We start from the raw sequence: 144,179 nt of genomic DNA, 5'->3' as shown, positions 1-144,179 counted from the left end.
GGATCTGTGTGGGACGCTTTCCTGAAGACTGGTGTGTTTTCGTGTGCTGATACGTAAGTTGTTTTGGAATTTGGGGTCAGACGGCGGGAGGAATTGTGTGGGCTTTTGTTTGTGCAAACTTGTGCTTAATCTCATTAGCTTTGACCTTCCATCGTCTTCTTGACGGACGCCATCTCCTGCTTTGGATTTCGGACTGAACTGACCACGGCTTGACTTCCCCCTACTCGGACTTGGAAACTACAAACGTCTGCTTCTGGCTTGAACTACGGAAAGGAACTGGGTCTACTCTACTGCTTCAATCCTCGGCTGATCTGTGTGTATTGGAAATCTTGCCTGCTGTGTGGAGGAGTGACTCAAGTTACTCAAAGCACAGTGCTGGCAGCAGAGAGGAATCTGCTGCCAATTAATTGCATTCTTTTGAACACTTTGTTCCCCGGCTTCTGTTTTGTTTATCCCCAGGCTGAAGCAAGCTGTTTTATTTTTACCCGGATTAAACTCCGGTTTAATCCGGTTTATCTTTTGAACGTTTTTCCTTGCCCCTTTTTGCTTTTAAAGGCTAATACTGCCTGGCCCTTGTATTTTACGGGCATTTTGAGTTCTGTAATCCAATAAACTCTGTTATCTTCGATCTTGTGGCGTTCTGTCCTTGACACAGCCAGTTCTCTCACACCAGAAGTGACTTGCAGTATGTTCTGAAGTCACTTCTGACATGATAAAAAATTGTTTTAAAGTTGATCAAACCTATTTTGTTGTGTGGCATTCTGAGATCATATTATGTAGGGAAGGATATACACATTTTAATAATAATAATAATAATAATAATAATAAGCAAATATATGACAACTAATTTAGCTAATTTATGACACCATAAAAATCGTCCAGCAGCGTTTGGAATGAGAAGTTGGCATCACAGTGGATGATGAAGCAGCTGCTCCCCTGTGGCCGGAAACTGGAAGCTGGAGAAGGTTAAATTGCCTCTGTGTCTCTGTCTGTCTCTGTTTCTATGTTCATATGGCATTGAATGTTTGCCTTGTATGTGTACATTGTGATCTGCCCTGAGTCCCCTTCAGGGTGAGAAGGGCGGAATATAAATACTGTAAATAAATAAATAGAAAACATCCAGTGAAAGGAGAAAGGTGGGATATAAATTAGATAAGATTAAATAAACAATCTATATTTCCATTTGACCCCCATCTGCATCCATAAGAATCTTTCATTTGTCTTTGTGTGCCTTCAAGTTGTTTCTGATTTATGGCAACCCTAAGGTTCCAGGTTCAAATCCCGGGAAAGGAATGAGTGCCTGCTGTTAGCCACAGCTCCTGCCAACCTAGCAGTTCGAAAACATGCAAATGTGAGTAGATCAATAGGTACTGCTCTGGCGGGAAGGTACCAGCGCTCCATGCAGTCATGTCGGCCACATGATCTTGGAGGTGTCTATGGACAACGCCGGCTCTTCAGCTTAGAAATAGCGATGAGCTCCAACCCCCAGAGTCAGTCACGACTGGACTTAACATCAGGGGTAACCTTTACCTTTTACTAAAGTGAACCATAAGACTGGGAGCATGTGACTCATCCAGAGTTAACTAATGGATTTCCATGGCCCAGCTGGAAATCAAGCCCTGGGAAAAATAGAGGTAGTCTGTTTGATGTAGGAAGAAATGCCTCTTCCTCTTTCTCTGGTTATAGGGAAAAGATGTGTTGCGAGGTCTTCGGTCTCGTATTGAAGAAAAAGGCAGGCAATTTGCTAAAGAGTGTTTATGTCTGATTGGGGTTGACAAAGGCTGCTCTGATCCCATCTTATCACATTGAGAAATTTCCCAGTCGTATGACATTTCAGCCTCTTTTCAAGCATGGAGAGGCAGGGAGGTAATCACATGTCCAGGGCTGAAAAGAGGCAGAAATGTCCTGAAAGGGGGGAACTCTGATCACATGCCAGCAATTGTGTTCAGAGCTCCTACCTCTTGTCGCACTTTACTCCCATGTTTACAACTGAAAAACAGATGTGATGGGAATCGTCAAAAGTTTTCCATTCTGTTTCATTGCCCAGCTGTCAGCAATCTCTTGTATTCTATAGCATTTCATGCAGAACCATAAGATCTCATGGAAAGCAATGGTTTTAACCAGGATCGTTGTCCCTTGTATCCTATGGGCTTTGATGTAGAACCATAGGATCCCATGGAAAGCAATGGCTTTAACCTAGGTCATCGTGTCTTGTATCCTATGGGGTTTAGGGCAGAATAATAGGATCCCATGGAAAGAAGTGGTTTTAAATTATTGTCAGTCTCCTTTAATGTAAGGGGCTTGAGCTGGGCAAGTGACCTCTTGGTTTTTGGATATTGTTATTTCTCCTAATTAAAAACAAAAAAGTAATATTGACCTTAAGATGAATGTAAGATGAATGTATTGCCAGCTCTTAAGTTTCCACATGTGAGTGTGAGTGTGACGGAGAGGCAGAATGGGACTGCTGACAATATACAGTAAGAGGGGCAATTCTCTACTCTTAAAGGGACGGTCACCCATGCATTCCCCTCTCAATGTAATGAGGAAAGTGATCTATTGTCTCTGTCTCAGTGTGGTGGAAAATCTCTCTCTTTTTCTCTCTGCAAGTATGGAGAAAAGCATCACTGTGTCAAAAATACATGTCAGTTCCATTTTGCTCCTTGAGGCAAAAACTTTGCCTCTTCCACATATAGCACATAATTGATGTGTTGCCTCAGCATAGGGTCATGGTCACAAGTGCAGATGTATTTAAAAGGCAAGTGCATAGATTTATCAAGCATGTGGCTATGAGAGGCTACTAATAATGCTGGCTAGATATTTACTTCTAGTTGTTGTGTATCTTCAAGTCATTTCCAATTTATGGTAATCCTAAGATGGACCTATATGGGTTTTCTGGAGTGGAGTGTGTCTGATTTGCCCAAAATCACTCAGTGGATTTCCATGGCTGAGTGGGGAATTGAATCCTGGCTCCCAGAGTCATTGGCCAACACTCTAATTACTACTCCACGCAAGGCATACACTCCTGAGAATCAGAGCTATGCAGGACTACACTACTGAGCTCATGACTTGCATCTTGGCCTCCCATAGGCACCAGATTGATTACTATGGGAACAGAATGCTGTGCTAGATGAGACTTTGGCCTGATGCAGCATGGCCTATCTGACATTCATAATCTATTAGATGCATGTGGTGGAGTAGCTTAATTTCTGAAGGCACTCATCGTCTGTAATACACTAGTGTGCCCTGACACAGAGTTTGGCAATCACTGACCTAGAAAGGTAACTAATTGCTAAGGGAGCACCTACTTCTCAAATGGCTCAGTTTATCATTCAGTTCTTGGCCTTACTGCTCTTCAGTTAGGCTTTTTTTAAAAGGAAGATTGGAGGTACTCTGCAGCTGTTTATTGAAATGAGAAAGCTGCACTGGAAGAGCTATTAATAAAATAGGCCCTCAGGTCCACTTCATCCATTACAGTGTACCTACAAGGGAATTATGTCCATGAAAGCCAATACATGTTTACTGTAATGTGTGAAGTACAGTGCCAAGGTTGTCTGCTCTGAAGTATACAAACTGAGCAAATGTTGCATATAAAGAAGGGTGCCTGATGAGTGTATTTAAGATGCAAACTGTCCAGTCCTAGGCGGCTCTGCTGGATTGTCGGGTGACCATATACATGGATGAATACCTGAAGCTTTGTTTCACAGCAGACAATATTAATACCTTAAATAAAGGCATCAGATTTTATCAGACCTGGTAAGCTATGAAGGGTTGGCCCTGATTAGTCTAAGAGCAAACCTCTTTAATCTAATGGAGTCACTATATGTTGATAGATGACTTGGAAGCAAAACACGGAGTGGGAACATTAAATGCAGGCTCAAAAATTCCAGGGAAAGGAAGGGGGAATACTTTTTAAAAATTCAATCTTTTCCATCCTGTTGAATAGCCAGCTCACAGCTTGCTGATGAATATCTTTTTTGGATGGAACCATGTTAGCAGTAATTATACAACAATTTGCCTTAGTTCCCCCCCCCCCACTTTGAGGCTTATAAGAGCTTGCAAAACCAAAGCAAAATATATACAGAACCCTGATAAAATCATGACAGAGTATTCCATACACTATGCTAATATCATAGATTACAGAAAAATGAACTATATATTAAAATTTCTTCAGACAGTTCTGAGGTTATGATAGTTGTAAAAAATTCAATCTATTACAAATTCCAGAATTTCTCAGCCAGCACAGCCAGAAGCCCAGACTAATAATTGCCCAAGGCCAAGACTAATAATTTGTTTTCTAATGGGCCACACTGCTGGTTTTCACATTCTCTGCAAAACAACTGGGTATATGTATTCTCTATTTCAGGGGATGGAGCATGGTATCCCCTCTTATCGAAAACGGAATGCTGATTTTTCTGATCCTATTCATAGCCTGAAGGTTATCCACCCTCTGAGCAGCTGGATGACGTCTGTGTGGCAATCAAGCTTAATGGGCTCTCGAATGCAGCTGGAAGTGGCAACCCGGTTTTGTGGTCATTAACAAGCCGAGCAGAATTGCTTTGGAAACATTTGCATACTTTCCACCATTTCACAGGTGAAAACCAGGACACATGTGGCCAAGCAATATCTGAGTGTGGTCAAGATGCCAAACATTATTGAGGAACCCCCCCCCCCCACACACACACAGGCTACAGTAGTTTGTTTTTGCTGGAATTTAAAACAAAGGGCAAGATTCTGTCTCTGCTTTCTCTTCCAGCTGAGTTGATTGAATACAAACTAATGTTTGTGTTTTGAACTCAGCTTGTAGCAACTGAAGTACACTGAAGACAAAAAGGGTAAATGGGAAAATAAAGATATTGGGCCCATCCACACAGTACCTTTATCTCGGGTTCAAAATGGTGGGTAGCCAAACAATGTTCCCTGAAAACATGGGAGGAATCACTACATAGCGCTAAAACACAAGATTTTCAGTTGCGGGAATATCACGGTTCTGTCTGGAAAATGAGGATATTTGAATCTGTATGTCCCTACACTCAGAAAATACGAGATTTTTTATGTTGGTTTGTTCCCAGGGTTATACATGCCAGTTCCTGATTGGTTGTATCCTAAAAACATGGCAAGAGGGTGAAAAATTTATATTGGCAAAAGAAACCGCCACACATTTAATGAAGTTTGTGACATACACACAGAGGTTTTGCCATGTGATCAACTTTCCCATGTTTTTATGGTAAAAGCAATGGGGAACAGACATGTATAACCCAGGAATATTGCCACGTTGTTCTCAGGCACAAGTACATGGTCAAACCTGCCTGGACAGATGGCCATGCAGCCTCTGAATGATAATAAAAATGACAAAGTTCTGTTCCTGGCTTGAAAGTGTCTGTTTCTTTTTAATAGTGTAGTCCTGACTTTGAAAATAGTGGGCCTACTCCACAAACTTTGTTTGCGTCCTACAAAGCTCATTAAACATGTGGAGAATGAAATTTCTCTTGGTAGGACAAAGTTTTCGCCCTCTAGTCAACTTTCACCATCTTTTCAGAATAAAGCATTGAGGAACAGATATGTATGACCCAGGAATAAAACTTGTACAAACAATACACATATTCACATTTGCACATTTCAAGTTTTTAAATTAAAAAAGCTGAAATTTCCAGCAAACTTCCCGCAGTGGCCATCTTGCGGGCTTCAAAATCCCGTAACAAAGCAGCAAGTCTGGATGTTGCAGGCACAAATCCCACGACTAACAAGTCTGTGTGAGGATCTGCTCTCATGGAAAACCCGCAATTTGGTGCTGTCTGGAAGCACCCATTGCCATATTTTAAAAGCAACTGGAAAAATGGGTTAACAGATTATTAATGGGGTCTGTTCTTGAGAAATTGAAATAGTTGGAGGGTTGCTTCTGAAGGCCACCGCTTGTACGTGGGCCAGTTATGAGGAAAGGGCTTGAATAGTTTGGTATGTGCAATTTGTCCGAGGAATTCCACAAAACAAGAATCCTCTGATTTAGTTTAAGGGCATGCCCTCTGCCCTGGTGCTCACCAGAGGAACATCTTCAGGTGCTTGAATGTACACATTTCTACACTAAATAAACATAAAGAAAGGTTAATTTGGAATTAGGAGGCATGGATATTGGAGGAAAGAACATATACAGATGACAGCACGCTACTTGGAAAAAATTAGCAAAGACTTGGAACAGCTATTGAAGAAAGGCAAATAATAAAATGCAAAGGCAGAGTTACAGTTTATTTTTAAGCAGCATGATTGCCTACAAAAAGTTTAAGGCATTCGAATTTTCACTGCCTGAATTTCTTTTCTGGCCATTATTATTTGTTTCGTTTCATGATTATTTCAAAAAAAGAAGTTGAATATTAAAAAAATGATCTGCACCAGATATCTAATACACCATGTATGCCATTAATTCACCCCATAATCCTAGTATTATAACACCTTCCTGGCATACTGTCTTCATAACTGGTTTCATGCACAATACCATGCTCAGTGGAATTCATTTGCAGGAAAGTATACATAGATTGCTACCTTTGTGAAAGACCACTTTCAAACATCCCACTTAGAAATCTATTACAGGTTGTGTATCTCTTAGTCAAAGTGCTTGGGACCAGACATTTGGGGGATTTTGGAATACCTATGTTTGCATATATACATAGAAAATGGGATACCTTAGAGATGAGACCCAAGTCTAAACATAAAATTGATTTACTTTTCCTATAAAGGCAGTCCTCAATCGGAAGGGAAATTCACTCCTGTAAGAGCTATCATGGGGAAAAGGTGTCTCCACCGAAGCTTTCTCGCCAATCCTTGTTTCCACAACAAGCCAATTTTTTCGAAATTATCACAGGGACAGAAAGTGAAGCGAAATCTGAACAGGGGCACAGACAGCAAAACAAACTCCACAGAGGTGTTAAGCCTTCCCTATGCTATTCAAAGCTCCTATCTATCTATCTATCTATCTATCTATCTATCTATCTATCTATCTATCTATCTATCTATCTCTATATTCATATTTATATATGTATGACTGGAGTAATCCTTAGAAAATGTACCTGTTTCTAGTTACAGTACATACAAATTCAAATTAAGAACCAACCTGCAAAACCTATCATGTTTGTAACTTGGGAACTGCTCTAGTACATATAACCTGAAGGCAATTTTATCCACAATATTCACAATTTTATGCATGAAACACACAACCTCATCATAAAGGGCTAAAACAGGCAGTACGTGCTGATTTTAGCCCAGATCACCCACAGAGATGGCCGGCTCCCATCACATGACACCGGCACAGCTTTGTGGGTGAAGGAGGTTGGAGCCTGCACATGCCGCTGCCAGGGTAACATGGGAGGGCTCCCCTATTGCCATAGAATCCAAAGGCGCTCCTGCTTCCCCCCATCTGATTGCCTTCAGCTGGAGCTGGTGATGTGGGGTGTGGGGTGCTGGATTCCCCATGCCCCTCTACGAAGCGGAGCAATGCTGGTGGTCGTCTGAGAAGGTCAAAAGTTTTGCACACTGAACCATCAAGAAGCAAAGAGGTCACAATCCCAGAAACCCATGAGGACAATTTTGGGTTTGGGGTATTCTTGATTTCAGGTTTCTAGATTAGAGATGTTCAACCTGTACTGTGTCTGGTCAACAGTTTCTGGTCAACAAGCAAATTCTCAGCCTTGACACCTCCTGCTACACCAATTTCTCAGAAGATACTTCCCTGCCTGACAAACTGTTTCATGTTTTACTAATGGCCCTTAAACTGACAGATGTTCTCTGTTTTAGTCCTCACTCCTTGATCTGCAGTGAGTCGCATTTTGCAGGATAAATTTGGCCTGCTTTCATTTTCTCTCCCAAAATGCACCACTTTGGTCCTGTCTCGCCCCACATGGAAGTTGCTGTATTACAAGAGCGGGGAGCTGTGCACAGCATGGGGAAACAATGCTGAGCTGCCCCCACTGTGGGAAGAAGAGGAAATGGAGACCGCACGCTAGGCATGTGGCAGGCAGATCAGTGAAGGGTGTCATGACAGACAGCAGCATTTAAATGTTCAGCAGAGAAGATGTGCACCAGCCTACAAGGCTGACAACTGGCAGACAGTTTCAAGTCATTTATCAAGGAGCCCGTAGCTCCATTTTTGAAGCAAAGAAAAACCAATATCCAAGAGGAGGCTGCAAATTGGAGAGAGTTCAGAGAAAAGCAATATCAAGCATGAACTACAAAAGCAAGTGGTAGATGAAGGGGACATTAAAGAATGCACAGCTTGGCTCCACAATTCAAATGCTTCCAATCTGTTAGCAGGCAAAACTTAACATGCCAGTTCTGTTTCATTAACCCTGACAAATGTCTTGGGGGCCAGTTACCCGAAGGGTTTCCAATTCCCTTTTGGATCTGCCCAGGTGTTAACACCAGCCCCTATGGTATACTTTAGGCCCCACTACTTTATGAAATAATGGGTTGTCCATGACAGTTGGCAGGGGTTCTTCTGCACCAGGATTCAAGCACTGGACTTCCCATGCATTGGATCTAGCTTTATCCCTCATTTTAGTTGTTGCAGGGGGAAATCTTTTTATTTTCACTAACATCTAAAGACAATAAGGTTTTCTACTAGAATTTCCTTTGTTCTGTCTTGTCTTGTTGTGACTTTTATTTTTGGCTGCTTCAAACTGGTGAGTATATTATTTTACTGTTAATCACTGAAAGCCTTGCTCAAGAATGCCCTAGAAATATGTCATATATATGGATCAATTGAAAGTAATTGCCAGTATTTACAGAAAAGATCCCCTTGCCAATCTGAATTAGTGAGAGATGAAATTAAAGACCAGATGCAAGTTTTGTATATGGTTCAAATAAGACTTCCCCCTTTCTCCTAAATTATCCACACTCCAGTTTGATGCCACTTTAACTGTCATGCCACCATCCTATAGAATCCTGAGATTTTTAGTTTGTTGGAACATCAGAGCTCTCTACCAGAAGGACAAATATCTCGCAATCTACACATTTCAGAACTCCTAAGCATTGCACCATGGCAGTTAATATGGTGTAAAACTGCTATAATTCTGCAGCATGGACACAGCCTTTCTCTCTCTATAGTTGCATTTATTTATGTATGTGATGGTTCCCTTTCCCTGCACAGTTTTGCACCCTTACTGCTATTGGTTGGTGGATTCTTTGCTGACAGGACAGTGAATCTATTATTGGTTTTATGATTGCTACTCCCACAACTGCCCCATGTTATAATAGAGCTCTCCTTGTGAGTAACCTCTGTGGGGATAGGTTCCAAAACTACTGTACACCACAGAGCACTTGAAGAGCTGTAGTAAAACCAAGAGTGGATTCATCCATACAATGGCTCCAACAGCTGCCCATTAGGGAGAACTTTCATATGTTCTATATTGGACTATTACTAATGTCCTTACACAAGCACAACTGTGGAAGAGCCATTATACGAGTCTTTCTCATTAGATTACAACCTGGCCAGGATAGTAGGTAAGAAGCCATTACTCTCTCCATCATGTGTACTTTAGCGACAGGTATATGGATGCTGCCATTAGGAAATGACCCTTGAAACATAGCAAGCAATTGTGTGTGTGTGTGTGTGTGTGAAAGTGTACAAACCTTCAAGTCATCTGTAGGCTTGCAGCGATCCCATGGATTTCATAAGGCATGGAATATTCAGGATTTAGGTTTTTTGGCATTGGTTGACCATCTCACATCCAGTACTAACCAAGGCTGATCCTGTTTAGCTTCCAAGATCAGACGGGATCTGGTGCCTTTAGGGATTTAGGTCACAAAGTATATATGAGTAAAGTTTAAAAGGAGCCATTTGAGAAAATGCCTGAAGGCAATCTTTTTCAATCTAGCCCTCTCCACATTCTCGAATGGTATTTACTCAACTATATTCTTCCTTCATTATAAGATATAGAGGATTTACATTGCAGAAAGACTCTAGCATGTCTACAGAAATTTTGAATTTCAGCTGCAAAGTACCATATTGCTGACGATTCTAGGAGCAAAAGTCCAGAAAATCCGCAAGAACAAAGGTTGGGAAGCATTGGGCTACAACTAAGCCTTTGTAAAATATTCAAGTGTCAGTAAACCTACAAAGCTTCAGACCAACTTTGCTCTATAAGGAGAGGTATTATATCTGCCTTCCACCCTCCATTTGTAAAGTTCAGGGTTACTTACATGAGATCGCCTATTCCCCGTTAATTATAAAACAACTCTATGAAGTAGGTTAGGCCAGGAGCGGGTAGTTGTCCCATGATTACCCACTGAGGCTGGATTTACACTGCCATATAATGTAGTTTGAGTCTGCATTATATGGTTAGTGTAGATTCATTATATATGGCATTATATGGCAGTGTAGTCCAAGCATGAGTTTCATGGTTGCTCGGGGATTTGAGTCTCATGCTGGATCTAGCCCCAGTCTTTTCTGTCTCAACACTACAGCCATTATGTACTATAGTCTTTGGCACAAGTCCTTCTGGTGTAGTAGTTTGAACATTGAGCTACAACTTTGTAGAACATGGTTAGAATCCCTGCTTGGCTATGGAGTTCCACACTCTCTCAACCTCAGAGGAAGGCAAAGTTAACCCCCACCCCCAGCAAATTTTGTCAAGAAATGGGGTCAGCATAAATCAGAAGGCATATAACATGTAAAACACCAAGAATCCACTCCTTAAACTGCCTCTACCTTTAGGCATTGAGGGGACTGATTCAGACTGCGGATGCTGCTGATGCTAACTCTCTTCTGTTGGGGACCGACACACAGCCTGCCCAGCACCAATGGAATAGTGGGTTGTCCCATTGCCATTGTTGAAGAAAAATTCAACTGCCAGATCTTCTTCATGTGAAACAGAATGGATGCCACCTTGTGCATTGCGTTGGAATGAAGAGCTTCCATCTTGTCCTTTGTTTCAGACAGGAGAGTGTCTTGGTTTGGCCAGGCTGGCTTCACTGGTCTGTCAGCCAACATGTACCATTGTCTCTAGCAGTCCACTCTTAGCCTCCCTTGGCTTCAGCTCATGTCCCTGCCTGACATCTTTGGCAGATAAGGAGATCTGCCCAGAGGCTCTCAGATAGTTTGCTAATGGCCTCTAACCCCCTGCGAAGGATGTGTTTAATATGTGCTTTCATTTCTGTGACTATAAACACATGAGAAGAAAAACAGCTGGCTTGCTGCTGCCACCTTTTCACATAAGATGATGTGATATTCTCTGGTGGCAGAAGCCTGTGTCATATAAAAATGACAACCTGCCAAGAGCCTGGGGCAAACTCCTGGCCTAAGAAAGGAAGGAGTGCAGTGGGCACTGGGTTGTGCTCTCTGATCAATCTACCAAGGAAACTCTAGCAAGCAGGGTTGTTAACATTTCCTTCCTATTTGGGACACTCTTTGCCACCTGATACTGAAACCACCCTGCTTTATTTCTGTTGTGTCCTGCCTCCTTTTATTATGGGCACTGGGGGCTTCCATGTTGGTGGGTCAAGGAACTCACTCCAGGTTTGAACCGAGTCTGAAGTTTTACAGACCTTTTATTTAGATAGCCCCTTTGCATGTTCAGGCTAAAACCCAAAGCATTTCCTCTTGTCAGGATGAAGGACTATCTATGGAAAGTCCTGATTGATATGCAAAGAAACAAAGCAGTTGTGAAACAAAGCAGTGTAACTCTTTGTTGTGCATTGTTGTAAGGAAAACACAGCAATAACAGGCCAACTTGTTTGTGGACTTGCCATGAATTCAGTTGCAGAAGTGGAGGAGTGTTGGTGCCCATAAACATACTGGAGTGGTGTGCTGATAGGTTCGGACCATAGCACCAGGCACATTGGTTTCGCCTTGTAGAATGAACGTTAGCAAACAAAACAACCCCTCCCACAACATTTGGGACTGGTTGGCTGCGCACGGCTGGCCTCCCCATCCTAATTTTGCTACACTCACTGCACTGAGCTTTATTTAAATAAATGATGCAATTACTGGGAATTAACTAGAGGTGAGGGATTACTGCCAAAACAGAAGCTTCCAATTTTCACCTTCATTGGATCTTCAGGGATTTGCTTTACAGCAAAAGGGGGAGAAAACTGCTCTTCCAGAAAAAATCTTATAAGAAATGTCAATATTGATGTGTCTGCCAAATTCTCTAGCCCAACCCCCGGTACCTCTTGGACTCCACTGCTTCCTTCTGAAGTTTCCTCTGTATGTGCATTCTTTAGAAGATGACACCTTCCAGAGTTTTTCGACTGGAACTCCCATAGTCTGACCAGCATGGCTAATGCTGGGGGATGATGACAGTTACAGTCCAGTAATGCCTAGAGAGTAACACATCCTCCATTTTTGTCTTAAGGTGATCTAATACAGACTCACACAAATTGCTGGCTCAATTAGACTACATTCAGCATCGTTCAGTGCCCTCTTTCTCATAGCAACCTACCAGATGCTCCTGGAAGGGAACGAAGATGGTAAGAATGCCCTGTTTGGTATCTTTAACCCTTTGACACACAGAGATAGCTTGTCTCTGGGCATATAGGCTTGGAATTGCTGCTGGAATATTTGATACTGTATTCTCCAATCTTCTGCTCATCACAAATTTTGAACTGCAATGCTCATCATTCCCATTCAGTTGAGCAGTGGCACTGATTGAAGAAGATGGGGTTGTTATCCAGACAGGAAAGGGGAAAAAAAGTATCCTGTTGCTGAACACCACCAGCAAAAAATCAATAGCTAGGAAACCCAGATTCATGTTCATTCTAAGAGACAAAACCTTATTATATGACTTTGTCCATCTTTCATTTTTACTTACCCCACACGGGTGTTGTGAGGATAAAGGGAGGAAGAGAAAGAACACCTTGGTTCATCGAAGAAAAGTGGGATATAAATATAATAAAATCTAATTAAATAAAATGAAAAGTAAATTTTTGTTCACACATTTGAAACCAAGGCATTCCTTCACCAATTCCATTAAATTACTCTGGCTTTTCACATGATGTAGTATAGTCTTTTTGTGCAGCCCTAAACTTTTCACCTTCCCTCATGCTTTATTCGGGGCTTGCTGAGTTACAGTTCTAATGGAGTCCAGGCTGGGAAGTCTGACGTAGCCCAATTTTTTTAAAGGGTAATTTTAAGGGGCATCCATCCCAATATCTTGATAATGTGCTAAATTCCATAGGCTGTGGATCTGTTACACACTTCAGAAAAGTTGCCACTTGGAGGACCACATGGCCCCATCTATACTGCCATATAATCTAGTTTCTGAATCTAGATTATCTGCTTTGATCTGGATTATATGGTGATGTAGACTCATATAATCTAGTTCAAAGCAGAGATATTTGGATTCAGAAACTGGATTATATGACAGTGTAGATACATTTTAAAACTGCTAAAATATTCCAGCCAGCATGGCTGGCTAGGGGAATTCAGCCAAATAAAGACAAAAAAAGTAATATTTCCAAGCTCTTGTCTACCAGTCTTAACCACACCTGAAATTAGCTTTCTTCTGCAAGTTTTTCTTATGTGGAATTTATTGAGCATGGCTCTAAATGCTGTTTCCAACAGTGGCCGAGCATTACTTCATTCTCCCCACTTCCTGCCCAAGTTTTCTTAGGTCAATACATGGAGGCATCCAGCAGAGAAGAGATGAGCAGAGGAATGTGATCTTATAGCTCGGGGGCACCCTGGTGAGAGATTGATGCCTTTGCTTTATGAAAGTTATTGTTTTGCTTTCATCTAACATGACCCTACATAATTTTTGGGTGCCCTGGGATGGAGCACTCAAACCACCTGGTGATCATGGCAGGCCTAAAAATAGAGTCCCAGTAGAATCCTCTTTCATCACCTTTAGGAACAAAAGGCATTTGGTAGGAAAGATAATGCAGCAAAGCAAGAAAAACAGGATGCCCTTTGTTGTCTCCATGTATTTTGCTGGGCATCTAGATCTAACAGTGCTACAGCACTATAGCAAAACTGCATCCCAGTGAACTTCTGGATACAAAATGATCTAGCCCATCACCATGGTCTTTGTCAAATGCTAACAAGGAAGATCCATCTATAAAGGTGAATGTCTGTTGGTATTTTGCATGGCTTGATTTGAGGACCACATGGGTGCAGATTGGATGAACTCCATCATGATGAAACAGATGGAGAAGTGAAATTTACAGTGCTGTCTCCTTCCATGATGCAGCACATAGATGTAGATGCTTATCCCACACACTTGTCAACTTTGCATACAGGAGTTTGAAAAGATGGGACAGGCAACTCCTAGAGAAGACAGCAATGCTACCATTGATTCTTTTCATTCTGAGGTGAGCAACTGTAGTTCTCCTCCTATTGTTGGACTACAAGATTTATCTGGTGTCATCAACATAGTCGTAGTGAGGGATGAGAGTAACAGTCTAACAATATTGCGGGGAGGGGGGCATTTGCCCACTCCTGAAATAAAAGACCTAAAACCAATCTTGCTTTCTTCTCTCAGAGATACCCTTGCTTATCATTTTACTCTTTTACTTTTCACTGCTGTGCAATCATTAATTATCAGGAGAGATACTGTTGCTATAGCTTCCTTTCTTATATCTTTGGCCATTCGTAGGAAATATTAAATAAAGAAGTGGTCTTTTATTAGCCTCCCTTCACCCATTGTTATATAGCAAGAAGGATATAAGCTTCCTAGGACGGCATTGTAATAACAGCCCTGGAACTTTACATCTGTAACCGCCTGTGGAGCCGTGCCTCTTTTTTTATTTACTTAAGGCATTTATAGCCTATGTTCCTATGGAAAATACATAAAGGCGCTAACAGCCTAATTAAAATAATCAAGCAGAAAACATAACATCTCCTGAGATATACAAGCTGTACCTTAAAACACAACAATGACAACCGCAAATCATATAGCAATAGCAAGGAGGTATTCCAAATTAAAATGCATGAATCATCAAAATCCAAAAGCTTACAGGAACTGCCCATGTGGATAAAGCAAAGAAGAAGCTTAGCAAATTTCACTGGGATGGTGAGTTCCAAGATCAAGGTGCTAGTACATAGAAGGTCCTGTCTCTTGTATTTGCCTATTATATCACTAAACTTGATGGGACAAAGACCAAGAAACACCTTCCTTGGGACTTCATCACACTAGAGCTTGGATCCACTTGAAATTCACTTTAGGTAGGGGCCATTAAACAGCTCAGCCAGATAGGTCCTGGGCCTCACCAAACTACAAACCTCAGAATTCGGCAGGAGGCAGAAACCAGATTTAAAGTGGATCCATGGTCTGGTGCAGTGATTCTCAACCTGTGGGTCCCCAAGTGTTTTAGCCTACAAATCCCAGAAATCCCAGCTAGGTTACCAGTTGTTTGGATTTCTGGGAGTTGAAGGCCAAAAACATCTGGGAACCCCAGGTTGAGAACCACTGCTCTGGTGTGATGAGGCAGTAGGTCTTTGTCCCATCAAGTTTAGTGATACAATAGGCAAATATACAGGGAATTACAAGGAACAATTATCAGAAACAGAATATTGTAAATGTTTCCTTTTTAGATTACAATTCCCAGAATTCCTCAATGAACATGGTCACTGAAACTGTCGTGCTGGCTGCATATGCTGGAGTCCATAGTCATGGGCCAATCACTTGTTAGCTAGGAAATTCTGGGATATCTATATCTACATAGATAGATAGATAGATAGATAGATAGATAGGAGATATATGCATAAATTTGCATGTGCAAGGTGAGTGCTCCTTGATCCCAGAAAAAGCACCGGGCAGAAGATACAAGTTTTTTGTGATAATAAAGGACGTAACTTGTTTGTTGGTTAGAGCTGATGACAAGGGCTATCATCCCCACATGAGTCCTGAATCCAGCCCATCAGCCACCCTGAATGCTGTATCTGATAGACCAAAAGACCACACAATGGGTAGAAGCCCAGATGCCATGTTGGAAGGCCTTTACCATGCCCCCAAAGTAGTTGGGGCGGGCGCTGTGCAGATGCACATCCTGAGCCGCTCCAGGCCTGCCTGCATAGACACTTCCTCCAACACATATCTGGGAAGAACAGCTTAGAATCTGGAAGAAGAGGACACAACAACATATATCTTTGTTGATGCTTCGGATCCTTATGTATGAAGCCCACCTCTACTCACCCACAAGGTAAGAGTACTGCCTTCAGGTCATTCCAAGTAGGAAACAACTTGCCTCTGGGATGCTATATGTCCCCATTTTATTCTGCTATCAAGCAGAAACCCATCCCTACATTTAGCTCTCAAGGGATATTAGGGGTCATTTGATCCTGAGAATTAGGGCATCCTATAGAACGAGACTCCTTCACTTTGGCACTCTTTACCCTACAAAGTTGAATTGCACCACTTGTTGAAGTTAATACAAGGTATTGACAGTTGGGATTATTATTGATTTGAAAATATTTAATAATACCTTTTGAGGCCAAACCTCACAAGGCTGTTTACAAGATAAAACTACAAAGCTGTAAACAACAAAATACAATTGACTGAAGCAACAGGCCAAAAAACACATAAAATGATGTCAACAGTAAATAGTATATGCTTGTAACATTGTAGCACTCATCTGTTTCAAAACAGAAGAGAAAATCTAGGGTGAAGGTAAGCCTTGGGGCCAATGCACCTATGTATTGTTGGTAAATATGATTTGACTGCAGCACTACTAGGAGTGCTGGTAGAATTGATGGACACTGACCTAGTAGGATCCTGGGGTTATAAATCCTTATGAGGAAGCCAAGCAAAACTGAAGTCACTGCTAGGTAGAGTGAAGTGGCTTCCTTAGCATGGAGGAGAGATTCATGTGTACCCCAGTTGACCCACCTGCTGCACTTGGGTGTGATGGAGGATATTCTCTCTTTGTAAACTTCATCTTCCCATTGGGTCAGATTTTCTACACAGAATGGAGTGTCGTCCTCAGGCAATTTGATATTTCACCTTAACAGCTGTTGCTTTCCACATCAGTGGGGCATCACATTTGCTCTCATTTTTAGTCTTAACCTTATTCCCATTTTTAGTCTTAACCTTAAGGGTGCTAACCAAGATACTGATTCTTATCCCCCAAATTAAATCATTCCAGAAGCTTAACGTAGTTGATCTATTTTTTTTCCAGAAAAGCTGCTATATTTAATCCGGATCATACAACATGGTCAAGTTCTGTGTCCAATCTCAGCTTCTGTAAATTGGTTGCACGTGACTGGAATCACCAAGAAAGTATGTTACCAGATTCAGCAGAAAAAAGATAGATTTAAGAGTTGCGTGGAAAGGACTGTTCTGACAAGTGGAACTTGTCATGTTGTCAGCAGCTGAAGAAATCTGTAAAACTCCTCCTAGAGGACAGAAAGTCAGCTATTTCTTGCCAATCAGGAGAACAATCTGGGGGTTTGGAGGCAGGGTTCAAGAGAGAACAAGTATACAATGGAACCAGCAAGGTCTTTTATGAAATGGATTCTTCACAATTTATAAAGCATATCTTTTCAGACTTCGAATCCCAGAATGCGAACTGCAAACATTTCCAGGCTATGTTTCTGCTTGATATGGTGACTGGCGTCAATCACAGTCCTCAGAGCTTGGAGTTAATGGAATATATTCTAAAACAACTACTTCTGTCACATAAGTACTTATTTCTTGGCTGGATTATAAATAATTTCTGTTATGCCAAGAATTGTTTGAAGGAAAAATAGCTGTTTGGACCAAAACACAATTTAGAGCAAAGCTGAGAAGAATATTGATTAGAACATAATTAGAAATTTTACTTCACCTAAACCTGTCTATAGCAGGCAATAATGCTACTTGGGAAGTCTATGCAACATGAAGTAGTACACTGCTCTTGGCTACAACTTTAGAGATCAGGTTAACCTATATTGGACCGAGTGCCTTTCACCAGTTTTAACTGCTGTCTGGACACAAATAATCTAGCTAGATATCCATTGTTAATCCTTGTGAAAAAAAAAAGCGAGCATGATAAAGTGGTTTGAGTGTGAGAAGATGGTTTGAATCACCATTCAGGCACAGAAGCCAACTTCATCTTGGAAATCCATGGCTTGACCTTGGGCAAGCCACACATTCTCAGCTTCAGAGGAAGGCAATGATAAACCCACTCTGAATAAATCTTCCTAAGGAAAACCTTGTGGTAGGGCTACCTTAGGGTTGCATAAATCAGAAATAACTTAAAGACAAACAACAATAGCATTCTACAACAGCATTCTACATCTCTTCATAAACAAAAGAAACAACCCATGATAGATAAAGAGCTCAGAAGTAAATTTTATGGATTACAACACTTAGTATCTCACAGCCTTTGGAGTGAGCAGGTGAGCTCCCTGTCATTTCCAGCTCCCCATGCGGGTACACGAAAGAAGCCTCTCATAAGGATGGTAAAACATCAAAATATCAGGGTGTCCCCTGGTCCTTGCAGGGCGTCCTTGCAGATGGCCAGTTCTCTCACACTAGACGCAACTCAAGTTTCTCAAGTTGCTCCTGACACGAAAAAAACCCCTATAAACTATATTGGTGTAAGATTCTGTGAGTAGTACTTCAGAACCCAACATATACATGTTCTGAGCTTAGAAGCCTCCTCCCATCAGTATAAACTGGCTGAATACACTGGGGATGCTCTTATCTAATCCAATTGTATCTAGTCTAAATTTTAGTATTGTTGTTTATATTTACTGTGCTGTATTGAATCAATTTTAATACTATCAAATTTCAATATGCAAGTTCAATATGCAGATTATTTTATGAAGCATTTTGATATTGTTTTATATAGTTGTACTTATATTTTATATCTATTTTGTACATGACTGGCCTATGGCGTATGGTACACTACATCTATTACAATAAATATCTTTAATTAGATTTGTGCTCCTGAACCATGAAGGCATACTTAAACACTTTCCTAGACCCAATGCACATTCAGCAAGTCTTCCAAAAATGAAATTGGCTCTGTTGACATGTTTCCCATCTCACCCTGCCTGTCCTTGCAACCTTCACCCACACTTTCCCCATTATCCCTTGATAGACAAAGTAGGAAGATTATTATAATGATCCCTGACAAGGCAGTATCAGAAATTATACTGATGAATCTAAAGAGACAGCTGATACAGAAATCACAGCCCATAATATAATATAGTGTCATTAGCATTGTTGGCAAAAAACAGACATCCCCATACGCTGAATATCATCTTCTTGCCCCCCTCTCTCCAATGGGCTCCTGATTGAATTCTTGCAGTGACTTCTTAAATCTCTGCTACAAGGGTGCTTCTACATGCTAGAGGCAAAACAGAAAACGCTTCAAGGCAAAGGCAATTACTAGCATAGTCCTTTGGGGCTTCTCCTTCGAGTTTTGTATATCTGTCTACTGTACTATTTATGTTGTTCTTGTTGGCCCTTTTGGGGCATATCTACAGGTAACACCAAAGGTTAGAAAAGTTACTTTTTGTTATACAGTAGAGTCTCGCTTATCCAACCTTCTCTTATCCAACGTTCTGCATTATCCAACGCAGTCTGCCTTTTAGTAGTCAGTGTTTTTGTAGTCAACGTTTTCAATACATTGGGATGTTTTGGTGCTAATTTCGTAAATACAATAATTACTACATAACGTTACCTTATATTGAACTGCTTTTTCTGTCGATTTGTTGTAAAACATGATGTTTTGGTGCTTAATTTGTAAAATCATAATGTAATTCGACATTTAATAGGCTTTTTCTTAATCCCTCCTTATTATCCAACATTTTTGCTTATCCAACGTTCTACCAGACTGTTTATGTTGGATAAGCGAGACTCTACTGTACAGTCATATCATGTTTATTTTTCACAGCATCCATCAAGATGGCTATGTTGGGAGAATTGTTAAAAAATGAAGGGAGTATCCATGTTAATTCATTAAAGAAATAATAGCAATTAAAATATTTTTTTAGCATCTTAACAAACATAATATACTGCCAGCCCTCCGTGTCCACAAATTCTGCATTCACCATCTACTGCAGTGGTTCTCAATCTTCCTAATCTCGTGACCCCTTAATACAGTTCCTCATGCTGTGGTGACCCCCAACCATAAAATTATTTTAGTTGCTATTTCATGGTCATTCACTGGACTAAATTTGGCACAATACCCAAAACTCCCAAATTGGAATACTGGTGGGGTGGGGGTCAGGAATGATTTTGTCATTTGGGAGTTGTAGTTGCTGGAATTTATTGTTCACCTACAATCATAGAGCATTCTGAACTCCAGCAATGATGGAATCGAACCAAACTTGACACACAAAACTCCCATGATCAACAAAAGATACTGGAAGAGTTTGGTGGGCATTGACCTTGAGTTTGAGGGTTGTAGTTCATCTAAATCCAGAGAGCACTGTGGACTCAAACAGTGATGGATCTGGACCGAACTTGGCCCAAATACTCAATATTCCCAAATTTGAACACTGGTGGAGTTTAGGGAAAATAGACCTTGACATTTAGGAGTTGTAGTTGCTGGAATTTATAGTTCACTTACAATCAAAGAGCCCTTTGAACCCCGCAACAGTCAAATTGGGCCAAACTTCCCACACAGAAACCCCATGGCCAACAGAAAAAAATGATCTTTGGCTACCCCTCTGAACCCTCCTTGCGACCCCCCCAGGGGTCCCAACCCCCAGGCTGAGACACTGATCTACAGCTTGAAAATATTTTTCAAAACAACACCTAACCTGGATTTATATCATGCTATAAAATAAACATCATGTTATTATGCCATTATATATAATGGGGCTAGAGCATCTACTAATTTTGGTATTTATATCCTAGAACCAAACTCCAACAGATACCAAGGGCTCATTGCATTTCACTGTTGTCATGGAAGCTATGGGCCCTGCCACTGACCCAACTAATTTTGAATTTTCATGATGCCAACACTCATTCACACATTTCTGTACTTTCCAATGGGATGTATGTCAGGAATTGGCAGCAATGTCCAACTATGCCAGAAGTAAAAGGTGATATCAAAAATGACAGTGTTCAAAAAACAACAGGGAAAACCTTATTTTCCATGATCAACCTATGTCCCTGACCTCAAACTGGCCATTAAAAAATACTTCAATTATATATTTCAGTGAGAAACAGCTGAAGAACAATTCATCAAGGGGGTTATCACCATCTCCTGTGGTCCGAACAGGCACAAACTCCTTTCAATCACATGGGTGAATCAGCTCAGCAATGCAATGTCTGTTTTATCACTCAGTTCTTGGTGGCGCAATGGGTTAAACCCTTGTGGCAGCAGGACTGCTGACTAAAAGGTCCGGGGAACGGTGTGAGCTCCCATCTGTCAGCTCCAGCTTCTCTTTCCATAAGAGAAACCTTCCACAGGATGGTAAAACATCTGGGTGTCCCCTGGGCAACATCCTTGCAGAGGGCCAATTCTTTCACACCAGAAGTGACTTGCAGTTTCTCAAGTCACTCCTGACACACACAAAAAACTCTGCTCCTGTTTTGTTAATGGCCACTGTTAATGCTGATTATTAGCAGTGTACTTTTAATGAGCAACTTTATCTTCAAAGTTCCCTGTAAGTTCTTCAGTGTGCCACTTGGTACAATGAATTTTCTCTCTGGACAGATTACAAAAGACATCTCAGCATCTGGAAAAATTCCCCTGGATAATGCTGTGAAGATACGGTGGAAGTGTGAAAGCAATATTCCTGAAAAAGAAACCCCAAAAGGTATTTTTGAATATATTTTGTTATGCTGCCTGAGCTGAGAGATGCATGGGGAATTGTGGCTTGATGGAAGTGCTGAATTGTCTTTATTAGAGATGTTCCCACTATCACTTACAGAAGTAGAATTTCCAGGTTCCTTGGAGTGATGAAATGATTATGAGACCAATTAAGTCAGTGTTTCTGATGTGCCCTCAGAACCCACAGGGGAACCGTGCCAAACTCGGTGTTGATGTCCAGGATAACCTGAGATTACCTAGTCATGGTTTTGATAAAATAACAACAACAACAACAAAAAACCAAATAACAACAACTATGTAAATTCACTCTAGTGCCTATAACCCATGGGTGGGAATCATGTGGCCCATGGAGTATATGCAAATATTGGGGGGTTCCCAATAACCCGGGTGCCCCAACCTTGAAAAACACTCCTGGGGATGGATTAAGCCCCTTTGAATTGTTTCAGCCCACCAAGCCAAAATAGCATTGTTGTTTATTTTTAAAAGGAGCAGAATAAAATTAATTATCACTTCTACCTCTGCAAAATTACTCTCAAGACAAACCACTGCATCCTTCCATAGTTTAGGACAAGCCAAGAAATGGTGATATGTGTTTTCTGGATCATATCTAATACTGGATTATGCAATTAGATATACGACCTCATCACATTCACCTAAAATAACATCCTAGGATGCTTTCACCCTGTGTTCTGGACTGAGCCCCATGCCGGCATCACCAGAGGCTTCCCCCACAACATGAAAAGCTTCCTCCCCGTGTGATGGGGAAAGCATCACCAACAGATTCACCCCTCTGCCCCTCTTTTTTCTCCCTGAATTCAGGCAGAGTGGGATGTTTCACATGGCCCTTATGATGAGACCCATAGTTGTTCCATCAAAGATATCTTTCTATAAATGGCTGGTTTTAGTCCTGTTAATCTAGATATAGTTGATGGAAACTGGCAATGTTTGAATAGGACTCATGGGAGCCTATTCAAAATCCTCTTGAGGGCCTCAGTTTACCCACCTCAGTCAAAAAATATTCATGATGCCAGAGACAAAATATGGGGATAGATGTGAGAGACAGTATGTTATGGCAGGTACATGGTCAAAACATTTTCTTTTCCAAAATTTCATCCAATTCTTTTGCTACAGTCACAATAATCTGCTTTGGTTAAAAAATGCTTTCCCATCCACAATTAACACGTGCTCATTCATGCAGTGGAATAGCTCCATGCCCAAAGGGCCTCTAAGAATGGGTAGATGTCAGGGTTTTAATTCTACTTCACACTTACAGTTTCTCCTTTCTTTTCACCTTGAGGTATACTTCCACTCTGGACATCTTAAAAACCATAGTCATTCCATGAGGTTCTGGATGGTCCTTGATCCAGGAAACCCTATGGTCATCACTGATCATAAGTACTGTGCCCCACAGCAACAACTAGAGACCCATAGGTTCTCTAACCCCTCCCCAAAGCATCAAACTTAGGGATCCTTGTATCAGAGCCAAACCCAATGGCTTACTTTTTAGATTCAATTTGTTTCATGGGAGCCTTCTAAAAGATTTTGCACTGAGCTGAAGTCATTGGAGGCTCCTGTGCCATAGACCCTGCTCTGTGCACTGTTGTCCATCTGTGAAATGGAAAGGCCAGCATTACTTTACAAGATGGTTTTAGTGATGCTTACTCATTATCTCATCTGGCCGGCAGGCTCTTATTGCAAGAGAGCTGGAGGGCAAGTCACAGTGTGGTCTGGAGGTGGGTAGGAGAATTTCATAACTGGCCATACATATAGAAATTAATAGCTCCCACAGCCTCTCTCTCTCCCTTCATCTCTCTCTCTCAAACTCAAGAGTTGGCCTTTGTCTTGGGAGATAAATTACATGCATTTCTCTTCCTGTATTAAACTCTCTATTGACACAGCAATTGCTGGCTTAAAAAAAATCCCAACAATGGCGGTGTTACACACTCACACAAAAGGTCAAAGAGATGCTTCACAGACTTTGAACAGCACCAACCGTCTTGGTTTAATTACTTTTCAATGGGCCTATGGCTGACATTAATATTAATAAGAGTGTTCTAACTTTGCTAAATATATATGGGGGTGGTTTTAGGCTCATCCAAACTTCAGAGTACTATTTGGGATGAAATGTGAATGGCTCATTATGCCTTAGCAACATCAATTATTACATCTAGTAGAGGGGCGTTCCCAGGCCTTGTTAATAAGAATTGTGAACAATGGTTCATCAAAGCAAATATTGATTAAGCTGCTTAGATATTGCAAGTCAGGCCTCATTAGGTTTGCTTGCTAAGCAATTAATGATGAACAGGACAGACAAAGAGCATTGCCTTTGCTGATGTGTGTTCGAAGTCCTTGTTTACAAGGCCAATGTTAGGAGCATGCACTAAACATATAGGTTTTGTTTTTGCTTGTGTGGCATCAGCACACTTCTTGAGCGGGACCTAAGGAGCATGATGATTTAGGCTTTAACAGGGCAAGATATTAACTACCTCAGGTGACAAATGTTAAGGGGCAAGGGGTAAAGATAATGATCCCGAGTTTTCAAGACCTTAAAAGGGCAGCTGAAGACCTCTAAGAGAGATCTCTAAGGTCTCTCATTTATAGGATCACCATAAGTCAAAGCCAACCTCAAGGTAAATACTATGTTTCCCTGAAAATAAGACACTGTCTTATATTTATTTTTCTTCAAGAAGACACACTATGGCTTATTTTCAGAGAATGTCTTATTTTTATTAAGTATGGTACAACAATCTGCATTCATGGGATGATTTCTCTGGGCTCAGTAGCAGACTGCTTGCTGAAGCTTTCCCCCTATCCCATGGTGTTTGTGTTGGGTGAGAGAGACCCACAGACTGTTGCTGGTCCGTGCTGGGGAACAGCAGCTTTACTGGTGTTTGTGGAGGGTGAGAGAAACCCACAGACTGTTGCTGGTTGGTGCTAGGGGAGACAGAACCATAGTGCTGAGTAAAACGCAGCCACAGCTTTACTCCTTCCCCCTGAGGACACACAATACCTAAAGCAGAGTGTCCTGCTCCTCACTTCACTGAGACTTTTACTTTCACTTTCTATGTCTCCTTCTATTCTTCAGTTTGCAGCATGCACAGAACGACCGGGACCTGATAGGGGGAACTGACCTTGTACACTACATAACCACATCTATCACTATGTCTTATTTTCAGGGTATGGCTTATATTATGCAAATGCTTAGAAATCTGCTACAGCTTTTTTTTATGGCTATGCCTTATTTTAGGGGAAACAGAGTAACAACAAAGAGCTATGTGTGCTGTACGACTAGATCTGCCTGCCCTAAGCAAGGCTGCTACTTTTATGTGTGGTGGAGGGAGCCTGTCCCAATTTGAAGGCACATAAACAACAATAAAAACAACCTCTTTCCTCAAAATTTCACTCTAAAGCAACGAGGGAAAAGGCCATGGGGTGAAAAAAGGAAGAAAGGGGAAACAAAAAGCAAATTCAGGCAGAAGTTTTATAGTTATAGAGTTCTTGCCATTACCAGCTAGAATGCTAACTACTCTGGAAAAAGAAGAGCCAATACAGCTGGCCTCTGAGCAGAACTAATGAGACGAACTTCTCATCTCCACCTTGAAAATAGTTCATGGCAGCTGATGGCTTTCATGTTAGTGAGGCAACGAATGTACGCCAGATATTTGTCTGAACTTTAAAAGGAAACATCCAAGGTGATGGATCCTATCCTTGAAACTGATTCAGTGTCCTGAATACCTCCTTTAAAGTTCTGTTTGAACCCCAAAGTGGATTCACTCTTTTTATCTGACATAGGAGCCACTAGCATCAGTGGTGACAGTTGATGGACACTAATAGTAGTTGGTCTCTTAGCAGAGCTGGTGGAACATCTAGGCTAAGACCCTACATTGACCAGATGGAGTTTAAAGTTCTGCCTGTGCATTTCCACATCCCCTCCCAACTGGCAGATTTTAAAGTTCAGGAAGGACAGTAACAGGGGTTCCAGTGAGTGCTGTGATGGCTGTTCTGTTCTCCAGGAGGAAGGATAGGAAGCAGCACTCACAAATAGAGTACATGCTCTCAAAGCATTAGAACTATAAGCCTCATCATCCTGGTAAGTTTAGGATGGATGCGACTTATAATCTGGCATTTCTGTAGAGCACTGGGTTGGAGAAGGCTGCAGCAAGTTATACACCAGTGAAGGTCAAATGGTGGTCCACATAATTATGCCAACTTGCAAGTCATTTGTCTGCCATTACAGTGTGAGTTCCAATGGTCGGCATGGGAACTGTGGTAGCCAATGGGCAAAAATATGCCCATGGTTCCTTGTATATCAGGAAAAATCCTGCCAGTCCACCAAATTAGTTTAAAAACGACTCCATCTATATTTAATGGGTTTCCTCTACTGAGATGAGCCACTGCTGGTTAAGACAGTAAGTTGGAACATATCCCACAGGCCCCAGGCCCTAGTTTGGATAGCACCAGTGATTGTAGATTAAGAGCTTTCGTAAATAAATGAGTGCTGGGCATCAGTCAAGCCCCCTTTAAAAACTAACATAGCCAACAGTCATTTCCATGAAATGACTGAGCATGTGTGAGCCTGAGGGGTAGTAGTAGATCAAAATATTGCTTCGGGTGCAATGACACAAATTCTCTCTTGCAATCAAGATCATACAAACTGAGTTGGCACAGTGCCCGCCTTGAGCAGCAAAGCCAAAGGACCATGGACTGTGCTGATTTCAGGCACTATGAGCATAATTATGCGGAGATGCCAGCAAAGGCAAATTTACGCTTCTTGGGGGAAAGTTACTTAGGCATCTAATGAACAAACAAGCAATCAGCTGTGTCGCAGTTGGGACCCTGTGTATTTTCAGCAAATGAAATGGGGGAAACAGACTTAATCTTTGGAGTAGAAACAGCACTTTTCCACACCATTCCATCTTTCTCTTAACCAGAAAGGCTCAAGTAGCTGATGCACAAAGAGAACATTTAAGGAATAGTGCTTTTAATTCCTCTCTTAGATATTTTATATCAGTACACATTTTCAAGGAGATGCCAGGAAGGAAGAAGAGAAGGAGCAAAAGTTCCCATTACAAAAACTTTGTTTCCCATTTGCTCAAATGGTGTGTTTAAAACAAGTATTGAAATTATGCAGCCCTCCAAACATTGTTGCTCTGCAACTCTCACAAACCTATCTAGCATGCAAATTATAAGGGCTACAGTCCAACAATATCTGGAGGACTATATCATTCCCATCACTGTTGCATCATTTCATTTTAGTTTGGGAAGAAGGAAATAGGGGAAGGCCAACCATCCTAATGAAAGTTTCCCATGTATCATTTTGAGGAGAATATGGTTCCATTCCATTTGTGTTCTAATGCCACTGTTGGATAAATATTCCAGAGCTTCACATATCCCCTTATTTTGACAGTGTAGGTTCCAAATAACCATGTATGAGGCTGGAAACTGTCTTATACCAAGTCACATTATTGGTGCATTTCCAGCTATAATGAGAGACAAGGAAACTGCTGCTTTTGGTGTCTCCACCCCCCCCCCCAGTCTTTTTATCAGCCCAATTCTAGCTCATACCTGTTGTCCTGCTTGTCATAGCAACTGCACAAACATAGAAGACAAGAGGACTAGGAAAAAAAACCCAAGAGAGAGAAGCCACAGCTGTCAACCTTCTGTCAATACAGAAATAAGTGTGACAGTTTCCAGGACAAGCCTTAAATAAGAAACTGCTTTATACAAAGTCACATTATTGGTCCATCTAGTTCAGTGGTTCTCAACCTGTGGGTCCCCAGGTGTTTTGGCCTACAACTCTCAGAAATCCCAGCCAGTTTATCAGCTGTTAGGATTTCTGGGAGTTGAAGGCCAAAACATCTGGGGACCCACAAGTTGAGAACCACTGATCTAGTTCAATATTGTCTTCTCTTACAGCAGTGGCTTTCCATGCTCTCTTTCCTAGTCCTACCTGATGATATTAGGGCTTGTATTGGGTCTTTTCATTCTATTCAGCTACATACATGTCTGTACTTTGAATTTCTGGAGGCCATGACATATAAATTCACATACTTGGGCTACCTTTTTTTGCAGCAGCTGTGATGGGTAAGAATGATAGAATCATAGAAACATAGAGTTGTAAGAGACCACAAGACCTGTCCAGTCTAACTCTCTGCCATGCAGGAATCAAAGCACTCCCAACGGATGGCCAAGAAGACACATGGCAGACTAAACATCATTGTCCCAAGGGGCATCCTTCTCCCCAGACCATAATATGACAGCTCTAGATAGCAGAGGAGCCAACAGCTGGTGCTGTAGTAGAAGCCAGGAAGACCAAGATCTTAATCTCTGAGCAACCATGGGAATCCAGTGGGTGACTTTGGGCAAGTATTCTCTCCCAATCTCAGGGGAAAGCAAACACATTCTGAAAAAGTCTTGCCAAGAAAACCTTATTATTATTATTATTATTATTATTATTATTATTATTATTAATATATTTATACCCCGCTTTATCTTCCCAAAGGAGACTCAAAGCAGCTTGTCATAAAAGCATTAGTATACAATTTAAAATATACAAACATTAAAATAGAATTAAACACAAACAGCACTAAAAATTCACAGTTAAAATCCATCAAAACATTGTCAAAGTTAAAAACCACAGCACCCCCTGACTACGTAGGTCTTAAAAACTTTCATCTTTAAAGCCTGCCTGAATAAGAAGGTTTTAGCCTGCTACTGGAAGGACCGCAGGGAGGGGGCCATTCTGGCTTCCCTGGGAAGAATGGAGTTCTCACCAACTGAGCTTGAGATGGAGATGGGACTGGGAGAAGGGCCTCTCTTGAAGATCTTGTGATAGGTTTGCCTTATGGTCTGGAAATGACTTGAAGGAACACACTACCACCTTGAACAAAAATGGGAATTATTTCCAATTTTCTCATAGAATTTGCCAACAATAATTTTCCTGAGTGAGGTGTTACTAGATTCAGCATTTTTACAATTGATTTGTCTTTGATATGGAAAGCTATCCTGTAATGGTTTAGCAATGCAGCCTGATAAATATTTGAAGGTTAGCATTTTTAACAGCATAAAAGGAGAGGTTTAGAATGAGATTGTTCTCTCTCTCTTCCCACAAAAGTAAGAGTTGTAAGAGTCAAGTATGCAACAAAACCATTATATTGAAATATTTCATGTCGTGCCTGTGTGGCAAATGTGACAAAATTGAGTGCATCCTTAAAATAGCAGCAGCCGTCTTCTTCAAACACAAAAGTGGATGATTATTGATGGAAATGAGAACACAGTGCACAAGAATGGGGAGAAGAATAAGGCACTTAACGCTAAAAGGAGTGATAATAAATCTTCCTTGCTAGAGTACTTACTAGTCTTTTAATCAGGTTTGGTGTATCAGAATTTCTTTCCCAGTTTGGACCCACTTTTAGAATGCAATAAACATGAACTCATGGGCACACACTTTCTCAAACCAGAGAGGAAGTGTCTAGAGCTTGTAAAGTAAATCTTTGGGCTGCCATTTCTACCATGATCCTGGGGGTTCTGGAAGTTGAAATCTAAAAAGTAACTTTGACATGCTTTGGTAAATGTAAATGAGCTCCTAGTGACACATGGTCAGAAAATGCAAAATGACATATAGAGTATCAGTTTCCAAAATTCATAATCCATGTGATGGGAGTCATCAATGGTAAAAGTAGGTCTGTCAAGTGAATTATACCAGTTCATACAAGATTTAATTTAGTGGACTGTGACTCTGGAGTTCAGGTTTTAATTCCCTATTCTACCATGGAAACCCACTGAGAGTCACATACTCTCCGCCCCAGAAAATCCCCTGATTTGTTTGTCTTAAGGTTGACATAAGTTCAAAACAACTTGAAGACACACAAGAAACATCAACATAGTTGCCAATGTATTTGATCTATACTGATATCAATATTGGAAAAATCTCATAAAGTTTCATTGCAGAACCTGTGTTGAATCTCTTATTTGTCCCCATGCTTTAATAATTGTCATTCTTTTTTTTAAAAGCAGTGTTTTGCATACTTTCATCATCCACATTCCAGGAGCAGGCAGAGAAACGTTGCCTTTCTCAGCTAGGCTATGTGAGCTCTCACAACATGGCAATTACAGCCAAGAGGTATGAAACTGAGGCATTCTTAAAGCACGGTGTCTAAAAAAGCAGGGTGACTTTAGGACTGTCAAATCAGGACACTTCTAAGGTATATAAAAGGCAATGAGAATCATAGAATCATAGAGTTGGAAGAGACCTCATGGGCCATCCAGTCCAACTCCCTGCCAAGAAGCAGGAAAATCACGTTCAAAACATCCCCGACAGATGGCCATCCAGCCTTTGCATAAAAGCCTCCAAAGAAGGAGCCTCCACCACACTCCAGGGCAGAGAGTTCCACTGCCAAACAGCTCTCACAGTGAGGAAGTTCTTCCTAATGTTCAGGTGGAATCTCCTTTCCTGTAGTTTGAAGCCATTGTTCCACATTCTAGTCTCCAGGGCAGCAGAAAACAAGCTTGCTCCGTCCTCCCTATGACTTCCCCTCACATATTTATACATGGCTATCATGTCTCCTCTCAGCCTTCTCTTCTGCAGGCTAAACATGCCCAGCTCTTTAAGCTGCTCCTCATAGGGCTTGTTCTCCAGACCCTTGATCATTGTGGTTGCCCTTCTCTGGACGCATTGCAGCTTGTCAACATCTCCCTTCAATTGCGGTGCCCAGAATTGGACACAGTATTCCAGGTGTGGTCTGACCAGGGCAGAGTGGAGGGGTAGCATGACTTCCCTGGATCTAGACACTATACTCCTATTTATGAAGGCCAAAATCCCATTGGCTTTTTTTGCCGCCGCATCATACTGTAGCCTCATGTTTAACTTTTTGTTCACGAGGACTGCAATATCTTTTTCACATGAACTGCCGTCGAGCCAGGCATCCCCCATTCTGTATCTTTGCATTTCATTTTTTTTGTGCCTAAGTAGAGTATCTTACATTAGTCCCTGTTGAACTTCATTTTGTCAGTTTCGGCCCATCTCTCTAATCTGTTAAGTTCATTTTGAATTCTGCTCCTGTCTTCTGGAGTATTAGCTATCCCTCCCAATTTGGCGTCATCTGCAAACTTGATGGTCATGCCTTCTAACCCTTTATCTAAGTCATTAATAAAGATGTTAAACACAACTGGGCCCTAGACAGAACCCTGCGGCACTCCACTTGTCAAAGGAATGAATCACATGTTCCATTGACCTATCTTTTGCTCCATATGATAGCTTACTGCTTTCAGTGGAGGATGGTGTCCTGATATAGATTTGAAGTTGGAGTCATCTACCAATCGATTTGGTTTTATATGTAGAATTGAAGGAACACAATTTTTTCCTTCCTTTTGGACAGCAATGTTTAAGGTCCATAATAGCCAAAGCAAACTCTATAAGCTTTACAAGCAGGAGAAAGTGGGGGTGGGTGCAGAAAGATTTAGTGTGTCAAAAGTGATATCCTGGTGCATTCATTCATTCCATTGTATATAGAATGGGTTTTCCTATGATTGTGGTCATTATTTCTCTCTCTTCCTCCCATTTTACCTATTTGTCCACAGTGGTTGCCCTCTCTGCTAATTGTTGGGCTAGCTAACTCCACCATATTTTACAAAAATGGATCCCTGATCAGCTTGGTTCTTGGATTTCTTAGATTTTTTTCCCCGAGAAATGTATTCAGCAGACAAAATTTCCCTCTGTCTGCTTTGCTGTATTGGTTCATGTTTATCTAACACATTCAAACACACAAAATGAGCTAGAGTTATTTTGTCAGGCCATTCTGATGGTGGAATGAGATGTGAAAGTACGGAGAGTTCTTCTTGATCTGAAAAAAAGTAGCTCTTTTCCTATTGCAGTCATCCAGAAATGATATCTCCAGAGAATATTGAAGGAGGACATTTTAAGCGTAGGAAGGTCTATAATTTTCATCTGCCTTGTTACTTAGAGCTGTCATCCATGTAATTCTCGAATGGGTGCTTTACACATTTTTTCAGTGATTCCCCCCCCCTTTACCTGACTGATAAAAATGAGCAGCTAATTGCTTGGCATTAATGACAAAGATAACAGCATCACAATGTCCTGTTTGAAGTGTCGAGTACCTAATGAGAAGTGTAGCAATGCGGGCAAAGGAATCAGAGCCTTCATAGCCTGAGCTGACACCACAAACTGGAAAAGTTAGTGCTTTGGATTGTAGTTTCCTGTAATCTAGAAATGAACTTTCCCAAGTTCTGGTCTATACAGACTGGTTGGGAAATTAGGTCCATGTGTAATACGGATGCTCTAGAGCAGTGGTGTCCACAATTGGTCTTCCAGATGTTTGGGACTCCAGCTCCTAGACGTCCTGTCTAGGTTGTCCAATAGTAAGGAATTTTGGCAGCTGAACACCAAAACACCTGGAGGGCCACAGGTTGGATACCACTGCTCTAGAGAATTCAATCTCATTCCTTCTACCTCAAGGTGTCTCATTCTGAGCACTACAACTGAAAAATCAAATTGACAGGCTCAAATCTGTCCAGAGATGGGTGACCAATTTGTAAAAGATCTGGAAACTATGCCCTGTGAATCACTTAAACAGCTGGGTATATTTAGCCTGAAGGAGAGAAGATTAAGAAGGGACATAATAGCTATGTTTTAATATTTGAAATGGTGCTATAATGAGAAGAAAACTTGTTTTCTTTTGCTCCAGAGCAATGGATTCAAACTACAGGAAGAACTTCCTGACAGTAATAGTTGTTCAATAGCAGAATACGCTGCCTCAGAGTATGGTACAGTCTCCTCCTCTGGAGGCTTTTAAAAAGAGGCCAAATGGTCATCTGCCCAGAGTGCTTTGATTGTGTATTCCTGTATAGCAGGGGGCTAGGAATATCAGGAAGAAAGTCAAGAATAAATGACTGATGATGCAACCTCTGCTGGCCACCTCAGGATGGCCACTGTGGGCAAAAATGGAAAACCTTTACCTCTGTTTGTGTATTGTATGTTGTGTGTTCACTGTGTAAAAGGACATTTAATGTTTGCCTTATATATGTAAACTGTAATCTGCCTTGAGTCCCTCCAGGGAGATAAAGCGGAATATACATAAAGTATATTATTATTATTATTATTATTATTATTATTAGTAGTAGTAGTAGTAGTAGTAGTAGTAATATTTCATGACACAGCAAACAAGATAGATATGCTGGATTTCATATCACAAAATCACAAGTCGAACACTTCCCAAGTGTCTAGGACTGTGTGATGTATTTTCGGATGATGCGCGCAGATCCCAGCAGGGTGGCCTTTTGCAGTTGGCAGATCGTAATTTTGTCAATGTCTATTGTTTCCAAATGCCGGCTGAGATCTTTTGGCACGGCACCCAATGTGCCCATCACCACCGGGACCACCTGTACTGGTTTCTGCCAGAGTCTTTGAAGTTCAATCTTGAGGTCCTGATAGCGGCTGAGTTTTTCCTGTTGTTTTTCGTCAATTCGACTGTCACCTGGGATGGCAATATCAATGATCCAAACCTTTTTCTTTTCCACAACTGTGATGTCTGGTGTGTTGTGTTCCAGAACTTTGTCAGTCTGGATTCGGAAGTCCCACAGTATCTTTGCGTGCTCATTTTCCAATACTTCTGCAGGTTTGTGATCCTACCAGTTCTTTACTGCAGGGAGGTGGTACTCAAGGCATAAGTTCCAATGAATCATTTGGGCCACATAGTTGTGCCCCACTTTCCCCCGGCTTGAGGAGCTTAATGTGATGAGGTCCCCAACGGCATTATATGGACAGCCAGCTACCATAATAGTAGTTATAGCTACAATTACTTACACAAGAAATTTTCTGCCTGAGGTGAAGTAGAAAACTGTATTTCTGTCCCATCCAAAACAAGAAACAGGCAGTCCACAAGTTAAGTTCTGTAGGTTTATTCTTAATTTGAATTTGCATGTAAATCAGAACAGGTACATTTTAAGTGTAACTCCATATATATATATCACCTCACTTTCTGTCACTGTGAGAATTGGATTTTGAAAAATTTAGTTTGTTGTGGAAATAAGGATTGGTGGTAAATCTTCAGTGGGGACATCTTTTCCCCATGATAACTCTTTCAGGAGTGAACTTCCCTTCAGAGGGTTAGATTTCTCTCACTTCATGTTGTCTCACTGCCGTTCTTAACTATGAGTCATTTATAAGTCAGATGTTTGTAACTTGGGGGCTGCCTGTACACAATAGTCAAAGCCAGGAAAGTTAGTTTGTTCCAAAATGTACAAAACTCCTCCGTTTTTCCTCCTTGCCATCCTTCGTGGTAAATTACATTAAAGATATATTAAATAACTAACAATTTGCTGCTCTTCCCTGAAACTCTGCATCTGCAGCCAGGAATGACTGCCTTCTTCTATCTAATGTTAGGGCTTCCTTAGTAATTACCATGCTGAATGAATACTCATACATCACAGATAAATACTACCAGCTGACATCTAATACCACAGTGGTGTGTTTTCATGGAAGGCAGTGCCTATAGCTGCCACTTTTTATTATCATCAATAGGATGCAAATAATGGCATGGTTGGCCTTCTGTATCCATGGATTCAACCATCCACAGGTTGAAAAGCAAATCTTGATTATCCAATTTATGTTAAAGACACAATTTTACGACATCATTGTATATTATGAGACTATTGCTTCTATGCCTTTTTGTTTCCATGAAGGGTCATGGAACCAATCTTTAAAGAATACCAAGAACCTATTGCAATCTAATGTACAACCTTGAGTCAAAGTGGCTACTATGGCCAGCTGTTTCCAGGAGAGCAGCCATTCCCACCCACATCTTCTGTTTATTATTTCAAAGAAACAGAAATAAACCTGATGCATTGCAGCTCAGAGCTCTCTCTCCTTCTCTCTCCCTCTCTCCATGAGTACAGAAAAAATAACAATTCATTGTACTTTTTAGTATTGTTTATGAGGGAGAAGAAATCTGCAGTGCAAACTCCTTAGGGAGTGAAACCCTATCCTACCTACATTTACACATGAACAAGTATAATTGAAATCAATTGGGCTTATTTCAGAGTTCAGCTGCATGTTTGCCCAGCAAATCTCTCCCTACTTCCTTAGAAATAGAACTAAAAAGTTCCACACTACTGCACATTGTCACCTTTATATCTGAAGCAAAACACACTCAAAACACACACAAACACACATGATACACACACACACACACACACACACACACACTCCTATTTGGCAAGAAAACTTCTGATCAAGCCTTCTGTTGTCCCAATTTTTCAGGTGCTTTTAAAGTATTACAGTTTTTCCCAGTTTTCCTCTTTGTCCTCAGCTTTCTTTGACTGGTGTAAATTGAGTTCAAAGTGCCAAGGGAATGTGTTACCTCAGAAGAGGAAATGGAGGGTTGACATATTTCTCTGTCCTGTAGACCAGTGGTTCTCAACCTTTGGTCCCCAGATGTTTTTGGTCTTCAACTCCCAGAAATCCTAACAGCTGGTAAACTGGCTGGGATTGCTGGGAGTTGTAGATCAAAAACATCTGGGGACCCCAGGCTGAGAACCACTGCTATAGACTCAGGTAAAACCAAACTGCTGCAGGCTCTCCTGCGTTGTATGTTCTCCCTCCTTAACAACTTTTGTCTTCTTGACCACACTCTGATGTTGCTAGGCTGCATGTGTCCCAGTTTTGTCTAAGAAACATTGAAAGGGATAATGTATGCTTTTAGAAGTCTGTAGCAGGGGTTGGAGAAATTACTTTTTGGATCCGTTGTCTTTGTACAGTCAGCAGTTGTGGAATTTTCCAATCTATTCTTGCTTGCATATGCATAGATCTATGTATGTGGAATAGAAGTAAGATTTTCATACGGACACAGTACTCTTATAAGAAAGATCAGGACAACATAGCCTGGTGTTGCTGAACTACAACTTCCACCAAATCTCACCAATGGCTTCACTATGGGAGGAGTCATATATAAGATTCCTATCCGTGGTAGAGCCTTGAGCTTATTTGTCTCAGATTTATAACTAAATGCATGAGCTGCACTTTGCAAGGATTCTCTTTTCTGGGACTGGATGGTGGCTTGGCCCTTTTTCTATGAAAGGGCACTTGGGACTATCTTGGCGGCAGTCCTTCTAAGCAGGGAGCTGGTGGACTGTTTCCTGACAGGAACATGGTTTGCTTTGAATGAGGAGAGGGACAGAATGGGAAAGCAAAGGCTTTGTGCCAGACCAGTCCTTGTCTCCATCCTTTAGCTGAGGAGAGACAGGCAGCTGCCTTTGTGCCACTTTGATTGCCCAACACAGATGCTGCCTGTAGGCCACTATTATTTCTCCACTCTAATCCCTTTGTAAATCATCTATCCCATCACACTCTGGTTGCCTGGTTGTTTATCAGGAGCCAAGCAGATGTTGTCAGTGGGCGTCTTATTTCTTAACTTCAGCAGCAGCAGGAATGAAGGCCAGGTCCCAGTGGGTCCGAGATACTGCTGGTTTTTTTGGGGGGGCGGGCGGGGGGGGGGAGGCAAAGGAAGAAAGGGAAAAACAAATTGGAAGCCCACAGTTTGGAACTGTTCTTCCATCTGGCTCAATCTCTGGAGGTGTTTTAGATTACAGTTTCATTTAGTCCTATGAGAGCAGAACTCTAGTCCAACACATCTGGAAGGTACTCCATGGGGAAGTGGGTGGGGACTGTAAGGATTTGAATATCCAGCTATTCCATTCTCTCAAGTGGGAATAATTTCTAAAGCTTTCTGCACAGTTCTCACCTTATATCTGTACATTCTAGAGTATTTCATAAATATTTCTGGAACATGGCCATACAGGTCAGAAAACTCACAACAACCCAGACCATGTGCATTTTATGAAATACTCTAGAATGTAATTTGACAAATCCAGGTACCATTTACAACACATTTTCTCTGCTCTTTGCCTTGTACATTCACTCTTTCCCAGCTTTCACACCCCTGATTCATGCACATTAATATAGCCTTCCTTTTTTATTGTGGAACACGCACACACACACACACACACACACACACACACACACAGAGATATACAATCTTGATATTCCACAATCAAAATACAAGTATTTTTCCCCAATCCCACCACCTCCCCAATCCAGCTCTTCTGGACCACTGCACTACAACTCCCATAACCCACACCTAGGTTTAGAGAAGCTGTGTTGTGGGAAGCTGGACTGGCTGCTCCAGTCTCTGATCAACCTGCTAACACTTTTGACATTCATCTTTTTTCTATTAAAGGTTCCCTTCCCCACGTGACTCTTTCCTTTGCAAACAGGGTCAAAGGGCTGGTTCTGCTCCACATGACCTAATAATAATAAATAATAATAAAACTTTATTTATACCCCGCCACCATCTCCCCGTGGGGACTCGGGGCGGCTTACATGGGGCAGAGGCCCAAACCTAAGTTTAAGGATGTACAGTAGTGGTTCCCAACCTTTTTTTTTTTTTTAACCAGGACCCACTTGACCAGGGCCCACTTTGCCCAGGGCCCACTTGACCGGGGACCACTTTGTCCTGGACCCACTCTCCAACATGAGTACCAAAAGAGTTTTGAATCCGTTTTTGGTTAACTTTAGATTCGATTTTGTTATTTGGGGTGCTGATTCAGAAAATTGCATTGGATAGACCACATCAGCTCTAGTTTCTGATACAGAACATAGGCCATCCAGTAGTCGCTGCGGCCCACAGGTTGAGAACCACTGATGTACAGAAACAGGTATCACAGCCTCCTTGTTGATACCCAAGTGGTATCTTTCTCTTTCTCTGGTTAAAAACGATTTGGAATGTGAATACTTTCACCCATATTTTCTTTAGACCAGTCTTGCCTTTTAAAAATATTAGTGTCAGAGGAGTTAGTTGAGTGGTTCTGTCAGAATGTGTGGGGGTGAGGAGAAGGGAGGATTTCTATGAGTACAGAAAATATCTTGTAAAACCAGAAAATCTCTTAAGTGTTGAGGAGGCGAATTATCAATTTGTGCATGAGTTTGAAAAAAAAAAGAATTGCATTGTGTGAAGTGCAAAAAAAACAATGGCAAGTTTTTGTATTTGCGTGGGCATAAGAGAGAGTATATGAGAGAGAAAAGTGTGAACGTTTGTGTGTATGTGGTTATTCCTTCTTCTCTGCTACATTTATTCCTTAGTTTACTAATCTTCTACATGATGGGCAGTTCCACATGATACCTACTAAGTACTATTTATGTGCACGTTGACCCTGCCATTAGCAGAGTAAGACAGCCCAGATGAAAATGGCAGCAAATTGTTAGTTATTTAGCAAATGGTTTGTTGCTTTTACTTCCAAGGGTGAGGAGAAGTGACCTGGGGATTTTGTGTTTCCTGTACAAGAATAACCTGATATGCCACCTCTGCACCTTGACTTTGGAAGGGGGGAGCCAGCAAAAATGTCTTGGATAATCCATGCAGCTGTGTTTTCTTTCAGCATGTAGATTTCTAAAGCACCAGGATGCTTTCAGATTACACAATTACAATACTGTACTGTGATTTCACTGCAGCTGCAATGGGTATAGCCTGGGATTTGTAGTTTGGCAAGGCCCTGGAGCTTTGTGGCTGAGAATTCTATATGCCAAATGGCATTAGCTGAAAGATATACAGTAGAGTCTCACTTATCCAACATTCGCTTATCCAACGTTCTGGATTATCCAATGCAGTCTGCCTCCCACCCGGATCCACAGCTCTTTCTCTAGGCAGCAAGGACTGAATGTTTTACGGATTTAATTTTCAACAGTGTTGTTACTGTAAGTTCATTTTATGCAATTCTATCTTTATTTGTAGCCAATTTGTTAGCAGTCAATGTTTTTGTAGTCAACATTTTCAACACATTGCAATGTTCTGGTGCTAAATTCGTAAATACCATAATTACTACATATTGTTACTGTGTATTGAACTGCTTTTTCTGTTGATTTGTTGTAAAACATGGTGCTTAATTTTTAAAATCATAACGTAATTTGACGTTTAATAGGCTTTTCCTGAATCCATCCTTATTATCCAACATTTTCACTTATCCAACGTTCTGCTGGCCCGTTTATGTTGGATAAGTGAGACTCTACTGTATTAGCAAAAACATATTCATCAAATCAATATTCAAATCCACAGAAGTTAATAATAATAATAATAATAATAATAATAATAATAATAATATAAAACTTTATTTATACCCCTTTCCATCTCCTGAAGGACTCGGGGCAGCTTACACTGGGACAGGCCTAAAACAGTATTACATCAATAAAAACAGTAACAAAATAAAATCACAGTATAACACATATTATAAAAATTAAAATAACTTAAAACATAAACAGTAATCCCAATCAGTAGTCAAGCACCATAGGACATGGGCCATTTTAAGGGGAAATGGAAACCTGAAAGTGCATATTCTTTGGTGACTAGGGATGGGAGCTATTAAAGGCAATAAAGTGCATGGAATGGCCAAGGCCTGCAAATTCGGAGGGCTGGCTGTATACAGGCTTTGTGTGTCCACATTTATATAGAAGGATAAATATTATTCCACTATATACATTAAATAGTGAGTATTTAGTCATGATAATACCTTCTTCACATTCATTCAGGGATGATTAGTAGACTAAAGATGTTTTGACACTCACCACATGATAGGCTGCCAATGAGTTAGAAGCTTCTGTATCCTACACTGTTTATCAATGGCTGCATTTCAGGGCAGGGAAATCCACCACATGACAAACTCTTCCATATGAAGATGGAAACATTGCATATGGAGGTAATATAAAAAACATAAGACAATGAATAGTCTAGTGGCGGTAGAGAGTATTGCACTTTTCAGGATGAAAAGGCTGTATGTTACTTTGAGCAAGTTTGTATTCATTTTATATTTGTTTACTGTTTTGTTTTACAATTCTTGTCCCATTGTGTCTGTCCAGTTGATCATGGGAAGTCTACAAAGAGGACATGTACCATCCTGCTCATGTTCTCAAAGCAACTGGTATTCAGAGTTATATTGTCTTTATTACATAATTTGCAACAATTATGAAGAGTAGCTGTTGAGAGCCTTACACTTTAAATATGGGTTAATACCAGAAAAAGGATGTTCTAGTGAATCTGAGGGGGTAAAAGCCTCAAAACCAGACTTGGGGTGCCAATGTGGCTCTGTTGCGCTGGCTTGCCCACCCTACTGTACAAAACAGGATTAAATAAAGTGTCATCCAGCTCTCATTTATAGGTGAACAGTTTGAAGTGAACAGTTCTCCACTCAGTGATTTTACTCTTTAGTTTCACATGAGGGACTATTTGTCTGAAATTGCAATTAAATTGTTGAAGTTATCATGTCAGAGAAGGCATGTTTTTCTTCTGTCTTGTGAGTCTCTTACGATGCAGCTCTCAGACAAGTACAAAACTGAGACAGCAACTCTCTACAGAGGACATCTGTCTTAGAAATACACACACAAATTGGCCTTCAGGATTCATACAGTGTTAATGGACCTCAGATCTTTCAACTATGCTAGCAACGTTTTACTCAAGTCGTGATCACTCTCTCAAACTTGGGGGGCTATGACAATGTCCTAATGTGGTTATTTTGGGAAACTAGGGCAAGCATGACTTCAAAAACAAAAAACAAAAAACAAAAAAACGAGCAACGTGGAGACCATTTCAGCAACCACTTCCCAAAGGATAGGTGCAGGATACTGTCTGCCTGCTCAGTGGAGGAAAAATCTGTCTCAGGCCAGTGAATAATGGATATGTGTCCAGAGAGTCTTTTGCTAATTACTTCATTATCTCTCTAAAATGGCTTTGGTTGCTTAAATCACTAGAGTGGCAAGTGATAAATGCCTCTTCAAGTGGAAAGGGCTTTGAAAGGGAATTATGCCAAGACCTTATAATGAAGTTCCCATGTCAAGATAAACTTCAATGTCCTGGTTCAATGTCCATAACATCATCAGACGTCACCATCAATTCATCATTGATATTATATCTCTTTGGCTCCAGATCCTCAAACCTCCTCTACAATGCGCAACTACCTTAAACAAGTCCTTCTTGCTTATTGACTAGTGTTAGGAGGATACATCAAAAGGCTTTCCTTCGGGTATCAAGAGCCCTGGAGCCAACACTGAGTTTTAGATGAGCATGCTGGGCAAGGTTCAGCCTCAACTATTTTGGGACCATTTAAGTGTCATCCCCCCCCTGCTCTGGGAATGAAGAGAGATGGCTGTTACTCAACATTTCTCTCTTCAGCATAATAGTCAGCATCACTTCCCTTCGCCTTCTGTCTCCTTGTGTTTGCTAGGCCAGATAATAATAGACAGCAGACAGGTCAGGAGGCAGTGTTCAGGCCACTGCTGCCCCCAAATATGGGGTAAACCCTGAGGAGCCTTAACTGGAACAACCATCATCTTCATAAAAGTCACAATGTATGCTATGTCTCAATAAAGCAATATTTTGAAGCTCAAATATATTCTTAACAAGGACAATGTGACCTACATCTCTTGTCATTTCTCTGCTAGGCATTAGGAAAACATTACAAACAATAAGAAAAACAACTTAGTAAAATAAAATGAAAAGAAATTGAAACTAAGTTTTCACATGTTTTCTATTACAGGTTGATATCTTCTTATCTGAAAGGATCGGAACCAGAAATCTTTTAAAGTTGGATTTTGGAATATCTGTGTTTGTATATATGTGCATCATGAGAGATATTTTGGAAATGGGACCCAGGTCTACACTTTATTTATTCACTTTATTTATGTATTTATTTGTTTATCGTGTCAGAAGCAAACAGAGGGTACAGTTGTAATGTATTTGAAAAGACAACCACAGTTTAAAACCAGGCATTATACTAAATGTCCTTTGATCAGTAGCTGGCCACTTGGAGTGCCTCTTGTGTTGCTATAAGAAGGATCTCTGTTGTGCATGTGGAAGGGCTCAGACTGCATTGTAATAGGTAGTCTGTGGTTTGCTCTTCTCCACACTCGCATTTCGTGGACTCCACTTTGTAGCCCCATTTCTTAATGTTGGCTCTGCATCTCGTGGTGTCAAAGTACAGTCTGTTCAGAGCCTTCCAAGTCGCCCAATCTTCTGTGTGCTCAGGAGGGAGTCTTTCATTCGGTATCAGCCATGAGTTGAGGTTCTGGGTTTTAGCCTGCCACTTTTGGACTCTTGCTTGCTGAGGTGTTCCTGCAAGTATCTCTGTAGATCTTAGAAAACTATTTCTTGATTTAAGGCATTGGCGTGCTGGCTGATATTCAAAAAGGGGATGGGCCTGAGATGTCACTGCCTTGGTCCTTTCATTGCTGGCTTGAGCATGCAATTAACTTGTTTTCCATATATACTTTGTACAAAGACCCTGAAGATTTTACACACTTCTTTAAAAATAATTTTGTGCATGAAATAAAGTTTGTGTATATTGGACAATCAGAAGGCAAAGGTATCACCATCTTAACCACCCATGTGGACAATTTCAGATTTAGAATATTTGGATTTCAGAATTCTGGATAAGGGATGCTCAACTTGTATGAACAGCAGGGGTTGTTATTAATAACAGGGTATCTCTAGTTCATAGGTTTGCAATCAGTTGAAGATGACTTATTGGCAAATAACAACTGATTTTGCTCCAGTGGGCAAATGCCTGTAACCAGAGCTGATCAAGGCTATTCATGGGTGCAATTAATTTGAAGATTGATTTAAATCAGAGCTTATACACAGAGCTTTTAAATGGGGAATCAAATCCATGAGATGAAAGAGCAATATCTCACTTCAGAGGAAAGTCAATACATTTCAGGGAGAAAAAAGAAAAAATGAGAACAAATTGCAATAAAGCATCCAGTAGAATTGGCTCCTACATATCAAAATTTTAACAGGCAAAATAAGGTATAGTTAGCCTTTCATAAAATACTGCATTTGACCTTTTCACAAGTCCTCTAGTTAAAACTCTACTATAATTTTTCCAGATGCTTTTAGTACTTCAGCCTGAAGAATCAAGAATAAAAAGTCTTATAGCTACTTATTGCAAGAGGTGGTGCAACCTCAATGCAAACAAACAGCCAGTGCATTTCTCAACAGTTTGGACCACTTTGTGAGTTTACTACAATGAGCATGCAGTACACATGGAATTAAATGTGTTAGGGTCACATTCATAGGAAAGCTGATTCTAGAGGGGTCATTTGTCCACAGAGGGGGCTCTCTATTTGATAGGCTGACAGAAAGGTGTCCTCTTGTTTCAAAGTGATCTCTGTATGAAGGGCCACTCAGTTTGAATGTAAATAAAAATAAAGACCTGTGAGCAGGAAAATAGGGAACCCTAAAGTTGTCCATCCATGGTTATCACCTGGACTGTAGGTTCAACTGGCACAAAATATGTCGGAATATTCTTTGCCTCTGATTGGATGAGATGCATTGCAATTCTGCTTAAATTATAAAACATTTTCTGATTTCATATCTTAGCTAGACATTATCATATACAGTTTGATACAATTTGCTGCCCTTTTGCCATCTCCTTGGATAATACATGTCTTCTTCTTTTGGTGAGGTATATGTGCCTATCCTAATGTGGAACTATTTGCCCACTGAGATCGAGAATGAATCATTTGGGAGCCTCTGGTGAAGAAGTATTCATTGGTCATGTCATCACCCACCTTGTCAATCGTTTTAATGATTCTAATGATATCTTTGATTGTTATATTATTGATGTATCATTTTATAACTTTCATTGTATGATATGGATTCTAACGTTACAACAGTATGAACTTCTTTGTAATTTTAGTTACTTGTTTCTTAAATTGCTTAAGATTTGAAGGCTGCATACAATGAAATCAATCAGAGTAATTTGAAACTGTGTAGTCATAAAATGATTTTAAGACATTTCTAGAATGAAAAGAAATGTCTTAATAAATAAAATACGTAAAAATAAATTCCCAACTCAGTTATACAGCAGTGTTCAAGTCCTGTTGACCAAGATAGTTAGAAACTAGATAATATATCTCCATGTCACAATCTACTTAACATGGTAAGTAGGGAAGAGGGGACCCAGCAAATGGTACTTTGTGAAGGTTCATTTAAGACAGTGGTTCTCAACCTGTGGGTCCCCAAATGTTTGGCCTTCAACTCCCAGAAATCCTAACATCTGGTAAACTGGCTGGGATTTCTGGGAGCTGTAGGCCAAAAACATCTGGGGACTCCAGGTTGAGAACCATTGGTCTAGTGTATAACCTAACAGCAATAACCTTGCCCTGATGTTGGTCTGTACTGTATTTTCAGCATAATTTTTTTTAGATCTCAAAAGTCCTGCTATATTGCAGGACTTTTTTTGGGAGTTGTAGGCCAAACATCTGGGGACCCACACATTGAGAACCACTGATTTAGGAGATAGCAGGGTTTCAGATTCCTGAACCCTGAGACATTTAACTCTCTCAAAATAAGCAAGGGAAATAGACCATTAGGTACTGAAACCATTTGACTAATGATAGGTGACCTATCTATCCAATCTCCTTCAGTTACCCTAGCAATGTTGTTTTGGACTAAGGACTTGCATGAACTCATTATTCCACTGCACTCATCCTATTATTGATATTGGATACATGCTGGGTTGAGCATCTTCAATACTGCATCTCTCTTCAGGCATGAAATTCTGCATGGTTTTGGTGGAATGTTTTCACTTTTCTTTTAGCTGCGAAAACAGTGCCACTGGAAGTGCTTCAATTGACCCTGTAGAGATGAAACTAGAACAATGAGAATCCAGGCAGTTGGACCAACTTTTGGGGGTGAGGCAAAAATGTCCAGAAATCAGCTCACCTAACTATTCCTAAAGAGTGTCTCTCTCTTGTTATTTGTAAGCTTCCCCATTGTGAAGAACACTACTTAAAGAATGGCTCCTTCACAAAAGAAGCATAGATGGCTAAGCTAGAAATCTACTTTTCTCTGCAGAGTGAACCATTTTGTTGTCCTTTTGTTATTTCAAGAAGCTTTCATTTTGTGCCTAAAATGCCACTTCTCAAGGTCAATTGACCACCTTAATGAGACTTAAGTGCAAAGGAGGGATCACACATTGTAGTTCTGGGAAACAGTGGGGATTTCAGGGGCTAAAACAACAATGGATACTCAACAATTCCTCAATTTGAAAAATGGGAGGTCAAGCAAATGTGCAGAGAAGACACATTTTCCCTTAAAGGAAGGCTTCAAACAACAACAGACTTGAAAAGGTTGTATGAAGTCCCAAGGAAAAAGTAGCAGAAATCACGGTTTTATTAATAGGCTTGGAGTGCCTTTGCTAGGATCAGACACAAAATTCTTGATATTCTTTTTATTCCTGTAATATATATTTTTATTGCATTTAGAAACTACTTTTCCTCTCAAAAGCTCGTGCTTCACCCTGTTTTATACTCAGAATGAAGTCAAATGTAGACCGCAATTAAATGGCAAGCATTTAAGCTAACAAAGTTCTAGATTAAAGACTCATTAAGGTTGAAGACTAAGACGGAGACTTTTAAATACATTCTGGCCAAGAATGGATACATGTGAGCTCATGCTCAAAAGTACAAGCACAACCATATATGGATTGTGCAACCATGTTTATATGGTCAAAGATCCATGCATTAACATTGTCCAAGTTTGATTTTCCCTCTCCTTTCCCTGATTGGCTGGGCACTGGTGCTGCCTGTACTCTTGATTGTTCAGGGGCCGTTCTGGGAATGGCGCTGGCTCCGATGATGTGGCTGGGGATACCCTCCTTGCCAGTCCACAGAATGCCCTAGGGCCGCCAATCAGCTGCTGGAGGACTTAGGTCGTAGTTCCAAAAACAATGGGTGCTAGGGCCCTATTCCTAGGAAAGATGATTCCAGAGCAGGCATGGGAAAACTTGGGCCCTCCAAGTCATAGAGATGACAGGATTATGTAGATGTACAGTCCAGGGTGGTGGGGACAATGGGTGACGATCCCCCAAGTCTGTTCCCAGACAGGACAAACAAAGGAAAGGTCTCAAGATGTCTATCGAGTCTTTCTCTAATGTCCTGTTGGGCTGATGGCCAGGGTCCCCCTGGAATAATATCAGATGGGGAACCTTACTTACTTACTTACTTACTTACTTACTTAGGCGATCCCTCGTTGTCCAAGTATGATGGCCTTCCAAGTGTAGTGTCTTGGCAGTGGGTACATTGGTGACTGTAGAGCCCTATTCTTGACCCGCATGTACTTCCACAGTGAGGACATCAGTTTCCAGGTGGAAAACGGTCCTGGTCAGGGTTGGCTTGACACGCCTTCCTCTTGGCAAGTTTCTCCCTTTCGCCCTCCATTTGTGCCTCTTCGAACAAAAAAATAAATAAATAAAGGGATGTACATATATATGTGGAGGCTTGGGCCTCGTGGGCTTCTGCTCCTGGCTCATTGTAGGGTCACAGGGATCCCTTGGATGGCAGGGAAATGGCTCTATTTGGTTGCGTGTACTTGACATGTTAGAAATCTGGGGGAGGGGGAGGGGGGGCTGTTCAACAACAAGAATAATTCAATTTAGGAAGAAGTTCCTATCCAAAAGTGACTTTAGGGGATAACTAAGGTCTCTGCAGTCAATCATCTTGTGGCACTTATAAACTTAGATCAACACTTTTTGGAGGGGGAAGAGAGCCATTATGTTGTGTATTGAACACACCTCTGGAGGCTAGCGCTCAGTTCCCTACTCAGCCATGGAAACCCACAGGGTAAACCTGAATGGCACATTGTCAGCCCCAGAAAATCTTGTGATAGAATCACCTTAGGGTTGCTATAAATCTAAATTACTTGAAGGTACGCAACACCAACATTTTAAAAAATGGCTTGTCAATTGTAGAGCTAGGAAATGTTACTAATTTGAATGGCATCAAGTGGTCATGTCTGTTGGGGATTCTGGGAGTTGCAGTCACTGGTAGGGATTATTTCACTGTATTATTTCACTTTCAGGTAGAAATGTACTTGGAACTCTGTATCAACACTCCTGAGTGAAGTTGTAAGGACCCAACGGTGGTGCAGTGGGTTAAACCCTTGTGCCGGCAGGACTGATGACTTGAAGGTTGGGTTGCTGGCCTGAAAGTTGTCGGTTCAAATCCAACACTGAAAGAGCGTGGATGAGCTCCCTCCATCAGTGTCAGCTCCATGTGGGGACATGAGAAAAGCCTCCCACAAGGATGGTAAAAGCATCAAAACATCCAGGCGTCACCTGGGCAACGTCCTTGCAGACGTTCTGTAGCGGAAGCCAGACTTCCCCTCTTCTCAGCTTGTCGTGTGTCTGAGCGGACGCAGTGGAAGTAGGAGACAGACAACTGGAGGTTTTTTCCAAAGAAAGCAGTTTTACTAAAGTTCCTGCAGCTGCAGAGGTTCATCCCACGCACAACTAGATGCTGAAAAAGGGAGAACCCCGCAGACAGGGTCGAGTGTCTATTTATACAATTCAGTGGGTTCAGTTTACGACCGCCCACATATCAAACCATTGGTGCATATTTGTGGTGCAGTATTACATTTCATTACTTTCGTTTCTCTCAAAACACATGATTTCAGGGAAACCATGTGATAACCCATCGGCTGTGTTCCTGGCCTGCTCGTACCTCCTTATATGGCCATTTCCTCCTACCCCTTCATTCCTGCCTTATTCCCCCATTTTTTTTTTTTTTTTGCGAAGCGTGTATACAAAAGCTGAAGCAAACTAAATGAGCAGACTTATGGGTCCCTCCAATCCCTTCTAGCTTGCAGCCAAGCTATCTTTTCAGTGGAAAATGAGCGCAGAATAGCATTTGTACATAGTTTCATCACCAGAGGTAAACAACACATGAGGATTAAAAATATTAATCAGGTTTTAGAAAGGACATAGTCCACAGTAGAATTCTGATCTAGCCCAGTCATTTGGCTTCTTCCGATGATGGATTTGTTGCTATGGCCAGAGGTGGCCATTCACATACATGTCCAACTTTCAGGTCTTTTCAGTCTTTGGCATAAAGTCAAACTGGGGGTGTGTTTCCTCTTCCTTGATCAAAGGAATAATGTTCAGTTAATTTGAAGAAAGTCTCTTTGTCCAATCAAGTCTCTAGTCTCTAAGAATTGTCTCTGTGTAAAGAAAAGTCTGTAAAGAAAATCTCCATCTCTCACAGGGCTTTAGCTGTCATACCCAGTATGTGTGGCGTGGGGTAGACTTAAACTCCTACGGGTTTTGGATTCCAAAACAGGCCTTCCAGTAATAATGCCTTATGGATCTCCATTTTGGAAAACAGGCCTCTCAGTAACAATGCCTTATGGATCTCCAATTTAGGAACAGGAGTCCAAAAAGCTGAAAAAGAAAGCAGGAAGACAGTGAGAGAGAATGGGGGAGGGGGAACGGATTACCCATCTGTCGATCATCCTGTTCGGCATCACTTTTGTCTCAGCCAATCTTGTTGAAATCCCTTGTCTCTCCATGGGTGGGGCAGGTAGGCCACTATTCAGCTCCCAAACGACCCCTCCATGGCCTCTTGAGAAATGATTCCTCCATGGGCCTTCTTTCGCGATCTGCAGTAATCCTTTTTACTCTGGTCCTGCTGCAATGGTTAACTTATTTTATTCTTTGTCACATTGTCTCCGTGCTATATCCTCCTTTTGGCTTAAAAAGCAAGGTTGTTAGATGGCATATGAAAAAGTCCCTCATTGTCTCTCAAATCCGTCAAAAATCCGAATTATTTGCAATGTCCCATTACAAAAGGTCCTATCCAGGAGAGTTGGGTCAAAATAGAAAATTGTATGTTGTTGAGTTGGTCAGCCCTTACAGCCTCCAGCCTGATGCCACACTCCATCACAGCCTTAACACTCAGCAACACCTATAGGCCCTCCCAGGCCTCTCAATAAACATGTCTCATAGACTTCTGGGTTTATCCCATACAGGAGTTCAGGACCTGTAGCAAAAAACAATGAGAGGGAAAAGAAGGGGAGGGAAATACTCATCCTTCCAGGCTGTATGGCTCTTGAAGCACTCTCTCTAGTCGTTTCGCTCACATCCAAGGCAGGCCTCCTCAGAGGTTGTGCCTTTGACAACACACTCATCTGTCTTGAAATCCAACAAAATCTTTCTTCTCCGCATCTTTTTCTTTTCCTTTCCGCAAACGATTTAACAATCGTGTATCCACTTGCTGCAATGCAATCTTCCACTCCAGTCCTGCTGCAGTGTTAAACTTACTCAATTCCCCTTTTACACCGACTCGTTGAACAGCTCAAAATTTGTTAGTAACACACGTTGAAAAGCCTCCTGCCGCTTCTCAAATCTGGCAAAATCCAGGCTGGGGGCGATGGAAAAAATGCCCCTATTTGCATGATTTAATGTCCCGTTTACAAAAGTCCTAGTCCTTCCTTTCCGTAACCTTTAGAAAGAGTTGGGCCAAAATCACAAAGTCCAGAATCCAAATCTCACAAAATTATTATGAAGCAACATGAGACGTAGCCAATTATATCATGTCTTTGGTTCTCAAAAGGATAACTTTTTATCACTTGGGCACTAGCTCCCTTTTTGAATAAAATGTCAATCAAAAATTTAAAAATCAATGTCAGTTCTTAATCCTTCTGTGTCAGGAATATGGGGTCAATTTTTTTTTCCAAAAATAATTTATTTATTTTTTTTATTTTTTTGCACTGCCAACTTGTGACAGTTTTCCATACAAAGTCTTTCCAATAACTCCTCTCCTTGTATTCCAAAGTGCTGCAAAAAAAAAAAGAACCTCCAACATTTCCCTATAACCTGTAAGGGGTTTAAAGTCTGTAGAACAGAAAAAGGGGGAGTAGCCCACAGAGGCTTGAGTTTTCAAAAGTGCACTTGTTCAGGCTCATTTTTTTTTTTTTTGAGATTCAATTTCTGGGCAGATGTCCAGCTCTTATCTGTTGTATCACCATGTTCTCTAAAAACACTGAAGCATTGTTCTTTCAAAAAAGGAATTTTTTTTTCAAGCCTAAGACCATTTTTTCCCCCCAAAAAATATCTACAGCTTCCGAATTGCTTCTGAACAAATCTACTAACATTGTTTATAACTCTTTATGCATTTTGAATTCAACACATACATCTCATTCACACAAGGTCCACAGGAATTCTGATTAGTGGTTAGTTGTTTAGATAAAGTCACACACTCTCTCTCAGCTCATGAAACATTCTCACCCAGTTGTCCCAAAATAAGTCCAAAGCAAGGATTTAAGATCCAGGTGAAAGACAGAACCCCAAAATATATATATATATATACACACATTTACATCATCATTTTCTTTCTTTCTTTTTTTTCATATTAAATTCACATTACATTTTTAAAACTTCACTAGTTCACAGCGGCTTTCATTGACCTTGGCTGTCCACTGGAATTCCATTATCTTTCTCTGGGCATTTCGCCTGAGTTTAACAAGAATGACAGGGCGTTTTTTACCTTGGACTGTCTGCCAAGATTTTCCCACTATCTTTTTGGCATGAGGCCCAGGTGCAAAGGAAAACTTTTTAAGAAAACAGCTTTTGTTCCTCAGAAATAACAAGGAAAACTCCTTTGAAAGACAGTTTTAACAGCCTCCCTCCCTTTTTCTGGCCTCTGCAGCTTGTCAGCAAAAGCAAACTAGCACAGACAGACCCTCTTCGGATCAGATTTTTTTTTCAACCGTAATAAAACATTTCTAGATATTTGTGCTCAACATTTTTTGTGTAAATCTATAGACTCATTTTTCATTTTCACTTCAATATTACCACGAAACATGCAGAACTTGAAACTCATTATTCCCCACACATAACAAAGAAATCAAACAGGTTTTTTTTTTCCTTTCCCCGGGAGTTGCGACTCCTCATGAGCCCTGCACGACTTGGTCTTGGGGCACCCTCACAAGTCTTGTTCTCTGGGGAATTCCTTCTACGGCTCTACTTGCAACTGAGCCGAAATTGTCTAACATACACTGTAATGGGGTGGTGGATTTGAACCCACTGCCTCCCATCCTGCCTAATAGAGGGGACTGCCTTGGACTGGGCACCTGGACACTCAACGGTGTGTGTCAGGAATCACAAGACAGAACCCCTTTATATCTCCCTGGGAACCTTTGTGTCCCTCCCGGCGCTGTTCCCTTAGTGTCTCATTTTAACCACTATACTTGCCAGATTGCTGTAGACGTCGGACCAACCTTCGCCCCTGGGCTTTTTCCCTGGATCCTTTTCCTCCTAGCTGGTTTCTTTGGAACCTCGCTGTCGTTGCGGCTCCCACCGTCGGCCGGCGTTGGCATCAGAGGCAAGTACCGCAGCCGGTCTTACAATATTCAGGGGCCCCTTCTCGTCTCACGGTAGTTGCCTCTGGCCCCCACCGCCGAGTTGGGACCGTCCCGCCAACGGGATCCGTCTCCGATCTCCTGGCCCGTCTTATTGTGGAATCACGTCGGGGTCACCAGAAAATGTAGCGGAAGCCAGACTTCCCCTCTTCTCAGCTTGTCGTGTGTCTGAGCGGACGCAGTGGAAGTAGGAGACAGACAACTGGAGGTTTTTTCCAAAGAAAGCAGTTTTACTAAAGTTCCTGCAGCTGCAGAGGTTCATCCCACGCACAACTAGATGCTGAAAAAGGGAGAACCCCGCAGACAGGGTCGAGTGTCTATTTATACAATTCAGTGGGTTCAGTTTACGACCGCCCACATATCAAACCATTGGTGCATATTTGTGGTGCAGTATTACATTTCATTACTTTCGTTTCTCTCAAAACACATGATTTCAGGGAAACCATGTGATAACCCATCGGCTGTGTTCCTGGCCTGCTCGTACCTCCTTATATGGCCATTTCCTCCTACCCCTTCATTCCTGCCTTAGTTCTGCCATAGATGTGGGCAAAACATCAGGAGAGAATACTTCTGGAACATGGCCACACAGTCCGAAAGACATACAACAACCCTGTCCTTGCAGACAGCCAATTTTTCACACCAAAGGCAACTTGCAGTTTCTTGAGTCGCGCCTGACATGGAAATGTAAAGTTTTGCACCCTGCCTTATAAAGCACATGGGAAACAATGTGGATGTCTTAAATCCTTAATTCCTTTGTTCTTAGTTTATTTTCTAGTCCTGTTTCCATGATTAGTTTTTTCATCACCAGATTACTTTTGTTGCAGTTATTAGTGGAATGTTGCAAAGCAAACAAAACCTCAAAGGGACTACTATCCCGTACAATCAGAAAGTGGATTGGTTTATATCCAGTTTGCTTGCTGCCAAGCTAAACATTCAGGATTTGCCCTGGAGCTGTAGAATGTATAAATTGAATGGAAGAGTAGAGAAGATTTAAAGCAAAGGGCGCTTGGTGTTTCCTTGCCAGGGGATAATGGAGACAAGGTAACAGTCCAAGCAGACAGGAATCGGGGAAAATGTTATGGGAAAAGCTATAAAACAGAAGCTATCTGTAGATTCCTTGGATTATAAATTGAATGCGGGAGTGAGGAAGATTTGAAAGAAAAGAAACTCAGTGGATCTTTGCCAGTGGATAATGGAGACAAAGTAATTGTCAGAGTAGACAAGAAGCATAGATAATTTTATGGGAAAGGCAATAAAAACGAACCCATCTCAAAACAGATAATAAACTGTGATAGCCAGTATAATATATGTGGCTACTTATGAAGGATGGCTGACCTCAAGACTCCTTTTATGTCCCTTTTACTGTGATACTCACTGTTCGTTTCTTTAGTCTGTCAACCCGATTGTTTGTTAGCCAGAGATGCATAAAATCAATCACTCAAGTCCTTCAGTGTCTAGAAGAGTTCCAAGGCCTTTTTCTCAAACAAGAACTCCAAGCTCTTCTTTTCAGGGGCATTAGGCCTGAAGTCAAATTAAGTCTTAACAAATGACTGTGTTTTAAGATAGATATTAATGCACATGTCCAGAGAAAAGCTGCACAAAACTAGACCCTAGAGACAGGCTTAGAGGATTCAGGGCAGTAAAGATTATTAATAATTAGCTTTTACTGGATTGTTTTAAATACTGCCAAAGACAATTTAATAAAGAGCCAACACAAACTGCTTCAGAGAGTGTATGGCTTTCAGAAGCTCTTTGGTTTCATATTAAGAATGGGAGACCGAACGCTTATCCAGTGCGGCATCCTGTTTCCCACAAAGGCCACCCAGAGACATATGAGAAGCCCACAAAAAGGACATAAACACAATAACATCTTTTCTGTGACTGACATATGATACAGGAAGAAGACATGACTACTGTGATTCCTCTTTAACTCCCTGATAATGTTCTATTAAATTTTGGGGTTTGTAGTTTAGTTTAGGGTAAGGTAAAGGTTTCCCCTGACATTAAGTCTAGTCATGTCCGACTCTGAGGGTTGGTGCTGATCTCCATTTCTAAGCCAAAGAGACGGCATTGTCCAAAGACACCTCCAAGGTCATGTGGCCGGCATGACTGCATGGAGCACCGTTACCTTCCTGCCAGAGAGGTACCTATTGATCTACTCACATTTGCATGTTTTTGAACTTCTAGGTTGGCAGAAGCTGGGCCAAACAGAGGGATCTCACCCTGCACCCCGGATTCAAACCGCCAACCTTTCAGTCAGCAAGTTCAACAGCTCAGTGGTTTAACATGCTGTGCCACCAGGGGGCCTATAATTGTAGTTTGTAGTAATTTGTAATTGTAATTTGTAGTTTAGGAAGTGGCATATTGCCATAGCTGTGTATTACAAAAGGGCATAGTAGCAATGAAAATCCTTGCCATCATAAATTTGTCTGATTTCCTTTTTAAAAGCCACCTACATTTGTGGTTGTTTACTGCATCTTGGATAAGAGATTCCAAAAGTCATCTCAAAATTATTTATGTAGCTGGTCAGACAGTCGTTGAACTGGAGGAAATTGAAATGACCATCTAACCCAATTGGCTAAGGTTAGAGCTGGCACTTTCCACAGGTCTGAGGGTCACCTATCCAATGCCATCAGAACTTGGAGAGCTTTATTCTCCTCTCACTGCCCTGAATATTCTACAAACTCTTGTTCTCATTCCTTGTAGGGACATAGAGGGGGGAATTGTTGTTTTAGTGTAAAGAAGGAACTTTACATGGGGCACTATTGAGCCTTTTGTGTGGAAATTAGTTTAAAAATAGAAGGTAAGGAAAGGGGGGGGGGAGCAAAATAAAGATGCAAAAGTGCCTTGGAGGCTGCATATGGTCACACTTTGTCATCACTAGAACTTTCCTCCATATGTTTAGGGCCCTTCCACACAACACCTTTATAGAATGTGATTCTACTTGAACTGCTATAATTCCATCCAATGGAATCCTGGCATTTGCAGTGTGTTGAAGCACTAGGCATCTCCAGCTGGGATTTCTAAACATCCCTCCCTAAACTGCAAATTCCAGAATTTCATAAGATGGAACCTTGGCAGTTAAAGTGGAGTAATAGTCCTATAATTGTGTAGTGTACAAGGGCTCTTAATTCTGAATTGGAAGATGAGATGGTCCAGAGTTCTTCTCACTAAATCAATTGGGTTGGAAGAGAAAATCAAAGGGGCTGAGGAATAAGCAGACAAAGGTCCTTGTTTCCGGATTTGTTGGCAAATCAAATTTAGAAGGCAAAGGGGATTTTCTGGATTCTGACAGAACAACATGGAGCCCAAAAGGCAGGTTCATCCATTTATTTATTTGCCTATTAAATATTGGCTCTCAAGGGATCAATATCCAGTAAATTTCACAAGAGTAAATAACAAAATCATTTAAAAAACCAGAATAGCAATCAATAAAATGGGAAGATGAAGTAGCAGGTATAAAATTATTCAATATTAAAAACTCATTGGATGTTAAAAGCCAGGTAGATTGAGGGAACAAAGTCTTTACTGACACCACCCCATCTGATAAAGTATAGTTACCACTCACCGGGGAAATCTCCTGGGGAAAACAATCCTGTATTCACAGTGCCATTGCTAAAATATCCTTTCTCCTAGCTACCGGTCTGTCCTATTCTGTTCTCTTCTTTACTATTTTATTTATTCATTTCCTTTCCCCAAAAACTGAAAGTCAAGGTGCTTTAAAAGTAAAAGGAATTACTGATAAAAAAAACCCCATGTAGCTAAAAATATATGGAGGAATGATTTTAAGTTTGACACTGTCTATAAAATTTAGATGCTAAGAGGTTTCCAAATAAGGGCCTCCAAAGTGCACAAGGGAGTAAAAACAGAAGCAGGTGCTCCTTTGAGTACCTAGGGATTGTAGAGGTCTTGTTGGATGAGGCTAGAGATGGGGGAAGGTTTAATCTTAGATTGGGCAAATAAATTGAGTCCTTGGTGGCAGGGAGTTGCAGGGGTCTTTTAGTGCAATATCTCTCTGACCAGACACCCTATCCATCAGGAGGAAAACAGTCCTTGCTTGTAACAGCTGACATTCCAGGCAATCAAATGGAAATGACTCCACCCCATGTATTAACAATACCAGGACTAGGACATGAGGTTGTACAAATATGGGAGGAATAATACTGTGCTGCCATTTCCTGCCTATGCATGTATGTATCCAACAGTACATATCATAACAAAGGGAAAGCACCAGATTTTTATAGGAGGGGTGCAGTTAAGACTGTATTCCATATCTAACACCTGTGATTCTAGTACCTGCTTTGTTTGCTAGAGGTTTTTTTTATAGATATGCAGGTGATGATTAAATAGCACTTACAGTATGCAAAGGACTTTGCCATTCTTATCTTAGCTCATTTATCCTCACTAAAAAGCTAGTGACACAGAAGCAGGGAAAGAGTCTGAGAGACAATGGCATTTTCAAGGCATCAGGGCTCTCAGAAAAGCAGTACAGTCTACCAGGCAGTCCTTTGTTTGATATGCTCATGGGATGTCATTGATTTCAGTGGGGTGTCATTGCAAGTAGGGAGTGAAGCCCACTTACATGGTAGTTCTCACAGTATTAAGTATGCTTCTGAGTATGCTTCCTCAGCCCTTGGCTGCAGATTTCCCTGAATGTGATTCACCATTTTATCCATTCAACAGGATATGTATCCTGTAAAGTAATTTAATCAATATTCCTTCAAAGGTGTTTTCAGCTAACTAGATGGGTATAGGATCACCGCCTAAAGGCCCTTTGGACTATATATTTTTAGCTTAATGAATGTTGAGTTATGTGTACTTAAAAGGCATTACAGAATGTGCCTAGGCCTGTGTAAATCCAGGGATATGCTCTGGACCGTTCCCAAAGGTAGCCACACACCCTCTCCTGAACCTGCTGTGGTGGTGGGTTGGAGTCTATATGGTGCAACCAGGCCAAGACTGCATTGGCCCCATTGAACTGTCACCTCACCCTCTGTCTCACTGTTTTCACTCCTAGCTGGCCACACAGCTTCATGTGAGCTGTCATGATGCCCTGTTCTGCTTTCTGCAGAGGCACCTGTGCAACTAGAAGGAAGGAAGGAGCTGATCTCCCTATCTTCTTTCTGGTCAGGTGGACACCTCAACGAATGTCAGAACAAGGTGCTCGCAACAACCAGCAGCTCACATGGAGCTCTGTGGTCCACTGGGAGCAGTGATGGCAGTGACATGAGTATAATCAATCCTCTTTTCCCAGCAATGATGAGTGGAGTGAAAAGAAATGGTGACGATGGTGGCATCTTTTTGTGGAGGGTGAACCAGTTTGAATTGGACCCAGTCCAGCTGTTCACATTCCCCCAAAGCTGCGAGATACCCCAGAGTTTCAAGCACAGTTATTATTTTGGACTACACATTGCAGATACCTTATTGACCATACTGGTTGGTTGGGAGATTCTGGGACTTATACTCCAAGGAAGTAACATTTCAAGGTTCTGACACTGAGGTTGTTGATCTATTATGGGAAGACTACACCTTCTCAGCTCTCAGTGTGTGGGAAAATACTGTTCTTCTGAATAGTACCTCGCTACTTATTCCTGGGTGTACTGCTATCTGGTTTTACAAAGGTTTAGCACAGATCTGAACAACAACACATCCTGTCCCATTACTTCCATGTTTATTTCATGTCTTTCCCCATTTAATTTTTAAATACTGCCAGAAGCTTGAGACTTCTGGCACTCCTGGTGCTGGAATATTTATCTAACACTCATCTTTGGAGGGAAACACCCCCCTAAAAGTTTGAAAAGTAGCAAAGTAATGTCCTTTCCCGTGTTTATTTTAGCAACCTTTATTACAATTAATTTTTCAAAATGTCCTGTTTGTTGTTTGCTCCCTTGCTGAGCAAAAGCAACAGAGTACTTATCCTACTTAATTTTTTTTAAAAAAAACAACTTATGAACAGCAACATGGCTCCTTTTCTCTGCCTCTCTCGGGCACAATAATGGTCCAGCCTATTATTTGAACATAAATAATGCAAGTCTATTTGGAGGCAAATCTCCTTGAGATTAATGACTCTTACCTGCCCCCTAGTTCAATGGCATAATACCTTCCACTTACACTGTTGTGTTCCCCATTCGTGAGTAAAGATTTAAATTGGGCTTGGAAGATACAGGTTCAAATGCTCAGTCAGCCATGAAAAGTAACTTTCTCCCAGCCTGCCCTTTTTCAGAAGGTTCTTGTTATGTTGATAAAGTGGGGAGAGCCATGCATCACATCACTGAAGGAAAAGTGGAATATAAGTGAAACAAATTGCGTAGTAAGCATTTTTGTTATTATTGTTAGAAAAACTGCTTACATGTGTCATAATTGGATCCTAAAATCTTCCATAGTGTTAGCTGTAAGAATTTTTTTTCCTCGTATCATTGCAAAAGATGGTACAATGCATAGAAAATCAGAACACAGAGGACCGTCTTACGCTAGGACAGATTGTTTGTCTCTCTGGCTCAGTACAGTTTATTCAGACTGGAAGTGGCTTCTCAGAGCCTCCACTGGTGGCTTTCCCCATTACCTGGCATATGGACCTTTTAACTGGAGAAGCCAGGGACTGAACTCAAGATCTTCGGTATACAAAGCATGCCCTCAGCCAGTGAACCAAGCATCTTTGGGTTTCTGCCTAGAACAAGTCGTTGCAAAATTCAAATTACTGTTCAAAATAAGTCAAACAAGTGTATGTGCATGTTTGTGTGTATCTAAGTTAGCTGTGTACACTTGCATGTGTATAAGTGCACCTTCTTTATTTCTCTTCACAGCGTAAACATGACATTTTTATCTAAGGGTCACTTAGCACAGATAACGTTCTCAGATCTCCATTCTTGCCACTTTAGTGCTAAGGATCACTGATATGCACTCTGAAATACATTAGAGCACAGGAGAGTTTTTGGATGAAAACTCCCTAAATGTCCATCTGATTAAAGGATCTGGGTAGATATCATCTAAAGAAAAGTAACTATTCCAAGTTAAGTGTAAATAGTGAAACTACTACTCTTACAGCGAACTCAGGCCCCATCTACACTGCTTTATAATCCAGGGACCTCCTACACAGCCATATAACCCAGAATATCAAGGCAGAAAATCCCACAATATCTGCTTTGAACTGGGTTATCTGAGTCCACACTGCCATATATTTCAGTTCAAAGCAGAAAATGTGGGATTTTATTCAGCTGTGTGGAAGGGGCCCCAGTTTCTGATTCCCGATTATCTGTTTTGAATTGGATTATATGGCAGTGTAAACTCATATAATTCAGTTCAGAGTTGATAATCTGGGATCAGATACTGGATTATATGGCAGTGTATTCAGCCTCACGGACTTTCTCTTTATTTCAGTGTGGATTTTGCAGGAAGATTTCTCACTGGATGGTGTTCCAAGTTATCAGCTATCATTAGAAGTTGCAAGTTGCATAACGATTATTTAATTTTCTTCATGTCTTTTTTCTGAGAGAGCTGGCTAAGAAGATGTCTAAGTTCGATTTGTCTTCTGTCTTCTGCTCATATTTCCATAGTGATTTATTCTATTGTACTAAGCCAACAAAAGAATCAATTCTGAAGTACAATAAACTATAAATTTCTGAAAGCAATCATGTCTCTGCATGGGCATTCATTGCAAATGGGACTGTGCAGTGGGTTTCATCTTCGATCTCCCCAAATTTAGGGGGAAAGTCATAACATCTTTCTATTCTGTATATCTACGCTGCTGCCAGGGCTGTATTGGAGCTAACACAGTGAACAGCCACGTGTGCATTCAAAAGCATCTGGAAGAAAGGCTAAGTTTGCATAGTGGCCCAAATTGCACTCTGTTGATAAGGAGCAAATGTTTGCTTAAAGTATAATATGTTAACTTTTAGAAACCCTAAACTATTGCACAGTTGGCAAGCACCAGCAGATCCAAAGTGAACAATCTGTTCTGCACCAGGCTTGTAAGTAAGGGTGCATTTACATTGTAGTATGAATGCAGTTTGACACCACTTTGATTGCTATAGCTTACTGCTGTGGAATCTTGGAATTTATTGTTTGGTGAGGCACCAGTTCTGTTACAGAGGGTAAAAATACTGTATAAGTGCAATCCCCATGATCCCATAGCATTGAACCATAGCAATTATGATGTCAAACTGCATTCATTATACAGTGCAGATGTACTGTAGATCTTCTTAAAAATATTGGTTTGATAGATTGAAGATAATAAAAGTATTGAGGATCAATACTAGGCAAACTTCAAGTTGCTTGAAGTTGCAGTTATCTGTGTTGCAGAGAAAAGGGACAGTGAGAAGAATAGGACAGGGAGACACAGCTCTTGTTGATTCAGCTTATTTACTGTTCGAATAATGATGGAGGCATAGGGAATGTGGTTTTCATTTTGAATGACAAGTGGAGACTACCCTATAGAACTTCCCAAATACCTCTGAACCAAGGACAGGTGTATTAAAATTCCTAAGATTGAAGAAAAGAGATTTTGAGTGGCGATTTGTACCCTGATTGAATTAGAAGACGTGACTACTTGTGTAAACAAAGTCCACAGTTCTGACTAATGAGGGTGGGAGGAACTTGCATGAAGTTAACCGTGGAAAAGTTCTGCTTTTTTCCACCCAGTTTGATTGTAGTTTTTGATCTCAGCAGCCGATCAGTTTTGGAGAAAATATCTATGCTGTTCATTATGATCTTGTGTCTATCCATGGGGAGCCGAGGCTTGAAACAGAAATCCAATCAACTAACGTGACTCCAGTGTAATCAAACTGTCTTTGAAGCAGAGCTAGTTGAGCTTCTTTCCCCCTGCTGCCTTCATAGTTTCTTGAAAGCTTTGTTGTTGATGTCTAGAAAAAAAATGGGTGGGAAGGAAGGGCCAGAGGGAAATTAATTGGCTTGAAATTAACTAAGTAGAGGGCACAACAGGAAGGGCTTTTTGAGGGGGAGAGAGAAGGATATTTATTTTTATGATGACCATCGTATAAACCCAGTTAGATGAAAGGAATTCCTTGGAGGCTAGAGATGGCCGAATGTTGCTTTCAGATACATTCTTGCCTGTACCATTGCAGGATTTTCTTTTCTTTTAAGATAAGTGAAAAGAAATGGTTCCTCAGCCATGATGCATATGCACTATTTGTAGAAGAGCCCAGGTGAGATCCCAGGCATCCCAAGGTACAAAGGACCTTAGGTGATAGCTGATGACAGACCAGCCTTTTCCAATTTGATCAGTTTCTCATGTTTTGGGTGACAATAACTACCACCCACCACAAGTCACTTTGTGATGAGAAGAAGAAGTCAAGCTTACCTGAGAATTGTACTTCTACACATCTGGAGGATTACAGGCACGAAACATCAGAATAAACAATGCCTGACTCAATATGTGGCACTCTCACAGCTATTATGCTTTGCCCACTCTTTAGCAGCTCATGAATCTAAAGTTGAACTTACACTTTAGAATTAATGCAATTTGACACCACTTTAACGTTCACAGGTCAATGGTATCAAATCATGGGAGTTGTGGCCTTCTTTGGTGGTGCCACGTCAAAGTTCAAATACCATGCTTCCATAGCATTGAGTCATGGCAATTAAAGTGGCATTCAGCTGTATTAATTCTACAGTGTAGATGCGTTCTAACAAAACCTTTCCAAGCCATGATTACTTAGTTAGACTTTAACAGAAAATGTGCTGCTAAGAACGGAAAAACATTACTTTTTTGAGCACAATTGCCAGCATTTTGTGAGTTTCAGTCTTAAAAGTAAATTTTTGAAGCTCTACTCTCAATGGCCTTTCAATAAGAGAAAGCTTGGGGCTCATCAGTCTGGTGAAAACTGTAACATGTGAATCACAGGTTACCGAACTATGGTAATGTGCTTTGTATTGCGATCCCAGCATGAAAAACACACTTTTCAGCATGAATATAGGCTCCCTCGTCTTCCTTCTCCTCTACACAGTGTTTCTTCATAGGGTTCTTTCTTCCCAAAGGTTCTCAACCCAAAATGACTCATTTAATATAAGCAGTGCTGAGAAATGGTATAACAATATGAATCAGTCTTGTCTGGTCTTCTTTTCACAATCCTGCTGGGAAACGCAGTGTTCTGTGCATGGCATGTGTATAAATTCAGTATTATAACTGAGTAGATAAACTGGCCAGATCTTTCCCCAATGTACATGTCCTGAGCTCTGTCAGAGCAGATGAACTGAGACTGAGGGCTGATGAAACAAGATACAAAGGGGAAATACATGTTTGTGATTCTTCTATACCAGGGGTCCCCAAACTAAGGCCCGGGGGCCGGATGCGGCCCATCAAAGCCATTTATCTGGCCCCCACGGCACAGGGGCGGAAGGGGGTTGGGCTAAATAATCCAAGGGGTCTCTTCTTCTCTTACAACCTTTATTATTATTATTATTATTATTATTATTATTATTATTATTATTATTAACATTGAGGCTGGGTGGCCATCTGTCAGGGATGCTTTGCTTGTGCTTTTGGTGCACAGAGGCAGAAGGGGGTTGGACTAAGGGTCTCTTCCAACCCTCTTTTTTATTATAAGTATGACACAGCAAACAAGATAGATCTGCTGGATTTCGTTTCACAAAATCACAAGTCGAACACTTCCCAAGTGTCTAGGACTGTGTGATGTATTTTCAGATGATGCGTGCAGAGCCCAGTCGGGTGGCCTTTTGCAGTTGGCAGATCGTTTGTCAATGTCTATTGTTTCCAAATGCCGGCTGAGATCTTTTGGCACGGCACATTTATTATTATTATTATTATTATTATTATTATTATTATTATTATTATTATTAACATTGAGGCTGGGTGGCCATCTGTCAGGGATGCTTTGCTTGTGCTTTCAGTGCACAAAGGCGGAAGGGGATTGGACTCAATGGCCCAAAGGGTCTCTTCCAACCCTCTTTATTATTATTATTATTATTATTATTAATTATTATTATTAAATATTATTATTGCTCAGTGGCCAACTATAGTCCGGCCCACCAACAGTCCGAAGGATCATGAACTGGCCCCCTGTTTAAAAAGTTTGGGGACTCCTGTTCTATACAATGTAATCCCTGTATCTGCAAAGGATACATTCCAAGGCCTTCCATGGATACCTAAAATAATGAATAATAGCAAATCCTATATTTTGACTATGCTTGGGCTGGATGCTTTTCATAGAATACCACTACAGGTCCCAGAGAGGCCCTCAAACTCTTCCAGAGAGAATAGCTTTTTTGGAATATGGGCAAATAAAACAATGGATACAAAGTCTGTGGATAAGAGGATCATATGTATATAACCGCTGAGCCGCTGAACTTGCAGAGTGAAAGGTTGGCTGTTCAAATCCGAGAAGTGGGGTAAACTCCCACTGTTAGGCCCAGCTTCTGCCAACCTAGCATTTCCAAAACATGCAAATGTGAGTATATCAATAGGTACTGCCTTGGCAGTCATGCCAGCCACATGACCTTGGTGTTGTCTATGGACAATGCCAGCTTTTCGGCTTAGAAATGGAGATGAGCACCAACCCCAGACTCAGACATGACTAGACTTAATGTCAGGTGAAACCTTTACTTTTACCTATACAGTGTATTAAGTGCCTATGCATATTCAAGCATGTGTATCTCTATGTGATTTTACAGGAAAAGAAGCATGAGACTAGAGGTAGACAACACTTTTCATGAGCTGACATTGGAACAGAAAGCTGAAGCCTTTGTTTCTGTGTATGAAGAGATCTCAGGATAGCAACGTAGAGAATCTTCAAGCCAAAAGGCAATTATTTCTAGGAGAATAGCCATGTTAATCTGTAGCAGCAAAAACAACAAAGACTTGGGGCACTTTAAAGACTAACACGTTTTATTTGGCATAGACTTTGTCACATGCATCTGATGAAAGCCTTTGGAGTCCTCAAGTCAAGTGAAACCTTTTAGTCTTTAAGATGCCAAAAGACTCTTTATTGGTTTTGCTGCAGCAGACAATATGGCAACCCTCCTGGAAATGTTGGCTGGTTCCTTGTGTAATAAGTAATATTCTCTTGGCTATGATGTGTTTGTGGTTCTGTTGGTAGCCCAATTCCCTGACTAGTGTATGGAACCAAGTATTGGGAGGTCCATATTCAAATCCACTTAGTCATGAATCTTACTGGGGCAGCCACTTTCTTCATCTACTTCCCAGAGTTGCCATAAGGATAAAGTGGGGAAGAGGCGATCTATGTACAGGAGGAAAAGAAGAATGTAAATGAAAAATAAGTATACGATCAAACTCCTGGCTCCTGTTACCCATCTTCTGGCTGTCTCACCACCAAAAGATGACTATAATTCAGAAATAACACTTGTAGAATTTAACTCCACCGTCTTACTCTATACAGTTTCACATCAGAATGGCTCACAGCTGAAAAACAGTGTTTTAGAAGTGGATAAGATGCACAGATAGACTGCAGGCCTTACCTCTATATTTAGATTGGCACAGAGTTCTGCATTTGTGACTACAATACCTAGACACCTAGCATGTGTACCCTGCTTCAAGGTGTGCTCATTCATATATGGGATGTTTCTGCTTATTCCTTTTGAGAAGCTGACTGAGCAATTTGTGGGAATTGCTTGTGATGAGGAGAAGAAGCCAGGCTTGATTATGGTCTGCGTACAGTGTCCAGGGGAAGATGCTTTGATCAGAGATAGCTGGGAGGAGCTGGGGCCAACAGATTCTGTGCCTGACCTTTCCCAGAGATGGTACGACACACTGAAGCTTCGAGCTCTGACAAAGTGACAGAAATGAGTCTCCATTACAATATGGTACTATCTTTGCTGTGGCTCAGAAATGTCTTTGCCTCACAGGGCAGGAAACTCCAAGGGAGATCGCAATAGAGATGGAAATCTGACCCTCCCCCATTGCCCTTTAGATTGTGGAGTCTTGAAATACTGAAATACTGTCAGTTTCTTAACAAGGGATTCCACAAAATCTGCACAAAGGAGAGGTTCCAGGGTTTGAGCGGGCATTCTGCCAACTGCCTTGGAAGCTCTGTAATGAGGTAAGATGAGGCAGCTGCCTCAGGCAGCTTGTTTTAGGTATCATTAAAAGCAACCGAGTGGCAGGCCAAGAAACCAGCTAACCCAAGGGGGGCAATCAGCCAGGACATTCTCTTGCCCGAACCTCATTGAAATGAATTGGAGTTATGCAAGCACACGTCTTATGCTCCTTTTTTTTCTTTTCCAGAAAGTCTGGTCAGCAGAACTTCCTGGCAGATTATATTTCTTGCTAATTAGTAAGAGGGAGTGAACTATTTGGATTGTCTGTCATGGGCATCAAAATGTCCCAAAGACGTCTGCAAAAGATGTTGGCAAGGAGACCAACGAGCTTGATTTCTTTTCTTTCACCAGCACATTCTCTTTATCTCAAACAGGAGTTGGTAGTGGTGCTAAGGAGCAAAAAATACTGTCAGGAAATGGTGCCTTGCTTCTGACATACTCTATTCTGTTCTTAAAATGGGATTATCTGTTTCTTGCAAGGCTCTCTGAACATTCATCCTGAATCACATTCTTATTCATTCCACAATGCTGTTTCAGTCCCCTAAGGTGTAAAAAGATAAAGCAGGGATAAGTAATTTAATAATATCCATAGATTAGAAAAAAACACCTTTATCAACCCTGGCCAACATAAAGAAATAGGGTAGTCTGAAACATCTGGAGGGCACCGGGTTGCCTATTCTGTGATTAATTGTCTGGTTTCTGCAGATGGAAGAAAGACTAGCCAAGTCTGCTTGGATGAAGGATATGAATGTGTTTATTGAGGAAATTGGCTAGCACTGAAATCTAAAATGAACAAAAGATCCTTGGCTAAACTAAGTGTAGATTTTTTTTAAAGTGTCATATGTTTGGTGTATAATAATTGCATTGCTCAGACATCTTCTCTTAAGTGAGTGAGAACATTCATGTATTTGCATTTTCATTTGCTCACTTTGTCATTCACCGATCAGGTTGTGCTTTCATTATTAGCTGATCAAGAGAGCAAAGTATTTTTTCTTAAGCAGCCCACATAGCAAGTGTCTCCCTTGCGTAAGAATGGGACCTCTGTCCATGGTGCTAACACAGTCAAAACCCCAATACAGTATATTCTGCTTAAACCCACCCCATAGCCCTTTAAAATATCATCAACATCAATGTAATAAAAAAAGACTTTTTTTTTTAAAAAAAAGGGAAATCAAAGTTGCATTGGTGGGAGAGAAAAAGAAGGGGAAAAATCCCCATCAATATTTAAAATGAATGTCAGGTGAAATTGCAGGGTTTCAGATCAATGTGTCATCTGCTGAAATGTGAACAGCTGCTGCTTTTGTGGATGTCTTCCTTCCCCTGTTTTTATTATAGCATCACTGATCTCTTCTCCGCCTGATCTGTTGCATTGACAAGAATATCTGAGGAACTGGGATATAGAAGCACAACCTAGCTTAGAGAAAGCAGCGGGGAAAGAAGGGAATCAACTTGATGGGATAAAATGTTATCCCCAGACAATTATTATTTATAGCTGGCTCTATTGCAATTATGAGGTTCTGCTATTCTAGACAAGTGGATCCTTAGGATGGATTTTTTTGTAACTCAGGCGTTTGAGGAAGATTGCATTGTACCTTAGATTAGAGTTGAAGTGCCCTGACTCTGATGGACAATTCTTGTATGGCAGGGCTATTTAGAGTGATAGTCTATGGTCCAGTGCTGGTCCATGTACCATCATCTGCTGACCTGTAACATTTTTCTAAGAAAGAAAGACACAATTGCAGCCAATGGCAACAAATGTGCTATTGATTTTTAGGGGGGAAAAAATCTGTCCTCCTACATCAGATAGCTGGAGCAACACTTTTCTTTGGTCTAAGCGTGTGTCACAAATGTTCTGTTCTAGCAATAAAGAGCAAGTCCTGAAAATATAGGTAGCCCTTTATAGAGTATTGATATTTATTTATAGCATAATTTCATGACATCATAATTCAACACGTAACAGCAGATTGTAAGCGCAAGTATTTTATTTATTTATTTATTTATTTATTTATTTACAGTATATATATTCCACCTTTCTCACCTTGAAGGGAACTCAAGTAGCCTTATGGCATATGCCTATGCATATTTATACAGAAATCTGTTCAAATGCATTTCAGCTGAAGATAACTCCATTTAAGTCCCATTGAATTCACATAAAATTTTGGCTGGCTACTGTGTTTAATTTACTAAATATATGTTGTTGAAAGCTTTCATGGCTTGAAGCATTGGGTTGCTTTGAGTTTTCTGGGCATTCTCTCCTGATGTTTCACCCACATCTATGGCAGGTATCCATACCTCACTACCTCTGAGGCTGCCTGCCATAGATTTGAGTGAAACATCAGGAGAGAATGTTTCTGAAACATGACCATACAGCCCAGAAAACTCACAGCAATGCAGTTACTAAATATGCTTTGTTTTTTGTTGTATGGCTTCAAGTCATTTCCAACTTATGGTGACCTGAGGAGAGACTATCATGTGGTTTTCCTGACAACATTTGTTCAGAGGAGGTTTGCCATTGCTCTCCTCTAAGACTGAGAGAGTGTGACTTGTCCAAGGCCATACAATGGGTTTCTATGACTGAGCAAGGATTGGAACCTTGATCTTCCAACCACATTGGTTCTAAATATGTTTCATGGAATAAAAATAAATATCAATATGTGTGTCAAGAGCTTCTCAATCAGTCCAGTTATTTCAAAACATGGGGACCTAGACAAAAATAACCTTCTTGTTGAGAATTTGTGGAATCACATTTCCTTCCCGTATGATGAAAGGTCATGTAGGAAGGGGCAGTGCTAAATGGAGAGAAAGTCTTCCATCTCCACCATCACTATGCTTTCCTGAAACTGGCTCTCAATACTTAGTTGACTGAACATCTCACAATGTTGCCCTGAATAGTTCCAAACAAGGAAGAGGAGGAGAGACCTTGGCTGGCCCTATGATAAAGCTTTCCAGGAATGGCAATGACTGAAGCCAGTTTTTGGCTTTGCATGCAGCATGCAATGTACTGCCTGTAATATTTTCAGTGCAAATCTACTTATGCCTGTGAGTCAAAGGTTCCCTGGTCTCAAATTCCCATTTATTAGTGTGTTGAGTATTTAAAAGTGGGGAATACAAAGGAGAAGTGCTAGAACTTTGTGTACATATCTAAAATAGCTCCAACCCTTTTGCATTGGCATAAATAAACCAGAGTGAAGAACCGATCTCTGGTTGTGTTCTTAAAGCTGTCTAGAATCCTATTGCAATTTTAGGGGGAAAGAACCCTTTTGGAACTCTTCATATACATAAATCAGAATAAAGTGAAACAGGGCCGTATTTAAACTTCTTTCCTGTGTCAGGTTGATTCTCTTCCAAGCTTCAAAAATTATTAGATTCATATTTCACCCTGTCTCTTGGATTCTGAGTAGCTTCAGTATTCCCAAATATTTATGTTGATAATAATGGAACTATAGCTCCCAGCATCCCTCAGCTAGACTGAACACTGTTCATGGGTGGGCAAGTCCTTTGCTGCTTTGTTCCAGATAGCAAAATGGTTTTGGCCAAACCTGGCATCACTTGTTAGTGGTACCCATTGGAAAAAGATGCTGCAGAGTGGACTGGGCAGGATGAAACAGGACAGGAGCAAGCCACTCAAGGCCATCGGGAAGGTCTATAACTCTGTTGCTCAGTCCAAATATATAAGTTTATTTTCATGTCCATGCATGGTTAACATCAGAAATGTGCACGGTGAATTACAGCATTATGTTAAGTTCAAAAGCTTTTGCCTGTTGATAGTGAAAATCTCCCTTAAATAAATAAACAAGCACTTTATGATTTTAAGAAGGCTAGATTTATAGATGAGTTTGTGCAGGCTATGGGAAAGTTGAGTGTAATTGGAAATGTCTTCCAAATAGTTTGAGAATAAATAAGTATGTTGTTTCCTAGCAATTAAGGGTTTTACTTGCAGTAAGTCATCCAAAGTGGTTACCAGTGGTAGCTTGTGGAATGACTGGGAAAACGAAGTGGAGTTTACTCTGAAGTGGAGTTCTGGGCTTGGTCCATGAGCCACAATAACTGCTGTCATCCCTGAATGAAATTTCTTTGGTGGGGTGGTGGTGGAGGATATATTTTTAGCCACTTACACTGAGTTTGGGAAGGTTCTTACACAGGGTCATGGGTTATTTAAACCAAAGTAATAAAATGTTCCTTGTAGTTCATGAACAACATCTGGCCACATTTTTGTTTTTATTTCCTTCCTCCACTCCCTTTGGAAGTGATGTCATCTGGTAGGAAAACCTACCTTTGTTATATTTGCTTTTGTTTTCACTAGTGGAGATAGTGTATGTAACTAACATTTTAGAAAGAGTGGCTAACAATTGCTGCTGCTTCTCTGACTGTACAAGGGCCATGGATGGCATCCAGGCACACTCCCATGCCTAACCAGTAACCAGAATTGGAGGGGTGCATTGTAGCTTGCTTCAACCTGAAGCAAAGGTGTTGTGCAAGATGGAACTGGATACCTCCTTGCAAAATACCTTAAAATATGGGTGGGGAAAGTAGAGCTAGTTGTAACTAAGGGCTACTTTTGTTGCCCCCAGGGCCCAAATTATTATATTTTAAATGCTGTGGCTGGTGGCAGTCAGCCCTTCAAGGTCTCAGGGCAGCAATATGACCATTAAGATCTGCCAGTTACCTACCTGTTCCTTAAAAAGCATTTGTGCTACTAGCATAAGCCAGCAACAGGATGCTACTTACAGCTGTTACACAAGCAAGCACTCTGACAGATGTGGAAAAGTGTAGCATCCTATTTAGGGTTGCAGAAGCCATGTGAAACTAACATAAATCATTGTGCAAGATGTTGAGCTGCCCTGAAGGCTCTGTATGTGTGATCCTTAGTAATGTGTGGACAGTTGGATCAAACATTGCAGCGCAAGTGAGTCCATACCTGTTTTGTGATTGGACACTGGTGTTGCTAGTGCACCTGTGTTGACATAATGTAAGACTGTGTAGGATCTCCACCTACCTATGACTTATTGTCCTCTAGCTTAACTGATGCCCTTCTTGGCCAGCCCAGAGACTTCTCATTTAGTGCTGAGCAAGCTCTGCGGTTTAGAGTAGGAGTGGGCAGACTTCAGTCTGGCAGAGTCTGCTTTGTAAAAGATATGCACACTCAGGATGAAAGAATTCTTAGTTCAGGTTTTATGTTCCAGAGCTGAATGGAGTTCTCAGTCCGTGCACACATAAATCTGTTCCTGTTGCCACAAGGGCAGGTTGGAATGCCCTTCCTACTAATGATAAATATATACCTACCCTTCCCTGCTTTCTTTCAGATAAGACTTTGCTGACTAACAGTTGATGGTCACTGCTTTTGTACTGTTTTCTTTGTAAGGTATTTGGTTTTGCTTGTTTTTAATCCATTGTGCACTATTCCAAAGCTTCCAATAAAGAGTGGCTTATCAGTTCAAAAGTCTATCTTCAATTTGACAGTATCATTTAGGATGGGGAGGTTTTGTCCTGCTGCTGCTATTGTTAAACAAGTCACAAATTCTTTCCAGTGTGCTGCAATTCATCCACAGATCCACAAGCAGATCTAGATCAAGCTTCAATCTAGTTTGACCATCACAATCCTCTCTGACCACTACGCAGGCATAGGGGAACACTATGATTAGAGAAATTCTTTCTTTTTTTTAAACAAACAAACAAACAAACAAACAACCATGAAGAAGCTAGCCTCCAGACAGAAAATCCCAAAGCACACATTGTATGCTATTCCATTAAGAGCTTCTGCATGCTCAGTCATAATAGCTAACCCAGCAATAACAGAAAGGCAGTCAAGCTGATGGGTGTCTCAAAAATGTGCCCTGAGCCAGACAGAGAGTTGGGTAAATCAGGTAGGCAAAGTCAGAACGATTAACCCATTCATGAGGCAATGCTTGATAATGCTTAAACACACACACAGAGAGAGAGAGGCACAAACCTCTGGGTTTGTGCCTCTCTCTGTGTGTGTGTGTGTTTAAGCATTATCAAGCATTGCCTCATGAATGGGTTAATCGTTCTGACTAATAACTTATAAATAACTGTTATAAATAAATAACTGTTCCCTCTTTAAAAAGAAACCACAATACCATGGGTTTAGAAGTCTGCTATTCAAATAACCAAACTAACTCTCGAATTAGGGTATACAACCTACAGGCCTCCAGGTGTTATTGACTGCAACTTACATCACAGTCCATCAAGAACAACCGTAATGATATTGATGGTGCCAAATGCCCCACAATAAAGCTAGTGTTTTGGATACCTCTTTTAGAGTTCAGACTAAACCCAGAATCAGATTCAGAGCCACCAGCAGGAGTTACTCTGCCTACCTCTGTCATAGGTAAAGCCTACCAATCAGTGTTTCAAATCAGTGTAATCCTTGTTCTCACTCTGAGATCATGGCAAATGCTTCCTGGGGTGCCCTTTCCCATATTGCTCTGGTAAGGCAGCAGGAAGTAAGCATCTTTCTGTCATACAGGCAGCACTAGCTTGGTTTAAAGATTAACACTGCTATCTTTCCACCAATAAGGGTTCCAGCTTTGATCTCCAATTTGACGTGGACCTATGAGGAGAGCCTCACTCCTACATTGGCCCCACTGAAACACTACAGGTGACAATCTCTAGGTGAGCAATTATATGGGCTAAAGTGGAAAAGAAAGGAACAGTGCACCAAAGCAGAGTATGGCTTTGAATAGGCCTTGATCCTGTTCTGCGAAAGCGTACTTATGTTTTAGACTCAGAGGCCTTGAATATTGTATTTATTGTAGCAGTGACCAATAAATCTTCCTCAAACCCAGCATGCTACTATTGCATTTTCTCTTGCCTTTCCCCTCATCTCATTGCTCTCCTTTTTCAGACTGTTCAAAACCCTTTATTTATTTTTTATAATTCTCTTTATTTCTTTTGCTTTGGGGACACAAGGTAGGTTCATGCATCCCTCTCCCATCTCAGTTGCCCTTGTTGCTGTGTTTGTGTCTTCCAACCCCTTTCGCCTTAGAACAGTGGTTCCCAACCTGTGGTCTGTGGACCACCAGTGGTCCCCAAGAACTAAAATGTGGTCCACGGCCTCACTGTTACTACACAGTTGCAACAAGAGTGACTGGTCTCGCAAAACCCTCTTATAGTGTTGAGACAACAGGGATGTTGGGAGAGGAGGCTGACTACCCACAAAAGGCATGACAACAAGCCTCCTGACTGCTGTTTCTTCTTCTCCTCCCTCCCCCTGAGCATGGGGTGCCTGGAAGAAGGGTCGCCTTGGTGTCTTCATTTTTATTTATTTATTATTTATTTACAGTATTTATAATCCACCCTTCTCACCCCGAAGGGGTCTCAGGGTGGATCACATTACACATATAAGGCAAACATTCAATGCCTTTAACATAGAACAAAGACAAGACAAACATAGGCTCCGAGCTGGCCTCGAACTCATGACCTCTTGGTTAGAGTGATTTGTTGCAGCTGGCTGCAGCTGGCTGGCTGCTCACCAGCCTGCGCCACAGCCCGGGCCTGTTCCTGGGATTATTTGGGGTGCTGATTCAGAAAATTGCACTGAATAGACCACATCAGCTCTAGAATATTAAATATGGTTTTCTGTGGGTGAGCAAATAGTGACTACTGGGTGGCATATGTTCTGTATCAGAAACGGATGTGGTCTATCCAATGCAATTTTCTGACTCAGCACCCCAAATAACCAAACCAAATCTAAAGTTGACCTCAAAACTTATTCATAATCCTTTTGGTACTAACCTTGGAGAGTGATCTCTGGTCAAAGTGGTCCCTGGTCAAAAAAAGGTTGGGACCCACTGACCTAAAGTGACCTTAAGATGCTCTTATCACAGGGTTTCTTTGAGGAGATTTGTTCAGAAGAGCATTACTCTGAGGCTGGAAGAGTGTGCCTCAGGGAGGGTCACCCAGCGGGGTTCCTTCCAGGGCCTGCAGGGATTCCAGCCCTGGTCTCCAGAGTCCTAGTCCAACCCTGCTGGCTCTCCAGGCATCCTTACAACCCCTGGAAACGAGATCAGGGAAAAGCCCTGACCTCGTTTCCAGGGATTGTAAGGATGTCTAGGACTCTGGGGTTGTAAGGATGGACTAGGACTCTGGCCACGTGTCCCTGGGAGCGCCACATCTGAAAGGAGGGCAGAGACGAGATTTGAAGCAGGCTACGACTCTGGGGAGCCAGGCAGAAGAGAGAGAAAGAGAGACACCCAGCCGCAACGGAGGCTTTGTGTCACTTTGAGACCCCCTTCCCCATCCTCTGCCGGACAGCACTCCTTCCCGGCCCCCTCCTCCTCTGCGCGGAGCTGTCCAGGTGCTGAAAGGCCCGCCCGTCGCTTTGCCGGTCGGCTGCGAGGGCGCCAAAGGGCCAGGGCCAGGGAAGGGCCAGGGAAGGGCCAGGGCCGGGCGGGGCGGGGCGGGGCGGGCGCCTCCTTGCTCCAGGTGCCCGGCGTGTCAACAGCCACTTTCCCGGAGACACAGGACACAGACCCACCCCCGTCCCTCTCCCCGCTTTCCCAGAAGCAGCCACACTCCCCAGGCTGAAGAAAGGAAGAAAGGAAGAAAGAACTCCAAGTAGCGCCTAAATGATTGGACTAGGCGCCATTACATCACGATCACGATCTCTTTCTCTCTCTTCTCTCTCTCCCCAAAGCCTGGTTGGTTTTCCGTGGGGGGGGGGGCGGTGTGAGCGTGCGAGTTGGTTGGAGCGCTGAGCACATCTGGGGAGGACCAGGAGGAAGAGGAGGAGGAGGAAGAGGAGGAGGAGGAGGAAGGCAGGGCGCTGTGCGGGCTCCCCTCCCTCTCTCCTTCCCTCCCTCGCTCCCTCTTTCTCTTTCCCTCTTTCTCTCTCCACGCCCCCCTCCTTCCCTCCCGGAGCGCTGGCCAGTCTGCGCCCTCCCTCCCTCCCTGCCTCCGTCCTCTCCCTCCGGGCCCCATTGGGCAGGATGTCCCTCGGAGCGGACCCTGTTCGAGGGCGAAGGCGAGGGCCAGGGCTCCTCTTCCTGCCCTGATCCGACGCCGCCTGGAGAAAGGGGGAAGGAGGGAGGGAGGGAGAAAGAGAGGGCATGGGCTCCGGCAACGCCACCGACAAGCGCTGGGACATGGCGGGTAAGTTTCAGTCCGGCCCGAGCGGAGCCTTCGACGGGACGGGGCTCCCGGGGCAGAGGGTGCGGGGTCTCATGGCCAAAGAGTGGATTTGGGAGCGACCTCTGGACCCGCCGGGCGCCTCGGAGGGAAAGTGAGGGGGGCAGGGGCGGGGGTGCCACGTGGGGTCGAGGGAGGGGGTCTTGGGCTGGGGGCGACCAGAAACCCCGGTCCCTTTGCCCGCCTTTTGTGCCCTTTCTCTCCCTCGCTCGCAGCCCGTGTGTCTGTCTAGCCATTGCGGGGATGGAGGTCGTCTTTGCAAAGAGGAAAGTCAGAAGAGAGCCTGGGATGCCCTTTGCCGGGCTCGGGGGTGGGGAGAGAGAGAGAGAAGAGCGATTAATAGGTCAGCTGCTGGCCCTTTGGGGGACCCGAGGGATGGCTTCCCCCTCAAGAGAGGGAGGGTCGGAGCCAGGCCTGTAGCCCGGGGGGGCGGGGGTTGGGGGTTCAAACCCCCCCCCGAAATTTTTCAGGTTAAAAAACCCCCTGGTTTACTCATGAATTTTAACTGGTTAACCAAATCCCCATGCTAAGTCTATGAGACTCAAAACATTAAGCGCCCCTCCAGGCACTATCTCAAGCAGATATTGACAGGTCTGAACCCGGGGTCGGGTGGGTCAGGGGTTCACCCCCCCCAATTTTCAAAACCCCTCCCGAATTTTTTTTCTGGCTACGGCCCTGGTCGTAGACCCACAGACATCCCGTGAAGGGAGGCGGAGGCGTTCCCGGTCTGTGGCTGCCTGCTCGATGCTTCCATTGAGGAACCCACCAAGATTGTCTTTTCCCCAAACCTCCTTTCTCCCACCCTGGACCTTCCACAGATACATAAACCTCACTTGCTTAGTTTCCAACAAACCTCCCAACCTCTGAGGATGCCTGCCATAGATGTGGGCGAAACGTCAGGAGAGAATGCTTCTGGAACATCGCCATACAGCCCGGAAAACTCACAGCAACCCAGTCATTCGGCCACAAAGTCCTTTGACAACTCCTTGAGGTCCATGGCTGTCTAACAGGCATTGTCTCTCCAGCCCCTTGGGAAAGAGGAGGGAGCACAGGGGAGAAGCACTCACCCCAGTTCACTCAGGTTATGGGACACTTCTGCTGCCTTTCTCTCTCTCTCTCCTCCCTTCCTTCACATTTTCCCCTTCTCTCAAAGCCTTATGAGAACAGAAGAGAGAAGGAAAAGAAAGAGGGAGGGCGAATTACAGAGATATATTGCAGCAAAGACACGTCTGTTGGGAGCCTTTTGGATATTGCTGCTCTTCTAACAAAGCACCTGAATATGGAAATTGCCTGAGGATTAAAGTGACTCCAGAACTAGGTCCCCTTGATTCGGGTGGTACAGAACGAGCATCCCAGAAGCAGAATCTAGGATTATGCAAATATGGATCATCCCTCTTGTCTAAAGCAGGGCTCATTAGGAACTACCAACCAACGGAAACCAGAGTTCGCAAAGCTTTCTTCCTCTCTCCTTGTGATTTTGGTGTGGTGGAGTGGAGCAAATGGGGATTTGGGGCCCTTGTCCCAGTAAATGTTATCACTGCCAAGGCAGGCATGGACAAACTTGGACCTTCCAGGTGTTTAGGACTTCAACTCCCACAATTCCTAACAGCCTCGGGCCTTTTCCTTTTCCCCCTCAGCCGCTTAAGGCCTGAGGCTGTTAGGAATTGTGGGAGTTGAAGTCCTAAACACCTGGAAGGTCCAAGTTTGTCCATGCCTGTCTTAAAGTGACTCTGTCACTGGATTTCCTTGGCAAAAGTGTCTGTCGTTGCCTCCCTCTGAGGCTGAGAGACTTCAACTTGGCCAAGGTCACCCAGTGGGTTTCCATGACTAAAACAAAGATTTGAACCCTGGTCTTCAGGACCGTATTCCAGCACTGAAACCAGCACACCACAGAACTAAAAAGCAGGGCTGTCAAAAGGGAGTGCTGTTGGTATGAAAAGATGGGAAAAGTTCATGAAAGGTGACTCAGTACTGCTTCAATATCCTTGTCATTCTTTAAAGGCCTTTCAAAGTTCACAAAAGGACTCCAGGATATAGAAGGAAGGTCCTCCATTAGGAAAGGGGATATTTAGGCAGTGCTAGCAATTGTTTGCTCCCTTCCCCCCATAGCCCTCTCTCCACCCTCCCAGATATGCTTGGCAATCAAGTTGGGGGATCTTGCTGAATGAGGTAAGTTGTAGCACAAGGGATAGGGTCCCTAAAAATTAAGAGAAGGCACTTTATGTGAGTCAGCAGAGAGCTATCTCCTTCAGCAGAAAGCACATTCAGTCCTGTCACTGCAAAGGTAGATAAGAAATTAATTTTTTACGTATATTCAGTTGCTGTCAGCTTAGGTGGCAGCTTAGGTTACCTGCAGAAGCAAACCTCAGACCTTGCTTCTTGAAGCTTTCATTCCAAATCATAATACTGGGGGAGGAATATAAAGAAGGGGAGGAAGAGGGGAGAAGGGCCAGATGCAGGAAAGCCAAGGATGCGGGAGGGTGAAACTTGGCAAAGTCATTGCAGATCACTTAAGGACACCTTTTAGGTTCAGGATGTGAAATGCAATAACAGTCTAGTGTTTGTTGGGAGCGGCCACCATCTGATGGCATGTGTATGGTGTTTATGTATTGTGTGTACAGCAATACAGACACACGTGCCTATAAAAACACATATGGCATTTTACTAGGGCAGCAACAGCAAAGTTTTGTCAGAAGAAAGTGTGGTTTCTGTCTTTCATGTCCCCTTTCATCAGATCTGCAAAACTACCGTATTCTGCGGGTCGGAGAGTGCCCTAGTAAAAATAGTCACACCATTTCTATACTTTTCAGAACAAGTAAATTTGCAAGCCAAGCTCACCGGATCAATGTAGAAATTGTGAGATTTATAGTAAGTTTCTTTTCTCAAAAGTAATTCCTACTTTGTTCAATTCCTACTTTCTTTAGTAATTAGGCAATGCAAAACAACTCTACCCAAAAGTAAGTCCCATTGAGTTTAGGGGCTAACTCTCCAGGAAGGAAATATAGGTTTCCAACTTGAAAGACGGTCCATCATTTCTCCTCTCTTATGACAAGCATTTTGTTATTATACCCTCCCTTGGCTCCCAAGAAAACTAAGCTCTTTTCTTTTGAAGGATTTCAGCACCCCAGCACTGAATTTTCATCTCTGAACTATTTGTTTTATATTTATGTACTTTTTGATCTCAGCAATCCTCGTAGCGTTGCCCAGAAGCGTTTTCCCTCCGTCACTGTATACACTAAAGGGTGTAAAATGACTCAGAGCAGCCCTGGGTAAATAAGCAAGACAGACAGAAATATAACATGATGTTCTAACCATCACTGTCCTCTTGTTGTGGTCATGTTTAAACAATGGCTTAATTGGGGTGCAATGCCACATTGTTCATTTCGGTGGCAGCCCTTTATGAAAATATTGTGTCTAGTGACATGGGAGTAGGAGCTTTTTGGCATCAGAGCAAACACCTGGCTTTCATTTTCCTCTGCCAAAGAAATGTCTTTTTACAGCACCAAACCACCTTGTGTTTCAGTGGTTCTTTTTCAAATAAATATATCTATTCTTAGGTGTTTGTAAGTAAACAATGATGGTTTTGGCATGAGCACTGAACAGGTTGGTAGAACAAATCATTAGTTTAGTTTAGATAGATTAGTTTAGATAGAGTCACCTGTGTATATATAAATTAAAATAAAACACCTGATGTCTCCACCCATCACATACTGTTATAGAAAAAAAGCTTTTAACCAAATGACACATGTCTGTAAAAATAAGTGCTCATATGATGCTAAAGATATTTGTGTCTAGCTGGGACAATTAAAAATAAACAGAACTCTGACTTACCAGAAAGAATCCAGATTTGGGGATATTTCTGAGTTTTCAAAAAATGATGTTACAAGTTGATGTCAAAATAAACCAGCCTTTTCTCCCCAGTCAGTATGTAAATGCTGAACTTTTTAAAAAAGGGCACATGAATTCATCTGAAATGTGCTTGAGGGAAGGAGAACCAAATTGGAGTGTGTTAAACCTTTGTCAAGCTTAGTTCAACAAATCCAATCTGATGAATAAATCAACATTTGTAGGCTTTAGCATATTTAAAAGTGCAATAGTCAAAAGGAAGCTTTTTTTTCTGCTGCCCTGGAGACTAGGACAATGGCTTCAAATTACAGGAAAGGAGATTCCACCTGAACATTAGGAATAACCTCCTCACTGTGAGAGCTGTTCAGAGTGGAACTCTCTGCCGCATAGTTTGGTGGAGGCTCCTTCTTTGGAGGCTTCTAAGCAGAGTCTGGATGGCTATCTGTCAGGGGTGCTTTGAATGCAATTTTCCTGCTTTTTGGAAGGAGGTTGGACTGGATGGCCCACGGAGTCTCTTCCAACTCTATGGTTCTATGATTTGATGATGTTGAGAGTCATTTACTTCTGAATATTTGGTTTCTGAGTTGTTCCTCTAAACTTGACAAAGTGCACATAATCTGACACATCTACAACACACATATTTGGAATTTATACCAGGCTAGGTATAAATGATGAGGGTTATAGTTAGGTAAGATTATTGAGAATTTTCTATTCGATATCTATAGATTTTTTCAAAAAACTCTCATTCGCATGGTTCTTTGGGGTGAGACCATTAAATCAGTCCAAGTATTGTTTGAATGTATGTACCACTAAATCACCCAAGGACCTATGGTGAGTTCATGCATTTCATAAGGTTTTCTTAAGAAAGGAATATTCAAAAGTGTCATTGCCAGTTTCTTTCTCTGAAATGTAGCCTATAGCATCTGATATTCACTGGTAGTTTCCATCCAAGTGCTAACCAGGGCTGACGTGGCTTAATTTAGGACCAGATGGGATCTGGTGTCTTTCCATGCCCATAATTCATAACATCGTACAGCCTGTGATTGATTGAAAGCCAAAGAAGAAGGTCCTGTTCCAGGAAAACCAGTCCTGTCTGGCAGGACAATGGCATCCCTCAGGAGATGGGAAATAGGAACTCTGAGCTGAAACAGATGCACCTATTGTCAATGAAAACTCGGCTGACCAAAACAGACAAAGCCTAATGCCAAATCCACCCCAACAACATCATGCCTAATACTGTGAAATGCTTTTGTTTTAGGTAGTTTGGAAGTCCAAAATAGAATGTAAAACTCAGTTCAGTGAAGAAGGGCCACTGTTTCCATCCATTTTAAAAGAGAGAGAGAAAGAGGAGGGGGAAAAGAGAGAATTTATTGTTATTATTTATTTATTTCTATCTTGCTTTTCTCCCATGGGTGGGATTCAAAGAGGCGTTTCTCAGAATCTGAGAAAAGAATATGAGAAAGAGTTTGAAAAAAAATATTCCCAAATGCTTTCTGGATTTCTAGAGGGGGAAACGTGTTAATCTGTTGTATCAGAAATAATACAAGAATATTTGGCACCTTTAAATAGTAACAAACTTGTGTCACATGTTTTAATGGGCTATAGTTATATTAAGTCAGGTATGCGTGCTTGCTTATATGAATATATGACTATTCAAGGTGTTCTCTGCATCTGATTATTCTTGTTTGCAAAAATGGATGCCAAATAGCTTTGTGATGTGATAAAATTATTTATAGTTTAAGACAGCAATGGTTCAGTCATTTGAAATTAGGTGTATATGTTCTAAGCAATACATGATCCGAGACCACAGCCTTGGGAGGTTCTGCTATAAGAATCCAGAGGATTCTTGTAATATGCAATTAAGGTGAAACATATGTCATATTTAGCCTCAATGATTAAGGAATTAGTATTTCCTTGAAAACTGTTGCAGACATTGGCTTTCTATGTCAGATGTAGAATGTATAATGTCTAGATCAGGCATGGGCAAACTTTGGCCCTCCAGGTGTTTTGGACTTCCACTCCCACCATTCCTAACAGCCTCAGGCCCTTTCCTTTCCCCCCTCAGCCGCTTAAGCCTGAGGCTGTTAGGAATTGTGGGAGTTGAAGTCCAAAACACTTGGAGGGCCAAAGTTTGCCCATGCCTGATCTAGATGAGCCAACAGAAGATATAGACAGCCACGGTCTAATCTTGAGAGAATACAACGTTTAGGGAGTTTGATATATGGGATGCAGTTATTTCATTGGAGACTGGCTCTGTGAATGAAGGTTAATACAATACACCTAAATGGGTTATCCTGGTTTAGATATATACTGACCTTAGTAGATGAGTGTGGTTGTCTTTAGTGTAATTTCTTTTTAATGTGACTAAAAATAATGAATCCTTAATATGATTCAATTACAAGGAGCACTGCAGAAAAAAAAGACTTGCTGCCTGTTGGATTCTGTTAATCTGGTGAATGACAATAACCAAGACGTCACATTTCGTTTCTAACCAGGGGATGGGCTAGTTCTTATTTGTAGTTTATTCCTTTGCAGTCGTGTCTTTGAAGCTCAGCTGTACAATATTTTAAGATATAATAAACACAAAATGAAACCCATGTTTCAAGAAGGGTGTTTAATCCTTTTGCTTTCATAGTAAAGGAAAGGCAGTCCACAGGGTGAAGAAAGCAATGTTACAGTAAACAGTAAACAGCAATTGTTACTCCTTTGTCTTCAGAATAAACATGAAGTGTCAAGCAACTTTTTTCAAATATGTGTTTCATCACATCATAGTTGATAGGGCCCTGAATGATTTGCTGAGCATATGTGTGCAAGAGGGAGGAGGGGATTTGAGTGAATTTTCAAATATATCCTCAGTTTTGGGGCACAAGAAAGATCTTTATACAAGAGTTAGTTTACAGATTGAGGATGGCAACTGAAGAAGACCGCAGTGGTCACTTTTCTGCCCTAAGACTTTCCTGGGGCTACGGAAGCTATGAAAACAGACATGAACTGACAGCTACAAATACTTTTAATGGAGTTTTTAAACATAGGTACTTTTCATGTGCTGAGAGCCAGCATGGTATAGCAATTTGGATTATGATTCCAATAGATCATAGTCTGAATCCTAACACAGCCATGGAAACTCTTTAGTTGACTTTGGTATATGGGGAAAAGATCTTGGAGTCCTCTTGGACAACAAGTTAAACATGAGCCAACAATGTGATGCTGTGGTTAAAAAAGCCAATGGGATTTTGGCCTGTATAAATAGGAGTATAGTGCTAGATCCAGGGAAGTCATACTACCTCTCTTCTCTGCCTTGGTCAGAGCATACCTGGAATACTGTGTCCAATTCTGGGCACCACAATTGAAGGGAGATGTTTTTTGTTGTTGTTGACAAGCTTGGATGTGTCCAGAGGAGGGTGACTGAAATGATCAAGGGTCTGGGGAACAAGCCCAATGAGAGGCGGCTTAAAGAACTGGGCATGTTTAGCCTGCAGAAGAGAAGGCTGTGAGGAGACATGATGGGGGCCATGTATAAATATGTGAGGGGAATTCATAGGGAGGAGGGAGCAGGCTTGTTTTCTGCTGTCCTGGAGACTAGGACGTGGAATAATGGCTTCAAACTACAAGAAAGGAGATTCCACCTGAACATTAGGAAGAACTTCCTAACTGTGAGAGCTGTTCAGCAGTGCAACTCTCTGCTCCATTGCGTGGTGGAGGGTCCTTGTTTGGAGGCTTTAAAGCAGAGATTAGATGGCCATCTGTCGGGGGTGCTATAGATGGTGTTTTTCCTGCATGGCAGGGGGTTTGGATTGGATGGCCCACAAGATGTCTTCCAACTCTATGATTCCTATGACCTTGGCCTTATCATACTCTTTCAGCCTTAGAGGAAGGCAATGGTAAACCTCCCCTGAAGAAACCTTGCCAAGAAAACTCTGAAGGCATCGTGTTTGATGTTGAGGACCCCCCCCCCCCCACACACACACAAACTATTTAAAGGGGAATTGCATACCTGGAAACTTCCAGGACATATAATTTATCCTTTGTGGGGATAGAGAAGGGGTGATCTGGGGAGTGTGGAGTGCCCAACGGCTACACAAGTTGTATTGGGGGCATTCATGTAACCTGAGAGTGCCATCTGGTTATAGATCCAGACCATGTCATGTTTCACCCCGCCCCCCGCCCCCCGCCCAATCCAATCAGATGTGACCTTTTATTCTCCCAGTTTGTTATTGAATTCATACTGCAGCAGTTGACTTTGGTAGTCAAGGTAGAAATTTTTTGATGTTGTTTTCTGAAGAACTGTAAACAATGCACCCATGCTTCAATCCTGACCATAGACAAGGTTTTTTATACCCTTAGATAAAAAAAAACTGGGAGAAAAATTAATCAAATAAAACTACTGTTTGAGTGGTGATTAATTTATTTCTTTGTAAATAAGGAGAAGTGGAAAAGTGCCTCAAAATGAACATTGTACGATAATTTGACATGTATTTTCTTGCTCTGGGTGGTTGGGGATTGAAAAAATTACTTGTTTCTGTATCTGCAACACTCCTGTGGACAAGGAGCATTTTTCATAACCCACAGTATGTTGAAATTTTCACTGGAGTTAGAAACTCCCCAGAAAAGGCATTGAATTATTGTTTCAAAGTCTGCTTGTATTTTGGTTAAAAGTGAAAGTTCATTTTACATGTTACTGAAAATAGGCTTGGGTCAAGTTTGAAAACTGGAACTTACTGTCAAGGGTTTTGGCTATCTGTGTCATTCTGCTGGACACTAAGTTTTCCTAGCTTGTCTTCGTGAAGCATCCCTTTATATTTAGGGAGGTAGAGCTGCCAGCTGCCTGGTAAATGTCCAGTGGAGACTTAGAGTCTATAGCTAAAGGCACAGTTAGTTACTATGACACCAGTCAAGCAGTTTCAAACTGAGAGATCCCTAGTCCTTATCCTCATTTTATGACAAGTTTTAAAAACGGCATTAGGCTAGGGTCATTCTTTTGCCTTGAAGGTGTTGGCTTAGCCATGATAACTCACTGTAAATAAGGATGTTGCAAGCATCCCTGGAAATGAGAGTAACTATTTTTATGGTCTAAGGTGGTTCAATCAATCAGACAATTAGCTTGGTGTAGTGGGTAGCATATTGGACTGGGAGTGCATCGACACTGTGGAATTAATGCAGCTTGACATCACTTGAACTACCTTGTCTCAATGCTATGCAATCATGGGAGTCGTAGTTTTACAAAATCTTTACCCTTCTTTGCCAAAGAGTGCTAGTGCCTTACCAAACTCCAAGATCCTATAGCATTGGGCAATGGAAGTTAAAATGGTTTCAAACTGCCTTAATTCTATAGTGAAGATTAGTCCAAAGCCTGACCTACCAGACAGGACAAAGTGGGGAGGAATTAAGACATGTACACTACCTTCAGTACCTTGGCAGAAAGGCAGGATATAAATATAACAAATGAATAATATAAGTAACAAGTAAACAAAATATCTATCTTCATATTCACACATACACACACACACACACACACAAGCGTGGACAATTTGGGACTGCCTTTCAGCTGTTCAGTGCGTTCTTCATAGAAACAGCTGGCAGAGGACTAAGGCTTGTGGCAGGTATGAGATTTAATAAGACTACATCTATTTAATTTCTTTGCCCAGAAGCTTGCAAAGAGCACTCTTTGGACTAATGGAATGCACTATTAAGCGCTGTTTAAAAAGCATTGTTTTATGTGCAAATTGGTAGTAACTTTTCTATAACCACTGAAGGGCAGGGAAGCGATTGAAGGGCAGGGAAGCGGCGGAAAGATTCATTCTTTGTCATCTAATTGCTTCTTATTAACTATAATGATTTGTTGTTTGGAGGTGAAATCTCAAGTTTGGAGATGAAATGGGCAAGTCTTTAGAGAGGAAGCAAAATTAATTGTACCTGAATACTCTTGCAAGCCTGTAAGGACTACATTTTCCCCGGAGCTTGGAAAAGTTATATTTTTGAGTATAACCCTCCTAGAATCCCTCAGCCATCACGGAAGCTATAGTCCAAAAAAAAAATTATTATTTCCAAAGCTCTGGTGGTGTGCCATCTTCCAAAGGCACCCACAGTGCTGCATGGCCTTAGCTGGCTGAATCAGTATTCCTGCAGATGCTGTAAACCAGATGTAGCTTGTCAGCATTGTGCAAGGCAGCTCTTCCCTAGAGACATTAGCGGAGGAGAAGGGGCACAGCAGGATCATGATTCTTGTACATGGCATCCCAGTGGTATTTTTGCAAACATGCAGACAGCTGCTTCAATACCGCCATGCACAAATATTCAGTGTTAATCGTGATAGGCACTGTAGCAGAGCATACTTGCATCCTAAAGAAAGAAATAATGGATATACTTTAGCATAAACCATCATGTGCAGTTCTGCCGACTTGGTCTTATTTTGTTTTTGTTTTGTTTTTTAGCATTTTCCTTGGGTTGTCCAGGAAACTTTGTCAGTTTTTCAGTTTATAGACAATGGAATGGCAGTAGACATTTCTTTACCAATTCAAAGTCCAGCAGAAGATGATCTATGCCACCTTTTTCACTAACAACCATAACAATGACATTGTTGGGAGTTTCTTTTTAAAATAATCCATTAGTTTTATCATACAGCCTGCCATACAGCCTGGAGCACTTTGTAAATCATTTATGGGGCAACCCCCCCCCCACCCGCCCACAACAGTTTGATAATCTTGTTTTTGTTAGAGACTAGTAACTATTAAAACATGATGGAGCATGTATTACTCGCAATAGATGGCTTATGGGTTGCAATCAACTTGACGAATCAAAGATACTATGGAATTATTTATAAAGATATTTATTTACACAGAAAAGGTCTTAAATTGGCAGTCCTTTGTATTGCAGTAATAAATAATCAAAACAATCTCACTTTCTAAGGGTTTTGTTCTCACAGGCATTTAAAAAATTCCCATCATTTCTAGGCACATTTCGGCACTTGTTCTACACAGGTCACATTCTGAAACATGTTCTGAAATTCCATCACATTGTACAGCTAATTAGCTGCAAGTCCAACTATAGCATTTTATTATTCCTGTTCTTTATTGAATGCTTCTTCTCATTAATGATGAATTCAATTGGATGCTTCCCTGGGCTTTTACTAGATTTGTTCCTGTTCACACTGCATCTCTAGCACTTGATCCTCTGCATATGTTCAGAGTAGTCTATTGGCTGATCTTGTGAGTAAACCTCTCATCTTCCACTCTTCTGTTTGGCTTGTGGCCATTGTTTTGGGCCATGAAATGCATGGCGAGTATCTGTTGCCAATTTCTTAGGTGGGGTTTGTGTCTATGTGAGACAACCTAGAGTGTGTGTAAGGTGCGAAGCGTTGCAGAGTGTTGGAAACACCATATTTCAGTTTTCTGAGCGTGCTTTCTCCTGTGCAAAATTTGCTTTTCCACTGCAAAGCACAATAGCAAACATTTTAGCAAATGGATCCCAGTCTTTTTGCAGATAACATTCAGAGGCACCATCTGCGCACAGACTTCACACATTAGATTCACACCTTCAATGATTGCAGATGGTCAGTGTATGAATTTTAAAATACCTGTGTTTCCTACTGGCCTGAAACTCCCACTTATTTGATATAACAACTTTCTAAAAGTGTAATATGATTCCACGTTGCTTAGTTTCACATGTCAGAGGGAAACCAGAAAGCCAGCTAATGCATTACCCAAGCAGTGGCACTGTTTCCCATGTCTGGATACAGAGTTGTTCTCACATATATACATGATCTTGTGTCTCTTGAATGATAGAAGATCTTACTATGGGGAAGACACAGTGGCAGCTGGTTTTGAATGCAGTTCTCTGGGAACTGTTGATAATACTGCTGAGAATTTTTTTTTCTCTTATGTGAGCACATAGGGAAAATGGACTCAAGGCTTATTTCATATATCCTACTGGTAGAATACTGCTAATTTTGGCCATCCCCATAAATATGACATCTCTTCTGTTTAAGGGCCTATAGCAGTGGTTCCCAAACTTATTTAGCCTGCTGCCGCCTTTCCAGAAAAAATATGACTCAGCGCCCCCTAGAAAGGGGGGCGTGGCTTAGAGGGGTGGGTGTGGCTCCTGCTCAAGAGGGCGGGGCTGGGCCTCTCCCCTAGTCCAAGATGCAGGGCTGGGAGGGGGAGGGGGGAGATGGGCGGGGCCACAAATGGGCGGCCAGGACTGGGATGGGCGGAGTTACGAGCTCTGAGGCAGGGCTGAGCTTCTATCCCTGTCCTGCCAGGACACAGGGGGCGGGACCTCTTCCCAAGTGCCTGATGGGGCTGAACCTCTATACCCCACCCCCGTGTTCTGACAAGCGCCTCAGGGGAGGTATACAGAGGATCAACCCTGTCTCGTGCTCTGGGGAATAGGCCCTGCCCCTAGCCTCAGCCTTTAGTTCTAAAAAGCCTCTCAGGAGAGGTATAGAGGCTCAGCCCTGTCTCGGGCTCTTGAGGGGCATCCCCGCCCCCTTCCCTAGCTCCACCCTCTGTGTCCCAACAAGTGTCTCAGGAGAGGTATAGATTCTCAGCCCTGTCTCGGGCTCTTGGGGAGAAGCCACACCCAATCCTCTAGCTCCGCCCCCTGTGTCCTAACAGGTGCCCTGTCTCCGGCACTTGGGAAAAGGCCCCGCCCCTCCCCTGGCCCCGCTCCTGTGTCCTAATAGGTGCCATCACTGTCCCCCTGGATCGCTGCAGCGCCCACCAGGGGGCAGTAGCGCCCACTTTGGAAATCACTGGTCTATAGCTTAGTGGTCCTTTTTAGAAGGTCCTGAATTCAATCCTTGTTAAAAAGAGGAGGCAGCAACATTAGGCATCCTACTTTGCGGGTTAAGGTCCTCTGTGACCCACTCATAAGTGGAAAAAATTTTTTTTTAAAAAAATATTTTTACCGGAGGAAATTCTTCACTATGAATCTGGGGACTGTCCAGATATGAATGGTCTGGGATTTCACATGTGAGCTTGTAAAGTCCCTTCGGGTGAGAAGGGCGGGATATAAATGTTGGAAATAAATAAATAAAGTGAACTGTGTTAAAATCTCAGACAAGTTAAATTCTTCTGAAATCTTGAGACTAAATCAATGCCAAATTTAGGCCAAAAATACCTTTAGGTCAGGGGATTTCAGATTAAAGTAAAACACTTTCAAACTGAATTGCACAGCAGGAGGCCACTAGTCTGATATCACAAGCCTGTGAAATTAGTTTAATTCTGTTTTTTTTTTTTTGCAGCAATAGTTCCTTTGTCCAGTCCACTGGTGGTAAAAACATTTGGAAATACTACTTCGCGGTTAGCTTTTCGCAGACTCGCTGTTTCAAGGTTTTTAAAATAAACACTAAAATAATATTATAAATAATAAAAAAATAATGATTTACAGTGACGATGGTCTCAGTTGGGTGTGGGCAGCAGGGTGGAGAAGGAGCCCAAATGGCAGCGGGAAGAGAAGGAGGCAGTGCAATGTTCCCCTGCCTCTTTCTTCCCTCCCTCCTTCCCTCCTTCCCTCTACTTCCTTCCTAAGGAGAAGCCTACATCGTGGATTGTCACTTATCGTGGATGGTCCTGGAACATAACGATAACTAAGGGAACACCGTAGTTACATATTTTTGTCTCAGTCTAATCCAGGCATCCCTAATATGGTTCCCTCCAAGGTTCTAGTTGAACACATCTGGAGAACTTCATGTCACAGAAATGCTATCACTGAAAACTGTTGGAACAGAGGAAACTTGAGGTAGATCCTGGCAAAAAAGTGTGGATTTTGCTCTTGACACTTTTCCATTTCCTTATTGCTCCCACCAGTCTTTTCCAAGAGTATGCTGTCTGCATTGAGGTTCATGTATCATATGTTCTGCGCTGTATATGGAGTGCCCAGGAGTACACATTCCAAACAAGCATTAATGAATCAACCCCCAAATGGATAAGAGAGTTTCATGTCTGAATTTGAGTGACAGCTGCATATTAGAAATAATCATCATAATTTAAAGAGAAAGGATATGCCTCTCTAAAGTGGCCAAGAATGTGACAAAACCATTTGTGAATCCGCTGGGTCTGCTGTCCAGGTGCTCTCCATTGACAAGCAACATCAAGACGAAATCTCTCTTTTTATGGGGTTTTTCCAATGAACAGCCCTTCAAACAGAGTGAGGATGAGGAGATGCTATCTTTGTAGCTGTGAATGAGCGACTGTTCCCATTATACTTCACAACTAGACAAGTTGGCCATATCTCATGGAAAGTGGATGAATTTGTGCAAAGTCCCATTAAAAATGAAAGGTGCTTTCTTTCACATTAGTTTGGGACAACCCTAACATCAGGTACGGTGAAGTGGCCACTTCAGAGCACAGATTTTGGATGCCAAAAAGGATGGATACATGTTAGTCCCTCTGTCATCATTCTTGTTTATTGACAGGAAGGAAAAATGTTGAGACAGCTTAATGTGTTGAGCTGGCTTTGCCATCAGTTGGCTTTCCACATCTGTGAGTTTGACTTTTGTGGATTTGATTATTATGGTATCTCTAGGAATCTCCAGGTCCTCTAATGCAATTCTATGAGTCTACTTCCAGCTTAAGTGGACCACGGAGTTGCACTGGAGGACTTAGTCATTTCTAGAGAGGTATTCTCTCAGGAAAAACAAAAATGCATTCTTTATTTCATTTTCATAACCCTAGCAAATGTGTCAGGTCGGCTGTCATCAGCCACATAGGAGTAGTATTTTGAATACCCGTAGTGTTGAACCTTAGCAATATTTGGTTACAATTAAACTTTTAGTAGGTTACTTTTGCTTTGAATCCCTGGTTACCAGCAATGCTGATATTAGTGATGCTAGGACCCAACTCCCTGCCCTGTAATTATTATACCTTCAGAACTTATGAGGGAGGAGGGAGGGAGGAAGACCTTATTTCCAGAAGAATCTCTCGGCATTTCTGAACCTGCTGCATTTGGTGGCATTTCCCAGAACCATGGGTAGTTGTGATGACAGCTCTGCCTGTGGCACAGCAGCAATGTCTTTTGTCTCTCGGATTATGTAGATTCTACATTGTGGAAAACACAGGGTTGCTGGGGAAATCTAGCTGCTTAGAGCTGCTCTTAGGAAAAGGGCATTGAAGATGATGCCTCGTATATTCTCTGCATCTCTTCTTGTGATGGGTGTTCTTCTGAGTCCTCCGATCCTAGACTGAGCCTGTCAGCTGTGTTGCCGCAATCAACACAATCAGGATGCAATCGCAGCTTTAATATTCTGGAATAAGAATTGACTATGTAAAGCATCTCATGAGACAGTTCTGCTTTTTTATTTAGTTGTCTTCATCTCTCTCTCTCTCTCTCTCTCTCTCTCTCTCTCCTTTTTAAAAAGCTGAAATCCGGAAAACTATTTCCACATAGAAAACAAAAAGAGACAGGCTAGAACTGTTATATGTATTGCTTGGCAATAATTCTGTTGATAGCAGGAATAGACACAGGAAGACATAGGAAGGCTGTGAGCTGTGAGCACAACTAGGTTCACCTTTCAACTATAAACTTATTGGGTACTGTTTTGCCCAAGTTATTTTCCAGTTATTTTTCCAAAGGTAAAAAGAGGCTTGAAAAACCTACTTTTGATTGATAACTCCCACAATCCTTCAGACAATAGTGGCCAAAGAAGACTAAGATTCACATGGCTGGGATTAGATTTTTTTTTTGCACTACAGTTCCCATTGGTTCCATCCAGCATGGCCAATGATTATGGGAGTTCTAATTCTAAATCTCATATAGGTTTAACATAACAGAGACAGAGGAGCATCTATCATCTAGTTCAGTGGTTTTCAACCTAGGGTCCCCAGATGTTTTTGATCTTCAACTCCCAGAAATCCTAACAGCTGGTAAACTGGCTGGGATTTCTGGGAGTTGTGGGTCAAAACATCTGGGGACCCAGGTTGAGAACCACTGATCTAGTTTATAATCTCACAGCAATAACCTTGGAACTTTTCTAATGGACAACTCCCTAGAAAAAGTTCTAGATCACTCATACTACAGTATTATAGCAGTTCGACATCACTATCACTGCCATGGCTCCATCTTATGCAATCCTGGAATTTTTAGATTGTTATAGCACCAGAATTCTCTGATGGACAAACAGGGCCGGCTGGAGATATTTTTCAATGTTAAGCGGGGGTGCTGAAAAGCGCCCCCGCCACCAGCCCCGCCTCCCGCGCCCTGGCCCCGCCCAGCGTGCCCTAGCCCTGCCTCCCACGCTGCGTGGGAGGTGGGGCCAGGGCGAATAGTGCGGGAGGTGGCCTGGAGGGACCTCCGCTGCACTCTGGTCAGCTAGAAAAGGCCAGACGGGCGAGCGGGTGTAGCGTGGGAGGTGGGGCCAATTCTGCCCCCCCGCCCAGCGTGCCACCGGCCCCGCCTCCCGCACCCTGGCCCCGCCCAGCGTGCCCTAGCCCCGCCTCCCATGCTGCGTGGGAGGTGGGGCCAGGGCGAATAGTGCAATCGCGGCCTGGAGGGACCTCCGCTGCACTCTGGTCAGCTAGAAAAGGCCAGACGGGCGAGCGGGTGTAGCGTGGGAGGCGGGGCCAATTCTGCCCCCCCGCCCAGCGTGCCCTGGCCCCGCCTCCCGAGCACATATGTCCATCTGGGGAAAGATGGCATGTACCTTTGCTCAATCAATGATTTCAGCAGCTTGGTAGCATGTAAGACATTGCTATAAGTCTCTAAAAGCTTGGAAGTTTAAAACAGATGCAACCCTGAACACATTTATTCAGTGGAACCAGGCCTGTAGAGAGGTTTTTTTTTAGGGGTTCAACCCCCCCCCCCCCCCGAAATTTTTCAGGTTAAAAAAAAATCTGGTTTACCAAATCCCCTTGCTAAGTCTATGAGATGCAAAACATTAAGAGTCATTCCAAAATATATCCCACAATAATAGTGTTATCTGATGCAATAAACAAAGTCCAGCCCCGAGAATAAAGCCAGAGTCCCCAAAAGGTAAACGAAGAACTGTATCCAAAAGAGGTTCTTAATCACAAACAGAAAAACATGTCATGAAACCAAGGCAAAAATCTCCTATTGCAGAGCTCAAGGAAAAGGTGACTTTCTCCTGAAATGGGCAAACTTTTTTGCCCTGGGGATGCATTGTGGGCCAAGCCAGGAGGGAGGGGTGTGTGTGTGCTAGGGGTTCAACCCTCCTCAAATTTTAACCCCCCCCCCCCAAATTTCCAAAACCCCTCCCGAAATTTCTTTCTGGCTACGGCCCTGAGTGGAACCATTGATATCGACAAAGCTTACAGTATTTCTGAATAGATATGTAGAAGATCAGGAATAGGGTCACGTATAATGAAACAAACCGGCAGTAACTATTAGAGCTACTACACTTTCACTCTGGGGAAAAACATTTTTTCAGATGAACAGTGGATGTCAGTAAAGTCATAAAGGTCTGAGTCTCTGTTTAAGACCGAACAAGATGTGACATTGTTCATGTCTTTTGTCCTTTTATTACTGATTCTCCTCTCTACTAAATAGTTAATAGAGGAAGGCTGAAGATGGGCTGGAACTGTTTTGTACAAGATGGCCTTTCGTTTTTTTACCTGCTATGGTCCAATCCAAACTGGATGTAAGGAGGTGGGTGGGCCATCCTGCATCTATGATTTGTAATGTTAGGAAAGCTGAAGGAAATGGTAGATGGGGAAGCTGAAATAAATGACAATTACAATTAATTTGGCCTTTGAGTGCCGTATTTTGGTGGCTGAGGAATGCCCAAACAGTATGGTTAGTTGACAATGTGTGCACATAACCACTATCTTTACAATAATAATTGTTTGCTACATGAATATATGAACTGATTTCTGCCCAGTCAATCCCAATAATGCATAGCTTCTCTTTGGAGCTGAGAAGGATCAAACCAGAGTTTTTCTTCATGCAAAACATATATGGCCTATCATCATGGCAAATTTTTGTTCACACACCAAAAAATGAATATCATACTTGAAAATACATAACATGCTGCCTGCCTGGTTGTGGGCTGTAAGACAGCACAAGTTGGATTTTCAGTGCACTGTTTCTGCTACAATTGCAAGTCCTTAATATGTACCAGCTAAGAAACACTATAACCCTAGGGAATGCAGATCTAATGCTGTCAAATATGTATTAGCTTAACTTGATTCTGGGACTGGGAAATGATTAAGTAATTAAGAGATCTTTGTTTACCTAAATGTAGAGGGTGGTAAAGCACCTTAGCTGTACATAATTTAAGTAAAATCTCCCACAGATGTAGCTGGAGGGCCTAAATATGGTAAAGGCTCCAGATCCTGTTTGATCTTGGGTAGTACTTGTCTGGGAAATGGTTGTAGGCTACGTTTCAGAGGAAGGAACTGGCAAAACCATTTCTGCATATCCTTTACCTATGAAAACTCTATGAAAAATTCATGGGGTCACCATAAGTTGACAGGCAACATTTTCAGATCTTGTTGGTTAAATGAAGAAGACTGGGAAGAGATAGCTAGTTTAAGCTGGTACAATTAATTGTGTCACACAATGTCCCCCTGCCACCACAAAAATTGCCAATATTTCCTTTAAAAATAATTTCTTTCTTTTTAATGACTTAAATGGGAAATTCTACACTTGAAATATATATTTATTTCATGTATAATTGCTGCAATTCATGCATGTTTTGTTCATGGGTTTTGCTACTCAAGTGCAATGTTTGGAGCACATTCTCTTACTGTTGGAAATAATTTTGACTGCTACTCCACATTTTCTGCCTTATGCACTCTATGAAATTTACTTATATCACAACCATGACCTTGGATTGACTGCCAAAATGTTCTTTTCATGGGCTAAGGGTGTATCTAGTTGGGCATATATTTTTCTATATATATTCACAGGATGACCTTTAAAAAATAAATATGGGTTAATCAGGTTTTTCATTGGTGCATTAGCACCATTTTGCCATCTATTTCACTACTATTAGAAGATTCTTGACTCACACAGACAAAAGTATTTGGGAGAGGCACAGGGTGTATATGTTTTTCCTGTCTCATCACAGAAGATTTCCAACCTCCTCACTTTGTTCCTAGCAAAACATATTATTTAGCTGTAGCAGAAACCAAAGCAATGTGAGTTTAGCACAGAGCTACAAGATGTGCAAAGCAAAATGCAAGGATACGCTCTCTCTCTTCAACTGGAGCAAACTGAAAAAGGAAGCATAGAAGGGAAGAAGCATAACAGAAAGTTAACTGATTATTTTTATAGTTTTAGCCATTAAAGGTAACAGATTACACTGTTTCCATTAACATATTATCTACTTTAAACAGACACCAAGACTGTTGAAGGGATTATTTTATTTGGGGCACACCTTTAATGTATAAATGTTTCCCAGGTAGAAACAGAACTTGGAAATACCCTGTTTCCCCCAAAATAAGACAGGGTCTTATATTAATTTTTGCTCCAAAGGATGTGTTAGGGCTTGTTTTCAGCAGCAGTCTTATTTTTCCAAATGGACTTTTTAAATGAACTATATCTAGGGCTTATTTTTGAAATAGGGCTTATATTTCGAGCATTCTCATAAATGCTGACAAAATCATGATAGGTCTTATTTTCGAGATAGGTCTTATTTTGGGGGAAGAAGAGTGTGCCCCTCTCTCATTAACCATCCTAGAGAGGTTGTCTAAAAAAGCAACATTTTACTTTTTCTTTGCTGATAACTCTTGGAGCCACATTTGAAAATCCCAGTTCTGTGGGTAAAGATAGGATATAAATAAAAGGATGGATGATGGAAGAATGAAATCTAGAATTAGGTTCAGTGAGTTATTGATTTCCTTTTACATTTAGCTTTACACAAGTCCATCTACCCATTCAGAAAAAGCTTTGACCCTACTTTAGATGTCTAGATATCATCACACCCACAATCTGAGATAAAATGAAATCAAATGTTGGATCAAATCAACAGCCAGAATAGAGAGTAAAATAGATAAAACCACAGCTTCCCAAGTTCATAAAACACCCAATTTTCCCAGAGTTTAAATGTAACACCAAATATCTTTGGTGTGAATCCTAGCTAACCCAAGTGTAATAATTAATTACTTGGTGTCATAGAATCATTGAATCATAGATTTGGAAGAGACCCCATGGGCCATCCAGTCCAATCCCCCTGCCATGCAGGAAAAGCACCATCTATAGCACCCCCAACAGATGGCCATCCATCTTCCTTGGAGGCTTAAAAGCCTCCAAGCAAGGAGCCTCCACTACACAGAGAGTTCTACTGTTGAACAGCTATTACGGTCAGGAGGTTCTTCCTAACGTTCAGGTGGAATCTCCTTTCCTATCATTTGAACCCATTGCTCCAAGTCCTAGTCTCCAGTGGAGGAGAAAACAAGCCTGCTCCCTCTTCCTTATGACATCCTTTCGAATATTTAAACATGACAACCATGTCTCCTCTCAACTTTCTCTTCTGCAAGCTAAATATCCCCAGCTCTTTTAGATGCTTCTCATAGGGCATGGTCTCCAGATCTTTGATAATTTTAGTTACCCTCCTCTGGACACGTTCAAGTTGGCAATATCCCCCTTAAATTGTGGTGCCCAGAATTGGACACAGTATTCCAAGTGAGGTCTAACCAAAACAGAGTAATGAGGCACCATGACTTCCCTTGATCTAGACACTATATTCCTTTTGATGCAGCCCAAAATTGCATTGGTTTTTTAAGCTGCTGCATCACATTATTAGCTCATGTTCAACTTGTTGTCTGTTAAGACTCCAAGATCTCTTTCACATGTCGAGCTAAGCACCAGCCATCCTGTATTTGCGTATTTCATTTTTTCTGCCTAAGTGAAGTATCCTATACTTCTCCTTGTTGAAAATCATTTTGTTAGTCTTGGCATTGCTCTTTAATCTGTTAACACAATTTTGAATTCAGATCCTGTCTGCTAGAGTATTAGCTATCCTTCCCAATTTGTTGCCATCTGCAAACCTGATAAGCATGCCCTCTAATCCTTTATTTAAGGATTATCCCAGTGGTGAACAGCGCTAGGCCCAGGACATAACCCTGTGGCACTCCACTAGTCACGTCTTTCCAGCAGGAAGAGGAACCATTGGTGGGCTTTAGTTGCTTCAACAATTGCAAATCCACCTAACAGTGCTTGTTTTACCATTACAGAAAAACAGAGTGTCTTGCAGTACAGCAAGAGAGTAAGTAGATGGCAGCAGCAATCCCTGGCATGTCCTCCAAAATTGCCGCCCACTGTAATATCAAATCTGACTCCCAAAAATGTCAAAACATGAATCCAGCTGCTAGATGCAGAATCTACCCTCCTCCTTGAGAAGAATCAAGCTTAATGACTACTTGACATATCTGAACTCTTAACATATCTGTCAGAAGAGAAAATACTGGGATTATACGTCATGAGACTCTGAGACTAATAAAAACTAGTCCCATAATGGGAATGGAGCTCAGTTTAGATTACTGGAAAAATTAACTCTATATATCGGGAGGACCACACATTAGGCTTGGGCCTGGGTCAGTTTGACCAAAAGTGATTTGTAGTATTCCGTGGTCCATTTTGTGTAATCTTCCAAAAACTGAACAGGGAGGAGAGAACTGAAAAGCTGGGCAAAACGGCTACTGGAGAGGATGGAGTTAAGTCTGCATTATACCTGAGGCATGGGTCTGCCACGGGGCTCCTGGAGAAGATCCTGCAGCGTTTTTTCTCCCTCTCTGGCAGCTGAAAAGTTCCCTAGGCTCCCTCTGTAGAGGGAGCCCTGCTGGGAACTCACTTTCCCAGCAGCACTTGCATGAGGTGGGCATTGAAAAGTCTCTGAGTTCCTCTCAGAGTACTATTAGAGTTGAAGTTTTTTCTCTCTGTGTATTTCTCATATAATAAAAGGCCTGGTTGTGTCCATGCTCTGATTGGCTGAGAATGGACACAACTGGTGACTACAATTCCCAGAACTCTTGCTTGCGGTTTGTCTTCTTTTAAAAAATGTTATAGTAAAAACTTAAAATTATTCTAAAAAATCAGTAGATTGGTGAATTATTCTGAAACCTGGCAGACCTGCAGTTGTAAATGGGATCTAAAACTGAGTTAGGTTTCATGTAGATAGGCCATAAAATTACTGAGGATCGAGCTTTTAAAGTTTCCCATTGTAGCCAATGGGGTGAATCTTTGCCAAATGAAAATGGCAACACTCTTCCTGAATCAAGTAAACAGGATGAGGGGTTAGCCAAAAATAGACCTCAAAATGGCATGCCTTTTGGCTTAATTGCACAAACCTACCAAACATTGCTCACTCTGTTCGAAATAAAACTTCAGGTTTAGAATATGAGGGTACTACATACATATACTATAACTATTAAGGTTTTTATACCATTATTTCAAATGTCATGGCATTATTGTTTCACATGGCAGAGGCCTAAACGTGGATATATTCCAGTCTCTAGTTACAGAAGGGCCTCAGGCTTAAATGTAATGCTTTTGGCTACACCTACTGCCATCTAAACCATTTCACAAGGCAGAGGCTAAGTGACCTAGTAGGAATCATGTATTTCTGAACCACTGAAGACAGTATCTTGTCTCTTGGCCAGAATACATAGAAAGCACATTGTGTGCTTTTCAGATCTAAACAGAAAATTGGATTGTTCGTCTTTGTATTCAGGAAGCTATTTCAACTCCAAGAAACTGCATATGAAATATTATACTGCATTTGTAATATTATGCTAGATTTCACATAGCATAGTTCAGTGGCCACAATTCTACATGTGCTGTTAGTTGAAGTAGTAGGCTAGGAACCCACAGGTAGTGCAAAATTCAGCAGCTCGACTGATTCCTGGAATTATAGACAGCAGGTAATTAAAGTCTTAAAAGAAGTGCACTGCTTGCCAATACATTTCCAGTTACCCTGTTTCCCCTAAAATAAGACATCCCCAGAAAATAAGACCTAGTAGAGGTTTTGCTGAATTGCTAAATATAAGGCCTCCCCCAAAAGTAAGACCTAGCAAAGTTTTTGTTTGGAAGCATGCCCAACGAACAGAACACCAGAGCATGCAGGATCGGTAAATGTACGTACCATAGTGTTGTAAATGAAAATATTAGTAGTAACAAGAAATTCTTGATAGGATTCACAGTTTGTCTGGTTATGCTGGTTTGTGATGACAACTACTGTACAGTACAGAATAAATGTTCATTTTTTTTGTTCAACAATAAATGTGAATTCTTCTTCATGGAAAAATAAGACATCCTCTGAAAATAAGACCTAGTGCATCTGTGGGAGCAAAAATTAATATAAGACACTGTCTTATTTTTGGGGAAAAACGGTAGAATTCAAGATGCTTGTGATGACATTTAAATTTCTAAATAGCTTGGGACCTTGATACTTGAGGGAGCACTTCTCCTTATGTGTGCCTGCCCAAGATTTAAGATTTGCTGGTGGGGAGGAGGCTGTTCCTGCGAATGTCCCCCTCCCCATTGAGGGCAATGCATTGTGCTGAGACACAGGAGAGGGCCTTCTCAGCCTTGGCCCACCAACTGGCCAACTGGTGCTCAATTGGCACCAATACACTTGTCAGTTAGACACCAAGTTAAAACTAGACTGCCAAGCCTTTGACATAATTCAGCTATTTATATTTTTTTAAAAACTTTTAAATTATTTAAATATATTTTTTACTAATTGCATTGCTGAGCATGTTTTTCGCTTATTTATACTTTCTTGCAGTTTTTAACCTGTTTAATCTGTTTTAATGTAATTTGCAAGCTGTCCTGAGATCTCCTGATGTTGGGCGTATGTGTGTGTAAACATGTAAATAAATAAATAAATAAATAAGCTACTTTAGCCGAGTAGTTAAGTAATAACTGCTAGTCCCAATTTTGACTTTGCTGCCACTGTGGGTGACAGGGATCTGTTTTCTTGTTGTTTGGGATGAATGAGTATTATTTCCACCCCCGTTCCATGAGTGATCTCGCATGCAACAGTCAGAAACAGGATTACAATTTCAATTCCTCCTCTCATCAGAGATCATTTTCCAGGAAAATGTCAGTCTGATGCGTTTTTGTTAACACGAGAACACACTTTGTCTGGTCTGTTGCAGCAACTGCTGTCCAGGTGCCAGGACTGAGTGACTTTGATTCTCATAGCAGATCCCCTACATGAGTGGTTCTCAACCTGTGGGTCCTCAGATGTTTTGGCCTTCAACTTCCATAAATCTTAACAGCTGGTAAACTGGCTAGATTTCTGGGAGTTGTAGGCCAAAACATCTAGGGACCCACAGGTTGCCCTACATTACTGAATACTGTGAATCTGAATCAATTACAAATCTGTAATTCTAGGTTACACATTTGTAACTGTGTTCTTGAAATCCGGCCTGTTTTTCAGTGACTTAAAGAAAATATGGAAAGCAATGTAACTTTCCAAAATTCAAGAGAATAAAATAAAGTTTGCTGCATGACAATATTCCATGCTGATGCAAATGGGGAAGAGCACTATTGCTTGTAAGGGCCACCTGAAATAGTCAATTGACAACAATTACAAGTATGATGATAGACCCGATCAGGGTTCCTCAAACATTTTAAGCCAAGGGCTGGTTCATCTTAATCCTTGAGTCATTCAGACTGTTTGGGGGCGGACTACTGTTTGGGAAAAAAAAGGAACAAATGCACACTGGAAATATCTTATTTGTAATGCAAAAAATATGTAAGAACATACAATATTCAAAATGAAAAACAATTTTAACCAACAAAAAAATTACCAACATTTCAATGGGAAGTGTGGGCCTGCTTTTGGCTGATGAGATATTTAAGTTAATTAGTGTTGTTGTTGTTGTTGTTGTTGTTGTGTGCCTTCAAGTCATTTCAGACTTACGGCGACCCCAAGTCTAAAGTCTAGGGCGAGGGGCATGTAAATGACCTTTGAGGGCTGCATCCATAGTTTGGGGACCCTGGACTAGATGGCCCAGGACTCTTCTAGTTAGAGCTTAGAAATGTTATTTTTTTGACACTACAATTCCCAGAATGCCTCAGCCAGCAAATACTGTGATTTCTAGGAATAATGATATAAGACTAATGCTACTCCTACTAATAATATACACTTCCCAAGCTTTGTTCCTCTTAGAATCATAGAACGATTGGGTTGGAAGAGCCCAGAGGCGCCATGCAGTCTAAGTCCCTGTCATGCAGGAACAGTAATATAGAACCATGGAATTACATTCTAATGCATTCATGTTACATTCCCTGAGCTTTAGTACAAAGCAATACTCATATTTTAAAACCTGTCATTAGGCTTATAGAAGCCATGAATAAGGAGCACTTAGAATCCCCCAAGTGCTCAGTATAAATGGAAGTACTGTTATTAGATTTAAAATCAACTAAATACAGAGGACTTTAGAAATATAAGAACAAGTGTGTTTAAAATCTAGCAAAGCAATGCAATGATTCCAACTGGGGTGAAAATGAAATCCCCGACACAGAAGCCTGTCTTCATAATTTGAAATGATAGTTAGGTGATTATGCAGCAAGGAGAGGGCACCCTGGACATGCCTCAAGGCATTTCTGGACTTTGATATTACTTCACATACTTCAGGCTGACAGCTATTAATAAAATAGAGAATGGAGGTGAAATGAACACTGGACCAATTAAAACCCTGACAACAGTCCCATAATAATAAGCTAATAGGTAAAAGGTAAAGGTTTCCCCTGACATTAAGTCCAGTCATGTCTGACTCTGGGGGTTGGTGCTCATCTCCATTTCTAAGCCGAAGAACCGGCATTGTCCGTAGACACCTCCATGGTCATGTGGCTGGCATGACTGCATGGAGCGCCGTTACCTTCCCGCTGGAAGACCTATTGATTTACTCACATTTGCATGTTTTCAAACTGCTAGGTTGGCAGGAGCTGGGGCTAACAGCGGGCTCTCAAGCCGCTCCCAGGATTTGAACCTGGGACCTTTCGGTCTGCAAGTTCAGCAGCTCAGTGCTTTAGCACTCTTCGCCACCGGGGCTCCTTAATAACCTAATCAAACATATAAAACAGTCCACTGAAACCAATGTATAATGTATTGTAAGCCACTCAGTAAAACAGAACATATTTAACTCTATAACATATGCGTTTATTCCAGAATAAGTATCATTGTCTTCTAGAACTAGCAGCTAATGTGAGTGGAACATCTCTTGTCTGGAATTTCAAATCCAAAATATTCCAAAATTCAAAATCGTCCACATGGATGACTGATACTGACACCTTTGCTTTCCTATGGTTCAATGCACACATGTTTTATTTCATGCACAAAAGTATTTAAAATATTGTGTATAAACTATGTGTATAAGATGGATATCAAACATAAAATGAATTTTGTGGCTAGACTTGGGTCCTATTTTTAACATATCTCATAATGAACATATATGCAAATACAGGAATTCTAAAGTCCAGAAGATCAAATATCCCAACACTTCTGATCCAAAGCATTGTGGATAAGGGACACTCAGTTTATATGAATGTTCCTCCTGCCGTACAGGCAAAGAATTGATAATGCTCATCAAATGGAAAGAGATTCAGAAGGAGGCTTCTAGTACTATCAGTAGAAAGGCATTGTGCAGCTATTTCATCTTTTATTCTTATCGTATTTCTTAACTGGAAAAATGACAGAAGATACAGAGGTAAATCAGGGGAGGCTTTGACATCTGTAACACACACATATGTGCAATTCTAAGAAAAAAATTGCCTAATCCAAAATGGACTAAATTCAATTGCTAGTTTTGACTAAACTAAAGGCATTGAATCAATTAGGACTTACCTATATAGTGACTCAGCAATCTACCGTTTGATGAGTCTACACTAGTTGGGCTTAACCAGCAGTGTTTCAGTCAGTGTCCCTTGGCCTTGAATGCAAATACTTTAGAAATCACTGAGACTTACTTTGAAGTAAACATTAATGATAAATGAGCTGGAGTGGTGGCAATGCTGTGCCACTGGGATGAAGTCTTGGAGAATTTCAGATGAAGGTGAAAGCTTCTGTCAAACAACCTGGGATTGTTTAAACCAATGATCTCTTTACAGCAGGAGTCCTTAAACATAAAATCTCGATTCCATCGGATTACAGTATCACTTCAACAAAACTACATTAAATTACAGCAGTACTATCGGCTGCGGAATGAGATTAAAAGGCTCTGCAAAACAGACACATAAGTCATTTCCCACAATTTACAGGGCCACTGGAGTATTACTAAATCGATTAAGAGACATGTTACAAAGCTCTCCCCTGGTAGCTAATGTGCTTGCACTTGCAGAAGCAACATGGAAATATACAAAAACTTCGCTCATTACTGCAGTCTTTTGAATGGAGAAAAGCTAAATGATGGTAACTTCAGTTGTGGTGGTGATAATGAATGTGATGATGAAGGTAATTATGATCATGGTGGTTCTTTCACTTTCTTAGATTCTGTCTTGTAAAAAAATCCTGAGCATTGGTTGGGAGAATTAACCATGATTCAATAGACACGGTTTTTAAGGGGTGTAGTTCTGTAGGAGGCAAATAGTAATAACTCACAAGCTGTGCACATTTCTCATGAAGTAATACTTGGAAACAATTTATTTTGAAGGACACACTGGAGATAACAAAGAAGCATTTTTGAACTATATGCCAAAGTGCTCACCTAAGCAATAGATATGCACATTAATTTTCCTGACATAGCAATGGCAATTCAAAAATGAGGAAACAAAGCTAACCTGAGTATTACACAGGTCTGTTTGTAAGGCAAAGCAGATGTTTGTTGCTGTAGCAATGGACAGAAGACTGAACTGGAAGAGGAACATTATGTGGAATGGTCTTCAGTCAGGCAGCACAGTAAACATTTAGGCCTCATCCCAAAAGAGGAGATGTGTGACCATCAAAAGGGAGATGAAAGAAACCATAAGCCTGCATTAAATGTGCATGTTTAGAGGTTATGTTTAGAAGCAAACTGTTGTTGTTGTTGTTGTTGTTGTTGTTGTTGTTGTTGTGGGCCTTCAAGTCATTTCTGACTTATGGCAAGCTTATCACAGGATTTTCTGGGATTGAGAATGTGTGCTTTGCTCAGGATCATCCAGTGAGTTTTCATGGCCAAGTGGGTATTTGAACCCTGATCTTCAAAAGTCATAGTCCAATTCTCAAACCACTATGCCATGCTAAAACACAACACATCTCATCATGCTGGACAGGACTATGAACTAGCTGGCCTCTGCAGCTGCTCAAACTGCTTTTAGTGGCTAGAGTTAATCTAGCCCAGTTCCCTGCTAGAGCATCCTTGACAGATGGCTGTCCATCTAATGCTTAAATCTTCCAGCAAAGAAGAATCCACTACCTCCCACAGTGCTCTGTTCTTATCTATTTAGGGATAGGGTGCAACACCTTGCCTATATCCAGCAAAGATTAGTCAACTATTGTGTTCTTACCAGAGGCAGCTGGTGGCTTCCATATCAACAAGGTTGTGAACCCATTCTAGAATATATAGTCTGGCCTGGGAATTACCTAGAATGGTGGACCTATTTGGGGATAGGCTCAGTGCCTTGGGTTCATTCTGTCACTGAACACGGAAGGCAGCACGTGCCAATAGTTCTGAAGTATGTTAAAATGTTATACATTTTAGAGTTTATCCCAATATTAGGCTGCAATCTTCTTCCTTACAGTTTCTATTCCTGTGTATCCTTAATCCTCTTCATGCTAAACATGTTGAACATGCTGAACAATTCATAAGATTTGGCTTTCAGTCCCCTTGGTGTGACAACCTTACTAAAAATACCCAAAAGTGCCATTATAAACTTGACAACTCAATGTCAGTTTGTACAGGGAAAGCCCAGGTTGTACCAGCCTCTTTGAGTTTGCCTTTCAGATGATGCCTAAATTCCTTACATAAAGCCAAAATATCTCTTCATTAGTTCAGCACAACAGATTTTTTTTAAAAGTGCACATTGAACTTTCATATTTAGACTAGGGAAGGCTGACAATTTATTCAATTCACATTTCCATATTTATATTTTTCAAACTGAAGCACAAACCATAAAGCTGTCAGATATTAAAATTCATACTTTTTTTTGAAGGTTGTGCTACAATTTGAGGAAGAAAATGCATACATTTGAAAAAGTGAATACAAATGTGCAGAAAATGTACACACTTGAAATGGCATGTATGTAAAACATATGCTAGGAGAGATGGATGTAAAATGCTTTTTTCATTTGGGAAAAGTAGTTCACAAAAATGCATACATTTAGGAAAAAGGAATACAAAATGTGTATATTTGATAAATGTGTACAAAAATATGTGTTTTTCTAAAAATGTACATAAAGAAGTATACATTTTTGTAGAATTAAAATTGTTTTCCAAAACTGGGATGGAACAAGCTTAGCAAAGGAAAAACAAGAATCTTTACAAAACATCCCTAGGTAGACTTCCCTATCTCTAATTCAGAGGAGATCTCAGACAATGGCCAAGCTGGTTGGGAGATTCTGAGAACCACAGTCCAAAAAGCACTGTTTCCAAGCTCTACTCTGATGATAACAATGTCACTGAGCACTGCTGAATATTGGCTGGAAGGGAGCAACAATGAGACAGTTTTTGTCTCTATGCCTTGTTTATGGCACAATTACCCATCTGGAGGAATACTGTGGGAAACAGAGCATTTGATCACACAGACCTTTGTGCTAATCCGGAAGGGCTCTTTCCAAAGTCTTCTCATAAGGAGATACAGATGTTAGGCACACATTGCAACAGATAAAAATGAGTATATGATTAGGAAATGAGAACAGCAGGACCCCAAAAGATAACAAAGTCGTGAATAACAGAATTGCTTATAGAACCATAGAATCATAAGAGTTGGAAGGGACCACAAACACCGTGAAGATATACAAAACTAAAACAACCCTGAAAGATGCCCATCTAATCTCTGTTTAAAGACCTCCAAAGATAAAGAGTCTACCACCCTCCAAAAGGAATCTATCCCATTATCAAACAGCTCTTAATGTAAACCAAAAAGTTATTCCTAATGTTTAGGCGGAATATCTTTTTGATTCTTTTGTTCACTTTCTGGTCTCAGCAGAAAGCAAATTTGCTCCATCTTCTCCATGATAACCCTTCAGATATTTTAAAATACTTATCATGACTTATTTTAGTCTAGTCCTCTAAAAACATCCAGCTCCCTAAGTTGTTCCTCATAAGCTTTGGTGTTCAGATCTCTGATAATCTTCATTACTCTTCTCTGGACACATGCCACCTTGTCAATGCCCTTTTTCAACTGGACACAGTATTCCATGTGAAGTCTAAGCAAAGTAGAATGATACTTAGTTGTGCCAGCTAAGGGCACTCCTTCTTCATTCCACACACAGAAACCAATTGGACTAGCATCTGAATTTTCTTCAAGACAAGCAATGGGACAAGATCCTTCAACATCTCTGAGGCAGCAGTCTAGACACCCAGAAGATGTTGTGTGGCATATACATCCCTGTACTTCCATAGAAGGGACAGGCCAGGGAGTTCAGGGAGAAGAGCAGGAGACTGCTCTGCCTAATAGTAGCATTGACCGTGTTAGCTAGGCTGCTTTTCCAGTCTCTATAGGCAGTGAAAGCAGGTGGCATCTACCCCAATGGGGTTGTGCCACCACTCTTTAATGTATTCTGAAGTGAGTTATCTAAGGTGCTGAACCTATTGGGGGAATAGTATACAACACCATGGATGCCCCCCCACACCATGAATATCTCCTTTATATTTCCAGCTAACACCCAGAATAGAATCACTGCTCCCTTGAAATGAAAATCATCAGCCACCACACCTGTATGAATTACTGAGCAACACAGCCAGGCATGTATAAGAATGAGAGAATGAGAGAGTATTAGAGAATGAGAGAGTGAGAGAGAGCTAATAAGCTACTCTCATAAAAAAAAAAATCTAAATCTTCCCTTAGTAACCAACATATTTCCATAGCTCCCAATCCTTTGGCCAATTAGACATGAATGACATCATGCACCTTCAGCTGAGAAGGCACATTTCTGCTTACTAACAAACTTATTAGCATTTAAATCAGGAATTCTGGAAAGTATTGGATTACTGACACCACTCCTGGGAAGGCTGACCAGTTCCTTCCAGTTGTTGCCTAGGTGACCGACATACCACACATACCAACTAAGACAAAGTTCCCAATGGAGTTGGGAACTTTGAAAACAAAGGCCAATCATTGTCAAGCAAAGTTTAAATCACCACAGACCCATTTTGCAAGGCTGCTTTGCAATGTCAATGTTCCTATTTTACAGAAAAAAAACTGAAGTCCAATAAGACCATGCAGCACATTGCCAAGTCTCCTCATTGCTGTCCAATAGGCTGTGAGTGTAATATCATAGAGGACAATTATCTATCCAAAAGGATTTCAAGACCAAGTTTTGTTAAAGATAAGAACTATGTGGAAGGAGAATACTGAAGTTGGCCATCAATAGGTAGCCCTCAGACAATAAGTAGAGCAGGCACATCATGTGTGACCTGGTCACAGTTTGTTGATGTTATTGTTGTTGTATACCTTCAAGTTGTTTCCAATTTATGGCAATCCTAAGGTGAATCTATCACAGGGTTTTCTGTAATTTGCCCAAGATCACCCAGTGGGTTTCCATGGCTGAGTGGGGAATCACAACCTGTGCATCTGTACATATGGGTTGACCCAGATTTATGAACATGCATGTCAATGGGCAGAATCAGATTCCATACCCAACCCTCACCTCCCATTTTATCTCTCCCAGTTCCTGGAAAATGCACCACAGATGGTTAGATCCTGTTGAATGGAATGAGCTGTGTTGAGGTTGGGAGGGGAAGATCTACAGTGGTTGAGCAGAAACACCTTCTGTGAATGGAGCCATTATTCCTATGGATCCAATTCTTACAAATCATTATATGTAATGTTATTGAGTTCTGTTCCATCTCGGCCCTCCTTTTTCCTGATGCATTTTCCTTCTCATCCGTGATGTGTGACTTGCCATCCTATTCACCAGCCACCTGCTTGCATATTTTCTCAAGTAAAGTGCAAACCTTTTGCTTAGCAAATTGGCAAGTACAAAAAAAAAATACTCATATAATTTCCTGAATATTTGTTGTTGTGTGCCTTCAAGCCATTTGCCTATGGAGACCTCAATGTAAACTTGTCACAAGGTTTTTGGGACTGAGAGCGTGTGACTCATCCAATGTCTCCCAGTAGGTTTCCATGACTGAATGGGGAATCTAGCCCTGGGTCTCCAGATTCATAGTCCAATGCTGAAGCCACTACACAAGTGGTTCTCAATCTGTGGGTCCCCAGATGTTTTGGTCTACAACTCCCAGGCTTCCCAGCCAGTTTACCAGCTGGGAGTTAAAGGCCAAAACATCTGGGGACCCACAGGTTGACAACCACTGCACTACACCATGTGTAGTGAATATATATCACTCTGAATATATCTCCATACTTGGCCCTCCACATTTGGAGGTTTCATTTTTGCAGATTTGATTATTCACATATTTGATTAATATGTTATCTCTAGGAATTTTTACATCATCCAGTGTGACTCTTTGGTCAACATCTGCCAGAAGTTGACCATAGAATTGCACTGGAGAACATAGGAATTACTAGAGATAATGCTTGTTTGGGCATTTGTAAGTCTTCCAGCATGATTAGCTTCCAGCAGAAGTTGAATGTAGAGTCACATCTGAGGCCTAGATATTCCTGGAAAGGTGTTTTCTCAGATAGGTTTTTATTTTTATTTTTTCCATTTTCATGAGGAACAACAAAAGTGGAGGTATAACTGAACAAACTGTAGATCCTGAGTTTGATCGATTAATTCATTTTTAACAAAAATTGAAACCATGCAGAATTGAAACCAGAAGTTTTGTAAACTCTTACAAGATGACCACATATTCATTTAGTAGTTTGTGACCAAGAGCCTATTTGAACCTAAGGAAGCATAAAGTTTTGCACAAAGGTCTGGCCTGCCAGAAATGGAGTGCAAAGGCAGCCAGTACAGAGACACAGCTAGGTAGTTACCAGTGGGCCTGCACAATCAATCCGTGCTCATTTGGGACAGAAAGTGTAGAATTGCACCTTGGTATAATCCTTCCAGCACAACATGAATTACACTATTGTGGAAGAAGGTCCTGGGTACCTTCTTGTACAACTGCAAAAAAATATAGTAGCACACTTTTAGTTATGCCTGTATTAACTCTGAAAAGGATGATAATTTATGAGGAATGTGCAAAAGGAATATGATTTTGAGTCTTGTGATTCTCAGGATCCAGCCCTGACCATTGTTTCCTAATCAGTTTCCCTTAGTTTCTTCATAGGTAAAAATAATTTCGGTCAGGGGAATTTCAGTAGGTATCTGGGTTATGGTTTAGCACCTCCTTATCTTCTACTCCTCTGTTTCCAACCTTACTTGCTTTTACTTAGAACACAAATCTGCTGTGTTTTTTTTTTTTAAAAAAACATGCATTTGAAAGAGAGAGTACAGGTGCTCACATGGTTATGTACACTCATTGAACTTCTGTCTCCAGTAAACAAGGTTTGCTGGGTTTTATATTGTTCCAAGCACCTGTTTAATTAGAAGCAATAGCAGGCCAAAGCAAATCCATGTGTACAATGCCAACTCTTAATTCATGTTCAACCCTTAATATCTGTAATCTGCTCCAGGTGTCTGGTCACTTTGCTCGAGGCTAAAAACACACCTCTTTTGTCAACCTCTAAAAGGTACCACATTGTCCTGCAGCTTGTTAAACCATTGGATAACACATGAAATAAACAGGTTCATGTTTGTATTCTCTGGGGTTTTTAATCCCAGATACAAGAAGCCCAACACACTCTACAGAGGCACATTTATCTATATTTTGATGTCAGAGGACCATATCATTCCCTACCTAAATTTCATTCTTGGACTGTAGAGGCAGAGAAACAACATTGGTCAATAAATGTGATTAAACATTATAAGCAGAGAAGAAAAATTGTGTTTACCAGTTTGGACAGCGACTCCAAGTCAACTGTAACATTTAATGTAGCTACCCAAAGTGATGGGGCCACACTGGTTGGGATGATGTTTAACATTTCTGGAGGGCGCCAGGCTGTGGAAATTTCTTTGAGCTAACGTGATTTTCCTTGGTACATAGATACTTATTACAGAGCTGCTAACACAGTTGGATGAATCTCCATCCTTCCCAATGAATCTGCCTGTCTGTCTTATCCAACAAATGTCTAAGGTGCCTCTTACTAGCATGGAAGATCTCCATGTTCGTACTTTCGGAGGAGGGTGCATCTGTTACCAAGAACAATTGCTTGTTGAATTCAAACCAGTGCCATGAGTCAGTAATTAATTAATGAGTGTCAGATAAAGTCATGATCACCACAGCCCCGCCTTGACTACATAGCCTCCCTCTCTCAGGCACGTACTTCATAAACATACATATCTGTTTACTATTCTCTCCTCCACCCCCTCACACTCCATGCTGCTTAGCTCATCCATTCTCCTATGCCTTTCTTTCTTTTTGTTTTTTACTCCTCTCCCCCATCTTCTCTCTCTGCCATTTCTTGCTCTGTCTTTTCTAAATGCTGAAACCTGCATTACAGTTGCAGTTTTAACATGACAGAACAAATCCCTTTAGATTTCCACCCTTTTGGTGCTTTTTGGCAAGCTGCGATAAGCACTCTGTGGCTGGCAACTGGGTTGGAATGATTCCCACTTGGACCTATTGTTTTATTTTTTGCTTTAGGCGGGTTGTCACTATCTCCAGCCAAGCTATGTGGCTTGCTGTTTTCCTGGCCTCTCAGCAACCCTTGGCCTGATGTGTTAGTGACAGCTGAGAGCAACAACCTTTCCTCAGTGCTTGGTTTTGCTGGACTCCAGATTCTGTGTATGGTGTTTTCTCCAACTAGGGAACACCATCGGCATATAGAAATTTGCCTCGGAATATACAAATCTGGATCATCTAGATTCTGCAGGAATTGTGCAAGGTTTCATGTTTAGAAATATCAGGGACTGAATCAGAGGTTTTCTGCGTATAAGGAATGTCAGCACATATAAGGTACATCACTCTCAGCAGTAGATAGCTTCAATCTCCTTGCATAACACATACAGAATTTTAGGGGTAGGTTTCTTACATTGACCTGGTCCTTGTTTGTTCCAGAAAGATGCCATGGTCAGTGGTACTGAAAGTCATTGAGACAGCTAGAAGAGCAAGCAGGGCACACACCCCTTTTCAGTGTTAAGGCGGGGATCATCTACTAAGGCAGAGGTGTTAAACTTATGGCCCTCCAGATGCTTACCCTTCCAATTCCCAGAAGTTCTAGCTAGTTTGTCCAATTGCCAGGAATTCTGGGAGCTGAAGTCCAAAACACCTAGAGGGCCACATGTCTGACACTTCTGCACTAAGGCAACCATGAAAATTCTCAACTCTGAATCCTACTCTGAAGCCTGTTTGAAATGGGTCAAGGAATTATATGTCTTCCAAGAGTGTAACTGCTTCTCAATCACCTTGCCCAAAAAAGGACATTGATTTATAATTACAGTAGAGTCTCACTTATCCAACGTAAACGGGCCGGCAGAACGTTGGATAAGCTAATATGTTGGATAATAAGGAGGGATTAAGGAAAAGTCTATTAAACACCAAATTAGGTTATGATTTTACAAATTAAGCACCAAAACATCATGTTATACAACAAATTTGATAGAAAAGTAGTTCAATACGCAGTAATGCTATGTAGTAATTACTGTATTTATGAATTTAGCACCAAAATATCACGATGTATTGAAAACATTGACTACAAAAATGCGTTGGATAATCCAGAACGTTGGATAAGTGAGTGTTGGATAAGTGAGACTCTACTGTATTAAGGTCCAGGGGATCCAGGAAGGGCTTTTCCAGGGCTTTTACTGCTTCTTTTATGCAAGTTGGAAAGTTTCTCTCTCTGAGAGATGCATTAATAATTTGTTGTATTTTGAATCAGATTGCATCTCTTCCCTGGAAAACTATCCAAGAGAGGCAGGGACCAAGAAAGCAAGTTGTTCTCCTTACTTGTCTCAGCAGCTTGTCCTCATCAACAATACTTATCAATTGAAACTGATCCAGTGTAATCTCACTCACAGAGTTGTTGGACACATTGTTATAAACTCATGCTCCAATGATGACATCTAAGTCGGCTCTTATGTGAGAGATTTTATCTTTGAAATGGTTATTAACTTGCATTAAAAATCAGTGAGCTACTGAAGGTTCTAATAATGGATTCAGAGGGGAGGGCACCTGAGTTAAACCTCTCATGACTTGAAAAGCCTTGAAACCACTGAAATGATGGAGAACAGAAGTTGAACAGTGGCATACATAAAACTACATACAAGGTCCATTGTCCACATTTCATGCTTCTCTTCTGCACTTGCAGTCATGACCTCCCTAAGCAAAATTGTTTCTTGCTTTAGGTGCTCCGTGTCCATAGCAATTAAATGAAATCATTGCTTCTTGAGAATAAAAAAGAGGGAAAACAAGAAATAGTATTATTTTTACAGCAAGGATTTTGTTCTCTAATTCTTAGTTAAATAAAGAAGAGGAGTACAAATTGTCGAAAAGGGGGACGTGCTTCGTAAAGCCATCTGATACAAAACTAGCTTCTTCTCCCTGGGGCAAAAATGGACACTGCGCAGTTGAATAGGTTAATTCATGTAAATACATGCGAGTTTCCAATTGCTCGTGGCTTAGCACTGAGGCAGAGCTAAAAAGGAAGGGTTGAATGCCAAAAGAGCACCCAGTCATGTAGCATTAAAAAGTGCCTAAGTGGCAACCATGTACTTGCTCCCAAATTTCCAGGTGATTCACCCCACGTTTCACGATTACAGTCTCCATGCATTCCTGGTGCAGCATAATTGCATGGCAGAGCAAGATGTTTTGTCTCAGCCAATCCTCCAAATTTCAGGTACGAGGGGAGGGAGGGGATTCATCTGCATGACGGGTTAAATGCAAGAGTAATGTATGTCGCTCTTTCTTAGCCAGCAGAAAATGAAAACAGCTCTTGCTGGAAAGGCAATAACAAGTGTGGTGGCACTTGAAAGACAAATGAAAGTGCAATAACATAAACTTGAGTGGGAAAAAGTCATTTAGATGAAGCATGAAGTTTTTTATGAACCACACACACATGGAGTCCAAAGGCTCAGCAATGCAAGAAGCTCCTTCCTTCATCAGCAGACAGTGCAAAGAAGGGATTGTGAGGCAGACATAAAGCAGAGAAGCTGTTCTGGCAATGAGTAGGCAGAATATTGTAGCTTTATTGCAGGGGCAGCAATTTTGGGATTCCAATTTGGCCCCAAAAGACCTGTATTATGCTGCATTCACCTGTCACTGGGCTGCACTGGCAGCAAACTGGAAGGAGCCCTTAAAACAAGCAGGAAATACAATTTCCAATCTATTGCTGAAGGCTTTCATGGCCAGAATCATCTGAGTATTGTGTGGTTTCTGGACTGTATGGCCGTGTTCTGGCAGCCCTTTCTCCTAACGTTTCACCTGCACCTGTAGCTGGCATCTTCAGAGAATCCACACAACACTCCACAATTTCCAATCGCTCATGGCTTAGTGTTTTTTTAAATTAAAGTTTTAATTGCACAAAGGTGGAATATGGCACAAAAGCAGGACCATCAGTTTGGGTGATAATCCCTATCACATAATGTCACATAATACCCATTGCCTATCCACCACCTCCAAAGCTTCACTTTGAAGCTCTCTATGGCTATTGACAAGTAAAGCCCCCAATAGACCCTGATTGCGCCATGGTCGCAGGACTTATTTGGTTTGGTGAGGTCCAGCCACTCCTCTGGCAGCATACTGGTAATGTCCTCTCCCCCTCACTGAAAAAGGCAGGATTTGTGTTTTTAAACTCTACCCTTCATATAATTGCAAAGGGAAGTGAAATTATGTCACCCATTCAAAAGTATAGGATAGCACTTCATGTGTTAATGTCCTTAGTCTCCCCATTTTAGTGCTAAATTTAGTAGGAAAACCACATATATACAAAAGGTGGGAAGGAGAGAATAATTTAAAACCAAGCATTTTCTTTTCTCATTTAATGGCATTCAGCAGTTTGTCATCCCATATTGAAGGCACAACTTTCTGCTAAGTTTTGAGACAGTGGTTTTAGGGGGGAATTGGACTTTGCGAGCATCCCTGATGCACCCAAACTCCTAAAACAGGACAATAATTTTCTGTAGTATTCACTCCCATATGCCAATCTTATATGCACTTGCTTGTGAGTAAACCCCAGTCTGACTGACATTTAAATATGTGGCTATCAATTCTGCAGCTTAATGCCAATCTTCCTTTGAAAAGTTTTTTTATTTGTTTACTCATTTTCTTGGCGCATGGCAGCTTTCAAACCTGTAACTAAATGTCAAATGAGACTGACTACTAGTTGCTGTTTTTCCCATTTAATTTGTACCCATTTACAGACAGTTGGGTTTGGCCAGTGTCAATGAGAGAAGGGCCACAGCTGGCATCAGATGGCAAATATCCCATTAGTAATTGCTGTGTTTTCCTTAGAGAATAAAGAGAAACAATAACATCGTCTCATTAGCCACTGTATTAGCTCATACATAAACGTTAGCATTAATTGAATGATGTTCTTCTCTCTTGGGCTGCAAATTAAGGCTTGGTTGGAATATTATTTTCTTTCAGAGTAATCCAGAGGTCTTCATGCCAAGTGACATGAGGCTAAATTCAGCAAATCGTCCGTGATTCTAGAAACAGGAGGGAGTGGTTTTGCCATGGGCTTCCCCAGAGCTGTCAGAATGATTATTTCTGGATAATTTGCACTCAGGCACATCCTTAAGGTATATGTGGATTCAGGCAATACAGCCAAGTTTTACAGAGTTAATGTACTGGTCCTTTTTGATGAGCTTCCAAATTCCCTGTTCCCCTGAGTTTAACTGCAGTCATTGCAGAAGGTTCAAGGAAGGTAGAAGAGAGTGTATCCCTTAGCAATAATAGAGTTTTGGAAGCAGAGCATTTGGGAGGGATTTGGTTTTCAATAAGCAATTAAGACACCTTAGTTTTACAAAAGACGTGGCCTTGGTAGAGAGGAGAACTGGCTTGTCGGCAGTGATCAAAATATATCCTTGTGTTTTTTGGACTCTCCTTAGTGGCTGAGCCATGAAACTGTCATGATGAGTGACTGCCTTCCAAATTTAGTCACCACATCAGTATGTGTCTGTGTGTGTATGTGTGGTCTCTGAACATTTAGCCCTCGCTCCAGAACTTTGAATGTGTATATGTGTATGTCATGGTGGCTCTGACTGCAGTAGGACAGTGAGTGCATTTACTTTGAACTTTAATAATCCCAAACAAGCTATTGACCTGATCCTGCAAATAGTTCATATCTTTGGCTACCTTTTTAAAAAAATTACATTAAAATGCAGTTCTTATTCAACTTGCCACTAACATTGAACCTCCCATCTGCCATTATGTGTGTGGTGCCTGCATGCAGTTGTGTGGGTTAAGGTTGTGCATGAGCCTTGTGGCAGGACAGACACTTATTTGCCCAACTGAAAATATAAAGAGGAAATGTGTGCACTTGAGCTCTAAACCTAATTGTCAGCCCAAACACACTGAATCCATTGCTGAATGACAAAGAAAAGTTTTTAAAAAATCAGACTGTTTCACACATGTCTCTGTTCTAGTTGGGACTTGCAATTTGCTTTCAGTATGGGACTGGAGAGGGGAAGAGATAGATTTTGCAAATAAAAACAAATTTAAAGATCAAGAAGATTGCAGAAAGGCCAGGACCAGAGATACGGGAAATGAGGGCATTGTCCCCTGCCCCCAAATAATACTTTTGCTACCCTCACATTTAATTTTATTCCAGTCCACAGAATTCTAGCATTGCAGTACTTCCAAAGTTCAGCTGAGCACTTCAAAATACAGCTTAGGCACCCAAAGGAAAGGGATGAAGTGACCTAGAGGTTGCGAACACCGCAACTACCTGTGAATGATTTCCTGTGTCTTGCTTTCTGCAGTGCTAGAATTTCGGTATTGCTAGAAACAAGAAGCAGGAACAGGATTCTTATTGAAGATTTCAATATTTTCATTCCACCCATTTCTATAGTTACAACCTTGTTATGGCTTCAGCAAAAAGTGGTGATTAAAATAAAAATATGAACAAGTGATGAGAGTGGGGGCTTATAGTTTTTTGTTTGGGGTTCCTCCATGGCTTTCAAAACACTTATATCATAATGTGACTGTGACAATGCAGGTATGCCTACAAAAAGGGGTACTCTTTGCTGAATGGTAGTTAAAAACAACCATAGAGATAGGCATACAGTAGAGTCTCATCCAACACTCGCTTATCCAACGTTCTGGATTATCCAATGCATGTTTGTAGTCAATGTTTTCAAGACATCGTGATATTTTGGTGTTAAATTCGTAAATACAGTAATTACTACATAGCATTACTGCGTATTGATCTACTTTTTCTGTCAAATTTGTTGTATAACATGATGTTTTGATGCTTAATTTGTAAAATTATAACCTAATTTGATGTTTAATAGGCTTTTCCTTAATGCCTCCTTATTATCCAACATATTCGCTTATCCAACGTTCTGCTGGCCCATTTATGTTGGATAAGTGAGACTCTACTGTATTTGTAGAAGATGTGAGAAAATTTGGTTTCATTTTTGATAATGCCACAGGCACTACACAATAGCTTGGTGGTGAATAGGGTGGCCAGGTGCCTCTTATTATAAGAAATGTTCCTTTTTTGAGGTCTGGAAATATTGTTCCTTGTAAGATTGGCAGGCGTCCATTATTACAAGGGATGTACTCTAGTTGAATGTTTGAAAAATTTTCCTTTTGGGAAGTGGCCTCGTCACAAAGACATAAATATGTGCATCTTGCAATTTATGAATGCGAGTGGTCTGCTAATTGTCTTTTCAAGGACACATTACTAAGTTAATTGACTGATAGAAACCAATACTTTCATTTGCTATTTAGGTTGAACACAAACTTGCTAACAACTAGCTACTTCCTTAATATCAGCTTGCATGTTTTGAACTTCATCTGCCCCTTTTTGTTTTTGTTTTGTTTTTTGACAAACTACCAAAAGTCTGTTGTTGTGTGCTTACAAATTATTTCCAACTTCTGGTGATCCCAAGGCAAACCTATTAAACCTAGGGCTGAGAGTATGTGACTCACCCAAGACCACCCAATGCATTTCCATTGCTGCATTGGAAATTGAATACTGGTCTCTAGAGCTGTAGTCCAGTAAAGGGGGAGAAATTATGGTCCACAGACCACATGCAGTCTAATGCTTTATTTACGGCAACCAGGAGCCTGAGCATCCCATTAAGATTTGAAAACAATCATGATTTTGCCTAAAAATGCCCCCTATATTCCCTTGGTGCAAAAAGGCATTCCCAAGTGGGCGCCTATTGTAGACACAAAAGGATATATACACACACACACACACACACACACACACACACACACACACACACACACACACATATCCCACTGCAAACAACATTTTTAGATTTCCTGTTTTAAATTTAAGAAGCTAATGATTGTCCTCATACTCATCCTAATACAAAAATCTGTTCACAGAAAGTGGATTTACACTCACCATTGGATGGACACATGCATCTTCATATATATATATATATATATATATATATATATATATATATATATATGTATAGCCCCTTGTTTTTTCTGAGCTGTAAAAGATTTATGCCATCCTTTATTTCAAAACCAGTCGCCATCTACAATTTATTTGATGGCACACTATAGTTGCAATGAGGAATAGGATTTAAGTCTTCATATGTATAATTTTTTAGGAGCCTCTCTGTTTTCTTGAATAAGAATTCTTTCCTGTTAATAGATCGTGCACCCATGAATCACCAGAATTTAGCTGAGTAAAAGACATCACTCATCTCCCTTGTTTGGCACCACATGGGGCCAGTTTTACCATTAGGCGGAGAGAACAGCAATTTCTAGATGAGGTAAAAGGGTAGCAAATTGTCCCATTTAGATGGTTATCATTGTATTTTTACAGTCAGAGAAGGGGCGTTTCTGGGATTTGACTGTCTTGACTGCCCTTGGGTAGGATGCTATTTGCTGTTCCATGTCATACAGTTAAATGTCTTGGTCCAGCCTCACATCACATGTTTTAAAAGGCAACCTAGCCTAGCTTTCTTCTCATAGTTAATGATCGGTTCTATTTATAGCTTGGGGATCAACCACCCACAGAAGCATAGAAGAACATTTTAAAATCCTGGCTTTTGCCCAGGGTGAGTTTTCATTCTTGGAGGGCCTATATGTAAAGATGAAAAGGGCTGGAATTGATTATAGTCTCAACAAAAAGCTGTTCCTTCAGTGTGTCTTATTTATTGATGCTACATTTATGAAGGGAAAATGATGAAGCACTGATGGATGAAACATCTGTTCCTCAGGCTTTTGTCAAAGGAAAAGACTGCTAAAGCACACTTCTGCAACTTGACACTACCCAGAAGTTGTGGATTGCAATGCCCATCTTCCCTCAACCAGCTCCTCAGCTATCATAAGCTGAGTATTTGAGCATTTTGGACAAGGGCACCCAATCGATTTCATGTCAGTGAGGTGATGAACCCACTTTGAACATTAATGGGCTATCCAAAGCATGTATTTTGAGCATAGTGCTCAATACCATGGAGAGCGCCTACAAAGTTCAAATTGAAGCCCAGGATGGATTCGCCTCTTCACTTAATTGGGATTCAACAGTCATCACTGTTTGGGGAATACAACCAAGACCACCGCTCACCTAAATGCAGTGAGAAATGTAAGGTACCATGTTAAGGGGAGAAAAGAGATGAAAAGATATAGGATGGGTGACAGCTGTGTATGTGTGTATGTTGTGTATGTGAAAGGGATCTAGGAGTCTTAGTAGACCACAAGCTAAAAACGAGTCAATGGTGTGATGCAGCAGCTAAAAAATCCAGTGAGTCCCAGACTGCAGCAATAGGTTTGTATTGTCTAGATCAGGGGTCCCCAAACTTTTTAAGCAGAGGGCCGGTCCACAATCCTTCAAACTGTTGAGGGGCCGAATTATCATTTGAAAAAAAATACAAACAAATTCCTATGCATACTGCACATGTCTTATTTGTAGTGCAACAACAACAACAACGAAAGAATACAATATTTAAAAATGAAAACAATTTTAACCAACATAAACCTATTAGGATTTCAATGGAAAGTGTGGGCCTGCTACTGGCCAATGAAATAGTCAAGTTAATTAGGATTGTTGTTGTTGTGTGCCTTCAAGTCATGTCAGACTTTGGCCGAGCCTAAGTCTAAAATTATTTATTTACTGCATTTATTTACTACATTTATATCCCACCCTTCTCACCCCGAAGGGGACTCAGAGCAGCTGTATGTACATACAATATATTATATTACTAGCTATGCCCGGCCACGCGTTGCTATGGCAAAGTATGGTGGTATGGGAAATAAAGTATTGAGGAATTGGTGGTAGTTAAGGTAAAGGGTAAAGATAGCCTTCTAACTGGCAGCAATTGGATAAAAACAATTATTTCTCTCCCTCTAATTAGGACTTTATTTTTCTTTTCTTTTTGTTGTATCAACCTAGAGGCGTGGATGAGGGGTTGTGCTGTCAATTTTCGAGGTTGTGGGGCCTGTAGTTTTGTTGTTTTGTCCGCTGCCATGATGCCATCACTCTTTTATATATATAGATTAGCATAACACAATATTAGCATTATATATTACTATATTGAACTATACCACTATACTATTATATAATATGTAATATATAACATATAATTAATATTATTATATGGTATTACTATTAGTATTATATTCTATAACATAAGATTATTATCAATATTATATGTATCTACAATATATTATATTATTAAAACTGATATAAAAATATTATATTATAAAACTGAGGATGGGGGCCAGGTAAATGACCTTGGAGGGCCGCATCCGGCCCCCGGGCCTTAGTTTGGGGACCCCTGGTCTAGATCAAGGGTTTTTCATAGTAGTACTCTATTCTGCTTTGGTCAGGCCTCACTTGGACACCACCGTTCAGGAAAAGTATTGACAAGGTCTAGGGTATGTTCAAAAAGGTATGACCAAAATGATCAAAGATCTGGTAGCTCAGTCCTGTAAGGCTTAGGGAAATGTGTATGTTTAGCCAGAGAAGATTAAGAGTGGATGTAATAGTCATGTTTAAATATTTGAAAGGATATCATTTGGTGAGGGGACAAGCTTGTTTTCTGCTTTTCTAGAGACGAGGACATGGAACATTGGATTCAAATTGAAAAAGACTGTCTGATGGTTAGAGCTGTTTGAGCATGGAATATGCTGCCTCAGAGTGTGATGGAGTCTCCTTCTCTGGAGGTTTTTAATCAGAGGCTGGATGGTCATCTGTCAGAAGAGCTTTGATTGTGTGTTCCTGCATAGTAAGGGGGTTGGACTGGATGGCTGTTCTGGCCTTTTTCTGCTCTTGGATTCTATTATTCTGTTTGTATTCTTGAATTGGTCTCCTTCCTGATTAGGGACTGGCTCCTCCACTTCCATAGATAAGTTTGCCTTTTGGATATTTCCTCCTGGATTTCCTAGAAGGGACAGCGTCACCATTAAGTACATCTTATCATTAGCTCTCTACATCAACTTTGCTTGCTAGAGTGACAACATGTAATCACAAAGCACATCAGCGCTGCAAGCAAACAGCCAAACCCTCCAGCTAAGCTATAATGAGCGCCTTAAAGGAATACATTGAGCACCTCTTCTCTCTTCAAGGCCATCCAATCCTTCCTCTGGTATGTCTGCACATACATAGAAAAGCATAATTGTCTTGGCATATCTCTTTTCTGAGATGACTTATGCACCATACCTGTGGCCATCTTTTGAAACAAGGCATTCTGGCTGTCATTTCCCTTATTCTGACACTCTGCAGCAAGTACCCGGTTAGGCAGTTGTTGTTTTTGTGTTGTTGTTGTTGCCTGTTAGACATATTTTCAAGCTCAAATTGTTATTACTATGATTTGTTTTATTTTTGCCCCCATAGTATCTTGCCTGGGAGAAATCAGGGCTGAAAAAGAGTCTGATCAATCTAGTTAATTAATTGATTGATTTGTTAATGGATGGCTTTAGCAACAACAACAGCACAGTGCTGTGTCAGAACTGATGGAAAGCTACAGCTATTATCTGAAAATGCAGAGCTTGGAAGAGTTATTCCCAAAAGCCTGGTTGGAGCATCCTGGGAGTTTTCGTGCCAAAAAGTAATTACCCTAGGTGCTGAGGAAATATCCCACAAAAGAATCCCTTTTTAAAAAAGGAAATGTTTTGTTGCAGTATCTCCTGATCTTCCATTTGCAATGTTATGTTTGTTCTCGGAGACTCAGGAGGTTATGTGTGCATTCTGAGCACTTGTCCGTATCAGTCTTTCCAAACAAGATATCTGAGGTCCAGCTGAGGAGGAACACTCCCCGTTAAGAGGATCACAGCTCTAGCAGTAGGATGCCATAGACCTGGCAATGCCATTCGGATCAATCAGATGTAACAGTGCTGAGCAATCAACACTGCTTACTGTTATCACAGCTAGAGAAGGCTTTCTTCTTGTTTAAAAGACACTTTATTTTCCAGAATCAAGTCTGCCACCTAGTGACGATTGATCCCTCAAGCCAAGAAAAGGTTTTCTTTTCTTACCCAGACAGGCACAAGACGGAACCAGGTTCCTATAGAAACAAGAATCTTTAGAATTCTCTTGGTACATTGGGGGGGGGGGGGGGCAAAAAGGCTAGAAAAATCCACAGGAGTTTTCCTTTTTCAAAATAGAGGCCTGTAAGCAAGGGGAGGCTTCCTCTAGAACAGTGGTTCTCAACCTGTGGGTCCCCAGGTATTTTTTCCTGCAACTCCCAGAAATCCTACCCAGTTTACCAGCTGTTAGGATTTCTGGGAGTTGAAGGCCAAAACATCTGGGGACCCACAGGTTGAGAACCACTGCTCTAGAGGTAGAGAGAGAAGTGGGATCAGGGGTACTTCTCTCAGTGAAAGCTGCTCCATTTCCCAATGAAACGGGCTTTCATGTTAATGTTTTTGACCACACTACTGATTTGGAAAGTTTAGCAGCTATACATGGGCACACAAGTTTCTTTGATACTTGTATAATCACAGGGTTAGAAGGGGCCTCATGGGCCATTGAATCCAAACTGCTGCTTAGGGCAGGAACTGCAGCTCCTCAGCAAGTGTGTCCAACCTCTTCTTAAAGATGTGGAGAGAAAGAGACCACATCAACTCTCTGGGTATTTGGTTGCATTGCTGAACTGCTATTACTGTCAAAACACACATTCTGATGTTCAGTCAAAATCCACCCTCTTGTAATTTAAATCTTTCAGAACCTGATATTCGGATGCTTAAAGGATAGAAAAGCTTGCAGTAGCAGAGATGGAAGATTTGATGGTTGGTAAAGTTCTATGCTGGCAAAATGGCTGACGAGGATTGTGGGATGACTGAAGCAATTTCTTCCTTCCTGCACTCAAGGAAACTTGGTGCCAACACTGAGAAAGCACAGTGTCATTTTTTCAACAACATGACCTTCCATGGTGGCAGAACTATGCTGAAAATCCTCAAATTCCTTCAAAGTCAAAACTAAAGCATGGAGTGTATTCTCCTGTCTATAGCTACCACTACCCATATCTCACTTAGTTGAATATAATTCCTCCTAAATGAAGAATAGGCAAGTCTTGGGAGGAGGCACTTGAGAATTTTGTACTGTGTGAAAGATGGCTCTGCTTTATAATGCAGTGCAACTCAAAGCTGTGGTCCATAGACTAATACTAGTCCACAGGCCATTGGCTGCTAGTCCTTGATGAGTTTTTAGGGAATAAAGAAACAGTTGTAACCAAAGGGTATAACTACAGTATTAGTCCCTCACACAATGTGAAAAAAAGTTCCAATCCTAAAAACTACATCGTTTGGAAAGCACTGATGTAAAAAATAAAACAGGAGATGATTGACAGGAGAAATCTGTTCCAAATAATACACCATATCTTTTGTCTATCTATCTATCTATCTATCTATCTATCTATCTATCTATCTATCTATCTATCTAAAGTTTGCCACTGAAACTAAGTAACGTGACCAATCATCAATATGGAATGCATGAGAGGGTACTTTTTCAGCCCCCTGCCATCACGGTCATGGTGAACTGCTGATTGTGAGTATGAGCAGAACATTTATATAGAGCCATAACTCCTCTAAATATGAGTTGAACAGTGGCATGAAAATTGCAGTTTTGGGTTGCGATGAATTATTCAAACAAACCCATTCCCCATAAGTGTTGTGCAGTCTAAGTAGGGGATAATAGCCAGTTATCCATAGTCAGAGCAATTATATCACTTACATACATCAGTGAAAACAGAATTTGTTTGCTATAAAGTGTGCGTGATCCTTAGAAAAACTCATGGAGCCCGAAGAACTGAGATGGATTGTGGGGACTGACCCCTGGGACCCATACCCAATTAGACCCAGGCCTTTCAGGAAGACCCAGATCTAATGGGGTATCAAATTAATTCAGGACAAAGCAAGGTTTACCTGCTTTGCCCTGAATTAATACCCATTTACCAGAGACATCATGTGGATGCCTCCAGTAAAGGCCCAACAAGACCTGCATTTTGGGCCCTGTCTGGAAGGGCCCCCAGTGAGAATTCCAGAATCCCAGTGTTGCTATTGAATGGGTTAAGCAAACGATTGAAAACAAGATCCTTTGACTTGTGTGTTGCTGTGTCACGGTTTCCAGGGAAATAATTTGGAGATTTTAAAAAAATGGTCCCAGTACATTAACACTGGCTTTAAGAAAAAGAACATTAACAGTGAAATGCAATAGATTTGTTGGAACATGGTTTGTCCCAGCTGTTTTTTGTTTGTAAAACAAGCAAGCAATACATGGCATTTGGCTAAATATTTTATGGAATTGTTTGCCAATGTTACAGAATGTCTATATTATCTATTTCTGTGTTAAATGTTTCCAAAGAGGCATTTCAAATGTGGAGCGTGGTTCCATTCAATTCTCATTGGAGCATTACATTTCAGTGCCCACTGCACCAGTCACAAACTCATGCTCTAAAATTTTGATTATGGCTTTTGCTGTGCCTTCTGTCAGGTTTATTGCGAGCAAAAGTGAATGTCCTTAGAACCCATGTTTTTCATAAGAGCTCTGCCCTATTTTTCCTGGAAGGGGGGTATACATAAGATCTGGATTGTGGCAAGGGATAGGAACAAAATACACAATTTCAAATGCTGACTTTCGTGTGATGGCTTGGATCTCTACCAGGATATCTGGGCTTCTTTTTGCATCAAAAAGGAAATAAATGATCACATCAACCTTTTTTTCCATCTAGAAGGAGACAGCTCCCATCCTAGCCTCTTTCTTACCAAGCTCTGTTTCTCCAAAGGTCCTGATTTAATAAGCACAGATCAGAAGCTGATCTCCTCTGGGAGGAGATTATATTCATATGGCTTAGAGAAATTAATTGGTTTATCTAATTCATGCCATTCCCATATCTTCATGTTCCTCCTACAGACTTATTAGTGTTTGTCCTTTTTTCTCCCCCGGTGATTATTCTTGTTGGGCAGATGCTTCCACTTAGCCTGTTTTTAGTTGCTGCCATTGCCTTTCCCATTCAGAGCAAGCCTATTTTAGTAAGCCTGCAATTGAGCCTTGTATACATCCATATAATTCCAGCTGTGGGCAAAGTGCAACTTTTTTAGCTGCTTTCAATGTGCAACTCCCATCAGCCCTAGACAAAATAGCCAATTGTGAGGGAGCTGGGAGCTACAGTCCAGCTATACTTTGCCCATCCCTGGCACATATTTTGAGCACAAGCATATATCCTTTACAGAAGCCATCACCCAATTCTGGATTGCTGTTTCCCTTTCAAACTCTCCCTGATATTGGGGAAATTACTTTTTGGACTTCAAAAATCCCCCAGCTGAGGGGCTCTTCAAGAAATAGGGGGTGAATCTATATGTGTTTCCATTGTACCTTTAAGCAGGGTGTCTAGCTATCAGTGCTACAAAAATGATATTTGACTTGTTTAAAGTTAAGAATGCATGTGTAATAGTACTATCCCATCTTTTCCCCAGTTTGGGAGTCAAGGTGGTTTACAATAATCAAACCAAACATAGTTCTAAAACAAACATGTATTTACATCAACCCCCCCACCCTTTATTTTATAAGTGGATGTGCGGAATTTTGAAATTTGCTTATGGTATTCCATGAGCATGCCTCTGTTTTGGATCTGGGCTTCAAAAAAAAAAAGCTACAGCTACCTTAATTTAAACTTTAACTTATTGCATTTGAATATTTATTTTGTATACTTCAGGAGGAGGGAAGGAAGCTAGATTATTTTGACATAGGAAGAAACAAAAATAAGCAAAACTATAAAATCAAAGATTTTCAAATTTGAAAATAATTAAAAAAAATGTGAAAACTCAAGAATTTATGCTAAAACAGCAAAAGGGAAAACGAAAATAAAAGGCAAAAGAAATGAGATAGGTTAGGGCAAAAGGCTCCCCTAAATGCATGGGAGAAGCAATGTGATAAATTCAACCTAGATACTCCAAATCATCTCAGGCCCTGGAGCTACTAACCAGCAGCAAAGATGATAGACAGCCATCACCAGAGCCTTAATACACAGACTAATTGGGATAGTCAAGTATTTTTGGAATGAATTTCTCAAGTCACATAAGAGCATGCAATTAACAGTGGGCATAAGGCAAGGGAACATATACTTTCTATGATCAGAAAGGGATAAAATTGTAAAGGGATAAAATTGTTGTTTTATATAAGCTGAACTTCTTAGGAATTATCATCTGAGCTATGGTTCAATTTCAAATTAAGGCACCCTCTCCCTGGAGAATTTTTGTCTTGAGGTTGGTGGTAGTTTCGGGGCCCCGAGCAGTGCTGATATTTTGATATGTTTGTGCTTTGCTCAAACATAATGTGAGGAGAGTTCTGGAAGGAGAAGACAGATACACAGATGGGTCTTATCTTGCAGGCACGCCACAGTCCGGATCTTGATGGTTAGAGAAAAACAACCTGCAAATCAAAAGGGGAGAGGGAAGAGGGACAAGGAGAGAAATTGAGTTTGCCCTGGCTTGCAAGTCAACAAGTGTCTGTTGAGCATCTGTTGAGATCGACAGAAGAAAAGGAAGGGGCAAATCCAATTGGCATCTGTGTTTATTTATTGTTCCCAATGGTTGTCATGCCATGAACCTTTTCAAAACACCATTGTGCAATTTCTCTTGGGCCACTGTTCTAAGACAGATGGGCAAAGTGACAAGAGAACCAGACAGAAATAAACAGGGGAAGGAGACAGCAGAAAAGACCCGGATGATATGACAGGTGAAAGAAAATGGGCTTGGTTCAGAAAATGTCAGTAAAGGAAATAGAAGTCAAGTCTGGAGGGACAGACAAAAGCAGGACTGATTTGTCTTCAGTCTGATTCTACTCACCCAAATTAATTTTTTATAGTAGGTGTTTTTATTCATAAGCAAGTCTCATTGTGTTAAATTGGACTTATATAATTCTAAGTGTGTTTAGAATACCTTAGTGCCTTAGCTTGTATTTTTATTCCCTCTGTTTAGGTGCCCAGCCAGTATAGTGTTTGTAGCCATCCAGATCATTTTTGTGGCTCCCACTACTCTCCATTTGTCTCTGTTAAGCCATGCCACCATGGAGTGGGAGGTCACATTGTTTATTTTCTTCCTGGAAGTGGAGAAAATAATCTACCCAACACATTGTGAGCTATATAGTGCAGAAAGGTATTCCAACACTCTATTGCAGCGGTTCTCAACCTAGGATCCCCAGATATTTTGGTCTTCAACTTCCATACATCCTAACAGCTGGAATTTCAGTTGTGGGCCAAAAACATCTGGTCTTCTGAATGGAAAAATGCTGCAATTTCTCCCGAACGTGCTGTTGGGTCATGGTTGACTTTAGTGACAGCAGTATGGCCAGCAAAGTGGAGAAACCTCCCCAATTTCCCACTTTCAGCTTCAGCAAATTGGACAAAATCCTTATTTAAATCTCTGTCACTACCAGACTGGGGAAAATGGAAGGAAAAAGGAAGAGGGGTCTGTTGGGAATTGATGAGCTGCTAAGCTCAAATCACGCCCTTTATGAGGTAAATTCCCATTAAAATAGCAGAGTAAAATGCAGCAGTGAGACTTACGTGGCGTAAGTTTTGGAAGGTCTCTGTGTCTTCAGGAAGGCAAAGGATTTTTTTGAGATATTGAGGTAAAAAGAAATCCATTGATGGATAGAAAAGGTTTGGAGCTAGGGGAGCTCTAATCTAATCTGTTCTAATACACATAGACGGATTAAAATAGACGCGGATGACACCCAACTCTACTACTCTTTTCCACCTAAATCCAAGGAAGTCCCTCGGATTCTGGACCAATGTCTGGCCGCTGTGTTGGCCTGGATGAGGGTGAACAAACTGAGACTTAATCCCGACAAGACAGCGGTCCTCCAGGTCAGTCGTACGTCTGATCGGGGTATTGGGTGGCAACCTGTGCTTGACGGGGTCGCACTCCCCCTGAAGGCGCAGGTCCGCAGCTTGGGGGTCCTCCTGGATTCGGGGCTGACGCTTGAGGCTCAGGTGTCGGCCGTGGCCGGGAGGGCCTTTGCACAACTAAAACTTGTGCGCCAGCTGCGACCATACCTCGAGAAGTCTGATCTGACCATGGTGGTCCATGCCTTAGTTACCACTAGACTGGACTATTGCAATGCGCTCTACGTGGGGCTGCCTTTGAAGATGGCCCGGAAATTACAACTAGTACAGTGTTCGGCAGCCAGGCTTCTAACCGGAGCGAATTACAGGGCGCATTCAATGCCTCTGTTTAAGGAGCTTCACTGGCTGCCATTTACTTTCCGGGCCCAATTCAAGGTGCAGGTTATCACCTACAAAGCCCTAAACGGTTTGGGACCTACCTACCTTAGAGACCGCATCTCCCTCTATGAACCCACACGTTCTCTTCGCTCGTCGGGGGAGGCCCTTCTCTTGCTCCCACCACCCTCACAGTCACGGTTGGTGGGGACGAGAGAGAGGGCCTTCTCCGTCGTGGCCCCCCGGCTTTGGAACTCTCTTCCTAGAGAGATCAGGCAGGCCCCTACCCTCCTCTCCTTCCGGAAGAGCTTAAAAACCTGGCTGTTCCAAAAGGCCTTCGATGTTTAGTTGTTGCTGGATTGATCTATCTGTCCATTCCATAATAGTCTCATTGTTGTTGTCTTGCCATTTTATACCGCACTTTATTGTCCAACTGTGAAATTTCCTTTTCCCATTTCGTAACACTCTGCATTTCGCCTGGGATCTACGAATTAGTCTCCTGTTTTTAACACTGTATCCTGCTTGTTGATTTTAATGATGGTTTTTATTGATGTTGGTGTTTTTTACTGGGATAATTGTTTTATTGCTTTGTTACTGTTATTTGTTTGTTTTATCGGGCCAGGCCCCATGTAAGCCGCCCCGAGTCCCTTCGGGGAGATGGGGCGGGGTATAAAAAGAAAGTTATTATTATTATTATTATTATTATTATTATTATTATTATTATTATTATTATTATTAAAATAACAAAGGTCTAGATAGCTACATCTTGACTAGAAGAGGGGACAAAATGCGTCCTCTCTGAAACAAAGCAGGAAGACGGAATGGCGACCAAACCTTGACCAAACCTCATGGGTCGCTTCTTCTCTAGGGCCATAAACATTCCAAAGGCCAAATTGGGAAGTTACGTCAACCCTAGGAGAGATCACATTTCTAAAGTATCAAAGGGTGGGTTGACCTAAATAGGACAGAAAGGAGGAAACAATAGTAAAGCCTAATCAGAGCATGCATAGAACTGGGGAAGGTGTCCCTAACTCTTTTCTAGGCTTCCTATCTAACCATAGAGACTTAAGCAGTACAGGATGACATTTTTCCAACAGGGTCGACCAAGGGCAAGATGGATAGATGGCATCCTTGAAGTGACTGGCTTCACCTTGAAGGAACTGGGGGTAGTGACGGCTAACAAGGAGCTCTGGTGTGGGCTGGTCCATGAGGTTACAAAGAGCCGGAAACAACTGAACAAATAAACAACAGTAACATTACTAGACTTAGATAAGATAGTTTCTCTCTTATTACATTTTGTAATCCAAACACACACACACAAATGCACACGTTCACACACAGATACACAAGATTAGTAAATCAAAAGAAAAGTAAGAATGCCAGTAAAGCTAAGCTGTAATATGCAAATCTCAAAACAAACAGATCTACAGCCAACAATATTTTCAAACTCAGGAATGCTTTTCTGTAATGCTGATTCTGTTCTAAGGGAATTAGTGGTGATTTTTTAATTGATTGGGGAGGAATTATGTGGCTTTGACAGAGAGGTTGAAAGAGTGCCTCGTGCTCAGTTCTGAAGGTGTTTTAATTCAAGGGGGAATCTATTCAAAGAATGCTCTCCTTGGCTGACTCTCCACAGTCCCTCTGTGTGTGTTGTGTTTCTCCGTTTTGCTTACTAGAAAAAGGAACTGAAGTTACTACATAGGGTATGGAAACAGAGAAAGCCTCAGCATGGGTGTAGCACCTCCTCATTTTCCTCTTCACCTGATCCCACCGAGTAGGTCATGATTCTGCTCTTTCTCGTCTTAGAGCTCCCTCTTCTCTTTTTTGCTAGAGGTCCCTCCTGCTGAGCAAATTGAGTGCAAAGTGCTTGAAGCTGCTACATCTGCAGCAGACTACAATTGTAGTTAGTAGCAACAGATTCATGTGACTGACAAGTAGTAGTAGGAGAAAACTTGGACTCTTTCAGACTAGCTGAGAATCTGGGAATGCAGAAGACTTCCTGTGACCAATCTCCTGGCTATTGGAGGCAATGTTTCTAGGTTATTTATGTAAACTTCCACTCAAAAACCCCAAGGATCTGTCCACACATACATTTATCACGTATTGCTTATACTGAGGACCTGTAGGACTGAATGAGCTATTGGAGATTCTTCATCACAAAGAGAAGTTTCAAACTTCTCATTCATCCATTCAACTATGGGAGACATTGATATCAAAGACAGATATCAAAGACTACTAACCACTTAATCTGGCTTCCTGTCCTCAACTGTCCCATCACAAGTTTTGGAATACAATTTAACTGGCTCTTAGATGTGGCTCTTAGACATGGAGTGGGAAGAGGAATTATCTTGTTCTTTCATCCGAGGGAACAAAATATCTTAGGCCAGCCTTTGTCTGTAAGACATGTTGGTAGAACAAGAATTCATGAAAAATGTATCCAGATCTTAATGTGAAAGGAGTGTATGGCAAGAGAGACATGTCCAAGTCTAGTGGGTGGAATTGTGCAGCTCATTCTAGGTTGGATATATGGGAGGGTGAGGGAATTTCTGGTCTGTGGGTGAGCAGCACATCTAATATTGCATGATGATTTTAGATTATGTTTCACAAAGGATATTTTTATTGTGTTGTCGAAGGTTTTCATGGCAGGAATCACTGGGTTGCTGTGAGTTTTCCAGGCTGTATGGACATGTTCCAGAAGCATTCTCTTCTGACATTTCACCCACATCTATGGTAGGCATCCTCAGAGATTGTGAGGTATATTGTAAACTAGGCAAGGGAGTTTTATATATCTGTGGAAAGTATAGGGTGGGAGAAATAATTCTTGTCTGTTGGAGGCAAGTGTGAACATTTTTATTTATTTTACTGATTATGTTTTAGATTTTAATTGCCATTAATTATGGATGCTTGTATTTATGTTGTGTGTATATATGCCACAAATTGCTTCAAGATGGCTTTTTGGAGTTGGAAGGAACATATACATATTTCATAACATTTATATTTAACATATAAAAGTATGGAAGGTAATAAATCAAACTATATATACTGTAAGCATTGTAATGGATCACCAGTGCAGAGATATGTTCTATTTATTTCAATGGGATTACAGTTGAATCATCACTGTGTACGAGATCACACTCTATAGGATACAATCAGACCCCCATTTTAAAAGGAAAAAGGAAGTACAGTAGAATCTCACTTATCCAATTTCTGCTTATCCAACATTCTGCATTATCCGATGCAGTCTGCCTTTTAGTAGCCAATGTTTTTGTGGTGAATGTTTTCAATATATTGCAATGTTTTGGTGCTAAATTCGTAAGTACAGTAATTACTACATAACGTTACCTTGTATTGAACAGCTTTTTCTGCTGATTTGTTGTAAAACATGATGTTTTGGTGCTTAATTTGTAAAATCATAATGTAATTTGATGTTTAATAGGCTTTTCCTTAATCCCTCCTTATTATCCAACATTTTTGTTTATCCAACATTCTGCCGGCCCATTTATGTTGGATAAGCGAGACTCTACTGTATATTATGTTTTAATCTGGTCAACAAAAACCAGTATATTATCTATCAATGTGGTGATGAATCTGCTCCAGGTTTCAGTCTAAATGTTAAAGAAGCTATCTAAGGAGTTCACCTCTATCTACCCAATATGTTCAGCATTTTGGGTAGCTCATTTTAATTTAAGAATAAAGCTTGGAAGTGATTCACCACTGCATTGACATTGGCCCCACCACCCTCCACTGAACCTTGTGAAGGAGGAATTTTTCAGAGAAATTGAACTTTTCCTGACAGATTTTGCTGATTCACTCATTCATTCCACTGTTCCTTAAGACATTATACTGGTCTTTGGAAGATGAAAAAACCCTCTGTCCTCATACTGAACAAAACAAAATTCGGCAGCTAGAAATCACAGTTAAAAATAATAATTTTGGGAAATAACAACTCTCAGAATTCCCTTGCCAACATGGATACTTCTGGGAATTGTGGTCTCCAAAAGTAACATTTCCAAGATCATATTGGCATTCTAACAACCTTATGAGGTTGTTGTGGCCAAGAGACTGTCAACTACTGAGTCGGTGCAAATGTGACGATCTGTCATTGAACTAAACATGTCAAATAGGGAATTTGCCCTTGGAAGCATTTAACTGTTCTTCCTAAACCAGGATAGGATAACACATGTCTCTCCAGAGATTTTTGAACTGCAGTTCCTATCAATCTGAGCCAGTATGGCCAATAGTGAGGGCTTATAGGGATTGTGAAACAACTAGAGTGAGCAACTGTGGGAGGCTAGAGGGTTGCATTTCTGTGCAAGTTATAGATTATTTTTTGGTTTGCTTATTTATTTATTTATTTATTTACAGTATTTATATTCTGCCCTTCTCACCCTGAAGGGGACTCAGGGCGGATCACATTGTACACATATAAGGCAAACATTCAATGCCATATAACATAGAACAGAGACAAAGACAGACGCAGAGGCAATTTAAAACTTCTCCAGCTTTCAGCTTCCTGAGGGTATGAATATCAAGCAAAAAGTGGGCGCTAGAAATAATATCATACGAAATCTGACTGGCACAACTTGGGGATCACAACCGGATACAGTGAAGACATCTACCATAGCGCTTTAATTATTTATTTATTTGCGACATTTATATATCTAGTAGTATAGTATACAAGATAAATTACAATAATATATAATACCATAATATATTGTATATACATATAATACTTACTGGTTTGCTTGATCATTATTGATTCTGGTGTGTTAGCACCAGAGGAAATACCAAATGATCTGTTCAGAATGGCTTTTTTTGTCTAGCCATGAGTGACAGCTGTTGTTTATCAAACTGTATACTATTTCAAATTAGAGAAAGTCATAGGGAGGAAGGAGCAAGCTTGTTTTCTGCTGCCCTGGAGACTAGGACATGGAACAAGGACAGGAAAGGAGATTCCACTTGAACATTAGGAAGAACTTCCTAACTGTGAGAGCTGTTCAGCAGTGGAACTCTCTGCCGCAGAGTGTGGTGAAGGCTCCTTCTTTGGAGGCTTTCTAGCAGAGGTTGGATGGCCATCTGTCGGGGGTGCTTTGAATGCAATTTCCTGCTTCTTGTCAGGGGGTTGGACTGGATGGCCCATGCGGTCTCTTCCAACTCTATGATTCTATGTTTCTCAATGCTTTTAAAAAGACAGTTACACCAAGGCTGCGGTAATGTGGAAATGTGCTTATTTCATTGATTAATTGATCTCCAAATCTGTGAAAAGGCAGATAATTGACTAAAAGAACTAATTAAGCAACTTTCATCACTTGACAAGCCTACCTAGAGCAATGTGAAGATGCTCTTGTGCACTAATGTGCCAAGCTAGCTCAGTTCAGAGGACTGATCTGACAGAGAGAGAAAGAAAGTGAGGGTGGGGAGACAGAAGGGAAAATGACCCTTGTTCAACCTTCATTTCATTGGTGTCCTCATTTTAGTTTGTGTCATTGGGTGGATCCCCATATGACTCACCACACCAGATGTCACATCTACTGTAACAGGTTGACTTCACAGTAAAAGATCAGAGTAAGGTCACCTCTGCTGATACTGGGTGAGTCTTCATAGAAATGGTTCCCAACAAGGTGGTTGTTTCAATGAGACATTGATGCAGGGAGTATATTTTCCCAGTTGATTGGTTCAATTTGTATCTGACTTTTCCTCCAAGCTCAAGGTGCTTTTTGCATACATGACTCACCATTTCCCCTTCTATATTATTCCTCCCCCTTATTCTCTTTTTTGATTCTGGGGTAGGTCAGGTCAAGAACTTATGACTGACTCAAGGTCAACCAGTGAGCTTCACAGCTCAGCAATAACTAGCATTTGAATTTTCTACTTATTGTTTTTGTTATTCTTTCCATTCCTTTGAACAAAAAATCAAAATAAGATAAGGAAATTACTCAGTGTTTGGGGCGGGGGACCCCAAAATACCGTAAGATGGCATTTTAAGAAATATGAAAACATAACATGTAGATATACCTTGAGCCACTATCAGAGCCGGCCCAAGGTAATTTTCAAGTGTAGGCGAACAGAATTTTGCCGCCCCCCCAACCAGTCACTGAAAAATAAAAGCGTTGGATAAGCAAAAATGTTGGATAATAAGGAGGGATAAAGGAAAAGCCTAAATAAAGAACAACATTCTGAAAACAGGGGAAATCCAGACAGGAAACAATCAGGGCCAGCTAACACCTCCCAACCAAGGATGCCCCCAGGCAGTAAGCAGCCAGTCCTTGAAGCTGCAAGGCCATTAAATGCTAATCAAGGTGGCCAATTGCTACATTAATACTCATCTCAAACAGACAAGAGTTCTTTCTCCCACCCTGGACTTTCCACAAATATATAAACCCCTCTTGCATAGTTTCCAACAGACCTCACACCTCTGAGGATGCCAGCCATAGATGTGGGCAGAACATCAGGAGAGAATGCTTCTGGAACATGGCCAGACAGCCTGAAAAACTCACAGCAACCCAGTGATTCTGGTCATGACAACACAAATTATTATTATTATTATTATTATTATTATTATTATTATTATTATTATTAAGATCCAAAGGAGCAGGGTGTGAAAATAGTTCACATTCCAGGATCCCATCCCAGGCTTTTGGTGTTAAACTGGATTATATGAGTCCACACTGACAGATAATCTGGGATAAACAGAAAATTTGTGATTGGATCCTGGGATATAGGGCCCAAAGTGGCATATAAACTTTGGCAAGCTGGGCATTCCTGCCTGAATATATTGCACATGATTTCTCTAGCCTAAAATGATACATTTTAATATATTGGGTTTATGGTTCCTGTCCCCTTGATCGGGTCTTGTAAGTGTTATTTATTTCTATAATTGTATTTTTACTTTGCTTAATAATGTGTTATTATGTTGTTATGTAATGTTTGTGTTGTTTTTATGATTGGAAACCACCCTGAGTCCCATTCCGGAGATAGGGCGGTATATAAATAAAGTTTTATTTATATATTATTATTATTCCGCCTGCTACAACAGACAGAAATGCAAATTGTGGGTCAATTGAGCAACATGACAAGGAGGCAAAGAGAGAGGGCCTTGCACACAGCCATATAACCCAGAATATCTGCTTTGAACTGGATTATCTGAGTCTACACTGCCAGATATTCCAGCTCAAAGAAGAAAATGTGGGATTTTATTCAGTTGTGTGGAAGAGGCCAGAGAGAAGACCCTCCCAAAGCCCTGTATCCCAGAATATCTGCTTTGAATTGGATTATCTGAGTCTACACTGCCAGATATTCCAGCTCAAAGCAGAAATGTGGGATTTTATTCAGCTATGTATGGAAAGAGGCCAGAGAGAAGACCCTTCCAAAGCCCTGTATCCCAGAATATCTGCTTTGAACTGGATTATCTGAGTCTACACTGCCAGATATTCCAGCTCAAAGCAAAAAATGTGGGATTTTATTCAGCTATGTATGGAAAGAGGCCAGAGAGAAGACCCTCCCAAAGCCCTGTATCCCAGAATATCTGCTTTGAACTGAATTATCTGTCGACACTGCCAGATATTCCAACTCAAAGCAAAAAATGTGGGATTTTATTCAGCTATGTATGGAAAGAGGCCAGAGAGAAGACCCTTCCAAAGCCCTGTATCCCAGAATATCTGCTTTGAACTGGATTAATTGAGTCTACACTGCCAGATATTCCAGCTCAAAGCAGAAAATGTGGGATTTTATTCAGCTATGTATGGAAAGAGGCCAGAGAGAAGACCCTCCCAAAGCCCTGTATCCCAGAATATCTGCTTTGAACTGGATTATCTGAGTCTACACTGCCAGATATTCCAGCTCAAAGCAGAAAATGTGGGATTTTATTCAGTTGTGTGGAAGAGGCCAGAGAAGACCCTATCAGAGCCCTGTATCCCAGAATATCTGCTTTGAACTGGATTATCTGAGTCTACACTGCCAGATATTCCAGCTCAAAGCAGAAAATGTGGGATTTTATTCAGCTTTGTGTGGAAGGGGCCAGAGAGATGACCCTACCAGAGCCCTGTATCCCAGAATATCTGCTTTGAACTGGATTATCTGAGTCTACACTGCCAGATATTCTAGCTCAAAGCAGAAAATGTGGGATTTTATTCACCTTTGTGTGGAATGGGCCAGAGAGAAGACTCTTCCACACAGCCCTATATCCCAAAATATCCAGGTAGAAAATCCCACATTATTTGCTTTGAATTGGAATATCTGGCAGTGTGGACTCAAACACCCCAGTTCAAAGCAGATATTGTTGGATTTTCTTTCTGGATGTTCTGGGATGTAGGACTGCCACAACCCCCGAAGACTTACAGAGAGGTGCAGCGCTTGGCGCTGGAGGAGCTGATCGCAGGCCGGTGGGTGGCTTTCCAGGCTTTCCTGCGATGGGAGCAGCAGGAGCCCTCTTCTCTTCTCTCCCTTCCTTCTCAGAGTGAAGACGCTCCTGGGCGCTTTGCAGAGGACAGAAGCAGGCGCCCGGTTCTCTCCTTTGCAAAGCACTCAGGGATGCCTTCCTTCTCGGCAGGAAGACATTTCTGGGCGCTTTGCAAAGGACAGAATCAGGCGCCTGGTTCTCTCCTTTGCAAAGCACCCAGGAATGCCTTCCTTTTCGGCGGGAAGACATTTCTGGGCGCTTTGCAAAGGACAGAAGCAGGCGCCCGGTTCTCTCCTTTGCAAAGCACCCAGGAATGCCTTCCTTCTCAGCAGGAAGACGTTCCTGGGCGCTTTACAGAGGACAGAAGTGGCGCCCGCTTCTCCCACCACTGGAAAGCCGCCCTCCCACCTGCAATCAGGTCGCAGGTCCCAGGAGCGGAAGCCCTGGAAAGATGCGTCCTCCAGGCACTGGGATAGGTTCACCATGGGGCCGGTACTCAATGGCGCCCCCTACAAGATGGCGCCACAGGCAAGTGCCTAGTTTGACTGACGGGTGAACCGCCTCTGGCCACTATAGTATAATAATTGGAGGATATTACCACACCTTTTAACCCATGTTGCAGCCTCTTCACCCATGAGTAAAAGCAGATCTTACTGCATGACATTGCCTCCTTTCTTAGAAGATCCATAAGCAAAGCATACATGAGCAGTCATGTTTGGGGAACTCGTGTTTTTATCCACCTCCTCATGCTCTACAGTGCATTTTCCCTGTGTGATGGGCAAAGCTCTTGCAGCCCGGGTTCTCTGATGCAGGACACTTCTAGAGGAGGAGAAAATGTGAGGATGTAAAGCCCATTGCAGACCAAGCTTCTGGACAGAAAAACAGCAATTAACCCTTCTCCAAAACTAGACCTTTGACCTCATCACACTAGAGCTTGGATCCACTTTAAATCCACTTTAAAGTGGATCCAGGAGACAGAAACTGGATTTAAAATGGATTCATGCTCTAGTGTGATGAGGCACTCTGTCTCACCCTTGAGAGCACTTTGACTGCTATGGCTCAATGCTATGTAGTCCTGGGAATTGTCATTTCACAAGGTCCTTAGCCTTCTCTGCCTTTGGAGAGGCACTGCCATGGCAGTTAAAGGGTTATCACATTTCAAATTCCAGTGAAATCTGAATGACATTTTGATTCCAGTTTTGTCTTTGCAGTTGGGAAGAGGTGAGAAGGCTGACTTTGGTATAATGGTTGGAAGGATCATCACAACTCCTCCATCCCTGTCTCCTCCCCAGTGGCTTTTCCATATCGCACAGCACAGCTGAAAAGCACCTTCAAAAGGCTCTATAAATGATCCATCCAACTCTGTTTTAAATGGGTTTCCCATGGGAGAACCCATTTTAGGGGAAACATGTGATAATTCCCTAAGTCCACTCTGGGTCCCCCTGAGTATATTAATTAATTAATTATCATGCTAAAATTCTGGGAGAACAGGATTCTAATGCCTGTTCAGCTAAGGAAACCCACTGAGTGACTTTGGAGAGGTTACACTCTCTCATCTTCAGAGGAAGGCAAAGACAAAACTCCTCTGATTGAATCCTGTTGAGGAAACCTTCAAGTAGGGTGATCATAAGTTAGAGCCAATTTGTCCGTTTCAGGTAATTCCAATATTTTCATCATCTGATCTTCCTGAGATGATATATCTATATTTTTCCATTTCTTTGTATACATGAATCAAACGTGTGTTTTGTGGGGGTCATTATAGAGGAAAGAATTTGTCAACTCCATGTTCCCAAAATTCCTATTTAACCTGCATCCTCCAGACACAGCAACTTAATAGGTGACAGCAGAGAGACAGTGGAGAAACATCCAGCTATGTCTCTGTTGCAAGGATCACTACAAAGACCTCTGGGAAGACCTGGAGAATACTTTTGTATTGTGTGTCTGGCTGTAGAGCAGGGGTCCCCAAACGAAGGCCTGTGGGCCGGATGCAGCCCTCCAAGGTCATTTACCTGGCCCTTGCCTTCAGTTTTAGACTTAGGTTTGCCCAAAGTCTGAAATGACTTGAAGGGACACAACAACAACAATCCTAATTAACTTGACTATCTCATTGGCCAGAAGCAGGCACACACTTCCCACTGAAATCATGATAGGTTTATGTTGGTTAAAATTGTTTTTATTTTTAAATATTGAATTGTTCTTTCGTTGTTGTTGGTTTTTTTTTTTTGCACTACAAATAAGACATGTGTGGTGTGCATGGGAATTTGTTCGTATTTTTTCTTCAAATGATAATTCGGCTCCTCAACAGTCTGAAGGATTGTGGACCAGTCCCTTGCTGTAGAGGGTAGCTGGACCCTCTCCCACTGCCCCCCACTCTTCATTGCCTATTAAATGGAGGAAGCAGGTGGTGCGGAGCATATGATTCTTGTGTGAGAGGAGGCAGAGTTGCGCCTGGAAATAATTTTACACCTCAGACCTTCATACAAGATCTCAGCCAATGTTTTATATAATCCCTTACCTCCAAGTGTGTGAGGAAGAGAGAGAAAATGTTTCATTTGTGAGTGGATTGTTACTTTATTCCTCCAATGGGATAGAAAGCGTGTCCCTTGTGAAATGTGTGTCTTTAGCCCTGGGACCTACCATTGTATGATACCTATGTTGATGGCATTACAGGCACATGCAGCCATATCAAAGATGCCAAGAAAATCCCAGAGATTCTGAGACTCTATGGTTTGACCAATTTGCAATGTTCCTCTTGTTGTTATTTGTCATTAAGTTGACTTTGACTACGAATGAGAGACTTCCAAGATCTCATATCACCGATTGCCTTGCTCAGCCTTTCAAACTCAGAACTGGCACTTCCATGACTGAATGGTTTTGTTACCTAGAGAAAATTTGGGGAAAAGGTCCAACTTTAATTGGATAAAATGAACCACATTTTAGATGAAACAATGCTCCAACCAATAAACACTTCTCCTGCTTGCACCAAATATCCTTTGTGGCTCCCTTTCCCCAGATCCAGGTCTGTGGCAGAACCTAAGGGACTGACTATAATGGTTCAATACTGGAAAGATCCAGCAGAGGGCAGGCTCCCCCAGCAAACCCCTGGAGCATGGGCCAGCCAGAAGGCTATTAACTAGACTCTCCCTGACCCAATCTCACTTCATTATTCTGGAGCTCTGAGCATCTGCATCGACTCATGAAATAAATTTAAAAACCAAGTTCTAAGTGACTTCTGGGGCTTGTTCCACTCCACTAAGGTATAAATGGATGTCATAAATAGCTCTGGTAGAGAAGGCTGAAGGGATTTGAGGGCAGATGGGGAAAGCACAGAAAGACTGTTTTGTGAAACTTTAGTTAAAGATAACATTGGCCTGGAAAAATGTGGGGCCTTAAAGTGGTAGGACTGTTTTGACTGAGCTGACAATCCCAGGGGGAATGACAAGGGACAAAAAGAGTTGCTGCAGTTTGTCAAGCAGCAGCTGGAAACAGCCTCCTCAAGGATCAGATAACCTAAGGGAAAAGTGTCTTCTAAGGTCTCTTTTGCACCACAGAGTTATAACACTCTGATAACACTTTGACTGCCAAGGCTCCATCCTATGACATTCTGGGATTTGTAGTTTGGCAGAGAATTTTAAATATTTTTATTACGAGAAAAGTTTTTACTACATAAAAAGTGGGAGAACATTTTACGTAAAGAAAAAGTAGGAAAGAGGATAGAAAGAGAGAAGAGGAAAAAAGGGGAAAGGAGGGAGAGGAAAGGGTCAGGGAGGGGAGAAGGGACAAGTCCATGATTTCCGTTCTTCTTCCATCCATTCAGTTTCTAATAAGGTCCAGAAAAATAAATCAAAAAGAATTTTTCTTTCCCTCTCAAGTCCTTAGTTTTTCTTTAAGTAATCTTAAAAAATTAACCAATCAGTCGTTTTTACTCCACTGCCTGTATTTTCCTTTAACAAGAATGTTAATTTGTCCATGTCCTTTATTTCCATTACTTTAATTGTCCAATCCTTTGTATCCAGTATTGTATCCAATTTCCACCTTTTCGTAAAGACCATTCCTGCAGCAGTAGTAAAATATGTGAATAACTTTTTCTTTATTTTGGTCTGCAAAGAGTTCTGAGTCAAACATTTCTAATAGATAATATTCAGGTCTCATTGAGAAATTCTTTCCCAGGATTTTTTGACATTCTGTATGGATATTTTTCCAGTAGACCGTTGTTGTTTGGCAGAGAATTTTAAACACCTCACAAAACTATAACTGTATGATAAAGCAAACTTTAATTGGCCCTTCGTATTCATGGATTCTGTGTCCACATATTCAGTCATCCAAAGCTTGAAAATATGTTTTGGTTTAAATCCAAAAAATCAAATCTTAGTTTTGCTATTTTATGTAAGGGATACTATTTTACTAAGCCAATATATATAATGAGACCTGACCATCCATTGGTATCCAGGGAGGTCCTGGGACCAAACCCTAGTGGATATCAACGTCTTGTTGTAATGCAAACTTGCTGATGCATTGTTAGCTGATCTTTATATAACCTTTCCACTAGAGTCCCTCATTGAGAAGTGAAGTTGAACCAAACTGTCTACTTCTCCCATTTGCCAGTCCCTTTTACACTGCACCCATATTGTAGACTTTAAAGACACCCTGACACCCCTGAAAAACAGGGTGGAACGGAAATATGTGATCTTTAGGACAAATCAGCTAAATAGTTTAAGCAGGGAGAGCCTTGGTCAAATCAGAGATGACCTACAAAGAGAAATATGACATTCAAACTTGTTTTAGAATTCATCTGAATTAAAATATCCAGGGATGGTGGAAAACATTCTTGAGCATTAACCTTTGAGACAAGGAATTACAGACAGACAGAAATTCTGCTTTCCCTGTAAGAGACTCTGTTTTGTCTTCCAAACAACCTTGGTGGGCCAGTTAATCACACAAACATGCAGCAAGTTCACCCACCCAGCTTCATAACTGAGTGGACATTTGAACCTTGGCCATCTTAGTCCTAGTCTGACATGCTAACCGTTACCCACTGTGGCTCTCTGAATTGAGTCCTGCAGATATGTAATGTCTCCTTCTCCTCTTCTCTCCATTTCTACAGAGTCTGCATACAACTTCTCTTCTCAGCCTGGCCTGATGAAGATGGCCAACTTCACCAATGACAACATCACTGAAGAAGGCACCGCCAAATATAAAACTGTGGAGATGGTCTTTATAGCCACAGTCACTGGCTCGCTGAGCCTTGTCACTGTGGTGGGAAATATCTTAGTCATGCTGTCCATCAAAGTCAACCGTCAACTCCAGACTGTCAATAACTACTTCCTTTTTAGTTTGGCCTGTGCAGACCTGATAATTGGAGTCTTCTCCATGAATCTCTACACAGTCTATATTATCAAGGGCTATTGGCCACTTGGGGCTGTGGTATGTGACCTCTGGCTGGCCCTGGACTATGTGGTGAGCAATGCCTCTGTCATGAACTTACTCATAATCAGTTTTGACCGCTACTTTTGTGTCACCAAGCCACTGACCTACCCAGCTAGACGGACAACTAAAATGGCAGGGTTAATGATTGCAGTTGCTTGGATATTATCCTTTATCCTCTGGGCCCCTGCCATATTATTTTGGCAGTTCATTGTTGGGAAGAGGACAGTTCCAGAAGGGCAGTGTTACATACAGTTCCTCTCCAACCCAGCGGTAACCTTTGGCACCGCCATTGCGGCTTTCTACCTCCCAGTGGTCATCATGACTGTGCTTTACATCCACATCTCGCTGGCTAGCCGGAGCCGTGTGAGGAGGCACAGGCCTGAGAGCAAGAAGGAGAAGAGGTCTAAGCCACTAAGTTTTTTGAAGACCCCACTAGTTAAGCAGAATAACAACAACAGTCCAAAAAAAGCAGTAGAAGTGAAGGAGGTGAAAAATGGGAAAGTAGAAGAGCAGCCCTTACAACCCTCAGAGACTACTGGACATCAAGAAGAGAAAGAGACCTCCAATGAATCCAGCACAGTAAGCATCACTCAGACTAATAAAGAGAAGCAGGCACTGGAAATTGTGCCAGCTGACCAAGGACAAAGCCCAGCTCCTCCAAGGATCAACCCTGCCTCTAAGTGGTCAAAAATTAAGATTGTCACTAAGCAAACTGGTTCAGAGTGTGTCACAGCCATTGAGATTGTGGGAGAAAAAGAAGCCAGTTCCAATGCAATTACTTTGGCAAACAGCCGTCCGGCTAATGTAGCCAGGAAATTTGCTAGCATCGCCAGGAGTCAGGTCCGGAAGAAGCGCCAAATGGCAGCTCGGGAGAAGAAGGTCACCAGAACCATCTTTGCCATCTTGCTTGCCTTCATCCTGACATGGACGCCTTACAATGTGATGGTCCTCATTAATACCTTCTGTGATTATTGCATCCCTGATACAGTCTGGTCCATTGGGTATTGGTTGTGCTATGTCAATAGCACCATTAACCCTGCTTGCTATGCCCTTTGCAATGCCACATTCAAGAAAACCTTTAAGCACCTTCTCATGTGTCAGTACAGGAACATCGGCACAGCGAGATAATCTGGGATGTAGGCAGACACCGCTTGGCAGAGCTGTTGCAGAACTTGTTTTCCTGTTCTCCAGACAGACAACTGTTTTACTATTCAATTCCAGATGAAGCCCTTCTTTAAAAAAACAACAAACAAACAGCAAAGCCAGATAAAGAGATAAAACACTAACACCTTTCCTCTTTCTTATTTGCTAACCATGAAGCAGCCATTCCAATCTATATGGCCCCCGATTATGCTTCTCCAGAAAAGAAAGAGAGTAGGAATTGGATGCTGTGATACAGTTTAATGGGAGAAGCATCCTGGATCCCATTTTCTGACTTACTGCTCTTGAAATATTGGTGAAATTTGAAGTCCCCTTCCATACTCTGGAAATAACCAGATGTAAGGATATAACCAGCTGAGGGTTATGCCTGTGTGCCAAATGGGACAAAAGGATGGTATGTAAGAGAATTTTCCTCCTTTTCCTGGAGGCTTTGCACTTGTGTGTGAATGAAAAGAGTCTGTGAAAATGAATGGGAAGTTGCCAGCAGTGCTAATTAATTCACACCCAAAAATGAATGTGAAGACAAAAAGGAATTGTCTCGGCACCACCTCCCAAGATTCTGCTTGGAGTCTGTGATGGGACATGCCCAGGAAAGGTGACCGGCCAATGTATACTTTCATAATTTTTTATCACTTTGTCCCAGTTGAGTTCTCAATATTGCAAGTTCAAACGACTTGTTCTCCTCAGGGAGTATTCCTGCAACTGGACCTACCTGCCTGCTAAGAGACGTCCTGAGAAACTTGGTCTGTCTTCATTCCCGCTCATGGCAGGTGGATGGCCAGATAGACGGCGGAATGGGAGAGATTACTTTCTGCATTGAAACAATCACAACAGTAGTTGTTTTGAAAGAAAAAAAGACACACACATAGTCAGTACATTGTTTGACTCATGCCAAATGAATGCTTATGTCAAGACATTTGTGTGGAAGGTTAAGAGTGATGGTCCTCGAGACAGCAGATATCTGATGTGTGGCTCTGAGGAGAATTGGACCCAAAAGGTCTGCCATAGTGAAAGATTCCAGCATTGGGGAGTCTTGGAAAGGGCATGTAATCTTTGTAATGTAACCAGGATTCCCTTTCATTTTTTGTTGCTCTTTTTTTGGTAGGTGTCCCCTGCGCAATGTTTCCTCCCAGTTCCAAGGTTACTTAAAGGAAATGTCCTTTACTGACTAGATATTTTGATTCTGACAGCTGGTTCCTATGTGTAGGGAATGGGAGAAGCACAATAGAGGCCTCCCCACTTCGCTGCTGCTCCAAGTGTCTGAGGGCATACCAAGAGAAGATAGCCCCTGAGCTTTGTAAATGGATGTTGACATCCCTTCTAGCCAGTGTTGTCATGGGAGCCCTCAGCATGTGGGCTCCAGTGTAAGTGTATGGCCTAAACCCCAAGAATATTAATGTTCAGCTTTCAATTCAGTCCAACTATTGCTCCGTTTCTCTAGATTTCAGATAGCACCAGCACCCTCAGTGTGCTATCAGTGTGGGATGGAAACCAATGGCCTAAAATTGACTGGGGTGGGGCAGGGTGACCACTAAAGTGTGGAAGAAATCTCCATTGTATGATGAAGGGCTCTCAGCTTGGGAGATGCCATTGTATTTGGTTGCTGCTTCATTCCATTCGGGAAGAGGCAGACATAATGCCATTGCCTTTGGAATAATTTGCATAATGTTTCCCAAAAATGCCTTGCAGGTTTTTTATTGTTATACCTACAGTGAAGCCCACTTAAATAAACAAAGTAATTGAACTATATGGTATCAATCCATTTATTCAGTCAGTCATTTCAATAACAGTTGCAGACATCCTTATCTGAAGGCAATGGTCATTTTAGTTATATAACCATACATGCATACATATATAGAGTCTTTCTCTATCTTTAGGTTCCCTGTCAAAGTCTGCCACTGTGATTACCTACTACATTTTTTGAATGACAGCTGACATCATAGGATATAGTCTGCTGACAGACTATAAATCAGTAAAGGGGAATTTGGAGCCCTCCAGGTGTTTCTGAACTACAGCTCCCAGCATAGTTATGCTGCTTGGATTGGTGGGAGATGAAACCCAACAATATTTGGAGAACTTCACATTTTTCTACTTATCACTGTTTGACTACACAATATAGCAAACAATCCTAAGGGGTGTAGAACAAGGAAGGCCTATGGTTAGGGTGATTAAGGAGATTGCATAGATTTGGCACATGAGACATCAAACTGCTGGGGTCAGATATGAAGAATAGAAAACAGAATGTATTCAGTGAGTTGGACAAACAGATCCTATAGCTCAACTATGAATGGAACCTGAACATTTTCCCAATCTCCTCTGAGACCCTGCCGAGTTTTCTTATTTACCAGATACAATGGTTGTGATCATAGTAGTAGATCTTTCCACTGCTACCATCTACAGCAATAACTGTGGGAAGACCCTAGAACATTCCTACCTTCCTAGGGGGTCTTGGCATGCTGCTAAGGTAATTTCCCAAGAAACGTTTCTCAGAGCACCTGAATTATTTGTATGGAAATAAAACACCCTGGAAACAGTGGCCAGGATCTTTAGTTAACCTGGCAGAACACACTGCTCTGCCATCATAATTGTGCTCCTTTTCCACCTCAGTGCACTGGCATTGTCTGTGCCAGGATATACCCCCTGTAGGCATCAGGCAATGTCTCTGTGTGGTATGTAATCAGGAGTAAGAAAGAATACCTGCACCTACAGCCAATACCTGGTATGACAAAGACTGTTTGCACTGAGTGGGAGGATGGTGAACAAAGGGGTAGTGAATGCTTCCTTGACAATGATGTAACCCCCCCCCCCACCTCCCCCAGATACCCAGCTGTAACAGGAACTTTCACTGTGCATATCATCAACATGCTTTCAAACGGTATGGCCAGGGCTAATTGTATCACCTACCTTTACAGGGGCTGAGGCAGGGAGAGCAAAGTAGTGTTAGCCCCCAAGTTGTTCCTTGTAAGCTTTCCAGTTCCTTCTTTCCATTAATGGAAAACTGTGTGTAAATGTGCTGCATGTTCTTTCTGAGGGCCCTAACCTAGTGTGTTGCACTAGACGTAGTACATGAAGAATGCGATCCCACAGCAGTTAGCATCTATATAATACAGTGATAGAGGACGACCAAAACTTTAGTTTTGTTCACTGGACAGTAGATTTTTCTGTCATGTTAAAGTGTTTCAGACGCTTTAAATTACTTTCATACTATTTTAAAGATGATTTGTCGACTGTACTTTTATGTGGTAGGGCAGTAAAGGATCTGCACAGTCAACATGTGATGTAGGGAGAGACAAAAAAAAAAAAAAAAGGAACAATCCCAACATGCAATTCTGTTGCATTCTGTTTCCAAAATGGCTAACAAGATGCTAACACCCTCCCATCTATTCTGAATCAGCTAGGGGCTGTTTACACTATACTATGATCCCTTAAGGGGCTGCAGTGGCGCAGTGGGTTAAACTGCTAAGCTGCAGAACTTGCTGACCGGAAGGTTGGATGTTCGAATCTGCGGGACAAGGTGAGCTCCCATTGTAAAGGGATGGAAATGTGAGGATCTTGGTTTGTGGCAGCAGCCATGGATCACAGGTAAGTGAGACCTCCTGGTATCTGAACTGGTCCAATGAATACAGGTGTCATCACGCACATAGTTATGACAACGTGATTCCATTTTAACTACCACAGCAACTTAATTTAAGTCCTGGTATTTGTAGTTTTGTGCGACATTAGAGTTCTCCAGCTGATAATTCTAAATATCACTCCCAAAACTGCAAATCCCAGGATTCCATAGGATAAAAGTATGGCAGTTACAAGGAAATGATCATGATAAAAATTCTCCAGACACTGTAAGACATAACATCTCTAACATTGGTGTTAATGTATAGCTATTAGGGTTAGCATCTATTCAAAACCTCTTATATGAATCTATTTGCTACAGAGGTTTGGAAAATCTTTTTAAAAATTACAGCTCCCTAAATTTCTTGAGTTCATGCTGACTGAGGGTGGGAGCTGTAGTCCAAAAATGTTGTGCTCCCCTAAGCTCCTTTCACAGTTGTTGAGCATCATTGTATTTTATATGGACTAAATCTCATAGCCTCCTTCCTTGTCCCCATCTTGAATCTATTCCCTGGGCTAGTACAGTGCATTGGCAAAATGAGAGATGTTTCAAATAATGAAGACAAGTGGCAACTGTTTTTCTTAATTGAAAGTGGGGGGGGGGGGGTAGTAGTTCCCAGTGGCAGATGCTATGTGGGAAAGGGCTGCTGTACTGAAACAATCCTTGAGTATCTACCTGTCTTTCTCATAACCTTTTGCTTCTCTGGAGCTGAAACTTCTGCTGGGTCAAGCAAAGAACACTGAGTTGTTGTATGTCTTTCGGGCTGTGTGGCCAT

General features: G+C 41.4%; 1 protein-coding gene across 2 annotated transcripts; it reads left to right on the top strand.

The window, feature by feature from the left end:
* The first annotated feature begins 72,766 nt into the window (after positions 1–72,766).
* Positions 72,767–141,538, top strand: chrm4 (cholinergic receptor muscarinic 4). Of its 2 annotated transcripts, none has more exons than XM_008104785.2 (2): positions 72,767–73,085; positions 138,311–141,538. In XM_008104785.2, exons 1-2 carry the CDS (start codon positions 73,043–73,045, stop codon positions 139,759–139,761), a joined length of 1,494 nt encoding a protein of 497 aa, XP_008102992.1. In that variant the 5' UTR covers positions 72,767–73,042; the 3' UTR covers positions 139,762–141,538. The 2 variants fall into 2 exon arrangements, with proteins under 2 accessions (XP_008102992.1, XP_008102997.1); XM_008104790.3 differs by lacking the exon at positions 72,767–73,085 and adding an exon at positions 136,362–136,463.
* Positions 141,539–144,179: the final 2,641 nt, after the last annotated feature.

This window comes from Anolis carolinensis, chromosome 1 (assembly GCF_035594765.1).
Source record: "Anolis carolinensis isolate JA03-04 chromosome 1, rAnoCar3.1.pri, whole genome shotgun sequence".
Classification (NCBI taxonomy): Eukaryota; Metazoa; Chordata; class Lepidosauria; order Squamata; family Dactyloidae; genus Anolis; species Anolis carolinensis.
The sequence above is the reverse complement of the archived record's forward strand: the minus strand, read 5'-3'. Positions and strand labels throughout refer to the sequence as shown.

Bases quoted from the DNA above. Each gene is read 5' to 3' on its own strand.
- chrm4 (XM_008104785.2), top strand. From the start codon at position 73,043: ATGGGCTCCGGCAACGCCACCGACAAGCGCTGGGACATGGCGG. The intron at 73,086-138,310 runs GTAAGTTTCAGT...CCATTTCTACAG, and splicing joins CAAGCGCTGGGACATGGCGG to AGTCTGCATACAACTTCTCT.